This window comes from Phocoena sinus, chromosome X, assembly GCF_008692025.1.
Source record: "Phocoena sinus isolate mPhoSin1 chromosome X, mPhoSin1.pri, whole genome shotgun sequence".
Classification (NCBI taxonomy): domain Eukaryota; kingdom Metazoa; phylum Chordata; class Mammalia; order Artiodactyla; family Phocoenidae; genus Phocoena; species Phocoena sinus.
In genome coordinates, this window is record NC_045784.1 from 43629784 (window position 1) to 43767280 (window position 137497).

General features: G+C 50.5%; 7 protein-coding genes across 15 annotated transcripts; 3 read left to right on the top strand and 4 right to left on the bottom strand.

Moving 5' to 3' along the window:
• Positions 1–2759: 2759 nt before the first annotated feature.
• Positions 2760–5695, top strand: PLP2 (proteolipid protein 2). The gene is made up of 5 exons (XM_032619433.1): positions 2760–3012; positions 4085–4237; positions 4342–4437; positions 4967–5057; positions 5258–5695. The coding sequence occupies exons 1-5, from the start codon at positions 2917–2919 to the stop codon at positions 5278–5280; spliced, it is 459 nt and encodes a 152-aa protein (XP_032475324.1). The 5' UTR covers positions 2760–2916; the 3' UTR covers positions 5281–5695.
• Positions 5696–5704: 9 nt separating this feature from the next.
• PRICKLE3 (prickle planar cell polarity protein 3) lies at positions 5705–15028 on the bottom strand. 4 transcript variants are annotated; one of them, XM_032619429.1, is made up of 9 exons: positions 14909–15028; positions 12794–12879; positions 11726–11909; positions 9707–9820; positions 9268–9405; positions 8513–8716; positions 8240–8426; positions 7168–7467; positions 5705–6547 (listed from the first exon to the last, which is right to left on the bottom strand). In XM_032619429.1, exons 3-9 carry the CDS (start codon positions 11831–11833, stop codon positions 5952–5954), a joined length of 1647 nt encoding a protein of 548 aa, XP_032475320.1. In that variant the 5' UTR covers positions 11834–11909; positions 12794–12879; positions 14909–15028; the 3' UTR covers positions 5705–5951. The 4 variants fall into 4 exon arrangements, with proteins under 4 accessions (XP_032475320.1, XP_032475318.1, XP_032475319.1 ...); XM_032619427.1 differs by lacking the exon at positions 14909–15028 and adding an exon at positions 14102–14550; XM_032619428.1 differs by lacking the exon at positions 14909–15028 and adding an exon at positions 13517–14212.
• A 665-nt stretch (positions 15029–15693) lies between these two features.
• Positions 15694–27206, bottom strand: SYP (synaptophysin). Of its 2 annotated transcripts, none has more exons than XM_032619431.1 (7): positions 27140–27206; positions 25903–25968; positions 24582–24706; positions 21664–21859; positions 20735–20845; positions 19195–19525; positions 15694–17317 (listed from the first exon to the last, which is right to left on the bottom strand). In XM_032619431.1, the coding sequence occupies exons 1-6, from the start codon at positions 27173–27175 to the stop codon at positions 19199–19201; spliced, it is 861 nt and encodes a 286-aa protein (XP_032475322.1). In that variant the 5' UTR covers positions 27176–27206; the 3' UTR covers positions 15694–17317; positions 19195–19198. The 2 variants fall into 2 exon arrangements, with proteins under 2 accessions (XP_032475322.1, XP_032475321.1); XM_032619430.1 differs by having other exon boundaries at positions 20735–20926.
• Positions 27207–31075: 3869 nt separating this feature from the next.
• On the bottom strand, positions 31076–54384 carry CACNA1F (calcium voltage-gated channel subunit alpha1 F). The gene is given in 49 exon segments (XM_032619424.1): positions 31076–31306; positions 31578–31775; positions 32176–32288; positions 32393–32520; positions 32631–32738; positions 33023–33192; positions 33459–33593; positions 33827–33957; positions 34137–34238; positions 34503–34605; positions 34792–34888; positions 35194–35321; positions 35548–35707; positions 36135–36226; positions 36483–36548; positions 36890–37018; positions 37232–37252; positions 38072–38155; positions 38386–38496; positions 39327–39485; positions 39582–39783; positions 40564–40583; positions 40585–40711; positions 41696–41748; positions 41844–41951; positions 42352–42439; positions 42521–42627; positions 42776–42835; positions 43309–43438; positions 43632–43785; positions 44258–44309; positions 44503–44545; positions 45492–45573; positions 45689–45809; positions 45906–46113; positions 47089–47314; positions 48204–48364; positions 48523–48549; positions 48713–48806; positions 48919–49011; positions 49407–49597; positions 50206–50309; positions 50422–50618; positions 51257–51409; positions 51511–51653; positions 51883–52022; positions 52250–52355; positions 52724–52973; positions 54360–54384. Coding segments are annotated over 49 exon segments (5931 nt in total).
• Positions 54385–56028: 1644 nt separating this feature from the next.
• Positions 56029–69445, top strand: CCDC22 (coiled-coil domain containing 22). Of its 2 annotated transcripts, none has more exons than XM_032619769.1 (17): positions 56029–56274; positions 57321–57498; positions 62194–62326; positions 63069–63175; positions 63320–63386; positions 63487–63665; positions 65587–65781; positions 66315–66377; positions 66471–66590; positions 67133–67252; positions 67342–67458; positions 67564–67665; positions 67747–67854; positions 68107–68202; positions 68425–68484; positions 68565–68639; positions 69067–69445. In XM_032619769.1, the coding sequence occupies exons 1-17, from the start codon at positions 56225–56227 to the stop codon at positions 69178–69180; spliced, it is 1884 nt and encodes a 627-aa protein (XP_032475660.1). In that variant the 5' UTR covers positions 56029–56224; the 3' UTR covers positions 69181–69445. The 2 variants fall into 2 exon arrangements, with proteins under 2 accessions (XP_032475660.1, XP_032475661.1); XM_032619770.1 differs by lacking the exon at positions 56029–56274 and adding an exon at positions 56309–56933.
• A 139-nt stretch (positions 69446–69584) lies between these two features.
• On the bottom strand, positions 69585–88690 carry FOXP3 (forkhead box P3). Of its 3 annotated transcripts, none has more exons than XM_032619773.1 (13): positions 88611–88690; positions 83157–84778; positions 76365–76596; positions 75739–75843; positions 75513–75651; positions 75033–75120; positions 74859–74963; positions 73925–74012; positions 73645–73725; positions 72722–72872; positions 71959–72035; positions 70665–70766; positions 69585–70444 (listed from the first exon to the last, which is right to left on the bottom strand). In XM_032619773.1, the coding sequence occupies exons 3-13, from the start codon at positions 76572–76574 to the stop codon at positions 70295–70297; spliced, it is 1296 nt and encodes a 431-aa protein (XP_032475664.1). In that variant the 5' UTR covers positions 76575–76596; positions 83157–84778; positions 88611–88690; the 3' UTR covers positions 69585–70294. The 3 variants fall into 3 exon arrangements, with proteins under 3 accessions (XP_032475664.1, XP_032475663.1, XP_032475662.1); XM_032619772.1 differs by having other exon boundaries at positions 70075–70444; positions 84326–84778; XM_032619771.1 differs by lacking the exons at positions 83157–84778; positions 88611–88690 and adding an exon at positions 83019–83113 and having other exon boundaries at positions 70075–70444; positions 71959–72131.
• Positions 88251–103601, top strand: PPP1R3F (protein phosphatase 1 regulatory subunit 3F). 2 transcript variants are annotated; one of them, XM_032619767.1, is made up of 4 exons: positions 88251–89266; positions 98777–98832; positions 99051–99133; positions 101836–103601. In XM_032619767.1, exons 1-4 carry the CDS (start codon positions 88272–88274, stop codon positions 103129–103131), a joined length of 2430 nt encoding a protein of 809 aa, XP_032475658.1. In that variant the 5' UTR covers positions 88251–88271; the 3' UTR covers positions 103132–103601. The 2 variants fall into 2 exon arrangements, with proteins under 2 accessions (XP_032475658.1, XP_032475659.1); XM_032619768.1 differs by having other exon boundaries at positions 99054–99133.
• The last annotated feature ends 33896 nt before the right edge of the window (positions 103602–137497 follow it).

The following is a 137497-nucleotide window of genomic DNA, read 5'->3' on the forward strand; positions in this document are numbered from 1 at the left end:
TGGCGGGGAGTGCACCAGTGTACCCACAACCCCGGCCAGGAGTCGTCCAGACCCTCAGCTGGGCTGGATAGCAAGGCTAGAACCGGGGCGGCTTCCTTCGCCGAGAACCTGCAGTCTCTCACTTCCAGCCTGGTCTGCCAGCTTTGGCTGGCTGTAGACTGCCACCCTCACGGCACTGGCTGGGGCCCCGAAGCTCCCTTCGGGGCGGAGCCAGGAAGGTGTGAGTCAGCGGGCCGGGCTAAAAAAGGCTTTTAGAACCCTTGGGCCGCGCCCCCCTCTTCCATAGATGGTGAGGAACCGCAGCTGGGCTTGTGTGCACACGCTACACGCTGGGCGTTCCCGGTCCTGGGAGAGGCCCGAGTTTCCTCCGTCCTGGGAACAGAGCCCCAAAGCCAGGGCTTATATGGCCAGCTGGACCCCGGTGTAGCCCCAGTGCGGGCGCTGACAGAGGCCAGAAATGTCCAGTCACCTCCGCTGTCACCACATCCTGAACACTTCGTCCCATCCCCCCAACGAAGGAAGCTGTGGTCTGGAGGGAATGGGCAACTCTACCCCCTATGGGGAGGGGCTGGGGAGGTGAGGGAGGGAAAGGGCCCGAGTGTGAGTGTCCAAGGTGGCGCTGGGGAGGAGAGAGGGACTGTAAAACTAGGCTGGGAGTTGGGGTATAAAGAGGTGAACCCTTGAATGATAGCGCTGTAGGCACTGTGGGGGAGTGCACTGGGGCTTCTAGTTGACCCTAACTCAGAGCCTGGTAGAAGTGTGGCTCTAGGGAAGTCAGGAAAGGGCTCCAGAGCCCCAGTCTTATAAAAACAGTCACACCCAGGAGACTAATAATATCGATAGTACTGCCAGCCACCATTTACTTGGTCTTATCCTGGCTATCGGCTTTACTGGCACTATCTGTTTCCATCTAGTTACACATCGACTCAACAATCCCGATGTGACCATTTCACAGAGGAGAGAAATGAGGCCTAGTGAGTATAAATAGCTTGAGGAAGTTGGGGATTGAGGCAATATTTAATATTGCCTGATTCCCAAGCCTGTCCTCTTAATCTCACCTGCATTTGACAAGTATTAATTGAGCCCCAACTGTCTACCTTGCACTGTGATAGGCACTGGTGAGATGCTGGAGGAATGAAATATAAAGATTTCTAACCTTGTGTAGCTGAGGTAGTGGGGGGGGGTAGACAGATGTCAGAAAAGAAAAGACACAAGAAGATGAATAAATAAAAGATAATTTCAGAGACAAGTGAGAGTTAGGAAGATAGCAAAAGGTTACAGTGGGGGAGGTAATGATGGTGGGCTGCTGGCCTCTTTGAAGACATAATATTTGATCTGGGACCTGAGTGACCAGAAGCTAGATGTTTGTAGAACTGGGGGAAGGGTATTGACAGCAGTGAGAACAGCAAGTTCAAAGGCCCTGATACAGAGCAGAGTTTGTTCTGTTCTAGAAACTCTGGCATGGCCTCACAGAGTTGGAAAGCAAACACTCAGCCTTGGGAAAGGTATGCTTCATGCCTTCCACTATCCAATCCCTCTTTCAGCAACCTGGGCTGAAAGAGGGGAGCCCCTTAGTTTTGTGGGACCCCAGGTTCGGGGGTGGGGGGGAAGCAAGGCAGGCCCTTGGGTTGAACCATCCTGGCCTTCCAGCCATGGCTCTCCTCTCCTCAGATGAGATGAGAATGAAACCAACACTCACTCTGGATAGAGTGTGCCCCTCAGCACATCTTGGGGGAGATCCTGATTCCATGACCAGGTGCATGTCTCAGACGTGGAACTTGAGGCTGAGTCAGGAGAAATTACTCGCTCAGGATAACACACTCTTCAAATGTCATCGGCCTTTTCACCCAGTCTGGCACCCAGCAGCCTTCCCCTCATCTTGCCAAGCTCACGGCAATAAATAAAGCTGTGCTCCTTCCCCATTCTTCATCTAAGACTGGGCTGACAGCCCCTCTACTTAGAACCAGGAAATGGAAGCCCAACATTTGGGGCCAGGACCTCTAGAATTGCAGAACAGAGAAACAGACCCTGAGCCCTGACACTATTAATAACGTCCACCCTTCATTTACCGAGCAGTTTGATGCTCAACAGGCTTTGTTCTCTCTCAGCCTGTGCACTGGCGAGGTCTCATTCCATCACTGCTAAGAGGTTAATTCCACGGTCCACGATCTTTTATCCACAATTCCAAAATCCAAAAAGCTTTGGAAACCAACAGTTTTCCCACAAGTTGGGCACAATTTGGTTACAAAACTTGACCTGACTTAACCAGGAAAAATTTTTGGTCCTGGCCTATCCCACTTACTGTGAATGTCCACACCATTCCTTGAGGAAATATTAACGTGTTTTTGTTTGTTTGGTTTTTTAACGGGGCAGTCTCAGACCCCGCTGAGAGTGTTAAATAATATACCTTATATGTATTGAGAAAACTTTCTAAAGTCCAAGATATTCCGAATTCTGGAAACATACCTGAGTTTAACCCTGGCCTCGGCCGTTTTTACAGCTAAGGAAACTGAGGCATTCCCTTCCAAAGCCAAATCCCCATAGTTCTGAGTTGAGGCAGCCCTAGGCGCATTGGTATTCAAAAAGCGTGAAGGGTCTCTCCAGTGCAACACATGGCTCGCAGAACTGCCAAGCCTCAGAGCCTGGCGCCCCCGTAGATGCGACGCCCTGGGGGCTGTGCGCCGGGCGGGTAGAATCCTTGGCGGGAGGGGCAAGGGGGCTTCCGGGGCGGCGGCCACCTGGCCCGGCCCGCTCCGGCCCCGCCCGCTTCTGCTCCGCGCGGTGATTCACTCCCTCCTTCGCCCCGGGGCCCCCTTCCCGGCCAGACGGCGGGCAAGACGGCTGGGTGTGTACCGTCCTCGAACCCACGAGCAAGCGAGCAGATTCTCCGCGCCTCTCGGGACTCCGGTCCACGCCATGGCGGATTCCGAGCGCCTCTCGGCCCCCGGCTGCTGGGCCGCCTGCACCAACTTCTCACGCACCCGAAAGGGAATTCTCCTGTTTGCTGAGATTGTGAGCGCCCTGGGACTGGCGGGTGGGCAAAGGCGGGGTAGGGTGGCTGGACTACGCGGAGTGGGGCAGCTCCGGGGGAGGCAGGCGCGTGGCCCGGGCCTCTTGGCAGTGGAGCGAGGGGTGCGTGGGTTGGTGGCGCAGGCCCGAAACCAGGGGCGCACGCAGGGCGAGTCAGTGAAGTTTGGAGAAGGTGGTCGGGAGCTGCTGGCCCACGGGGTCAGGCAAGAGGCCCACAGGGGCATATGGGGGGCCCCATGGAGAGAGACCCCATAGACTTATCGGTGGACTCATCGAAGGGGTCCCCAGGGGCTGGGTGTTGGGGTGCATCCCGTGGCAGGGCGTGGCGCGGCCTGGGCACTGGCTGGAGGGTTGGCAGAGCGCCCAGGGGCGGGACCTGTTGGGGTGGGGCCCCCGCGCGCTAGTCCCGCGGGGTAGGGTGACCAGCCCTCCCCCAGTTCTTCCTCGCCTCTCTGTGGTGGGGTGGGAGGTCCTCAGCTATTTGGGAGCCTCGGTTTCCCGTCCCTCTCAAAGTGGGCGCCTCCTTTGAGTCACTTGTAAAAGGGGTGCGGCGCCTTTAATGGAGCCCTGCCCCTCTGGTATCGCTCTCACCGTTTCCCAAAGAGGTTGCTGGGAGAACCGCACATCCCGCCCCGTCAAAGCCCTGAAGCCGGCGCCGCGAGTGCTCACAAAAAAACACCTGAAGGCACCACTCCCGGCAGGCCATCCTAGAAGGGAAAAGAGGGGAAACTGAGGCACCTAAATCTACTCCTTATTAGCTGGGTGATCCTGGATAAGTCACTTCATGTCTCTGTGCCTCACTTTTCTCATCTGTAAAATAAAGATACTAATGATAGTACCCAGCTCATTAGGTTGATGTGACGATTGAGTGAATTAATACTTGTACAGGTCTTAGAACAACATTTGCAACACAGTGCGCACACAATAGGTGTTTAGCTATTATTATTTGTCATTTTCCCAGTCCTGGTATGCATCTGAGTTTGTGGCCCCCAATTTAAACCAGTCCCCTCAGCCCTGGTTGTTGATCGAGGCCCCCTTTCACATATCCTTCCAGATATTGTGCCTGGTGATTCTGATCTGCTTCGGTGCCTCGACATCAGGATACTCCTTCTTGTCGGTGATAGAGATGATCTTTGCTGCTATCTTCTTTGTCGTCTACATGTGTGACCTGCACACCAAGATACAGTTCATCAACTGGCCTTGGAGTGTGAGAAAGGGGCCACGATGGCAAGGCTAGGGAGGGGCTCGGGAAGTTGGGATTGTGGGGGTAATTCTGGACACTGACTTCCCTCTTCTCCCTACACCTCACAGGATTTCTTCCGGACCCTCGTAGCGGTCATCCTCTACCTGATCACCTCCATTGTTGTGCTTGTTGAGAGAGGAAACCACTCCAAAATCGTTGCAGGGGTAAAGGCTGTGGAGTCAGCTCCAAAGCACAGAGAGAGGGGTTTGAGGATCCTGGGGTCATTTCTGCCTCCGCTTCTGCCAGAAAGTGTGTGACCCACAGTAGGTCACACTTGTCCTCAGGGCCTGCAGGAAAGTCTGACCCAGGCCCTGGTTGTCCTCCGCAAATCATTTGCTGTAAAGGGCCATCCCTTGTCCGACACAGGGACTTTTGTGGGAAGCACAGAGAGGCGGCCCCTTTGTCGATACACTAGACTATACCATCTGCTAGAGCTTTGTCTCAATGTACAGTATGAATGGCATCCCCTATATGTGGGGCCACTGTGTGGCTGCAGTGTTGAAAGGTAGTAGGAAGAGGGAGGGTGGGGTAGAGTCCAGTCTCTGGCCTTTCCCCGAGGCTCTCTGGCTTGCCAACCTGGGGCTTTAGCTACCATCCCTGCATGGGGTAGTCACTGGAGGTGGTGGATACAAGGAGGCCGAATAGGCTGACTAGCCTAATCCACTCCCACCTCACGCCCATCCCTATCCCCAGGTGCTGGGCCTAATCGCGGCATGCCTCTTTGGCTATGATGCCTACATTACCTTCCCCTTGCGGCAGCAAAGACATACAGCAGCCCCTACTGGTAAGTGTGTGGGTGTGTTGGGGGGGGGTGTTGCTAAGGGGGTGAAAAGAAAATGGGTCTCCCAAGGGGCATGAATGCCAACTCTGTCTCTTATTGATACTTAAGGCTTTAGTGCCAATAAGTACCATAAGCTTCAGTATTCTTATCTGCAAAATGGACATATGGATCCAGCCAATGCGTTCTCTCTTTTCCTCTTGCAGACCCTGCAGATGGCCCGGTGTAGGTGAACTCCCTTCATTTCTCTCAGCAACCTGCAAATAACACCTCCGTCGAAATAACTCCTCCCCGCCCCTACTACAACACTCCCAGTCAACTCCCAGCCCCCTACTGAGGTAAAAGTGCCTTTATCGCGAGAATTTGTCTTCCAGGCTGCCAATCAACTCCTCTGGGTATGGCCACCTTTATGGGTGTGCCTAGGTTCCCCCTTCCTTCTGCAGTATCCAGACGGAGACACCAGTTCTGCCTGGACAATGCCCCCACCTAAGCCACAAAATGACGGAAGAGGGTGCCTCAGATTTCAGACTCCAGGCCCCAGGTTGTAACCCACTCCTAATAACCTTCTCAGTGTGCATGTGTGTGTGGGAGGAGAGGGGTTCTGTGGAGGAATAAATAAATAATAAGCAGATTATTAGAACATATGATAGTGAATAAATTAATCCTTTGATCAAATGTAGCTAAATCTCAAGCATCAGGAGGGGGAAAAATGGGGGGAGCTGGAGCAGCTGGAGCAAGGAGGTAAAGAAGCCAGGCCTGTTTTAAAACAAATATTAAATTACTTCAGTAATACAAACAGATGAAGGAGGGAGGAAGGCAAGGGATTTATGACTTAAGTTGGGGGGCTGGGTCATCATCTACACTGACTTGAGAATGCAGCCCTCCAGAACTGTCACTCCTTCAAGCCACAATGCAGTTCTTGTCTCTGGCCTGGCGAGGCATCCCTGGGCGAGAATTCCCGGGGAGCTGTGGAGATGGGGAATTGGGGGTCTCAGTTGCAGTGTCCTGAGCAGGCATTGGCCTGCACAGGTGTGGGGGCAGTGGGATGCGTTCCCCTAGGAAGAAGCCGTCGTCCTCTGAGGATTCGGAACTGGGACTGGAGGGCGAGCTGGAGCAAGATCCCGAGTCCGACCCTGATCCCAAGTCACATCGATGGTGGCGACGTCTGCCAGAGTGGCGGCGGTGATGGTGGTGGTGGTGGTGATGGTGGTGGTGGCGGCGATGTATGGGGCCCCTGGGCGGGGGGCTGCGTGGCCTGCGGCGCTGGGCTGGGGGCACACTCAGGGACCGCCGCGGGCCTCCCTCAGACACCAAAGGGTCGCGGAAGCTGACGCGTGGGGTGCTCTGGCGACCAAAGGCACCATCTTCTGGGCGCGGGTCCGGCTGGCCGGGAGGCCCTGAGGGTGGTTCGGGGACACTGCGGAGCCCCAGCTCGGGCATGGAGTGGCGGTGAGGGGCCCCTCTCAGAAAGCGGGCAGGCTCCTTGGGGCCTGCAGCTGGAAAGAGAGATGGAGCGACTCCCTGTATCTCTCGCCCCACCCCTACCCCAGCCCAGGGGAGGCCGTTGGAAAGGGCCTTCACTCTCCCCCATCAGGACTGGGAAAGTGGAGGCAGGCATGGGGCGGGGCAGCGAGGTGGGGAGTCCGGGAAATGTGAGGCCTGGGGCAGGTTCTGGGTGGAGGGAAGGTTGAAAGCAGGAGGAACAGGACCAGATGGATTGGTGTCTGGGGTGTGGCCGGGGTGGGGGCGTGGCTTCTGGTGAAAGGGGAGTGGCATAGGCTGGAGCAGACAGGGTCTGGGATAGAATGGGGGCGGGGCCTGGGGGGCGGAGGGTGAGGGGTAGAGGGTTTGGAGGAAAGGAGCAACTTGGGCTCAAGCTGGGACAAGTTGAGGTAGGGAAAGGGCCCTGTACAGAAGTGGGGTGGAACCTGGGTTCACGTTGGGGTGTAGTTGGGGTTGGAGACTAGGCCTGGAATGGTTTGGGGACAAAGCCAGGGCTGTGATGGGGGCGGGGCCAGGGATGCCACAGGTGAAGGACCTGGGCGAATCAAGGGGTGGGGACAGGGTTGAGGCGGGAGCACCGGAGTGGCTGGGCGTGGCTGGAAGGTTGGCTCACCAGGCGCTAGCTCGGTGCTGGTGCCTTTTGTGGAGGTCTCAGAGGCCCCCTCCACAGCAGAGAAAGAGGCTGTAGAGGCTGTGAGAGGTGTGGAGACCGTGCCTGCGCTCCAGCTGCGGCGGCCGGGCCCCGGAGCCGTGAGCTCGGACCCCAGGCTGCAGGCTCGGGAGCAGAAGATTAGGCCACGGCGTGGCAGGAACGGGCGGCCCAAGAGGGCTCGCCCACAGCGACTACAGCAGAAGCAGCGGTCTGAGGCGTGCCAGTGCTGGCCCTCATAAGCCATCTGGCCCTGGTCCAGGCCTGCGGGGATGGACACGAGGGGGAAAACTGAGGCAGAGCCCCCAGGCATATTCCCAACCCTCCTGAATAGGGGCCCTTCTTGGGAAGAGGCAGGGAATCTAAGGCAGGGTACCCAGAGATGCCCTCTCCTCCCTCCTCTCCAGAATGGGGCCCTTCCTCATCCTTCTCTCCTGGAAACTGGCTGATAAATGTCTCCTCTGCCTCCCTTTCTTTCCCAGGGTGGGGGTAGACATTGGACTCCAAGATGTGGGTCAGGCTTAGACATTAAGAGGTGGCTTCAGGTGGAAGGAGAGTGAAGGTGGACCTGAAGAAGAGGCCTGGGTGGTGGCGGCAGGACATAGAAGGTAGGGCATGGCCTTGGTGGGAAGGGAGTGGGTCTTAGAGAGTAGGGTCTGGCTTAGAAGGTAGGGTTTACCTCGGCTGATGGAGGAGAGTCTTAGAGAATAGGGCATAGCTTGGAGTAGGGGCCAGGCTGAGAGGGTAGGAGGGTAGCTATGGTGGGGGGCAGGGCTAGGAATTAGAGGGCACTCTGGAGGTGGACCTAGATGTGTAGTGGTGCCTAGTGTAGGTGGGGTTTAGAAAGTATGGCATGATGGGGGACATTGGTAATGGAACTGCAGGGAAGGGTATAGGGCTACAGTGCTGGAGCTAGACTTAAAGTATGGGGTATAATGGAAGATGGGGCCTGGAAGATGCCCCCAGGAAGAATCCTGGCGGTGGGGCTGTGACCCAGCTGTCCATCCATCCCCCATCCAGTCCCATGTTCACCCACCAATGTGCTCCCCACAGCCATCACAATACTCCGCGTGGCGGGCCTCGTAGCAGGCGCAGCAGTGGGGGCGGCTCTGACGCATGACATAGCGCTGCCCTCCCAGTGATGCTTCACACTCAAAGCAGCAGAAGTGACCCATGTGCCAGTGCCGGCCCTCGGCCTCTGTGCACTCAGGGGAGAAGATGATCTGGGGGGCAAAGGCCATCCATGGCCATCAGAAGGGCCTGCCCCTGCCCACCCTCTGTTCACACCCCTGGGCAGAGAGACACGAACCTCGTCACAGGCTTGGCAGCGCGGGCGCAGGCGTTCAGCATGGTGGCGACCACAGTAGACCTTGCCAGCATGGTAGAAGTAGATGAGGTCCACCAGCAGCTCCCGGCACGTGGAGCACACAAAGCACTGTGGGTGCCAGCAGGCACCCAGGCCTGCACGGCTGGCAAACACGGCGATGTCCCCACCTCCAATCTGCTTCCCGCACTGCCAAATGACAGGTGGATGCCGTCACCATCACCAAGATGGTAGGATGGATGGGGGTCAGCCAAGGCGTGTCACATGTGGGCCTTCCCCGTGGCCTTTGTGACCGGCCCCATCCAGGGGGTAACTTTGAGATAGGCCCTGGATGCTGCTCCTGGGGGAGACCACAGAGACAGGCCCTATTTCTCGTGGGTGGCCTTAAAGGCAAGTCTCCCCTTTAGGGGGTTGGGGAAACCATAGAGACAGGCCAGGCCCAGTTGGGGGATCTTAGCAACAGACCTCACCTAACAGTAAGATCTAAGGTTAGGCTCCACCCACCAGGGGGGCCTTAGAGATAAATCCCACCCATCACCCAGCTCTAGAGAACAGGCCCTGCCACTGTGGGTTGGTTCTTAAAGACAAGTCTCAATCATAAGAGGACCAAAGAGATAGCCCACGCCCCATGTACACTGCGTGGAGGGGAGAAAACTCTTTCCAGGGCCTGGCAGATGGGCCCTGTACCCCAGGGCTTGGAGCAAAGGCACCATTACTCACTGAGGCCCTCCATGGCTCACCTCCTCACAGATGGCCCCAGTGATGGTCACAGGGAAGATGCGCACGGTGCCTCGCCCCAGATTCTCCCGCTTCCGCTGCTGGCTGAAGGCTCTGAGCTCTTTCTTCTCTTCCTCTTCCAGTGCTGTGCAGTACTGTGCCTGGAGTAGTGGGGATCTTCCAGGCTCCTCCCCTGATGCCTGCCCCCAGCCTTCTTCCAAATTTCATCCATGCTCAAAAAATTTACTTCTAGGCCTTTATATAGATGGTGCTTCCTGCCTTAAATACCCACCCCTTACCTCTTCTCCCAAGGCACAGCTGTGGTTTTGCCTGTCCAGACCTGTCACCTCAGATCAGCTCACCTTTCCTCCTCTGACCCTGCCCACTTCTTTCCAGCTGCCCAGCATTTGTCCAGGCTGTGTCCCCTACCTGGCATGCCCTTCCTGTCTTCTGTCTCCTCACCTCACTGTCATGTGGGGGCAGCTGGTGCAGCAGCTGCTTGATCCTGTATTTCTCCCCGGGACTGTTGACGTAGGGGACCTTGTCCTCTGGAAGGCAGCTGAAAAACTGGTATACCTGGGAGGACATGGGGGATGGGAGAAAACAATTGAGACTAGGGGTGATGCAGTGGGATGGTGGGTCCCTGCTTTTCTGAGAAAATTAAAGTCATCGTGAGGGAACTTCTATTGACCCCCTCCTCCCTACAGGCCAGATCATTTCTGCCACTTCCTAAGCATACTGAGAGTTCCCTCATGTCTTGACCCCACTTTTCCCTCCATCTGCTGCTCCACTTTTCTTTCTCCTTTATAGCAAAATTCCTTGAAGGAGTTGTGTGCATTTTCTGTCTCCACTTCCTCTCCTCCCATTCTCTCTAGACCCCACTACAGTCAGGCTTCCCTGCCCCCTCTGTCCCTGCCTCTCCTCCAAAGCTATTCCTGTCATAGTCATTGATGATATCCACATCGCTGAACTCATTGTTTAGGTCTCAGTCTTCATCCAACTTGACCCATCAGTAGCACTGGACACAGCTGGTCACTCCCTCTTCCTGGAAACACTCTGTCCCCTTAGCTTCCAGAACACCACACAGCCCTGGGTTTGTTTCCTCCTACCTTATTGGCTGCTCCTTCTCTGCCCCTGTTTTGGTTCTTCCTCAACTGGCCAACCCCTAAATGTGGGAGGGTCCTCTTGCCTCTGTCTACCTTCAGTCCCTTGGGAAACGAATCCACCCTCATGGCTATAAATACCATCTCATGGCTAATGCCTCACAAATGCGTACCTCCAGCCCTGTGACCTCTCACTTGAGTTCCAGACAACGTGACCACTCAGATGTCCAACAGGCATCTCAAACTCCAGATAGCCAAAACCAAACTTATGCTCTTAGCCCTCAAACTTGCTCCTGCCTTGGCCTGCCCCATATCAGTCAATCCATCCATCCTTGGGGTCATCTTTGACTCCTCTGTCACACCCACAAGCAAATCCTCTCAGCTCTATTTTCAAAATATAACTAGAATCTGACCACCACTCACTACTTCCACTGCCAGCGCCATCATCAGTCACTTGGACCATTGCAGTAGCCTCCCTTTCACTGATCCCCTGCTTCCACCCTCTTACAGTCCATTCTACACTCAGCAGCCAGAGGGATTCTGTTAAGTCCTAAGACAAATCACATCCCTTCTCTGCTCACAAGCCTCTTGTGTCCTCTCATTCAGAGTGGAAGTCAAAGTTCTGTCCATGGCCTCCGCCATCTCTGACCTCACCTCCAACTACTCGCCCCATTGCTTACTGTGCTCCAGATACACTGGTCTCCTCGCTGTTTCTCATACATGCCAAGCACATTCCTGCCTCAAGGCCTTTGCATTAGCTGTTTCCCTTGCCTGGATCGCTCTAACCTCAGATATCTGCATGGCTCACATCCTCACCTCCTTCAAGAAGCTCAAACATCATACACTCACAGAGGTTGACCTGGGCACCCTATTTACAATTCTAACATCTCTCTCTCTCTCTCCTCCCCTCCCTCTCTTCCACTTCCCTGCTCTATTTGTTCCGTAGCCCTTACACCATCTGACATATATTTACAGGTTTGCTAATTGGCTCTTGCTCCCTTTGGGAATACAACCTCCATGTGGGCAGATGTATTTTTTTGTGTTTTGTTCATTGCTGTGTTCTCAGTGCCTAGAACATTGTCTGACATGTGGTAAGTGCTCAGTGACTGTTTGTTGAATGAATCAATCAATGGAAATGTAGTGAATGAAGTGCTGGGATAAGACCTGAGGTAAGGGGAGGACAGGAGAGGGGTGAACAGGTCCTGAGGAACTGGCCCAGCGATCAATCAGGGTTCCCTGCTAGACCCCAGAGGGGTCAGAAGGACATGCACAGTCTGACCATGCACCCTAGAGTTTCCCTGGAAATAGGTTCCTACTTGAGTGTGCATGTGTGTGTGTGCCCACTGGTGAGCAAGAGTGGGTGGTGATGTTTGGTCACCTGCTCGGGCTTGAGACCAGGGGGCACCCAGGCATACTCCTCCGAGGCACAGCCGGAGTCGTCGTCAGAGATGGAGTGGCGCTGGAAGTCTGAGATTAGCCGACACATGATGCGTTCCAGGTCCACAGGCACTGTGTGCACGGCGTGCTCCTCCCGTGGGCATTTGCAGTGCTGGCAGATCTTTCTGAGGGGACCGGGATGGGGGGGTCAGCTCCTAAGGGATGGCCCACTTGGACCCCTTGGCAGCCCAAGGAAGTCCAACTGAGGGCCAGAGACATTCAGATTATCACCAGCAAAAGACTCCGAGCCAGACAGGGGCCTGGGGGCGGTGCTGAGTGGAGGTGGGGCTGTGAGCCAGACTACTGTGGGGAGTTGGCCGGGGCTGTGAGGGGCAGAGCGGCCAGCTGGGGGCAGGGCTGTGAGCTGGGAGTGGGGCTGCGGGGCCTGGGCAGAGGATGTGAAGGGGTGGTGGGGCTGTGGCAGGTCTCAAGGCCATCCCCTGACTTTCAGCACTGGGACTTGGGTCACACTCTCCCGGCAACGGGCCTGAGTAGGGGTGGGGTTCTGAGTCTGAGATTGGAGTTATAAATCTAGGGGTTTCCCCTCATGACTTTGGACGTGGTGGGGGAACTTTCCCTAGGGGTGGGCTCTAGCTTGTGCTGAGGCTCTGAGCCTGAGTGAGTAGGGCTCTGTCTGTGGTATTTTATGGGACGTTTTGGGTACAGGGCTCCGCTAGGATAGGACCTGGGCCTGGGAGGGGAGTTCTGAGCCCCAGAAGGGGGCTGGAGGTCAGTGGGCGGTTCTTAGAGCCCGGGACGGAGGATCTCCCTAGAGATGGGACTCAGAAACTTGGAGCACATTTCTGGGGGCGGGGCTGTGTAGTAGGCGGAGCTCTCCTGGGAACTGGACAATTGGGAATGAGTCAGGGGAGGGGCTCTGGACCTGAGCTTTCTCTAAGACCTGGCTCAAGCCTGGGGGCGTGGCCTAAGTTGGGGGGGGTTCCCCTAAGGGCAGGTTCCCATAAGGGCAGGACCCTGACGAAGACAAGGTCCTGGGACGGTCACCTACCTCCAGCCATGCAGCAGGAAGCCGGGGCACTGCTCCCTGCAGGAGTTGCAGGGCTGGCCTCGGTCTGGGTCCTCTGCTTCTTGAGGCTGTAGTGGGAGGGGGCAGACGCGGGACCCGGCGAGGTGCGCGCGGGCGGGGAGGGAGAGAGAAGTCAACGCCCGCCTCTCCACTCCGAGGCCGGCAACCACACGCCGGGGCATGTCCCACCAGGGCAACGCCGGGCAGGCTGGGACAGAGTCCAGAGCGCGGGGGAGGGGGACACAACCGAGGTAGAGGCGGGGGAGCTGAGGCCACCTCCCTGTATGCCGCCCCTTTCAGGGAATTCCCCTCCCCGGGCCAGCACTGGACTCCCCTCACCCAACCTCGACACCTCCCCACCAGCCTCTGACTCCTCCAGGCCTCAAAACACCTCCCCCTGAACTCAGAGTACTCTCCCCACCAGAGCAGAGCCCCTAATCTGGGTGTCTCCTCTCAGGCCTCATCTCGGCCCCTTCTCCACTCAGTAGCCAGTAGCACTCCAGTTCCACAGGGTAGGAATCTGAGACCCCATCCTTACTTGGGATCCCCACGTGAGCCCTGCTCCTCTTTTCAGAAGCTCAAGAGCCCATCCCCCAAACCCTGGCTTCACCTTTTCATACCCAAGGAACTGAGACCCTCCTCCAGGATCTCAGGAGGCCCTTGAGCCATTCAGAAACCCACACCCCAAGAAGCCTTGGCCCTTACCCTTCATATCCTAGGGATATTCATTCTTCCGGACCACCAAACGCAGACCCCACCCAGACAGCCCCTCCAAGGGAAGAGAGAGACCCTCCCATCTAGGAAGTCAAAAGCTTCCTGGCTCAAGTGGAAGCCTGGAAGCCCTCTCCTCACAAATCCCAACCACTCGACTCTCAGTATTAGGGCACCCCAGGAATGTAGGGCCTCACTCCTCAGTTCACCTCCCGCCAAGGTACAGGAAAAGGTCCCTTTTCTCATAAGCTCAGGAGGCCCCTGCTCAACCTAGGACTCCAGGACCCAATCTTTTGGCTCTCAGAATCCCCTCCCATAATTCACCGGAGAGGGGAGTGCACCAGGTCCCCGGGGTGCTGATAAAGGTGTGCGGAAAGGTGACTAGGGAGCAAGGGCCACCAGATCTCCACGTTCCTTCATCCGCATACTTCCAGCAGTCCCATGCCCTCCGGTTTGGGAACCCTGAGGATGGGGATTCCCAGATCCTCTGGGAGCGCCTCCTCGCTATCCCTATCCCCTGCTCCCTCTCCCGGGCCTCAGTTTACCCTGACCCCCACCGCTGCCGTGAGTCTCGCTCACCGCGCGCCCTGAGCGGCGCCTCCGGGACCCACGCGCGAACATGGCGCGTCCAGGCAGGGTCAAGCCGGGCCGGGTCAGGCGAATGGAATCCTTGTGGCCGTCTGGCCACCGCGCATCCGGCAGGGGAGCTCTCGGTTCCGTAAACCTGACACCGGCGTAGGAGGAGCGCGCCCAGCGGGGTCCGCCCCTGGGCCTGTTGTCTCTCCCGGGCCAAGGCGCCCCCTGCCTAGAGGTGAGGGGCGCGCAGCCCAGGAACGCCGTGCGCGAAAGCTTCCTTGCACTCCTGCCTGGGCGGGAGCTGGGCCTCAGAAAACACGGGCCCCAGAGCCCCCAGGGTTCCACATGGTCTCTCACAGGACATTCTAGGCCTTGAGGGCTCTGTAGTGGAGGAGTGGGAACTTGGAAGTGGCGACCTGACTGCAAGGAGTGTGCGCTACTGTACTCGTATTGACGCTTTGTGTGATTTATCTTGGATGTTTATTTGGGGGATGGGTTAAAGCCACCTCTTGGCCCCCTCCCCACTGGTGATGTTCTGAGGGTCTCTTTCCCCCGGATGAATGCTGCAAGAATGGTCCCCAGCCCCATCGCAGCCCCAGCTGGTGCTCCCTCACCCCATCAGAGAGCTGGATCTTCTGTCCTCGCCCCACGTCCCCGTTCTCATCCGTTTTCAGAGCCGGAGGGGGTTAAAGTTACCGGCCAGGTTCCGAGGCCCTCTTCCCTGTTCGCTCCCCATCTTTACAGGCCCAGCTGCGATGCCCCCTAAGTCCCGAGAAATAGATTTTCAAGCCTTCCCTCCCCTGCTCTCACTTTTCTCTCTCCAGTGATTCTTTCCCTGAGCTCATTCCCTGAGCTCGGAGTCTCTCCGCGCTCTCAGGCTTCGCTATGCCTCGGGGCTGGGAGGAGGAGGTCCCCGGCACACAGCCAGAACTCCGGTGCCCGGCCAGGGTCTCTAATTAGGCACCGCGGTGGCGGCGGTCAGCCGGGCCCTTCATCGTGGGTGCCGGGGACTTCACCCCCCATCCCAACCGCGCCCCATTACGCACATCCTGGTCACTTCCCGCCCCTCCCTGCCCCAGGGAGGAGCCTGAGACAGGTTATAGGGAGTGAATGAAAGAACTAACGAGTCACCTTGGTGCCCCGCCTCCCGGCCTTGCAGCCTAGTCGGTCTCCCGGTTCTCCAGCTGGACCAGAGACAAGGAAATAGAGAGACATCAGGGTCTGAAGAATGCGAGACGGGTGGCTAGAGGGAAGTCTCCCTTTGAACCGTTTGGGGATTCAAGGACAGGGCTCCACAGGGGCTGGGAAGGGGCATGGCTAAGGGACCAGAATTAGAACCGAACCCTAGAAAGACTGGGCATTCGGTGGCCAGTAGTGGGGCAGTTGTCAGGGCTACTCAGAGAGTGACTTAGAATGATCGGCAGGCGAGAGGCTTCACAGAGGATAGGGCTGGGCAAAACACTGTTGGAGGGGCCGAAAATGGTGGGGTGACTCGAACGGTGTCCAGCAGGTCAGAGGCGGAGCTTCCTCTCGCCTCCTCTTCCCCATCTTTCTCTCCCCCCTCCAAAAAGACACACTGAGAAGTAAGAGCCGTGTGGACTAGGTGGTTGAGGAGTTTATTTAGGGGAGAAGAATTAATCATATTTTTTCCTCCTCGGGGATGGAGTCTTCAAACAATACCGAAGGGCATGGGAAAGGGTGGGGGTCTGGAGGGGAGGGGGAGGGGCCACAGCCAAACAAAATGGCAACACACAAGCACAGGCACTACCGACGTCACAGACACAGCAGAGGGTGCAGGATAGGGGCTCCAGACCGGGCCTCCAACCACTCCGGGACGGATGGGGGTGTGGAGGGAGGGAGGAGGCCGGGGGTGGGTGGAGAAGGGTAGGTCGGCCCCACAGACCCTTTGGCTCTGTCCTCTGAATGCCTAGCTGTCCCATCTCGGGGTAGGCAAGGGTGTGGGGGGTGCCTCTCTCTGGATCCCACCCCTTACCCTCCAAGTCTTATCTCTCAGCTCTTCTCAGGCCACCTCAGTCCCCAGGCTTGGCCAAGGATATTCCCCCCTACCCCTAACGAAACCCATCCCTCAGCTCCTAACCAAGCCTCTCACCTCGCCCTCCCCACTGCCAAGCCCAACCACTTTAAAACATATTTTCTTCACTGCTCCTTTGCGGGGCCGGGGCTGCTCCTTCAGAAACCACCATGCACGCCCCACTCTAAGTCCTGAACTGTCTAGAACACGGACCACGACCTCACTCCAAGTTTGGCCCATTCCTGAACTCCACTTCTTGCCTTGCCCAAGGTCGGCCCCCTTTAGAATCAAACTCTGTCTCTCGGAGTGTTCAAAGCCACACCCCTTCCATAGATTCTGGTCCCAATCCAAGGCCCGCCCACTCTGGGGCCTCACCCACGGCCTGCTTCAAGCCCCACCCCTTCTAGAACCACGCCCTTAGCGTTTTTCCAAACCAAGTGTCCAGGTCCCAAGTCACACTCCTTCCGTAGAACCCTGTCCTACTCCAACCCCTGCCCACTGTGGGCCCACCCGCTGCCTCACCCAAAGCTCCACCCCTTCTAGAACCACACCTTCAGCTTCCTTCTAAGCCCCATTCTAGAATGCTGTAGGGCACCCTTCTTCTTCAGACTCCGGATCCAGTATGTCTGGAACCCAACCCCTCTGCTTACTAGCCCTGTTCATTCTAGAGGTCCTCTCCAAGACCACCTTGGGTCCCAAGCTCCCCCAGCCTCTGCCTTTCTTCTCTCTTCAGAGTTGAATTTTCCCTAATGGCCCCTGTTCAGGCATTGCTAGAGGAATCAAGGCCCGAGTTGGGAGGAGGGGAGGGAGAGAGGGGAGAGCCTGAACTCACACCCACCCTCCCCACACAGCCTTCTGTCTCCTCCCTGTCCCCCTTACAGAGCCCCCCAACCTCAGGGCACAGGGCCAGGGAACAGAGAGGGGCCAAAGGATGAAGGGGAAGGGGTGGGGGTAAGAGAGGGGCCCATGCAAGATCGGGTCCCTAATGCATAAGGGGAGTGGAGTGGGGGCAGGGCTCAGACAGATAAATAGATATTTATATATAATATATATATATATAAACAGCAAAGACAGTTAAGGGTCTCCTGGTTTGAGGGGTGGAGACCTGGGGTGTAGGGATGGGAACGGGGGGCAGTCCTTCTCCTGAGCTCTTGCCTACCAACGGGGTCCTCCCGGGCTGCACTGACCTGTGGAGACAAAAGATACAAAAGGAGAGGGGGTCCAGACACAGGTGGTGCCTTTAGGGAAGGGCTGGGCTGCTATGCCTCTGCCCTGGCTTCACCCACTATCTGCCATGACCTTTCTTCCTTCCTTCTTCCTTCACTTATAGTCTTGGGGTCAGCTTCATCCCAGCTGCCGCTGCTGGGAATATATACCTTGCCTTCACTAGATTAGGTACCAAAGAAATTATGGTTTCCCCTTCTCCCAATCCAAAAAAGTCTGTTAACAGGTACTGTACTCCTCGTTGGTGGTAAACTGTATTGAGCAGAGCAAAGATCCTTATCTTTGTGGAGCTTACATTGTAGCAGGGGAGAAAGACTTAAACAATTACCATGATGCATAAATAAGTTATCTAGTATGACATAAGGTGATAATAAGTGAAATGGAAAAACAAAAAGTAGACTGGGGCGAGGGGGATTAGGAGTGACAGTAGGGGAAGAAAGGTTGCTGTAGTAAGTAGGTAGTCAGAGAAGACCTCATTGAAGAAGTGACATTGGAATAAAGACTTAAGGAGGTGAGGGAATGAGCCACGCAGATAACTGGAGAGAAGAGCATTCCAGGTAGGGAGCACAGCCAGTGCAAAGGCCCTGGGGTGGGACCACGTCTAATGTGTTTGAGGAACAGCCAGGAGATCAGTGGGGCTTCAGTGGAGTGAGCAAGTGAGAATGGTAGGAGGTGATGTCCGAGAGGTAGGTAATGGGGTCACATAGGAGCTTGTAGACAAGGTTGTGAGGACTTCAGCTTTGACTCTGGATAAGGTATAAATCAACTGGAGATTTTAAGCAGAGAAGAAGAGTAAAATGATACAATGATACCGGGGCTAGATTGTGTAGGGTCTCGTGGGTCATAGTTTTGGCTTTGGCTTTTAATCTGAGTGAGATGGGACCCCGGTAGAGCTCTGAGCTCTGAGCATAGGAGCGTCGTGGAGTGATTTAGGATTTAACAGGATCGTTCCCCATGCCATGAGCAGAATATAATGGGAATGGGGGTGGAAACCAGTGAAGAGGTCCAGGGAGACAGTGCGAAGATTATGGATATATTTTGAAGGTAGAGCCAACAGGAATTTTTAGTGAATTAGATATGGGATGCCTGATAAACTCCTCCCTGCCCTTTCCATCCTGGCCAAGTGCCAGAAGCTACCTCCACCCATGTGTTGCCACCTCCTTGCCTTTCCCCTCTAACGCCATCAGCCTGCCTCTACTCCCCGTCTTCCCCCCTCACATTTGAGGGAAATCTCGCTTCTCTTTTGAGGCCCAACAAGAAGGCCGGCAAGTCTTTCCAATGCGCCCCCCACCCCACCCCGCCCCGCTCCGCCCGGGCCCTTTTCTTCTTTGAAATTCCACACTACCTCCCTCGCCTCCAGGGTTGCGGAGAGGTGGCGGATCTGTCACCTCCTTCGGATTAGTGATCTTGTCTGACCTTCATGATCCAAGCCCGTTTACCCTCATCATCTATTGGCCTTATCATAACGTATTGGATAAGACCCACATCTTCTTCCCTCCATGGCTCCTGCGCCCAGCGGATTTCCCACTACGCAAGTCCTCCTGTTATTCCCTCCTTTCATTGGTTGCTCTGCCCACTTCTCTCTCCTCGCCCTTCCCTCAGAGCAGCACTTCTACCTCTCTCCCATTGGCTTTTCATTCTGCCCATTTTCAAACACCACTCTTCTGCTCTCCACCATTGGCTAGTTTTTCGCCCCTAGCACGTAGCTCCGCCTCTCTATTGGCTCCTTCAAATTCCCATCCTTACCTGTCCGGCCAGTGTCCTACTCCTATTGGCTCACTAACCCGCCCATGAAAGGATCATGAACCCTCCTTGGCCGCCCCGCCTGTCTGTCACTCACCAGGCTACATCTGATTGGAGAAGGAGGTGGGCGCACCCTGAGGGCCATAGCCTTGCTGCCCGTAGTCGCCCTGAGGTCCGTAGCCACCGCCACCGCCACCGGCGGGCTGCCCGTAGTCAGGCTGATAGCCGCCCTGGGGCCCGTAGGAGTCCTGGGGCCCGTACCCGCCGGGGCCCTGCCCGTAGCCTGCCTCGCCGTAGGCATCCCCGGGCGCCGGTTGCTTCTCGGGGGCGCCGGGAGGAGCGCGCAGGAATGGGGCGGCCCAGCCTGTCTCCTTGAACACGAACCACAGGTTGCCGACCCAGAGCACCAGGTTCAGGAAGCCAAACACCTGCGGGGAGACAAAGCTCGGCTGTTGTCCTGCGCCCATTGCCCTGGCGGCCCCGGGGAACATCGAGGCCGCTTGCGTTGGGCTTGGATTCGCGGGCGCCCGGATAGTGGTGGTTTCCGAGACCCTGACCCTCCGAGTCCCAGCGCATGAATGTCAATGTGCACAAAAATCACCTTGGTGGGGAGGGGGGCGTGGGGCGTGTTAGAATTCAGATTCCCGGGGATGTTGAGATATATCAGTATTGCATATATGTGTTTATGTATTTGCATATATACATGTTTATACATGTACAAAATATAGTAAACCTAATTTTGTAATATATAGTAAATGCTAAGCATAAATTTTTATTAAATATGTAGATATACCGCTAATGGATGCATATATACACATACATATGTATATACAAATATATGTATGAATACCCATGTATAAAGTATATAAATATACGCTTTTATATTAAAACAAATATATACATTTGTATAAGTATATACAATGTAATTCAATTTGGGGACAGAAAGTAATATTTCCACTTTACAGCTGAGGAAACTGAGGTGCACAGAGGCTTAGTGGCTTAGATCTTAGATCTGTCGTAGCCAGCAATTGACAAAAAAAGAGTTGGAATCTGAGGATCTGTAACACTTGTATACGACTTACCACGTGCCAGGCCCTTTTCTAAGCACTTTGTATGTTATTAGTTCACTACTTAACTTTGGAGCAGGACCTCTTATTTTCAATTTATATGCTCAAACTGAGGCCTGAGAGGCTGAGTAACTAGTTTTCAGGTCCTAGAGCTTGCAAGTGGCAGAGCTCGGATTTGAGCTCAGTCTGACTCTGGCCAGTAGGGGGCGTCCATACGGGAACCATTTCAAGTTATTCTTTCATTTTGCATATAAGGAAACAGGTCCCAAGAGGGTACTTACTGAGTTGCCAGAGATTCTACATGACTAGGCTGAGCCTGTGATCCAGGTCTCCCAAACCTAACTGGACAGAAGGTCTCACGTTCCCCTTTTGGGGACAGTCTGTGGTGTCACAGTGGTTACAATTGCTATCTCATCCTACAAGGCTCTGTTGTTGGCATGCCTCCTCCAGGGAGCCCTCTTGGATTTCCTCTGAACTCTCCTCTCATTCTCTCTCTCCACCACTCCCCATGCCAGACTAAGTTTCCCAGCGACCCTCCCCAGCTGGCCCAGCCAGCTTCCCAGGGCTTACCACCGAGGTGTTGAGGCCAGAGGTCACAGGGTCCCTCAGCTCCTTGCATGTATTCCCCGTCTGGTGGCAGACAGGCATCCCCTTGATAATGTTCTCTGGGTCCGTGGCCATCTTCACATCTGACAGCCCCTTGGCCCAGGCCGACGAGCTAACCAGCCACATGAAGGCGAACACTGCCGTGGCCAGAAAGTCCTAGGCCGGGCAGGGGGGAGGGAGATGGCACCATGAGTGGGCTGCTTCATGCTGGGCTGTGGGGCCTCCTCAGATCACAGGCTTTCTTGGGAGGGGTGTCTCCCAGAAGAGGCTTGTCTCTCCCCTGCCTTTCCAGCTCTTGAAGCCCCCAACACCCACTTGAAGGTGGCCCTCCTAGCTTGGGCTTGTCTGTGCATGTATGTGTATGTGACAGAGGGTGTGGGAGTGTGACTGTGGCATGTGGGGTGTGTGTGTGTGTGTGTGTGTGTGTGTGTGTGTGTGTGTGTGTGATTCTGTGAGATGGTTGCCAAATCTGTGGAAAGTAGTGTGTCTTTCCACTTTTATCTGAATGTGGGAATTTGTGTCATTTTGTGTCTGGGATGAGGGTGTATGAGTACAGCTGGGTAGGAATCAGTGTGTCTGTGTGGTGTGATGACAAGCATGATTGTCACAATGAACCTCTGTGTGCTGCTTTCTTTCATCTAGACTGTAGGGTTTTGTGAGAGGTGGCAAGTTTCCAGGTGTCTGGGATTCTGTGTGGGCTGTGGGTGTGTCCCTGTCACTCTGATTCGGTGTCTCTGATGCTCATAGCAGCAGCAGTAATGTGTGCGGCTGTTATCAGGGCCGCTTGCATGTGGGCCTGTCTGGGATTTGACGTGGCCTCTGAACATGGCTGTGTCCCCAAGGCTCCATGTCCCCTGGCCCCTGTATGCATACGAATGGCTGTGGGAGCTCACCAGCATGGGCCCTTTGTTGTTCTCTCGGTACTTGTTCTGCAGGAAGATGTAGGTAGCCAGAGCCCCCATGGAGTAGAGGAAGGCAAATACGGCCACGGTGACAAAGAATTCAGCCGATGAGGAGTAGTCCCCCACGAGGAAGATATTTTTAGGGTCCCCTTGGCAGGTGGGTGCCTCAAAGTACACTTGGTACAGCCTGTGGAGAGAGGTGGGCAGGTGTGGCCCAGGCCCTAAGAACTCCCTCCCCTCCCCCCTGCCCAGTCATGGGTCTCCCCCAGATTCTGACAAGGTCCCAGGAAGAGGAGGAAATAACCATTCACGAGCACCTACTGTGTACCAGTCACATTTCATTGATTGCTGAGAGCATGCTGGTGAAATAGGTATTACTCAGCCCTCACTCCAACCTAGGTACTTTGGCCCCTTGGTTATTCATAGAACATACCAGGCACCCTCTCACCCTAGGATTTTTGCACTGGAATGCTCTTCTCCTTCAAGCTTTGCTCCACTGGTCACCTTCTCAGTGAGGTCTTCCCTGATCTATTTAATTAAATCTAACCATTCCCTCCCAGCACTCCTTAGCCCCCTTCTTTGCTCCATTTTCTCTGTAGCTGTGATACCCCATCTGACATACCATGTATTTTACTTTTTTCCTTGTTTTTTGTTGTAACTGCAAGAGGGCAGGGCTTTTTCCTTTGTTTTGTTCAGTGGTGTACCCTTAAGGCCTGGAACAGTGCTGCCACATAGTAGGCGCTCAATAAATGTTTATTAAATAAAGTATATGGAGGCAGAAACAGAGGCTCCGAGAAACGCATTAACTTGCCTAAAGTCACACAGCTTGTATAGGAATGACAGAGTTGGAATCTGAACCTTGTGTTTTTCCCCCTACGTCATGTTGACTCTTCTCCCCACCTCACTTCAGGTCCCCAAGAGAAAAACAAATGTGTACATAGCAGAGGAGAGCCCAGGGACTACAAAATAGGAGGAGACAGACAGAAAGACAGGAGGGTAGAAGGGATGCTGGAAGAGGATTCGTGTATGTGAGGTGTGGGCGGGGGTGGGGGGAGCTGTAGACTGGGAAGGCATGTGAGGCTAAGGCCTTTCCTATGGTGTGATGGAAGAGGGGTCATAAGGAGGAACGTGTGTGGAGAGAAAGAGCAGGGTGAAGTCCCAGAGATCTGGCCTCAGGTTGGGGGGCAGGATCCAAATGGTGTCAGTGCCCTTGTATAGCAAAGGCCCTAAGGGAAGGGCTTACACTTATTGATCACCTCTAAGCATTTTACATAATTTCTTCACTTAATGACCCTCCCCCAGAATTCTCTAAAGCAGGCATTATTATACCTGTTTTACAGATGAACAAACCGAAGCTCTGCAAGGCTAAGTTACTTGCAGAGGGCTGCATGGCTGCTAAATGATGGAGCTAGGAGTTGGATCTGGGTTTAAGTTTCTGGGTTTCTAGGGGGAATGAGGGATCTTTGGGGGGGATTATTGGGGCAGTGGCAGGGTTGGTCGGGGGACACAGGGCAAAGATTTTTTTCCCCTGGGAGGCTTGGGGGTGAAGGGCAGATCCTCAGCACCCGAGGCCCTAGACATGGGAGGAGTTGGGGTGTCCACAGATTTTTCTGGTCTTCTAGATCCCCAAAGGGCCTGCTCTCAGTAGTATCCCATGCTGCAGTTCCCACTCCTTCCCCAAACTCTCTTGGCTTCTGTGAACTGGTGGATCCCTGGTTGTCATCCCCCGCTTCCCCAGCCTCTCAGACCACGCCTCCCTGGTGCCCCCTTTTCTTTTGATTATTGCTCAGGCCCTGCGCTGGCCTATCTTCTCTTCAGTCTTGCCTCTCACCCTGGGTGATCCCTTGAGCCTACATTTACCCTTAGTGCTCAAAAATCCCTAATTTCCAACTCAATCCCTGATCTCTTTCCTGAGTCCTTTAAACTTATTTATTTTCCTTATTTTAACAAACACTTATGGAGCGCTTCTTGTGTGCCTGGCATTATGCTAAGCATTTTACAAGTATTAATTCATTTAATATTTATCATATCCCTGTAAGGTGGGTATTATTATCCCCTTTCACAGATGAAGAAATGGAGACCCAGAGCAGTTATGTGATTTGTCCTAGTAGTGGAGGAGCCTCAGGAGCCTCTATTGAAATTGTGTCTGTGGGTCTCTGTCTTCCCATTCCTAGGAGGTAAGCCTCTCCATGAGTGCAGCAACCTTGCCTGCTTGTGCTCACTCTTGTGTACCTAGCACCCGGCACACGGTATGAGCTCAATAACTCTCAGAACTGTTTAATTTGGCTTAATCCTTCCCCATGGCTAAGCAGCACCCCCTCATTATTCTTTATCATAAAACCCTGCATGAAGATGCCCTCCTTGGATTTCTCCCAATCTGCAATTATCCTCTTTAGTCATTTGTTTATTTGTTATAATGTTGGCTCCATGAGGGTAGGGAGCTTGGTCTGTTTTGTTCACTGTTATATCCCCAGCACTTTCAGCAGTACCTGACATACAATAGGTTCTCAAAAACTGTGTATGGGATGAACAAATGGGAATTAAATAATAATATTGGCTAACATTAATTGAGCACCTACTGCCTTAAGGATATACATATGTGTGCATATATATATATATATAAAATTTTGAATCTTGTTTATTGCCAGTCTCCTGCCCCTCCTCTTCACTAGAACACAGCCAGAGGGCAACAGCCTATGCCTGTCTTGGTCACCACGTGTCCTAGATGTCCAGAGGAGTGCCAGGCACAAGGTAGGTGCTCAGTGCATGCGCAGTGATCTGAGTGGGTGTGGTCTCCCGAGGTTGGGGCTGGGCAGGAGCCGCTGGGGAGGAGGTGTTGGCCGGTCCCACCCCCCACCCCCATCCCAGGTCTGTCAGGATCCCAGGGGTGGGCTAGTGTGGGGGCACACCTGAAGGGGTACTCGAATTCGACCTCGATGTTGAGGTCACTCTTGGTCTTGTTGGCACAGTCCACACTCAGCTGGAGCTCCCCACTGTAACTGCCGCATGTGGCAAAGGCGAAGATGGCAAAGACCTTGGGCAGCAGGGATGGGGATGGCCACGGTGAGCCTGTGTGCACGTGGGATGGGGCTGCCCTCCTCTGGACAGATGGGGCCCAGCATAGGCAGCAGCAGATGGATTGGTCCCCACCCCCACCCCCTAATCAGGGCTCTGCGAGGCCCAAGGACAAGCTGATTAGAGGGGTGTGGCTATCTCTTCCAGTCTTTCTCCCAGTGTCTCTCTTGGCTTCTACCTCTCAATAATGCTCTGATTCCCCTTATTCTGTCTCAGTCTATTTCTGTCTCTGTCTTTGTCTCCCTGTATTCTGCCTGTCTCTGTTGTTCTCTGTGTCTGTTTCCCTCGGTATCTCTCTGTCTCTGTTTCTCAATATGTCTTTGTCTTTCTCAGATGTCTCTGTCTCTCTGTATCTCTGTTTCTCTCTCTGCCTCTCTAGTATCTATGTGTGTCTCTTTCTGCTTCTTCTCTCTCTCTCTCTGAATGTTTGTGTGTGTGTGTGTGTGTGTGTGTGTGAGTGTGTGTGTGTGTGTGTGTGTGTGTGTCTTTCTGTTTCTTGGTCTGTCTGTTTCTATCTCCCTGCTCTGTCTCTGACGTTATCTCTACGGTGCTCTCTCTGTCTCCCTCCTGCCTCTCCTTCTGTTTATCGGTTTCTCCTTTTCTCTTTTCCTGGAGGGTCTCTTCTTCTCCCTCTGTCTCTTTCTCTCCCCCACCGCATTTCTCTTCCTCTCTTCCTGTGTCTGTTTCTCTTTGCACCTCTGTTCTCTGTGCATCTTTCTCTGTCTCCCTTTTCTTTGTCTCTTTCTGTTTGTTTCTCTCCCATCTCCATATCACTTTTTTCCTGGTATTTCCATCTCTGTCTCCATCATTCCCAATCTCCCATTCTCTCTGTCTCCTTCACTGTCTCTGGGTCTCTCCCTGCAGCAACCAGCTTCAGTCTCCACCTCCCCTGCCCCTCTCTCACCTCAGGAGAGGAAGTAGGACGTCGCAATCTTCCACTTCAGAATGGGGGTACCCTTGGCCTTATGTGGCGTCACATCACAGCCCATCTGTTCTCTGACCCCAACCCCCTGAGACTTCACCCAGGAGCCCAGTTCCCCCACCCCCTTCTGCCCCCCCCACCCATCCATCCCTCCCTCCTTATCCCTACTCCATCCCTGCTCTTCCAGACCCCACTACCTCCCTCTTTCTCCCCACAGCCCAGACCACACTCACCCATTGCAGCACCTTCACAAAGCCGAGGGGCTCCTTGACCACCCGGAACTGACCCCCGGCCACCAGCTGAGGAGAGAAACGGCGGGGAGGGGTGGGGTTGTTGGGGATGGAGAGGGAGGTGGGGGACAAGGCCACCAGGCAATGACCTCTGGGGATAAGGCATGTGATCTCTGGGAGGGAGTGACGTTTGGAGAGGCGGTGAAAAGGAGAAAGTGACACTTTGGGGAAGGTGTGAGCTCAGGGTCTCTGAGAGAAGGTCCCCGGGGTTCAGGGCTGGTGGGGACGTCTGGGGAGATGGTGAGATAGATGGTAGAGGGCGTCAGGGGTGAGTAAGATGAGGATGGAGTCAGGACTAGTTAGGGAAGGGGAGAAGGTCTGAAAAGGTAAAGGTGAGTCAGATGGTGAAGGGGATCGGGTGGAGAGAGTGAGGAAGGAGTTGGGGTTCATTAGGGTGGGGGAAGGGGTCTTGGATGGTGAAGGTGAGTCATAACAGGGAGGGAGTCGGGTTTGCTAGCATGAGGGAGGGATCTGCAGCGGTAAAGGTGAGTCAGATGACGGTGGTGGGGTGTCTGAGGTGATGAGGATGGGGAGGGGTTAGTCCTGGTTAGAGATGGGCGAGGTTCTGAGGTGGTGAAGAAGAGTTCGATGGCAGAGAGGGTCTGGACTGATTTGATTAAGGTGGAGGAGGGCTAGGACATGGCTTCACTGCATATGTGCTGGGGGAAGGGGGACTAGGGGTTTGGGAGAAGCGAAACTGATCGTCCCCCTTGGTCTGCTCTGGGGGAAGAGATGGTCGTCTACCAGGGTACCATCTCTGTTTGGAAGGGGCAGGTGTCAGCCCTCCCCTTCACCCCCGCCCCCACGCCTTCTGTCGCTCTATTTCCTAGCTCATCTGCAGCACCCCCCATCTTCCTTCTACTCTCCCCTCCCCTCCCTCCTTGCCTATACCCTGGCTCCAAGACCCCTCTTCCTTCCCGGTCGCCCGTAAGGAACTGGTTTCTGGCGGCCCCCGCTGCAGCAGTGAGGACGGCCCTCGCTGCGGCAAAGGGCGCACTCCTTCTTTTCTCCACCTCCCCTTTCCTCCCCTCGCCTGCCGCAGACCCCAGCCCCAGCGCCGGGGACCGGGTGTCCGCTGCTAGGATTCTGGCCACCACCTCTTAGAGTCGGCGGATTCGCAGCGATCCCGGCGAGGAGGCCGGCCAGCGGCGGGCTCTGTCCGCGGTGCTGGAACGCGTACCTGATTCACCACGTCCATGTCGGCCAGCAGCAGCATCAGCAATGCGGGGGGCGGGAGGCGCCTGCTAGCAAGGGCGGGCGCGGGGCGCGGCGGGGGCGGTGCGCGATCGTCGGAACAGCCCAGGGGGCCGCAGCTCCGCCCCTCGCGCCCCCGACTCGCTCGCCGCGCGCGCCTGCGCACAGCGGCCGTGTCTAAACGTCGCAGGCAGCCATTCCAGTCCAGAGGCTGCAGAGGCTGGAACCGTGAAAATGCTTTCAGAAGGTCGTTATCTCTGAAAACACAGCTAGAGATCTGGGGAGGTGGGCCGTTGGGTCCTACAGTAGGACAATTTGCCAGGCCGTTTGCTGAACTGTTGAATGTGTTCACTTATTTAAGCCTTAGAACATCCCTACGTGGTAGGGACTATTCGCCCCATTTTTACTGGTGAGGAAAATTAGTCCCCAGAGAGGTTAAGCGACTTATACAAGGTCGCCCAGCTAGTTATTGGCATTGCCCAAAGTCCCTGCAATTTAAACATGGTTCAGGGTCTTGAGGGTTTCTTCTCATCTGCATTTTAAGCACTTAAAAAAAAACCCCTCCCCCTCCAACCATTTCCCCTATTTCGCTCTTCCTTAGTCAAAGTGTTGCCTACTCCAACTCTCAACTTTTTACATCCTGTTTATTCCTTAGTCCTCTCTTAGTTGGACTATGCCTCCTTCATGCTACTAAAACTAGGCCCACCAAGGTCAATGGCAATTGCCATGTGGCAAAATCCAATGGATAAATACAGCTGGAATTTAAGATGCTCAACCTCACTCATACTAAAAGAAATGCCTATAAAAGCTACTAAGACACTGTTTTTCATCTTTGAGGGTGGTGAATATAAAAGGTTTGATAATGCTCAGTATTAGCAGTTGGCCAGAAACAAGTATTCTCATACATTGCCAGTGGAAGTTAAATTGGTATAACTTCTGTAGAGGGTAATTTGGCAAAATGTAGCAGACTAATAAGTCCATATATGTGGCTCAGCGTTTACACTTCTAGGAATTTGTCTTACAGAGAGATTCAAACGTGTGCTAAAAGAAGTATGTATAAGATAATACACTGCAGCACTGTTTATAAAGTGTGGACACTCCCCAAATGCTCATTACTGCTGGCCTGTTTAAAGAAACTCAGGTAGAGCCGCAAAATGGAGTACTATGTAGCTGTCATTACTAATAATACGGAGCTGTGTAATGATAGCCAAGATACTTAGTTAAGTAAGAAATGCAAGGTACCAAATTATGTGGGAATTGTGTACAAAGAGAAGGGAAGCATTATATCAATTATAGAGAGAACAGCTAACATTTTAAATTGTGGCTGTTCTGTGAGCTTCCCATATATCACTCATTTAAATCCTCACAACAGGGACTTCCCTGGTGGCAGAGTGGTTAAGAATCCACCCGCCAAAGCAGAGGACACGGGTTCGATCCCTGGTCTGGGAAGATCCCACATGCCACAGAGCAAGTAAGCCCATGAGCCACAACTACTGAGCCCATGTGCCACAACTACTGAAGCCCGTGCGCCTACAGACTGTGCTCCTCAACAAGAGAAGACACCACAATGAAAAGCCCGTGCACTACAATGAAGAGTAGCCCCCGCTCTCCGCAACTAGAGAAAGCCCGTGTGCAGCAACGGAGACCCAATACAGCCATCACTCAATCAATCAATCAATCCTCACAACAGCCCTATGAGTCAGGTACTACAACTATCCTCATTTTATAGCTGACTAAACTAAGGTGCAGAGAGCTGAAGGAATTTTCCTAAGGTCACACAGTTGGTAGGTGGTAGAACTAAGATTTGAACAGGTGGTAAGTGGTGGAACTAGGATTTGAACCCAGGAAGTTTGGCTCCAGCACCTGTTACTCTTAGCCACTGTGCTAACTTATCAGTACGGCATCCTATAACTATATAAAAGATATCTGATACAACGGGCTGCCTCCAGAGAGAAGGGACACTTTCACTTTACACCCCTTTGTACTTTTGAACTTTGAACCATCTGAATGTATACCTATGTTTTTTTGTTTTTTAAACAAACACACTCACACTCAAATTCACACAAATATGGAATATGTAATGGGTACTTCAGTTATTGCCTTTTCAGGGGAAGAGCATGGGTTTTGGCATTCAATTGCTTGAATTTGAATCTCACCTCTGATATTTGTTCCTGTATGACTTTGGACAGGTAAAATAATTTAAAATGGTACTTAGAGGATTGTTGCACTGATTAAACAAGATAGTCACTGTAATGCACTTAGCACAGGGCCCAATAAATGGTTCGTTTTACCTTCCACACATCTCTGGAATCTACTCACTTCTCACCATCTCCTCTGCCACCTCCCCTGGCTAAGGTGACCATCGTTCCTGCCAAATTTAGCATCCCCAGTCTCTTCCTCCTCCCATCTGTTTTCAGCACACCCGTCAGAGCATCTATTTAAAATGCAAAGTTAACTATGTCACTCCCCTGCTCAAATCCCTCCCATGGCTCCCCACTGCTTTCAGGAAAAATCCCAGGGGTTGGGGACTGGCATTCAAGGGTCTGCATCATCTGCCCTCAGGTGGCTTATCCCACCTCCTCCCTCAGCAATCGCCCTTCACTCTCTTTACCCTGCCCATGACTTACTTTCCCACAATACACCGGCCCAACCACTCCAAGCCTTTGTTTCCAGACCTAGTGCAATTCTATATTCTGAGTTCTAGCCTCCAATTTTGGCTTCCCTCAAATTTCAGTCCTGGTTCCATTGACACAAATTAGACAAATGAGAAACCCCTGCTCTGAGAGCTGGGAGGAGACCCTCGGTCAGACCCTCCCCAGGGGTGGCCGCATCCGGTGTCACTTCTAACACCACCTCCGATTCCTTTGGAGTGAGGATGACTACCACTTTGGACAACCGCCGTCACATGTCTAAGCCAGCTCAGTTTGTGCTGAGGGAAACCCAGAACAGTGCCTGGCACAAAATAAATGCCCGATAAACCTTCACTGAATGAATGAGACGCCAAAGGTTGGGCAATGACTAAAAGTAGGGCAAGAAACAGAGAGGATTTCTGGGATCTGGGAGTGGGGTACTATTAGCTAGTCTCAGGAGAGCCAGGTAAGCCCTGAGTGGGTTGCCCCAGGCTAGGAGCCTCGCCCTTTTCTGTCACCCATGTCTTTTACGAATGAATTTAAATTTCCTTTTTCTCTTTATTTATTTATTTTTTCTGGCCACACCTGGAGGCATGCGGGATCTTAGTTCCCCCGACCAGGGATGGAACGGTGCCCCCCTGCAGTGGATGCATGGAGTCTTAACCACTGGACCACCAGGGAAGTCCTAGATTCCTTTTTTCACAAGCAGAAGGGGGGAGGTGGGGGTGATCGCAATTTAGCCTCCCTTCCTCGTGCTGTCAGAGGACCCCTCTGCCTAAGATACATCACATGCCAGGCTAGTTCTAACCTCCAGGCCTTTCTACTGGCAGGACTCTCCTGGACGTTTCCTTATCCTTTCCTTTCCATCCATCTGTCCTGCCCCAGTCTGATCTGCCTGACCCCTTGTGGAATCTCTGACTTTCCCCCGCCCCTCATCCGAGCCCTCACACATCCTCACTCTCTCCACTTTCCTCCATCTGTCCAGAAACCTCCCTTCCCCCACCACCTCCACTCTGTCTCCAGCTTTTTTTGGCTGCTGCCTCTTCCGCCTCCCCTCCTCCTCCTTCCTTCCCTGACGCTGAATAATCAGGCCCGGCTGTCCTGGTTTCTGGAAATACCCGCGTGTGGGCAGTGGCTCAGGGCTGAAACAGGGGATGGATAGATGAGGACCGCTGGGCAGCCCCAGGCCTCCAGTGCAAAGACACCGAAATCCAGGGGTGTGGTCCATGCCGGTCTCCTTCTGAGGAAGGGAGGGCAGGAGGTTTATTGAGCAGTGGGGGAGGGATGGGAATTCAGAGGGCATGGACGCAGGCCATCTCGTCTCCCAGGTCCTCCTCATCAAAGCGGGAGAGGATGGACTCCTCGTCACTATAAAGTGAGCTGGTCCCCTGTGCCAGCAGGTCACTGGCGGCACTGTCCATCTCGTCCAGTGTCAGGCGACATGCATCTGCAATCTCCCGCTTGGCCAGGGCCACGAAGCGCGGGTCTCGGGCAAACAGGCCCAGGCCCTCGGAGATGAGCACCTGGGGGCACAGATGGGATCAGTGTTGACAGAGGGCACAGCATGGAGTCGAAGCAGTGTGCACAGAGGGGTTGGTGTGGATGAGTGATGAACCCGTGAGGGCACGCAGGGAAGTCAGTGGGGGACGGTGGGGCACACATCTTGCTGAGCAGAAGTCACAGAGCAAAGGGATAGCTACATACACAACACAGAGACTGGGGACCCTCCTCCTCAAGCTCCCACCTTCTCCCCTTCTCTCCCATCCCTCCGGCCCCCTCCCCTTCTGGACTCACAGCCTCCACCAGGCTGTCAGCACTGCCCCTTTTGCCATAGGTGGGGTCTGAGTGGGTTCCAGGCACGTGCAGACAGGTGAAGGTGCGCAGTGGACTGCTGGATTTGCCGAGGTATCCGTCCCCTGCTGCACCCTCCTCCACCAACAACAGTGGGGCATATAGGAGCCGGCCCCGCTGAGGAGGGGTTGCCCAGGAACCCTGGACCAGAATAAACATCAGGAGCATAGTGGTTGATGGGTAGGGCATGAGGATCTAGGAATCACTCCTGTGCCTACCTCTTACCCCCCAAACACAACTGGAGTCAAATTGAATGGGTATACATCAGCCTTGGGTTTATTTCAGAGCATAGAAGGCCTGGGTTTAAATCTCAGCTTTGCCACTTACTAGATGTGAGATCTTGAGTAAGCCTCTCTGGGCCTCAGTTTCCTCATCTGTACACTGGGGCTAGTAACAGTACCCACCTCACAGGCACAGTGAGGACTGTGTGAATTCACACGTGCCCCCTTCTTCAGAAGGGCCTGATATGTAGTGTGTTTGATAAATTCAGCCTAGGCTGCCCCCGACCCCTCCGGACCTCAGCCCCCCTCCCCCACCTCACCTGTGCCCTGCTGGGCCCTGAGTTGCGCCCACGATGATAGGTGCCTGGGATGGGTAAATCTTCACAACTGCCCTGGCGCCGCAGACACTGGATGGTGAAGGAAGGCTTCCGGCCTGGGGGAGTGGGGGGCACCAGGGGCAAAGAGGAATGTCAGTGCCTCCCCAGCCCTCTGCCCTTATGGCCCATGGGGCCCCCCAGGACCCATGTCCACTCTCACCTGCAGGTGTTGGGGGCAGCAGACGGCGGCGTGGTGCTTGGTGGCCATCCACATATCTCTGGGGTCTGTGAGGTGGCAAAAGGATGGGGCGTGGGGGAGTCCCTGCCTGCTCATCTAGGTAGGAGAGCCTGTTTGGGAGGGAGGGCTGGGGTGAGCTCAGGCCTGGGCATGCGCGATGGGGTGCCGTCCCTCTCGCACATGGCTCATGGGCTCATCCTACGTGTCGTGGCCAGAGTGCTGGCTGGGAACTTCCTCTTGTTCATCCTGCTCCTCTTGCCCTTTGGTTGCCTTGGACTGAGAACTTCCTTCTTCTGGAATGGTGAAAATGAGAACCCCGGAGCTTCTCCTGGGGAAAGTGAGGCAAGTTAGGCAGACCAGATACCCCCAGTGTGGCCCTGGGCCCCCGGGCCCCTCTCATTTCATGTCCTACCTTCTACAGAAACACTAGACTTTTTTAGCTGGGAAAATTCACATAACATAAAATTAACCTGTCATCACTTTAAGGAGACACGGGCTTTCTTTTAATAGACGTTTGTCTCACTGGAAAAACCCTCTGCCCCCTGAAGTGCCCCCATAAAGTGGCTAGTCCCTGCCTTCCCTCACAATCCTCCTGCAGACCTTTGGCCATACCTGTGGGCGTGGGACCCAGCCTGGGGCACACTGGACTGTCTGGAGTTGGGAGCACCCCCATCGTCGTCACTGGGCCCAAGGGAAAGCGAATCTGGTGGTTTGTCCCAGGCAGGCAGAGACACAGAAATCACAGAGCTCCGGCGAGATGGGGGCTGGGAGCCCACTGGGGCCTGTGGAAATCACAGGACTGAGCGTTGCATCCAGGTTATAACTAAGTCACTTAGTCAAATAGTGTGTCTCCAATGAGCTCCCCAGGGGCCAAATCTGGCTCTTGCCCTCCAACAGTGGGTGGTAGGTACCAAATAAACATTTGTCTATTGCAGGGGGTCTTCTCTGGGGGACTTCCTCTCAGACGCAGTATGGAAATCACTCAGGGGGTTGAGGGAGTATTTTACAATCAAGAGTTCCTGGGGGATTGAAAGCTTATTGTCCTTACTTTGTACGATTCCGGGTCCTTCTCGTCTTCCTCCTCCTCTCCCTCCTGCCCCTCTTCCTCCTCCTCCTCATCTGTGTCACAGGTGAGGGCCTGCCGCATCTCAGGACCCAAGTCTTGCAGGCTCCTCAGACCAGCCTGTGGGGGGTGGGAAAATAGGGAAGCAGGTAGCTCAGGGTCTAAACTTCCCTGTCCCTGAGCAGGAGTGTGGGGTGGGGGAAGGAGCCCCACAGTCACCCCTGACCTTCTGTGGGTCCTGGGGTCTCAGTTTCCTCATCTGTGACATGGGTTCCATGAGATCAAGAAGGCAGTCAGCCTCAGCCACAGAGCTCCCACATACCCCCACCCAGCTCAGGCCCTGCTCCCAAGACCTGAAGGGCAGAGGAGGTGCTTGGGGGGGCCTCGGCCCCTAGTAGCCCCTTTTCTTTCCTCCGCCGGAATTTGCGGAAATAGTCCTGGATCAGAAATGTGGCGTAGAATTTGCCCACGGTAACTTCCTCCTCTGGAAGCAAGGGAGAGGAGGCAAGGTCACACAGGAGTCCTCTGCTCCCCACACCCCTACATCAAAGCTTGGACTCTCCCCCTGCACCCCTCCCTCTCCAGCCAGTGATGGCTTGGTGGTGGTGAGCAATCGTTGACATTCAGAGGCAGGCTTAAGGAATTGGGGTGGAGCTAGCTCACCGTCAGCTGGGGGGATGACCTCATCTAGCAGCTTCTGCTTCATCCGCTTCCAGATCTTTTTGATGACAATCCGCAGCTCCTGATTGGCTTGCTCCAGGTTCCCTGCATGGGGAGAGGATGTGGGGCATGAGCCAATAGGAAGAGCCTTTCACAGCCACTCCGTCACTGTTGGAGGGCACGTCACAAACTTCTACCGCAGCCAAACACCGCCCCCGTTGGACAGGTGGGAAAACAAGCCTGGAGAAGGCAAAGTCACCTATTTTGAGGCTCAGAGCTAAGAGTGGGGCCCATCTCTCAATTAGTTTGCTCCTTGCACCTTCCCCAGGGACCCTCCCACTCCTGCCCCTCCCCCTCCTCCCCACACACCTTCTGTCTTGATCTTCAGGGATGTCCGAACGAGGGCAAAGAGTGTGGCATTGAATGTCACTGTCCCATCTGAGTTGAGAGGCATGTTCATCGCCACAAGTCTCTGTGCACACCAGGGGCATGGAACCCATTTTGGGCAAATGCCAGGGATGCAGGCATGTGATGCCCAAGGGCAGAAACCTTTGAGGATGCCACCAAACACCCCCTCCCCACCCAAGGCAGGGTCCCTGCCCACCCCTGCCGTGTGGTGACAGTGCTCTCAGAGGCAGTGGTGGGCAGGTGCACAGACCTTGCAGGCCACTCGGTGTGGGCACAGCTTCCCGAATCCCAGGGGTGGCTGGATGCGTCTCAGCAGGGCAACCACATCCAGGTGCTTGATGCGGCCTCTGGGGAAGATGGGGGTAGAAGAGAGGCACTACTGGGTTGGAGATACCCCCTCTGGTCCTTACTCAAGGCCCTACCAGCTCATCACTCCCTCGCCCCACCAACACCCCATAGTCTGCCAGGGAAGAACTGGAGGGCAGTCAGTCGGGGGGGGGGGGCGGGGAAAGGCAGAGGACAGGGGCAGTGGGAACCTTGGGGCATCTACTGCCTGGGTAATGGGAGGCATAGGTCAGAGGTTCCAGAGTTGGAGGACTGTGAGGCAGTGCACTGTCCTCTGGTATCCCAGGTATGGGGTCAGAGGGCATACTTGGCCCCAGGGTCATATTCAGACCAGATCCTCTTGAATTCATCGAGGTGATGGGGGCCCAGGATGGACCAATCTCTGGTTAGATAATCAAAGTTGTCCATGATCACAGCCACAAAGAGATTTATGATCTGTGGGCCAGTGAGTAGGAGAGGTTAGGTGAAGGGCAGAGAAGAGTATGAGGGGTTTGGTGGGAGGCGGAGGTAAGCTTCTATGGTCACTAGGTCATGAGTCCCCGGGTTAATCTTGTCGTCAGGCCAGCCCTTTCACCCGCTCTGAAGATCTGGGCTCCCCACCTCATCCCCATCAGGACCAGCGCCCGGGGCAGTAGTGGTGGTTGTGGGGATTGGTTCTTACCAGGAATGCACAGAGCATGAAGAAGCTGATAAAATAGGCTATGGCAAAATTGCTACCACAGCTAAACTCCTCACCAGGGCTGAAGTCAGACTCAGGGTCACACCGGCTCCCAGGAAGGCTGGCAAGCATTATCTCCTGCCATGCCTCACCAGTAGCACACCTGGGGGTCACACAGTGGTGCCATCTTGGGGGGAGGCTATGAAGTCATGACAAGGGCCACTGTGGGGGCCAGAGGGGTGAGGATATGACCTATTTCTTACCAGGGGCTACATCTGGTAAAAACAGCATTTCAATATTTTAAAAGCTGGTGTGGCCATGTTGATGACAACCATGTTTGCATTTTACAGAGGGGGTGCTGAGGCCTATGAAAGGTACACGTCTTGCAGCCAGAAGAAGGATGGCTGAGGCTAGAATATTCTAAAAGATTCTTTAGAACACAGCCAGAAAAGGTCTCAGGCAATATGGAGCCCCATGCTGCCCTGTTACTTCCATAGCTCAGGCAGTCTGGGGCCCAGAGAGAATGTGTGGGTACCCAAAAGCATGCTGGAGATCAAAGCAGCAGGGGAGAAGGGGTGTGTGTGTGTCACCTGAACAAAAGCAGCACAGCCTGTGGAAAGGTCTGGAAGTTGTTGTTTCGGTTGATCTGTGTGCCATCCTGAAGAGCCACCTTGCCGAAAATCTGTGGGCATACAGGGGCTGTGTCAGAGGGGTGACTCCGTGCCCCTACAGGTTCCCATCCATTTCACAACACCTAATACCCAAAGGATCCTTATAACCCTGACAAGCAGGCACTGCTGATCCCATTTCACAGATGTATGGACTGACTCAGGGTGGTGCAGCTTGTCTGTCTTTCTACCCCCACTTTGGGCTCATTCCTATCTAACCCCCCTCAGCAGAGGAGTGCCTGAGGGATGCTCCCCAGGGTTCTCACTTGCCTGCATCCCAATAACTGCGTAAATGAAGAATATCATCGCGATGAGAAGAGCCACATAGGGCAAGGCCTATGGGGGTGGAGAGGAGGATAGATACTCAGGTCCAGGCAGAGAACTGTTAAGCCCCAGCATGCCCTCAAGCCGGGGCCTGCTGAGAGATGTGGTCCATCCCCAAAGTGCCCATGACTGCCAGGGTCTCCCAGATATGGACACAGTATTAAATACAATAGAGTAAGGTCAGTGAGGCCAAGACGTGTTGGGAATTGAGAGCCCACAAAAGAGAGAAAACTGGAAATGGTAAGCTGCACATGGGTATGGCAGGCTGGAAGGTGTAGTTCTGGGGGCGGTAAAAGGACAAGCTGAGGGTGTGAAGTGGGGATGAAGGGTGAACAAAGGAGTGGGGGAGTTACCTGGAAGGACTTGATGAATGTCCAGAGTAATGTGCGAATCCCTTCACCCTTACTGAGAAGCTTGACCAGCCGCATGACTCGGAAGAGGCGAAAGAAAGTGATCGAAATGCGGGAACTGTCCTCAGAGCTCTGGGGTTGGGCGTGTGGTGGGTATGCTCAGTCCACATTTGCCCCAGCCACCTCCCTGTCTCATGCTTTGGCCCTCCCAGCCTCCAAATCCCTCAGAACCCAGGCCCCAGGGTGGTCAGGGAGCATTTCTAAGGACTTTTGGGAAGAAAGGAAAGGAGGGCTGGTGAAGAGAGAGGCAGAGAGTCCCTGTTGTGAGGTGGTGGGGGGGGCTACCTCGCCAAGATGGCCACCATTCTGCACGGAGATATTGCCAAAACAGAGGTGATGGAGGAGATGATGAGATCACAGGGCCAATGAACAGGAGAGAAATGATGGAGGAGATACGGGGGATAATGGATGGTAGAGTTATTATCCAAGGGATGATAAGGAAGGTTATTGGTAATGGATCAGGATGGTTGAAGGAAAAGTTGGTAATGAGGGTGAAAGGTAGAGGAGAGGGCACAGGAGATGGTGGAGGAGAGATATTGGAGCCAATGGAGGAAATGACGAAGCCGGTGGTTTCACGGAGATGAGAGAACCGATGGAGGATCCAATGGAGAAGCCAGTGATGGAGATATGGACCCAGCAGCATTGTCAATGGAGGACCATGTAGTACCCAGTGAAAGAGATGATGGAGCCAACCGTGCAGTCAGTGGTGATGACAGAACCGTGAAAGACCCAGTGTCAGAGATGATGGTGTCGGTGGAGGAAATGGAGCCAATGAAGGAACCAGAGGAGATGATGGAGTCAAAGCAGGAGTTGGTGGAGATGATGGGACCAATGGAGGGGGATGTAGAGGCAATGAAGAAAATAATAGAAATAACAGGAGAGTCATTTTAGGAGATGCTGGAGCCAGAGGATAGCTTGCAAATGAACGAGCGGGAGCTGGTAGAAGGGGGCTTCGGCTGAACCCAATAGGAACTCAAGAGATAGAGCTAGAGGGAGGAGCTCTGAGTCTCCAGGAGTGGGGTGGATGTGAGTGGGAACCACCTCCCCATGTGAACGAAAGCCCTGGGGTTGAGGTGAGGGAAGGTTGGTAGGGGGTGAGTGGGTTAGTGGAGAGCCAGTCCTCACGTTGACTTCAGTGACGGCAATGTCCACTACGCTGCCCACCACAATAAGAGCATCAAACGTGTTCCAGGCATCGGTAAAGTAATGCTGTAGACAGGAGGAAAGCAGTGCCCTGTCTTCTCAGAGCTAGCATGCTAGGGTATGGGGCTAGTAGTGGTTGGGGGCATTGGGGAGGCAGGGTGTAGGCTGGATCACATGATAAGGCTGCATCTAGATCCCTCTTCCTCCCTAGTCTCATGACTCCCTGGCTGCTGCCCCCCCTGAGAGCTATGCAGTGAGTTCCACCCTAAGGAATGGGTCTAGGCCTTGGGGGGTACCTTGGGTTTGAAGGCGATGATTTTGAGCACCATCTCAACAGTGAAGAGGCCAGTAAAGACCATGTTGAGGATGTCCATAGCATAGTTGAAGGGAGCAGTCTGCTCATAGTGCTGGGGAGAAAATCAGATGTGGGGACATAGCCTGAGGCAGGGATTCCCCCCCCACACACCCCAACCAAATATTCTCTGTCTTGGACTGAGGTAAGTCTGGGGATGTGGTAGCACTATGGGTTGGCCAAACCTCTCACACTGTCCGCCTCCCATTATGGATATTGCAAAGCCCAGCCCTTGATTTCCTAGCTTTCCTTGCAGCTAGTTCTGACTAATGAGACAGAAACATAAGCTTGCTGCTGCTCGGGCAGCTTCTGTGAAAAATATTTTTGATTTCCAATGAAAGGGTCAAGTGAGGAGAGTCCCTTGGTGCAAGCTTCCTTCCTTTTTCCTTCTTTGAGTGTGGTTTTGATGTCTGGAACTGTGGCAGCCAACTTGTGACCATGAAGCAACGATCAAGAGAATGAAAGCCAGCTTACTAAGAATAGTGGAGCAGAAAGACAGAGCCTGGGTCCTTGATGAGCAATGAGCAAACAGCCTACCTCTGCACTGCTTGCTATGTGAGGTAACTATCATAATTCATTGACTCCAAGGATACACATCTTTTCACAGTTTAGAATCTCTGAAATTGGGTGCATTTTCACAGTCAATGACAACTTACATTTGCCATCTGCCATTTTTTCCACATTCTCACATCTCTGAAATCGGGATACAACTTACGATTATCGGCCTTTGATTTGAATATATGTGGCACATATCTTTAAAGCTTAAGTCTCTGTCAGTTGGGGGTTTTGTTACTTGCAGCCTAAAGCATTCCTGACAGTTCTCAAGGATTTGTGCAGACAGAATAGGGTCAGGTGTCTGGCGGGATCAGGGTGGGGAGCTCAGACCTGCATGGCTAGAGCAACCGTGTTGAGCAGGATGAGCAGGAACATGAGATACTCGAAGGCAGCAGAGTTCACAGTGGCCCACACCCGATACTGATTCGGGTTCTTGGGGATATAGCGGCGGAGTGGCTGGGCCTTGAGGGCATACTCCACACACTGGCGCTGCATATAGGTGCAAGGCATGAGTGAGCAGTGGGGTCCCGAGGCAAGGAGCTGGGGTGGGGGTGGGGGGTTGGTGGATCAGGGGTCGGAGGTCACCTGGTTCTTGTCCAGCTCACAGTCTTGGTACTCCTGCTCGCCCTGGGCACGGAAGGTGATGATGACGAAGCCCACAAAAATGTTCATCATGAAGAATGCAATGATGATGATGTAGACAATGAAGAACACTGAGATCTCCACGTGGTAATTATAGATGGGGCCCTTGTTCTCTGCGTTTGCATCGATGGCCTTATATAGCAGCCTGGGGAGCCAGTGGGGGCAAGTAGAGGGATATCCCGGACACCTCAGACCTGTCCCCAGACACCTTAGGCACCCCAGAATATCCCCAAAGATCCCCAAATTCCCTGACCTAACTATCTGAGACCTACACACCCGGCCCTCAAAGACTCCCAAAGCCCAGCCCTCCAGAGATCTAGAGATCCCCATCCAACCTTCCTGAGATCCCCATGCAGGCCCTCCAAGACCCCCAAATCCCTTAATTTCCCACAGACTCCCAGTTCTCCTCCAGCCATCTGAGGGATCCCCATGCAGATCCCCAGAACTCCCCAACAAGCCCCCAAAGGTCTCTAAGTCCCCTGTCCTATCAACTTGAATTCCTTGCTCCATCGCCCCCACACCTAGTACTCCCAAAGACTTGTGCAGCTATCTGGAAACCCCTGAAATCTCCAGCTCCATCTCCTCCAAGGACCTCCACCCAGTCCCCCCAGACCTCTACCTGGTACCCCCACTAACCTACGATCCCACGCAGTCCTCTCTAGACTTCCACCTAGTGCCTCAGAGACCTCCAACCCAATTCTTGGAGGCCCCCTCACCCAGGTCCCCTAAGCACCCCCGGCCAACTTCTGGGAGATCCCAACCTGGTCATCTGATACACCCACCAGTCCCCAGAAAACCCTATCCACTCTCCAGAGACCTTCTTCACATCCCAAGTTACCCTTCCACCCATCCCAGGATATCCAAGCCAATCCCCTAAAGACTCTTGCCCAGTCACCCTGCCCATCCCTGGGGCCCTGCCCCTCACGCAGGCCAGCCTTCGAAGGTGGGAGACAGTGAACAGGGCCATCATGGCTGAAAGGACATTGTCAAAGTTGAAATCACTGTTGACCCAGAGCCGCTCCCGGACCAGGGGCCTTGACACATCTCCATCGGGGTAGACCAGGAAGGAGCCCCTGTGGATGTTGCAGACATGCTGGGTGGGTGAGGAGGGGTAGGGAGCTGTGGAATGGGGACTGGTGTCTCCAGTACGGAGGCAGCAGGGCATAGTGGTGGAGCTGGATAGCCTGGGTTCCAATCCTGCCCTTCCATTTACTGGCTGGGTGACCTTGGGCGTTTAACCTGTGTGCTTCAGTTTTCCCCATTTATGACATAAGGATAATGACAAAACGTATTTCCTGGCTTGTTACAAGGATTAATTTTGTTAATCAATGAGAACAGTGTCTGGCACATTGTTGGGGCCGTATACGTTAGCTGGCATCAACATTATTATCACCATCATTGCCATCCAGGAAAAAGCAATACAAATAACAGCCAACATTTATCAGCACTAAGTACATGCCAGGCACTGTGCTAGGCTTTACATGTACTAACTTTACATTGTAGTACACTCTCTGTGTAGTAACTCATTTGCTCCTCACAACAACCTTGTGAAATCCACACTCTTTTTATCCCCATTTTTCAGTTGAGGAAAATGGGACTCATCAAGGTTAAGGAATGTAACCAAGTCTCATGAGACGAATTTGAACCAAGAATGGTTCAGCGAACCATTTCAGCAAACTATTACCCTCTGTAGGAGTCTCAAGACGGAAGCTGGGGACTTGGTGGTGGGGGTCGGGTGTTTGGGGATGGTTGGGATTCTGGAGTGGAATGTAGGTAACTCTGGGGAATGTGGAGAAGGGTTTGGGGCGGTTATTGGGGGGGCCTCTTAAGGACTGGTGATGTCTGAGGGCTTCTGCCATTCTTGGGAAAATTCTCGGGATGTATCTTGGGGTCTTGAGGAATTCTGGGGTCTTGAGGGCCTTGACAAAATCTGGGGGGTCTCTGCAGTTCTTTGGAGGAAGATCTAGGGGTCTTAGAGGCCTGGGTGAGATCTAGGGGCCTCTTTGGACTTTGGGAGGGTCCTGGGCTCCACGGAGGGCAGGGTTTCAGGCACTCACTTGCATTCTTGGGGTGTGTGTTTGGCCTCATCAGTGCAACTGTAGAATTTCCCCTGCAGAGAGGATACTTGTCAAGCAGATTCACCCTTCATCCCCCGGCCCCGTGCCTTGATTCATGCCTGGGCCTCCCTCCAGTGTTTCCTCCCACCTTGAAGAGCTGCACGCCGATGCAGGCGAACATGAATTGCAGGAGCGTGGTCACAATCATGATATTCCCGATGGTCCGGATGGCCACGAACACACACTGCACCACGTGCTGCAGACACCCACGAATATGGCTCACGGACACCGCAGGCCACGGTGGCCACAGGGCAAGGACTCTGGGCATGGATGGAGCTCAGGGACTTGGGTCAGGAACATGTGGTCTTGGGTGAAGGATGTGTGGGTACCAACGGGAAATGCGTTTGCCAGACAGGGATATGTGGCCACATGTCAGGAACTTGGATCACAGAAACGTGGCCTTTGGTAAGGAATGGATGGTCACTTGTAAGGAACATGGATGAGGCCACATGGCCAGTGGCCAGGGCCATGTGGTTACACATTGTGGCCAGGCTATGTGGTGATGCATCACTGCAAATGGTCAGTCGGATCAGTGATCCTGGCCCCAGGGGCGGGGCAGGGTCTGGGTCCCATGGATTTGGGTGGGATGGGATTACCTTGAGTCCTTTGGCCCTGTTGATGGCTCGGAGGGGCCGTAGTACTCGGAGTACTCGAAGAATCTTCACCACCGAGATGGCACTGGAGCTGAGGAGGGGGCAGTCCTCAGGCCATGGCCCAGGCCTGGCCTTGGCTCTTGGAGGAATGGGGTAGGCAGCTGTCACTCACTGGATGCCAAAGGAGATGAGGGACACGCTGACCACCAGCAGATCCAACAGATTGAACCAGCTACGGCAGAAGGAGCCACGGTGCAGGAAAGCCCCGAACACTGTCATCTGGGGAGTAGGGGGACATCAGGATAGTTAGACCCCAGATCCGGGGAAGAGAGGGGAGTTGGGGATGGAAACAGGAGAGGTGGGCTGCAGGGGTGGGTGGGGAGTAGGTTGGGGTAACTGGGGGTATGATGGGGGGTCCATTAGTCACCTTTAGTAAAATCTCCACAGTGAAAATGGAGGTGAAGGCATAATCGAAGTACCCCAGAATCTGGGGGGCAAGAAAGAGGGGGAGCCACCGAGTCATGGCTGAGGGGGATCCTAGCTGTGTGTACCTCTCAGTAAGCTTTGCTGTCCCTCCCTCCCTCTCTCCTCCCCTCCCTCTCTCTCTCTCTCCCATCATCATCATCATCATCAAGGACTTTTCTACAAGGCAAAAGCCTTGGCCACCAGAAAGATAAGGGTTCAGATTTGGGTTCCTCTGCCTCTACTCAGCTACATGGGCGCCCTTGGTCTGCTCAACCTCTGAGCACAGCTTCCTCCTCTGCCAAACACTGATCACCTCCCTGGTGCTTCCCCAAGTGTGCTGCACTCATAATAAAGGCTGGCACTGCTGCAGCTGCCATTATTGCTCCTCTCTCTCTGCCCAACTAGGGGTCTTCTCCTTGCCTCCACCCTGGCCCCAGCTTGTGCCCAGTAGGACACCCTTGGGAGTGTCCCCTGAGTCCCCAGCCCAAGGCTCACATGGTTGCGGAAGGAGTGGGCTCGGATGGGGTCCTCAGCTGCCAGGGACACACTGCTGAGGATGATGAACACCAGGATAAGATTGGTGAAGACGTGATGGTGGATGAGGGTGTGGCAGGCCTTCCTCAGCCTGGGGAGTGGGGAATGGTCCATGGTCAGAACACAGGACCGCAGAGTTGATTGGGGGAGCCCGAGAGATACAGCATGGGCCCTGTTGCATAAGGCCGTGCACGACCCCCGCCCCCCGAGCCTTGGCTGCTCCCCGGTCCTCCCCCTGCCCCAGCCCCTCCTGCCCCAACTCCCTGTACACTCGCAGCACTCACGGGTTGGTTTGGCTGAGGCAGAAGAAGGCACTGCCCTCAGGGATGGGTACCACCTTCTCCTTGGGTACAACTTCCTGCAGGAGTTCCACATGCCCTGCACCCCCTTCCTCCTCCTCCTCTTCCTCCTCCTCCTCCTCCTCCTCTTCCTCCATGCCTGGCAGCACAAGAAGATCAAAGGAGAGAGAATTAGTTGAGAAAATGTATGTAAAGCACCTAGAACAGTGCTTGTCATGTGGTCAATTCTCATCTCCCTGCTAGAATGTCAGCTCCTCAGAGAAGGGATTTCAGACTGTTTTGTTCACTGTTGTGTCCTCAGCACTTAGAACAGTGCATGGGACACAGGAGGGGCTCAGTAAATGTGTGTTGAACGCACATTACCATCTTCAGTCATATACATACTATTTTATAATAAAGGCTCTGAGAAGTTCTGCAGTAAAACAAAATGTCTGTTTCTCTTCTCTAATCTCAGCGTCTCAAATGTTCCTGGCTACACACCAAGCCCATTATTTTTAAGATGATGTTGGAGAAGGCTGCTCTCCAGAGAGGAGGGTCTCAGGGGTCACAAGCTCCGCCTGGGTGCCGTCCCCAAGGTCCCATACCTCTTCCACCTGGTCTTGCCCACTTGCCTGCTCCTTCATTTTTTGCACCTTCCTCTTCCTCATTCTCCCTGCCAGGCACCTGGGGACAGGAAGATGGGGGTCATCGATGATGGGGTAGACATCGATGATGGGGGGATGGATACAGGGGAGGCATGGGAGGGACACAATAAAGAAGGAATGAATAGGCAGAGGATGCGGGATAAAGACACACACGCATAGACAGATAATGGTGGTAGTGGGAGGTGTAGACAGTGCCCGGGCCTCTAACTCACCAGTGCTCCATTCTCCTGTGGAGTTTCCTCAGTGTTCTTCTCCCTGTGCGAGGAAATTGGGGAGGAGGCCAAGGGAGGGGGTCATTGCAATCAGAACAGACCTTTCTCAGGTCCCATACAACCTCCCTGCTTCCTCCCTCATCCCCTTAGTCTATTCTCACAGCAGCAGGAGGGATGCTGTTAAATTCTACATCTGATACATTCCTCCTCCTCTGCTCACACCCCTCCCATGGCTCCCCACCACTCAGAGCAAAACCCAAAGTTCTCACCATGGCCCAGAATGCCCTTCATCTGGCTTTTCTATTCCCCCCATTTGAGCTCACCTCCTACCACTCTCCTTGTTCCCAGACCAGGTATCGAACCCGGGGCCCCGGGTGAAAGCAGTGAAAGAGCAGAGTCCTAACCAGTAGACTGCCAGGGAATTCCCCCCATGGTGTTTTTTGAATGTGCTAAGAATATTATCATCTCGAGACCTTTGCACTTGCTGTCCCCTTGCCTTGAACACTCTTTCCCCAGATATTTGCATGGCTCACTCCCCCACTTCATTCAGGCCTCTCTTTAGCTGTCACCTTCTCATAGAGGCCTTCCTTGATTACCCTAACCAAAATAGCAATCTTCATTTCTCTCTATTCTCTTACCCTGCTTTCTTTTTCTACATTACATACTATTAACATATATTTAAGTAAATTATATTATTATATATCAATTTGCTTGTTTTGCTTGCCTTCCCCAACTAGAATGTCAGCTCCATGAAAGGAAGGACTCTGTCTTCTTTGACCCCTGCTGTCTCTTTAGCATCTAGAACAGGGCCTGGCAAAAAGTAGGTGCTCAATAAATGCATGTTCAGTGAATGAGGACTGGAAGGTTGGATCTGCAGATGGGGATTGCCAGAGTGACCAAGGCATCTCTGGTGGTGTGGGATGTGTGTGGGAGGGCCCCAGTCAGGGATCCTAGGGAGAGACCATCTTGGAGGCAGAGCCAGACCTCACCTGCCCTTGTCCTTGTCAGTGCCTGCATCTCCACTGGCCAGGTTGTCCACAGCAATGGCAAGAAACACGTTCAACAGGATGTCTGGGGTGAGCTCAGGCTACAAGGATGGAGAAGCAGCCTGCCTATGGAGCGCCCATGTCCCCATTATCCTTCCCCAGCCCTGCCGCGATCCAGCCTCTCAAGGCTCTGAGGATACAGTTGCCGCAGATGAAGAGGATGATGAAGTACACGCATACCAGCATCCCTGGGAAGAAGGGGCCGCCATAGGCCATGATACCATCATACATGACCACATTCCAGTCCTCACCTGTCAGGATCTGGGGGTGGGAGGTCACTGTGAAACTCTTGGGACCCTTTCCCCAACCTTGGGTCCCCCCGCCTTGCCCACCCATCCCATAATCTCCAGGCCTCACCTGAAAGACAGTGAGGAGGGCCTGGGGGAAGGTGTCAAAGGTGCTTCGCTTGGTGTGTGTCTGGTCAAAGTTGAACTTGCCCCCAAACAGCTGCATGCCAAGCAGGGAGAAGATGATGATAAAGAGGAAGAGGAGAAGCAGCAAGGATGCAATGGATTTCATTGAATTGAGCAGGGACGCCACTAAATTGCTCAGAGATGCCCAGTGCCTGCAGTAGAGATGGAGGGGGAAGGGTTGACATGTCCAGTGGTGAGTCAGGAGCCGGGGCAGGGCTCCAGCTTGGGATGCACTGGGGCGGACTGGGTTAAGATGAGCTTCTGCGTCATTGTTGGAAGTGATTTTGGAGTTGGGGTGAGGTGAGAATAAGAAGTAAGGGGAGGGTTGTATTCGGGGTTGGTGTTGGCATTAGGGGAGATGAGGTTAGTGTGGAGGGTATATGGACGTTGGTGAAGCTAAAATTGGGTTTCAGGTTGGGCCTGGGGTTAGGGATTGTAGCTGGGGATGGGGTTGGGGAATATTTGGAGCTGTAGAGCTGTAGAGTCGGGGATAAGTCTGTGGCTGAGGGTTGGGATAGAGGAGAGGATGGATGGGGATGAGATTGGGGCTGGGACTGGGGATGGGTTTGTGTTTGGAGATAGGCTGATGGTTATGAGTTTGGGATGTGGGGGTTGTGGCTAGTGATGGGGATGAGGCTGGGAGCTAGGAATGAGGCTGGAGGTGGGCTTGGGCTTGGGCTTGGGTTATGGGGCTGTAAATGAGCTTGTGGATGATGAGTGGTTGGTGGTTGGGGTTAGAGATGGTGTTATGGTTGGGGGTGGGGGATGGGGTTTGGGTCGGGGATGAGTATGGAGTCGAGTTTGGAGATGGGGTTGGGAATAATGTTCTAGCTGAAGTTGAGGCTGAGGAAGGGGATGGAAATGGAGTAGACACCCTCCCCAGCGGACTTTAATCTCCAGGAAGGCAGGAACTTTTGCCTGCTTTGATTCCTGGTGTTTCCCTAGGGCCTGGAAGGGCACCTTGTATGCAGTAGGCACTCAATGGATATTTGATAAATGAATGGTGATGAGGATATAGTCATCATTGGAGCTGGGGTGGTGGCTGTTGGGGCTGTGTTTGGGGCCCCCGTCCTCTCCCCCGACACACACACACACACACACACACACACACACACACACACACACACCTGGTGACCTTAAAAATCCTGAGGAGACGCACACAGCGGAGCACCGAGATGCCCAGGGGCTGCATGGCGCCCACCTCCACCAGGGTGGTCTCCAGGATGCCCCCACAGACCACGAAGCAGTCAAAGCGGTTGAAGAAGGAGGAGACGTAGACAGAGGGCCCCAGACCATACAACTTGAGAAGCATCTCCACCGTGAACAGACAGAGCAACACTTTGTTGGCATACTCTGTGGGGAGAGGGGCAGGGGTGACTGGGTTAGTCAGTTTTTTGTGGTGAAATGTGGGGAGGTAGGGGCCATGGGGCGATCTGGGGTAGCTGGTATCCGTCCAGGCACAGGCCGGTGGTGTGGTTAGGACTAGGGATCAGATGAGTTTGTAGGTCACAGTGGGCAAGGTTTTGAGGGGCTTGGAGCTGGGGCGAGGGGCAGAGCTGGGGTGTGGGCTTTGGTCAGTCTCTATGAATACAGAAAAACTCCAACTCAAGGGTAGAGTTAGAATCTGGTGTTTAGTTGGGACTGGGGCTGGTTTGAGGGTTGGGATTAGAAGTGTACTCAGTATTCAGGTTGGGGGCTGAGATTAAGATGAATAATAGTAAGAGCTAACACTTGTAAAGTGTTAGCTTTATGTGGGCCAGGCAATGTTCTAAGCATTTTCCACTTTAACTCATTTAATCCTCCCCGCCACCCCCTGAAGTGGATACTAATACTATTCCCATTTTGTAGATGGGGAAATTGAGGCACAGAGGGCTTAACTTGTCCAGACAGTGTGGTGTTAAGAGCCTGGACTTTGGAGCCAGGCTGCCTGGGTTTGTCACTCACTAGCTGAGTCCTGGGATTAGTCACTTACTGCACCGTAGTACTTAATTCACCTAAAGTTGCAGTGAAGAGAAATTGAGTGAGTACAGGTAAAGTGCTGAGAACAGACCTTGACACACACAGCAAGTGCTATACAAGCATAAGCTACAAGGTAGGATGGAACAGGCTAAAGTTTCTGCATTTACTTAGGTAGGAGGGCAGTATCTGGGGGTGTGGGGCACCCGAGAGATCCTGGATTGGAGCTTCTGGGGTGGAAGGAATTGGGGGCTGGGGGAGAGGGCTGGCAGGCTGGGGGGTGCACCCTGGATCTGGGTGAGCCAGATGGGTTGCCCGTGGTGCTCCGAGGCGATGGTCAGCGTGTTGAGGAAGACGAGCAGCAGCACGGCCCAGTAGCAGGCATTGGACTTCACAGCCCGCCGGCAGCGCGCCCGAAGGCCCCGGTTGGCTCGGCGGAGGCAGCGGCTGTGGGGATCGGGAACCCACCGGCTGAGATCACCTACCTAAGCCTGCCCTGGGGGGCTCAGGTGGGGGAGCCCGGCGGTCATGAGGGGCTTGGAGGGCTTGGAGGTGGGGCTCACAAAGTCATGGGGTCCAGCAGTCACACAAATTTTCCGACTCACCAGACACTGGTTCTCATTATCTTGTTTCTGGAAAAGAGGGGGATGGGAGGCAGGCATCGTCAGGGGCTGAGCGGCAGTCAGCAGCGAGGGTCAGGGGCTGAGGTCAAGGTTGGAGGCTAAAGTAAGGATTGGGGTCAGGGTCTGTTCTGGGTTCTGGCTGGGTCAGGGGTCAAGGGCTGGGGGCCCTCACAGGCAGCGTGTACAGCTGGCCAGAGCCCCCTCTTCCTCTTCCTCATCGCCTGGGGTCTCTGCCATCGAACCGGTGTCACTGGCTGGGAGGCTGGCTGTGGGCAGGGTGAAAGAAGAGGTCGGCACATGAAGATCCCAGGGTTCTGCCTTTGGCTTTCTCCTCTGCCTACCCATCCCTCCCCCTTGTCAACCTTGCTGGACCCCCACCGTGGCTGCTGGTGGAGTGTGTGGAGTGGGTGGAGTGACTGAACCAGTGCAGACGTCCTCGTCTCCTATTGGTCAGCTCTGCCAGTTGCGGCCCTGTGGGGAGATGGAGGACAGTGATGGAGCATGGCCTGGGGTGGGGTTAGGGCCGCGCGCGCACGCGCGCGCGTGTGTGTGTGGGGGTGTTATTTGGAGTCTTTGTTCTGGGTGCAGTCTGGGAAGGGTATCTGAGTCTGGCTTCTGTGTCCTAACCGGAGGCTGGGCCTAGAGGTTTTTTTTTTTGGCCGCGCAGCATGGCATGTGGGATCTTAGTTCCCCGACAAGGGATCGAACCCGTGCTCCCTGCAGTGGAAGCGCAGAGTCTTAACCACTGGACCTCCAGGGAAGACCCAGGGGCCTAGAGTTGCTGCGGGCTGGGGCTGGATCTCAGGAGGGCAGCCCACATCTGAGGATGCGTGGAGCAGGGAATGGGCCAGGTTGGGATTGCCTACGGTGGCTGGCCTGGCCCTCTTGAGCCACAGAACCAAAGTTGCCATCAGCTGAGGGGTCCTCCATGTCCAGCTCTTCCGCCTGTGTGATCCAGTCCAGGTAGCCCCGCAGGTCCTCCTCCAGCTGCTGCCTCTCTCGAAGCTTCTGGAAGTCCCCTCGCGCTTTTGCCTTCTCCCTCTCCTTGGAGAACTCTCTGAGGGAGGAGAATAGAGGGTTAGGTGGGGGAACAACCCTGGCCTCCTTACCGTCACCTCCCAGTCACACTGACCTCCTTGCTGTTCTTTGAATATGCTAAGCACATTTTAGCTTTGGAGCCTTTGCACTGGCTGTTCCCTTTGCTTGGAACACTCTTTCCTCAGATACCCACATGGCTCAATCTCTTTCACACTTTTACTCAGATAACACCATCTCAAGGAGGCCTGTCCTGATTGTCCTTATTTGTAATTACAAGATCTCGGCATTCCTATCTTAACTCTTCCTTTCTTTCCATAGCACATATTCCATATAAGACACTACACATATGTGTGTGTATGTATGTACACACACACATTTATTGTGTATGTTGCTATTGTCTGTCTCTCCCCACCAGAATGTAATATCCAGGAAGGCAGAGATTTTTGTCTCGTGTTCCATTCCTGAAACAGTGCCTCACACACAGTAGATGCTCAATGTTGATTGAATGAATGAAGGGGTATTTTAAATGGGTTTTGAAGGATGCCTAGCAGTTTGCCAGGAACAAAGTAAAGGGACAGGGGCTGAGGGGCAGGAAGGAAGGCCTGGGTAGGTGTCTAGGTTCCTCACCCACTCAGGACACCAAGTACAAGGTTGAGGACGAAGAAGGATCCAAAGATGACAAGACTCACGAAATACACCCAGGGCAGCTCATACCCCATGGCATCCTGCATCTACGGAGAGAGAAGGGGCATGCATCCCTCAGGGTAGGTGGACACACCCGCCCGAGCTCGGTGAGGAAAGGCAGGTGCAGCTTCTGCACTGTGTGCCCGCCGTCCACCTCACCCAGTAGAGCACGTCAGTCCAGCCTTCCATGGTGATGCACTGGAAGACTGTCAGCATGGCGAAGAAGAAATTGTCGAAGTTGGTGATGCCTCCGTTGGGACCTGCCCAGCGTCCGCGGCACTCGGTCTGGTTCAGCGTACAAGCACGCCCCGATCCCGATGACGCACAGGGCGATGGGTCTTCCTCCGCCTCTACGTCTGTGGGAAGACTGGAGCTCTGGAACCCGAAGCACGCCCACCCACAGTCGTTGCCACCTTGGACGCCCGCCTACCTGGGAAGCTCGCCTCAGGGTTCTAGATTTTTCTAAATCAAAGACAACCCTTAGCCTCTGACTGTGTTGGGTCAGAAGTCTGAACCCCTGGGAAGCTGTGAAGCCCAACCACAGGGATCTGAGGAGTGGGACTGTAAACCTTGGGGCAGAATCTTGTGAATAACAGTGAGGCGTGAGCCTAGGAGCAGTCTTGTGAATATGGGAGGCTCTCTTGAAAGAAGGGTGGGGCCAAGACGGGTTTGGGTGTGGATGAAAAAGGCCTGACTATTTGGGACCGGTTCTGGAGAGTCGACTCTTCGGTGTGGGATAGGGCCTTAACCTGTGGGTGGAAACTTGTGATAGGGCGGAGCAATTAGCTAGGGGGGCGGTTGTAGTCTGGAATTGAGGGCGGAGTCTTGAATATGGGGGGGGCGGGGTAAGACTTGTTTATCTGAGGGCGGAGCCTGAACTTGGGGGCGAAGTGTTGTGAGTTTGAGTGTGTCCCCATGAGAACAGGGTGGGGCTTAGGAGCCAATGGAGGGGGCGTATCCTGTCCCGGGGGTGGGGTGGGGTGGGCTTGCTGACCAGATCCCAGGAAGTAGCACGTTTTGTGCATGCGTCCGAGGAACAGCTCGAGTCCGATGATGGCGTAAATGATGATGACAAAGAGCACAAGAAGTGCGATATGCAGCAGCGGCACCAGCGCCTTCATGATGGAATTGAGCACTATGTGCAGGCCTGTGGGGAGCGAGGGGTGGGCAACGTAGGGGCGGGGTCAGCTCAGCCCCCCTCCCGCTCTCCCCTCCTCTACCTCCAAGCCCGGGGGACGAGCCACTCACTCGGGACCCCGGACACCAGCCTCAGTGGCCTCAGCACCCGAAACGCCCGCAACGCCTTCACATCGAAGCCCCCCGGCTTCCCTCCGGTATGCGGGGCGTCCCCCGGGCGTCCGGGCCCCTGCTCGAGCAGCACGCTGAACAGCCTGATGGGGGAGCACAGGATAAGGAGGCGGGGGTCAGGAGTTCGGACCCCCCCTTCCCCCCTCCCTTCTCCTCGGAAAAGTACAAGTCCCAGTAACTGGAAATGCATATTCCTGATTCTGGCTGCCGAATGGAGGCAGTCTGAAGCAGTCGCTTCCCCGAGCCCCGAATTTAGCGGGCCTGCGGTGGGAAGTTGAGCTAGGGTTGGGGGTATCCCTTGCAGAGGCGCACCCGACCACGACGATGATGAAGTCGAGCAGGTTCCAGCCATTGCGGATGTAGGCGCTGGGGTGGAGCACCAGCCCGTAGGCCACGATCTTGAGCACGGTCTCCACAGTGAAAATCACCAAGAATACATACTCCACCTGCTCCTGGGGGCGGAGCCGGGGGTAGGGGGCGGGAGATCGGGAAGTTATTTGGGAGTGGGGTTTGTTTGACGGGGGTAGGGGAAGAGGAGCGTAGCGGGGACCGAGAGTGGGGCTGGGCAGGAGAGGGTCATCTGGGTCAGAGAGGGGCGGGGCCTGGTTGGAAGGCTTGAGGTGTGGCTCTACTGGGGCTGTATCTAGCTGGAGGCGGGGTGGGGCGGGGCTAGCCTCACCAGGTTGTGGTTGGCAGTGTTGGAGTCATCCTCTGGGAAGGGGATGTAGACCCCAAGGGCCACGCAGTTGGCAAAGATGGTCAGCAGGATGAGGATGTCGAAGGGCCTCAGGTGGACACAGTTAAGGACCCAGGCAGAGTGGTCTCAGAGCCCCACATTCCCTTGGGGCCCTCCCCACCCAATGCTGACCCTAAGGTGACCAGCTCTGACATTCCCAGCCCCTGCCCTGACCAAGGCCTTGACTCTGACCCCCCTGGAAACCTTAGCCATCCTCAACTCTCGCTGAGATTTAGTCTTTGACTCTTGATCCCCCTGGTGACCTTCACCTTTCTCAACTCCCCCCTTGAATCCAGTTCTTAATCCTTGATCCCTGGTGACCTCAGCCCTCTTCCATTCCAGCCCTGGCTTAATCCTTGACTCTTGGTACCTGGGTGACCTTCACCCCTGAGCCCTGCCCCTGGCCTTCCAGGATGCTTCCATTCCACGATGCTGATGCAGGACCGCCGCAGGGGGTTTGCCAGGGTGAGGCAGAAGAGTGCCCGGGGTGAGCGCTGGGCACTGGCCACTGCCACTGTCTTGTGCTTACTGTGCTGAGTCCTTCGCTTAGGGGTCCCCAGGCTGGATGCCCCGCCGATTTCACCACCTGATGCTGGGGGCCCAGGGCACAGCCCCCATTCGGGCCCAGGGCCTGTCCCGTTGGCTGGACTGGGCTCTGGGGTGGTGTCTGTGTGGAGAGACCAAGTGGGGGGGGGGACAGGGTATTGGGGCAATCATGGCTGCCTCCTACATGATCCTATCCCTCTGTCTGAGGGAAGGAGAGAAGAGCATGTAAAATTAGGGACAGTTGAGGGTACCTGAGTTAAAGATTGGGGGATAAGAGTTGGGATTGGAGTTGATTGATTGACGATAGAGTGAGGGCTTATAGGGGAGTGAGGGTGAGATTATGTTTCTAATTGAAGTAGGGTTTGGTGTTAGATTTGGGGGTTAGAGCTTGAATTGGCATGGGGTAGGATTAAGTTTATAGCTGGAAGCAAGTTTAGGATTAAATTTGAGTGGTAGAGTTTGGGTTGGGTTTAAATACCGGTGGGAGTAAAGTGTTCTTGAGATATGATTTAGGGTTAGGACTGGATATTTGAATGAGTTGGAATTTGAATTAGGATCAAGGTTAGGGTTTAACTTGAGTTTGGGTGGGATCTGAGTTTTGCACTGGGGTTTTCAGCTAAAGCCATTCCCAAGTCCCATGGCCTTGTTTCAGTCTCCAAGGGGCAGTGGGTTGGCCTGGTTAAGATACCCAGCTTTGGAGGAAACAAGCTATCTGAGTTTAAATCCTGACTCTACCACTTGGTAGCTGTGTGTGGCCTTGAGCAAATTATGTAACCTCTCTGAGCCTCAATTTCCTTATCTGTATAATGAGATGACAGTAAGAGTACCTACAATATAGGGTTGCTGTGAGGATTAAATGAGTTCAGCATTCAGAAGAGCATCTGGCACATAGTATTAACCCCATTTTGCAGGTGGAGAAATTGATGCAAAAAGAGAGGTTAAGTGATTTGATGAAGTAGCTGAATTGGGAGCCAAATCCAGGCAGTCTCTGACTCTAAGCCTTCACAACTTACTACCACCATCAAGTGTGTATTCTCTCTCTCTCTCTCTCTCTCTCTCTCTGGTACTTAAAAATGGGTCTGCACTCTTTCTGGAAAGTCAGAGACCCACTCACTAACAGTGCTTATATCCAGGGGTTGGGGTTGAGTTTCGGTAACTTTAGAGCTCATGGTAAGGTCTGTATCCATGTTGGGGTTTGGATTATAACGGGGATTTGCCCTCTGGTTGGTAAAGTTTGTGTTAGGATTAAGCTTGGGGCTGGCACTGGAGTTGAAGTTGGGGTGGGCGCTAGGATAGAGATCAGGGCCAGGATTCGGTTGGGTTTCAGTTGGGATCTAAGGCTGTGTTTGGGGCTGGCTGGGATGGGAACAGGATGATGTGATTCTGGTCCCCTAAAGGCTCTCCACGGGTGGGGTCCTGGTGGGCAGTGGGTGGGTCAGAGGGGCTGAGGATGGAGCAGAGCCCAGGCTTGCTCCAAGGGTCTGCAGGGGTGGAAGCCTGCTCTCACCTTTCCCGCCTTCAGATGCCGCCATCCTCCTTTCCAGGTTGAAGAGCCATCTGCACACAGCTCCCGTCTCTTCCCCCAGCTTTGGAGGGATTAAGGTCACAGGGCGGGGCCATAACAGGGTCGGATGGGAAGGCGAGGAGGGATGAAGATGGGACACTTGTGGGCCAGAGTCTGGCAACAGAAAAGGCACTGATTTTTAAAAAAATATTTTTACAAAATATATACTAGCACCAGAGTCAGAAACTAAAATAAGAAAAATGATAATTGTTTCCCAACAGTATCTGAAATTCGAAGTATGTAGGAATAGACCTAACATAACATATGTGCAAGATCTCCATGGAAAAAAATTATCAAATATTTTCAAGTGATTAAAGGGGACCCAAATAAATGGAGAGATACATTAAATTTACTAACTGAAATAGTCAAATTGTGAAGATGTCAGTTCTTCCCAGAGTGATCCAGAGATTCAATGCCGTCCCAAACACAAATCTCAGAAGGGACTTCCCTGGTGGTGCAGTGGTTAAGAATCCGCCCGCCAATGCGGGGGACACAAGCCCTGGTCCGGGAAGAGTCCACATGCCGCGGAGCAACTAAGCTCGTGTGCCACAACTACTGAGCCTGCGCTCTAGAGCCCGCGAGCCACAGCTACTGAAGCCCGCGCGCCTAGAGCCCGTGTTCCGCAACAAGAGAAGTCACTGCAGTGAGAAGCCCGCGCACCGCAACAAAGAGTAGCCCCCGCTTGCTGCAACAAAGACCACGCGCAACAACAAAGACCCAACACAGCCAAAAATAAATAAATTAATTTTTAAAAATCTCAAGAGATTTTTCCTTGAAATTTGACAAACTGATTCTAAAATGTATATTGATATACAAAAGACCTAGAAAAGCCAAAATCCTTTGAAAAATAACAAGATGGGAGGACTTGCTATATCAGGTATCAAAGCTTGTTATAAAGCAAGAGAAATTACGAACAGCATAGAGTTCAGAAACTGAGTCCCACATATAGGTACACGTGATTTATGACAAACGTGGCACTACTGAGCAGTGGAGACAGGGTGGTCTTTTTCATGAATGGTGGTTATATGGATGTTTACTATGTAATTATTCTCTGGAGTGTGTGTGTGTGTATATATATATATATATATAAAACATTAAAATAAAGCATTTATTGAATGCATGAATACTAGTGACTGTAACTTACATAGTGGTTTTTGTTTGTTTTTGTTTTTTACTGTATTATGTATCAGGCACACATTTCAACGCTGCTTTACGTGAGTTAATTCTGTTTAATCCTAGGAAGCAGGTACATTAACAGTTCTATTTTACAGATGAGGAAACTAAGACACAGGGAAGCTATGTAACCTGCCCACGGTTGCACATTTAGCAAGTTGCAGAGCTGAGACTCAAACCTAGTCGCTTTGTGCGAAAGCCCCTGCCTTAACTTGTACACTTTTACAATCTAGAAGATGAATGCTGCCTTAAATGAATGAGTATAGAAGTCTCTCTCCGTCCCGCTCCTTCCCCCTTCCTTCCAGACATACACACACACACACACTTGCGCGTGCAGTATAATCCTTTGCTGACTCGGAAGAGCGCACTGGGCTGCAGGAAAGAGAAAACAAACAAAACCAAACCTACAACTCCCAGCAGCCATTGCACGCTCAAGCTTGCGCGCGCCCATTCACACCAGAACGACAGGCATCCGGCTTGCGCCGAACTGGGTCTCGGAACTACACTTCCCGGCTCTCCTCGCGCAGCCCGTGACACCCCTTGGACCGCGAGCAGGGAGCGGGCTTTCCACAGCTGCGCCTCTCTTGCTCGGACCCGGCCCTGGACCCAACCTGGGACTCCAACACGGCTCTACCATGGAGGAGGCGGACCGAATCCTCATCCATTCCCTGCGACAGGCCGGCACGTAAGGACACAGCCCCCGCCCACCCCGGAATGCCCACATCCGGGACTCCAAAACTCTGGACCTTGACATCTAGGGCTGCAACTTCAGGACCCTAAGACCCTCCCTCCTCCTTACACAGACACACGCACGCACACACACGCACGCACACACACACGGGGCCTCCCAAACCCTTTGACCTCTACACTTGGTAAACCCCAAACTCCAGGACCTAGACACCTCGAGACCTTAAAACCTTGGAACCTCAAGACCCGGGATCCTGAAATCTGTGGATCTTGACATCAATACCCTGGGACTCTGACATCTGGAGATTCTAAGCCACCTTTATCCTGTGAACCAGGGAACTTAAAACTCTGGGATCCTGGCACTCAGGGACTCCAAAATCCCCTGGGATTGGATACTTGGGAACCTTCAAACCTGGTTTCCCAATACCTGAGCCTTTTAAAACCCCAGGACTCTAAAATCTGGTGGCCTTAATGCTTGGTGACCCCGACGCACAAGGACTCCTGCATTCGAGGGTCCTAAAAACCCAAGATGACAACATCTAGGGAGCTTGATTTCTGGATTGCTTGAGACTGGGTGGTCCTGATACCCAGGGACTCTGACATTTGGAACTCCTGAAAACTCCAGCCTCCCAACATCTAGTCTCAAAATCCTAGCAGGTCAGTATCTAGGGGCCTCTGACATGCAGCAAACATGATATCTGGGGATGCAGAAACCCAGAGACTATTCCATCTGGGCTCCTAGGCCTTCCCAGACCCCAGAAATTTGGGGCTTTTAGGCATAGGGAAATTTGAGATTTTTTTGAACTCGGATCCTTTCCATCCACCATTCTACACCAAGATCTTAGGACCTGAGGACTCCCCCCATTCTCAGTTTTCCAAATGGAAGTCAGCCAGCAACACCCAAGACCTGTCTGAACTGTGGCCACCCTCCCCACCCCATCCTAGTACTAGGGCTTCCAGAAGGCAGCACGGCCCAGCCTCATCCTCCCTGTTTCCTGACTGCTTCCCCCCACCCCCTATCGAGACTGCCTCCTTCTTCTTCAGGGCAGTTCCTCCAGATGTGCAGACCCTGCGAGCCTTCACCACTGAGCTGGTTGTAGAAGCTGTGGTCCGTTGCCTGCGTGTGATCAACCCTGCTGTGGGCTCCGGCCTTAGCCCCCTGCTGCCTCTTGCTATGTCTGCCCGGTTCCGTCTGGCCATGAGCCTGGCTCAGGCCTGTATGGTGAGTGTCTTCCTCCCAATTACACACAGCCTCTTCCTTCCTCCTTCACAAAGTCACCAAGCTCCTTTGAGACTCTTGACTTTCCTCTCTGCCACCTCCCGTTGTGGCTTAGCGTTCATTAGTGGTTAAGGCTGCCGGCTCTGTGGTCAAACTGCCTGAGTAGTTCAGACCCTGGCTGCAGCACTTGTTAACTGTGTGACCTTGCTAACTGATGCCCCTGTGGGCATCAGTTTCCTTATCTGTGAAATCGAGATGATAAAAGTAGGGTTGTCCTGAGGATTAAATGAGTTGATCCAGTTTGTGCCTGAGTTGCCCCTGGCTCTCATATTTTGAGCTTAGCACCAAGAACTTTTCCCCCTATAGTATCCATTTACCAGTTCCTGAAAAGGCCCTGTTTTGAGTCACGTGCTCAGGCTGAAATTAACCACCACGTTCTCTGGTTGGGCCAGCTTGGGTCACCTGGTCATCCCTACAGGGCACTGTGATTGGCTGCTCCTTCAGGATCACTTGGAGTTGGGGGAGGGAGGGTTACCCGAAGGAAGATATGCTGCTTAACTAAAACAGTGTCTGCACTAAAACTTTACTCTGCCCTGTTGCAGCTTACCTCTCGTGAGAATAATTTACATACTGTCTCTATTGTAAATAAAGTGCCTTCTGGTGAAGCACTCATGCCTCCCCAGTACAGACCTGTGTCCAGTTACTATAATCAAGGGCTCCAAGTAAATGTCATTTCTCCTGGCTCATTAGTTCTGGGATTTTAGGCTAGTCTCTTAACCTCTTTGGGCTTAAGTTTTCTCATGTGTAAAAAGGGTAAGAATTGTACCTACCACATAGGGTTGCTGTGAGGATTAAAAATGAGTTCAGGGCTTCCCTGGTGGCGCAGTGGTTGAGAGTCCGCCTGCCGATGCAGGGGACACAGGCTCGTGCCCCGGTCCGGGAAGATCCCACATGCCGCGGAGCAGCTGGGCCCGTGAGCCATGGCCGCTGAGCCTGCGCGTCCGGAGCCTGTGCTCCGCAATGGGAGAGGCCACAACAGGGAGAGGCCCGTGTACCAAAAAAAAAAAAAAAATGAGTTCATACGTGAAAAGCTGGATATAGTAAGCTTTGTGCAAGTGGTATCACTATTATTGGATAGGCTTGATCTGGCTGCTTGTGTTCCAGCAACTTGTGGCTACGTAATGAATGTCAACATGCCCAGCGTACTCAGTATATGGTGGTAGAGGGACAATAGAGTAACTACAGTGAAACCTTCCACTTAGCCCCAAGGGACTGGGTGGTCAGGTTTCTTGAATTTGTTCCTTGCTTGTGCAGTTTCTGTCTCTTAGAAATAGGCCTCAGAGCTCTACCCTTCCCTTGGCTCTCTGGTTCACCTAGTTCTCAGGAGTTCTCAGGTTCTTCTGTCTGGGGCTCTCGGTGGCCCTCGAGGCAGGCGGTCTGTCCCCTGGCCTGGGGCTGTCTTCTCGAGGATGGCACTTTATAAGGGGAAACTTGTGTCCTGTTTGGCTAGGAGGGTGCACAGTGGGGCGTGTTGAGGAGGGGCCGGGGATCAGGCTTCCCCCAGTTTTCTCTTCCTCCCTTCTCTCGGTGCTGTTTCCCACTGGATTTGGTGGTGACCTACTTTTCCTCACACTAACTTTAGCGTGAGTATGGCTTTTTCCGTGATTGAGAGGTTCACGTGATTGTCTGGCCCCAGAGCCTCGGTTTGCCCTGAGCAGGTAGAAAAGGTCTCTCTTAACCCAGCTGGTGCTGCTCATGTCGCCCACCTTGGCTCAGCACTGCCGCCTTCTGGCGTCTGCCTCTTCATGTGCCCTACTCCTGGCACCACTTTTTGCGACTCAGCCACTTCCATACTTTGGTGTCTGTCATTTCACACACCCCACTCCTGGAGTGAGCTTCTGTATCAGTCACAGCCCTTTGATTGCAGGTGTCGGAAAAAACCCAAAGTAAAGTAGCTTAAAAGACAGTGGTTTTCACACTGTTTTGACTGTGATCCTCTGAAATAAATGTATCTTACGTTGTGACCAAGTTCACATATATGTGTATAATAATGATGTTTTTTGAGTGTGTGCTCTGTGCTGGGCATTGTGGTAACCTGGTGTTAACTCACTGAATTCTGGTGACAACTTTCTGAAGTAGGCACTGTTGGTATCCCTTTTCTCAGGTGAGAAAAGTGAAGCTCAGAGAGGTTAAGTGATTTGCCTGCGGTTACCCAGTTGGTAAGAAGCAAAGCTTGGATTTGCATCCACGAAGTATGCTTTCAGAATCCATGCAACTCTGGCCCAGAACCTTGATGGGCCCTTTTATCCCTTAAAGCATCCACATTGGGAAAGTACTGTCAGCCCCATTTTACAGCTAGAAACTGAGCTTCTTGGTGGTTGAATAACCGGTCCAAGGCCTTATAGCCAGTTGAGTAGCACAGGCTGGATTTCAACCCCAATCTTTTTGACTCCAAAGCCCATAGCCTCTTTTAAAAACATTATTTACTATTTTGTGTGGGTCATTTTTATCAGTCAGTGTCCAGTCCAGAGACACAAACCCCAGCAGTAATTTGAATAGGGAAATTTCAATATAAAGAATTGTTAACTGGCTTAAAGATGGTTAACTACTGAAAGAGTCAAAGAAATCTCCAAGGTGTGACAGAAGTAACACAATACCTTGAAAAGTCCCACTGGCACTCCAGACCGTTCACCTCGTTACCCTTACCCGTCTGCTGTAAGGGGATTACCTTGATTAGTTTCTTGTGTGTCTTTCCGGTTTTTAAAAAATGAAGATATAAGCAAATATAAATATATATTCTTATTTCCCCCCTTTCTTACACAAAAGAGAGCATATACCTAGTTTCTTACCTTATTTTTTCCCCTTGCCACATATCCTGGAAATCATTTCATATCAGGCAATCATTTTTTTTTTCCTTTTTGCGGCCGCAGAGTAGTTCATTGTATTTATGCACTGTAGTTTATTCAACCCCTCTCCTATGCTTGGACATTTAGGGAATTCCCAATATTTTGCAAATAATGCTGTAATGAATAATCTTGTGCATATATATTCTTGAATTGTTGGAGGCCTGTCTTCAGGGTAAACTCCTAGAAGTAGGATTGCTAGGTGGAAGGGTAAACGCATACGCCATTTTGTTAGATTTTCCCCAATCGCCTTCACTGGGATTGTTTAATTTCTGCCTTCCCAACAGCAGTGTACGGGAGGGTGCCTGTTTCCCCACAGCCTCACCCACTGAGTGTATTGTCAGAGTTTTGCCCATTCAATAGGTGAGGAATAGTCTCTCTGTATAGTTTTCCTCCTAGCTTTGTACTTTGAAAAACTTTCAAATTTAAGGAAAAATAAAAACAGAAAAATAACACCATTCTCCTAGCTTTCTGTGTTGTTAACATTTTCCTCCACTCTTTCTATCTGGGTACACACACACACACACGCGCGCGCGCGTGCGCACATTTTTTTCTGAACCTTTTGAAAACAGCAGACATCATGACACTTCATACCTAAAACTTTCAGTGCGTCTCTCCCAAGTAAAAGGGCATTTGCCAGTATAACCACAGTATCATGATCCCACCCACGAACTGAATATTGATAGAGTAATAGTATCTAATATTTAGTGCGTGGTCAAATTTCCTCAGTCGTTACAAAAATATCCTTTTTAGCTCTTTTTGTTTCCAACTACAGAGTCCAATCTAGGATCATACATTTCATATCACTGTTACATTTCTAATCTTCTGTATCCAGCAGTCCTACTTAGTTTTTGTTTCTTTGTTTCTTTTTGCAATGATACATGTTTTTGAAGAATGCAGGCTGGTTGTTTCCTGGAATGCCCCATAATCTGAATTGGTCTGATCGTTTGCTCATGACTAGATTCAGGTCTGGGGCAGGAACTCTGTGCAAGTGATAGTATCTCCCTGCCCGAGTGGACCTCAGGAGAACGTAACGTCAGGTTGTCCCGGATCGGTGATGCTCTTGTGGCGTCTCTCCGCGTGCTTTCAATTCAAGTCGCTCTTGTAAGCAAAGTTGGACATATTTGCATATGTTTAAGGGCCGTGTTTCATTCTCTTTCTGGGAATTGTCTGCTCCTATCTTTTGCCTCTGTTACTGTTGCACCGTTGGTCTTTCTGCTTGTGTAGTTTTAGGTACTCTTTATATACTAGTGAAAAAGATTCACTCTTTGCCTACGATATGAACTCCAAACATTTTTTCCCAGCTTGTCATTATGCTTTTGACTTTGCTCACTGTAATTTTTCTTTAAAAATTTTTTCATGTGTTCAGAAATACCCATCTTCTCTTTCATGGCTCTGGATTTTGAGTCATTTTTAGAGAGGCCAGAGCTTTAATTTTATTTTTTTTTTAAATATTTATTTATTTTGGTTGCGCCGGTCTTAGTTGCGGCACGTAAGACCTTCGCTGAGGCATGCGGACTCTCAGTTGTGGCACGCATGCCACAACTAGTTCCCCAACCAGGGATCGAACCTGGGCCCCCTGCAATTGGGAGCATGGAGTCACACCCACTGGACCACCAGGGAAGTCCCCGGAGCTTTAATTTTTAAAGCTCTGAAGGCCTTGGTGAGCCAAGGGGAAGTTCAGAGGGTGATGGTTGGTGAGAGAGTGGGAGCGTTTGTGGTCTCAGCCCTGGGCTCCCAGAACAGGAGGATCCTGCCTGCCTGACTGATAGCGGCCACTCTTCCCCACCCCCAGGACCTGGGATATCCCTTGGAGCTTGGCTATCAGAACTTCCTCTACCCCAGTGAGCCTGACCTCCGGGACCTGCTTCTCTTCTTGGCTGAACGTCTGCCCACTGATGCCTCTGAGGACGCAGACCAGCCTGCTGGTATGGGGTGCCTGGGGCGTGGTGGGGGTGAGGGAGAGGGGTGTTGTGGGGGCTGAGAGAGGTGGAAGTGGTGAAAAGGTTGACTGGTGGGTGTGGGGTATATGTCTTCAGGAGAACTAGGTGGGAGGACTGGGGCTGGGAGAGGGGATGCAGGGCAGAGGGAAGGGAACTGGGGCTTGGGCTGACCCAGGTGGGGAGTTGGTGCTGGAAGGGGCCTCTCTGCCTCACCTCCTGCCTTGCCCCCGCCTCTCCCACTCTACTCTAACCACACCAGGCCACTCTGGCCTCAGGGCCTTTGCATCTGCTGGCTTACTCACCCAGATAGCCTCCTGGTTCACTCCCTTACCTCTTGGAGGTTCCTGTTCACAGGTCACCTCAGGGAGGCCTTCCTTGGATTGCCTTGTTTAAAATTATATCTTCCTCTCAATGGTCCTTATCTTCCTTTCCTGATGACCACCTGACAGTCTTCTGTATTGTACTTACGACCTTGATCACGCTCTCCTCTACCTGCCTCTGCGGGAGGGCAGGAGGATATTTATGTTTGTTCACTGAAGTAGCCCAAGGGTCTAGAATGGCGACTGGTACCAAGTAGGTGCTTAATAAGTGTTGAACGTCTGAGTGTGAGAATGATAGCTACATAGATATGTGTCTCTGGGGCGGCAGTCAGGCTGCTCTCCCAGGGTATGCATTTTTGGAGTTGTGGCACTGTCACCTGATTGACACTCCCTCCCCACTTCCCTAGGTGACTCAGCTATCCTCCTCCGGGCCATCGGGAGCCAAATCCGGGACCAGCTAGCCCTGCCCTGGGTCCCACCCCTCCTTCGCACTCCTAAGCTGCAGCACCTCCAGGTGGGACCCCTCAACTCATGTCAGTGTTGTTTGTTGCTGCCTTGCCTGCCTTGTCCCCATTTGGGTGTTCAGGTTTTTGGCCCCCTCCCCCTGGTGCCCCCCGTCACGATTCATCCTAGAGGTCTGATTCTGCTCTCTCACCAGGGCTCGGCCCACCAGAAGCCTTTCCATGCCAGCAGGCTGTTCATGCCTGATTTGCTCTCCAGAGGAGGTGACGATGAGGCTTTGGAGAGGGGCTGGGGGGAGGGGTAGAGGTGGGCCTAACTGCATGGTGAGGCAGGAGGGCCGGCTGACTCTGTTGCTGCCTCCAGAGCCCCGGGAGTTCCAGGCGAGTCCCCTGCTGCTACCAGCCCCCGCCCAGGTGCCGCAGCCTGCTGCGAGGGTGGCCTCGCTCCTTGAACGCCACGCCATCCAACTCTGCCAGCACACGGGCCGGGACCGCCCCAGGGATGAGGACTGGGTCCACCGGGCATCCCGCCTCCCCGTCCAGGTACTGCCCAGTGCTTGGTTCCTGCTGACGAGGTCCCTGCTCACTGTGGCTCCCATTTCGTTTCCCGTTAGTCCTCTGCCCCTCTCCTTTGCCCACTTTGTCCCTCTCTTCCATCGTCTCCTCCCTGTGTGCAACTACCTGGCTCCCTGCCTGAAAGAACATTGGAGTCAGAAAGATTGTGGCCCTCGCACAAGTCAGTATGGCCCCTCGGAGTGTCCGCTTCCTGCTGTGAGACACGGGTGGTGATACTGCTGTCTTCTGAGGGCGATGTTCCACCGAAGGACGTGCACAGGCAGCCAGAGCTGTCAGGATCTGCTCCCTTCCTCCCTGTTTCTACTACCTTCTTCCTGCCCCTGATTCGCTCCCTCTTTCTCTGTCTCTGCCGTCATCACCGATGTGTGGCTTCCAGATCTCTGCACCGTCTCTTCTCATCACTGGCTTTCTCCTTCTGTGGTTTTGCTGCCCCTCTTTCTCTCTCCCCACTGCTGTCTCCTCGTTTCTGTGTCTCTGCCTCATCTACCTCTATATCCGCCTCCATCTCCCCTCTGTCCACCTCAGTATCTGTCCCCATCCTCTCCCCACTTTGTCCGCCTCTGGAACTGTCTCCTTCCGCCTCCTCCGCTGCCATTTGTTCTGTCATCTTTTTCTCTCTTTTTTAAACTTACAGGCATTTCAGACACAGAAGTAGAGAGAATAGTCTCATAAACTCTATGTCCCTGCCATCCACCTTCAATTATAAGCCTTTTGTGGGAATTCCCTGGCGGTCCAGTGGTTAGGACTCAGCGCTTTCGCTGCTGAGGGTCCAGGTTCAATCCCTGGTCGGGGAACTAAGATCCCACGAGTCGTGAGGCACAACCAAAAGGAGAAAAAAAAAAAAGATATAAGCATATTGCCAATCTTTCCTCATCCCTTCTCTAACATTTTTTTCTGTAATATTTTAAAGCAAGTCCCAGACATCATATCATTTTAACTCTAAATACTTAAGCAGACGTCTCTTAACTCATAAGGGCATTCACTTTTTAACACAACCCCTGGGCCATTTTCACACCTAACAGAATTAACAGTGACCTCTTTTTCTTTTGTTTTTTTTTTAAAGCTTTGTGTATGCATTTTATCTTTTGAACCAGAACCTATTACATCTTTTTTTCCCCTAAATTTATTTATTTATTTACTTTTGGCTACATTGGGTCTTCGTTGCTGCGTGCAGGCTTTCTCTAGTTGCGGCGAGCAGGGGCTCCTCTTCGTTGCAGTGCGCAGGCTTCTCATCGCGGTGGCTTCTCTTGTTGTGGAGCACGGGCTCTAGGCACGTGGGCTTCAGTAGTTGTGGCACGCAGGCTCAGTAGTTGTGGCTCGCGGGCTCTAGAGCACAGGCTCAGTAGTTGTGGTGCATGGGCTTAGTTGCTCCGCGGCATGTGGGATCTTCCTGGACCAGGGCTCAAACCCGTGTCCCCTGTATTGGTAACAGTGACCTCTTAATACCATCCAACACTGAGTTCGTAATCAGATTTCTCCAGTTGTCTCAAAACTGCCTCTGTTCTCATGTCTCTCTCTCTCTCTCTCAATTCCACTCTGCCTCTGCCCCCTTCTTTGCCCAGCACCTCTGACTCGGTTTCCGCTCTGTCCCCACATATCTTTTGAGTGTCGGTCTCTAATTTGGGGGCTGCAGGCTTACTTCTCTCCCTTCCCACAGCCTCCTCCAGTGCAGGGAGCCAGTGGGTAGAGAGAAGCAGGGCTGAAGAAGAGGAGGCCCCGTCCTCAGGGAGCTCCCAGGCCTGTGGACCAGGAGAGTGGGTCCAGGCCCCCTTGTGGGAGAGGCTGGATGGCTGGTGTGACTTGGGGGTAGCACCTTGTCAAGCAGCTCCCTGGTGGAGGCAGGGCCTTGGGTACCCAGCAGGCCTCCACACTTTTCCACTGTTTCTAGGAGGATACTCGGACTCAGCGGCAGCGGCTGCAGAAGCACTTGGCCGAGCATCTGCGCCAGACCTGGGGCCGGCCGGGGCCCCCCCAACAAGCCCGAGACCTGGGAGAGCTGCTGCAGGCCTGGGGTGCTGGCGCCAGGACTGGTGCTCCCAAGGGCTCCCGCTTCACACATTCAGAGAAGTTCACCTTCCATCTGGTGGGTGGGCCTGAGTGGCCCTGGGACATGCTGATGGGGCCAAGGCAGTATTGCTTTATGTACACACACCACATTTTATCCATACAGGGGCCCGTGTTCCCACCTGCCCTCTCCCCATGGTGGATGGGCACCCAGAACGGTCCCCTGGCTTCCTGGGAACTTCCGTGGAGAAAGGGTAGAGGGGTGGGAACTATGTAAGCGTGTAGGGCTGCTCTTTGTGCAGACCCCAGCTTTTCCTGGGCAGTTTCCTCTGGACATATCTTCTCTCCTTGGATGGTCATCCAGAGGGGCCCTCATCCTTCTCATGGGCAGATGGGCAAGAGCTGTGTCAGCGTCAGGGAGGTTTCTTTATGAGCAAACACTCCAGTCTAAGGTCACAGAGAGCGCATTGATCCTCACACACGTTCTGACAGCCGTCAGTGGTACTGTACCTGGGTATGGTGCTGGGAAGGTGCTTTTGGTGGGTGTTGAGGCTGGGCTGTGAGGGGCAGGGCTTTCCCCGACAGCCAGGATGCTCCTTTCTCGCTCCCCAGGAGCCCGAGGCCCAGGCAGCCCAGGTGTCAGATGTGCCGGCCACCTCCCGGCGGCCTGAACAGGTGAGCAGAGCAATGGTGAGGCGGGGGAGGTGTCTTGGGCCCTTGGCTGTCTACTGGCCTGACACCCCCACCCCGACTGCCTGTGCCTCCCAGGACACATGGGCAGCTCAGGAGCAGGAGCTGGAGTCTCTTCGGGAGCAGCTGGAGGGAGTGAATCGCAACATTGAAGAGGTTGAAGCCAACATGAAGACCCTGGGAATCAGCCTTGTGCAGGTGGGTGTGGGAGAGGGGCTGTCCACCGGGGTCAGGTCACAAGTCCAGCCTAGACGGCTTAGAGGGACTTGAGGGGGTACTCTGTAGAGGTCTGCACTTGTCAGAAGGGTTCATGGGAGACACTGGGGACCTGTGGGCCTCTTGAGGGTTCAGGAGAATCAGTGGGAGTGAGAGGGCGATGTAGGGTTGGGGGTGGGGGTGGTGTTGGACCTGCAGGGGTTAGAGGTGCCTTGGTGTCTGTGAGAATCGGGAGGGGTGTAAGTGTCTGTGGGCCTCTGTAGGGGCTTGTGGGGCTCGTCAGGGGTCCTGGGCAGTCAGTGTGGAGGTGGAGGGGTCAGAGGGGCCTGTGGGTGCCTGTCACTGCTTGTAGGTCTCTGTTACTATCAGGAGGGGTCCGAGGGGCCCATAGGGCCCCTGGAGGGATGTGTTGTCATCTGAGGGCCTTGGGCTAGGCCAGGGCTCTCCAGGCTTAGCGGGGGCTGGGAGGTTGTGGTGCGCATGGGGCTTCCCCACTGACTGGGAGCGGGGATCCTGGGTGCCAGGTGGAGACCGAGTGTCGGCAGAGCAAGCTCAGCACAGCGGAGCACGAACAGGCCCTGCGCCTGAAGAGCCGGGCGGTGGAGCTGCTGCCCGACGGGGCTGCCAACCTTGCCAAGCTGCAGGTGGGGCTGGCGCTGCGGCTGGGCCGGGAGGGTCGGAGTTGGATGGGCCCAGCCAGTGTGACATGTAGCCCCCCTGCCACCACCCCTAGCTCGTGGTAGAGAGCAGTGCCCAGCGGGTCATCCACTTGGCAGGTCAGTGGGAAAAGCATCGTGTTCCGCTCCTCGCTGAGTACCGCCACCTCCGAAAGCTCCAGGACTGCAGAGAGGTAGGTGGTGGGGTCCGGGGCCATGGGTGGGGCGGGTTCGGTCCCTCCCTAGGGGGCTAGCCCTGCGCTCTGCCTCACTGCCCTCTACCCGTGGGGTCCTGGCAGCTGGAATCTTCTCGACGGCTGGCAGAGATCCAGGAGCTGCACCAGAGTGTTCGGGCAGCTGCTGAAGAGGCCCGCCGGAAGGAGGACGTCTATAAGCAGCTGGTAAGGCCCGTGTGGGGGCCCTGGGCCACTCAGAGCTGGGGAGGTGTGGGTGCTAAGGGAGCACCTGCTGTATCTGCCTAGATGTCAGAGCTCGAGACCCTGCCCAGAGATGTGTCTCGGCTGGCCTATACCCAGCGCATCCTGGAGATTGTGGGCAACATCCGGAAGCAGAAGGAAGAGATCACTAAGGTACGCCATCGTGGCCAGGGAGGGTGGGTCATATGGGTAGATATGCCGAAGGGGCGGATGTGTGTTGCAGGGCTACACGGGGACCTCACACCCTCTGAAAGTCAGAGCTATCTGGCCAGACACAGAAGAGCCCCACACAGTCCACTCCAGCCACCCCTGACCCTGTCTGGATGGGACAGCATAAACGTGAATGCCCTCAGCTGGCCGGCTGCCCGCCCCAGACGGGCTCACGGCTACCCTGGTCTCTGCCAGATCTTGTCTGACACGAAGGAGCTTCAGAAGGAAATCAACTCCCTGTCTGGGAAGCTGGACCGGACGTTTGCGGTGACTGATGAGCTTGTATTCAAGGTGTGGGGCAGGCCGGGCTGGGTGCGGGGGTGGGGTGGGCCTTGGGCCCTGTGTGAGCCTCGTAGGTACACTGATGCTCGGGCCTGGCTTTGCCCTGGGGAAGATGAAGTCAGGGAGTGGGAGAGGGTGGCCTTGTGGGGGCCTGGAGGTGGGGGTGGGGTAGGGGCAGGGTGAGGCGGGGACAGCCCACCGACACCTTCAGGGTCTCCTCTGTCTGGTCAGGATGCCAAAAAGGACGATGCTGTTCGGAAGGCCTACAAGTATCTAGCTGCCTTGCATGAGGTGAGGGGAGAAGCGTGCCTGGGGGCTGGCTGGGGTGGGGCCAAGTTGGGGTGCAAGCCTTCTGCTCCTGCTGTCCCCAGAACTGCAGCCAGCTCATCCAGACCATCGAGGACACGGGCACAATCATGCGGGAGGTTCGAGACCTTGAGGAGCAGGTGAGGCCTGGGGCTGGGAGGGCTAACCAAGGCAGGCCCGGGGACAGCTCCTCGGTTTATGCCAAGAGAGGCTGTGGAACCAGACGCAGCCCTGCCCCTTAGGTGCTGTGTGTGTGACCTGGAGCAGCCCAGTGGCCTGCTCTGGCCCCCTCCTTCCCCCTGAGGGTCCTCACGCCTGCCTCCCAGGGCCGTTGGCAGAGGCTTCAGCTCGAGTATGTGGTAGGCGATCCTGCCACATAGCAAAGGATGCTTTAGGTGGACGGATGACACGTGCAGAGGCCTGGCAGTGGGACAGAGCAGGCTGCTGTTGGAGGGGGTGGAAGGAGCACGGGAGGGGCCCTGGGTGGCTGTGATGGGGTGGGGCTGGTGAGCAGGAGCTGGGAAAGCGGCCCTGCACGCTGAAGGGCTGCGGTTCGCATTGCCTTAGATTGAGACGGAGATGGGCAAGAAGACCCTCAGCAACCTGGAGAAGATCCGTGAGGACTACCGAGCCCTTCGCCAGGAGAACGCTGGCCTCCTGGGCCGGGTCCGTGAGGCCTGAGCAGCCCCCAGCAGAGGTCTCCCCCATGCCTCAGGCAGGGATTTGGGGTGCTGGGGGCACTGGCCAAGCACTGGCCCGGGCCATGCCCTCTGCTTGTGGTCCAGTTCCTCCTGCTGTAGTCTTGGCCCCAGACCCTTGCCCACCTGACCCCAACCCTTATCTGGGGCGACCATCCAGAGTGTGGAAGCTCAGCTGCAGTTTATTGCGGAGGGTGCTGGGGGCTGGGGCCTTGGATCTCAAATAAATGAGAGGGGCTCTGTCTGCAGTCTAAGCTGAGGCATGGATGGGGGCACAGGGCACAGGGCTCAGGATGGGGGAGGGGGCGGGTGGCAGGTGAGACACTGGGTACATTTGGTGAGTCGGTGTGCATGGCCTTGGGTGTCTGCGCGGGACTCAGGACGCCCACTGGGGTGCTTTGTGGGTGCGCATGTGTGAGACACGCGGGTGAGTTCAGAGAGTCTGTGCGACCGAGCGTCTGTGTCGGGAGCTGTGTGATACCGTGTGTGACCAGCATGTGTCTGTGTGGCTTTCTGGGACCTGAGATCCTGAAGGTACCGAGGCTGCTTCTGTGCGGGTGTCTGGGCATGCCCCGTGTGACGCTGCACCTGTGGGCCTGGAAGCTGGCTACGGGTGTGTGCTTTGGGGCATGTGGGTTGACAGGACTGTGCTCGGGTGTGACTGTTTGTGTGACTGCGGATTTGAGGTGGTGTGAGTGTACTGAGGCAGGCTCTTCGTGTTTTAGGGTTTGTATTGAGTCCAAGGGACAGGATTGCGACTCTCTGTGTCCTTTCCAGCCCTAAGGTCATCTGTGAGAGCGACTGAGGCAGGCTGTGTGTGTGGTCGGTTGTGAAGGCTCAGTTTGGCTGGAGAGCCGGTCGCAGGGGGCTGGGGCGGGGGTGTGGGGTTGCGGCCAAGGTCCCTCTGAGCAGCCTTGGTGCAGAGCATGTGATCCAGGAGGGCGGTCAGCTGGGGAGCAGGGTCCCTGGCCAGCAAGATGGTGCACACCTTACTTCTTGGTCCCTGCAGGGACGTTCAGGGCCGGTCACCCCTGCCTCCAGCCACTTCTACTCCCCCGTTTTGGCCCCTGTCCTTCCTTCTTTCCTTGGCTTTGAGGTCAGGAGCCGGGTGTGGGGTTGGAACACCTGCTGGGCCTCTGGCTCCTCTTCTTGCGGAACTCAAACTCATCCACGGTCCACACGGCCCCCTTCTCACTCTCCACACGCACGAAGCACTTATGCAGGCTCAGGTTGTGGCGGATGGCGTTCTGTGGAAGGAGGACCAGCCAGCCGGGCCGGGGACGTTGGGGAGGGGAGCAGGCAGGCAGTCATCCTCTGAGGCCAGCAGTCCCCACCAAAAATTGACCTCCTGCCCTTTCTCAACATGCCTACAAACCCAGTCCCAGGCCCACCCATTCCTGAACTTGACCCAGCACCGCAGTGGCATTTGAGGCCCTCCCAGCCACTGCCACCTCCGGAGGTGCTCACCTTCCAGGTGGCAGGGTGGTTTCTGAAGAAGGCGAACATGCGTGTGAACCAGTGATAGATCTCGTTGAGTGTCCGCTGCTTCTCGGGAGCCTCCAGGATGGCCTGGAGGTTAGGGGGTGTGGGGGTAAGGGGAGCCGCTCCCGCAAATTCGGACTGAGAGGGGCACTGGCCCACCTTGGGCCTTCTGACCTGGGTGGAACTGTGGGGACGGGGGAAGGAAGGGAGATGGTGTGGGGTGACGGGTCGGAGACAGGGTTAGAAGCGGGGTGAGGGTAGGGCTGGGATGGGGTTAGGTAGAGGATCAGGGCTGAGGTTGGAGTGGGGTCTGCTTCAGGGTTAGGGCTAGAGTTAAGTTAAATTTCTGGGGTAGAGTTGGAGTTGGAGAACTCTCTGTGAGAGTGAGGTTTCAGGGTTTGGGAAGGGTAAGGGCCAGAGAGTGGGGTCCAGTTAAGGATTTGGAAGGGGTAAAGGGCCAGGCAGAGTTAAAGGTCAGGGAAGTGGCTGGTTAAAGGTCAGGCTGGGGATGAACTGGGGTGAGTCGAGGGGCGAGGGGTGGGATGACGCATGACATTAGGTCAGGAGTCAGAGGTGGGCCTCGTTACGTAGTTATTTTATGTGTCAGGGATGTGGTTAGTTTCAGGGTCAAGAATGAGGTTGACTGTGTGTGGTCGTTAAGGGTCAGGGCTGGGATTAGGTGTGGAGTGAGGCTAAGGGTCCGGGAATTTGATCTGCTTGGATTTAGGAATGGAATTGCGTCAAGGGTCAGTGACCATGGCTGCGATGAGGCTCCGGGTTGGGATGGGGCTAGGTAGGTGAACGGGGGGCATTGTGTAGGGTTAGGTATGGGCCTAGGATAAAGGTCCGGGCGGGCTCTGGTGAAGCCTCTGGGAAGGCATTAGGGGGATGAGGATGAAGGGGTTGGGACGGGTCAGGTGTTACAAGGAAGGGGTTAGGGATAGGGTCTAGGGGGGAATGTGTCGGCAGACTGGGGTACGTCTGGGCTGGTGAAGGAGTTTGGGGGCTAGTTTGGGGGCTATTTATAGGCCCAGGAGGCAGTTAGGTTTGGAGTTGATGTGGCCATCAGGAAGGGGGTGTGCTGAAGGCCAGCTTTTAGCTTGCACTGGCTTGGATGGCAGTTCAGTTGTGGGTTTGGGGGCAGGTCTGGGGTGAAGATGGGGGATCACATCTGAGGCGTGGGTTTGTTCAGGCAGGAGCCCGCCTGGGGGTGCTCAGAGAGAGGCAGATCCTCCACCCCGCCCTCTCTTCCTTTTCCTCAGCCCGGCACTCTGCTTACCCAGCGGATGAGGGTGGCATAGGTGAAAGGGGGCCGCATGTTGTGAAACTTGAAGTAGTCCATGTTGTGGAAGAACTCTGGCAGAGGTACGGTGGGATCAGGCCCCGTCAGGGAACTCCTCGCTCCCTCTCCCACCCTCTGCTCTCGACCGACCGGCTGTCGAGTCTGCATGCCTGAAATCCCACCGTGAACACCGCTTTCCAGGATCACAGTCACTGTCGGCTAAGCACTTGACATAAATGATATCATTTCCCCTTTGCACCGCCCCCACCAAAATGGGGCTTATTCTCCCCAAGGTTTAAAAGAAATGAAGTAACTTCCACGCGAAATGCATGTAACTGGTTAAATGGCGGAGTCAGGATGGCACTCGAAGGCCCTAATCGCTATTAAGCCCACAGCCCAGACTTTGCGGGTAGTAGGGGATTGGTGAGCTTGGGCGAGTCACCCTGCTTTTCCTTGGTGGGGAGAGGGAGAGTCCCTGGGAATTACTAAGCTAGCTCCCTCCCTTCTGATGACCAAATGGAGTAGCTGAAGCGCAGAGTGAGTGAGCCCTAATCCTCAGGGGAGACAGGGCTAGGACTAGACATCTGAGACCACAATGGGGGCTTGGAGGCCATGGAAATCCAGAGAGGAAGCTTTTACGAGCAGTTGCCAGTTTCCAAAGGCTGGGTGGCAGTGGTGGGGAAGAGCAGTCCCCCGCCCAGTACCAGGCAGGGAGATGAGGGGCTCAGAGGGCACCACGTAGGGCACGTACCATCCTTACCTGGGATCGTGCTGTTTGCATGGCTGCCCCAGAGGTGCCTCCGCACAGCAAACAGGCCTTCAGGGGCCTCTTGGGGACCCGGCCAGGCTGGGACAGTGGTGCCCGGGGTGCCAGTGGCTACGATACAGCAGGAGCTCTTGTCGGATGATGCCTGGGGGAAGACGGAGAGGCTGGTGACCCAGAGGCTTAAACTTGCCACTTTAGTTTTAAATAAGTGTTTTTAAAAGTAAGGGCACCCTCTTCTCAATTCCACTCTGATGTAGAATCCCACAAAGCAGCACGAGCCATATTTATTAAAGTGCGGGTATGGACACTAGTGTGTGTAGCACACCAGTGCCAGGGCCACGAGCTAGGGTTGAATTGGGCTCCTCTGCTACCCAATTGCGACCTTGGGAAAGTCACCTAAGCCTCCCTGGCCTCAATTTTCCTTATCTGTGAATTGGGGATGATAGTAATACCTACCTCACCATGCATCATGGGGATTAAATAAGTTAACATCACCAAAGTGCTCACAAACAGTGCCTGACGCCCAGGGCCAGCTTCTGTGTGATCTCTGAAGGTCCTGGGGCCCTGCACTTTGTTTAATGCTCTGCGGTCATCATTTTGAAATCTGAGCCCCGTGATTTCATTTTGCACTGGGCCCTGTGAGTTATATAGCTGGTCTTGCCAGCGGCACACAGTCTGCATTCAGTGTTTGGCGATCTGCTGTCGCTTTGCAAACTCAAGATCATGATTTGGGATCTTAAGGTCAGAGGGTTTGTAGGTAGAAAGGGACAGATTCCTAGGTCTGGGCATGTTTGGAGCTGGGGACAGGGGCCCAGAGATCCCAGGGCCTGGGTGCAAGGATAGGTCCCCCGCGCCCTGCAGGGCCTCTCCCCTGCTCCCCAGCAGTCTGTGCAACCTGTAGGCCTGGGGTGGCTCACCGTGGATGGAGCCTTGGTTGGGGCCATCTTCCCAGCCAGGTGGGCTTGCATAGCACCCAGCTTCTCCTTCTCCAGCACCAGCTGTGAGGACAGGCACAGAGTGAGGCCTCAACCTGATCTTTCTCCACCACGTCTTTGTGTAGGCTGTGGTCTTCCCTGGGAGTGCCTTGCCCCCTTCCTTCCTTCATGCCAGCCCCATCCTGGGTGAGCTTGTATCCTGGCACAGGGTGGACGTACGGTTCACCCACCGCCACCCTGCCCCCGCCCCCCCCCATGTCACCTGTTGCTCCAGAGACTGCACCACCTCCCTCTGGAGGAGACACTGCGCCCTGCCCTTCTCATCCAGGAGATGGTCTGCCTGGCAGTGCCTGGGTAGCGGAAAGAGTCCACGCGGGTGAACATGGCGAGCCCGGCTTCTCGGCTCAACATTCCTAGCGGGGAGGGCTCAGACCCTCTGGGAGGAAGGCCTCTCCTCAGAGCCTCAGCCTCCCTCCCCTCTTTCTACCTCAGTCTTCCTTTCACACCTGTCATTCCTTCAACATACGCTACTTGGCATCTACTGTATGGCCAGGGTGCTGGAGATGATGATGGAAGGGTAGTGAGCTGAGAGTGGGAAAGGCATTCCAGGTGGAGAGTACAGCTTGTGCGAAGAGGACGGGATGCACTGAATTGCCACTGATAGTTGGGTATGGTTGGAAAAGGTGTGTGTGTGTGTGTGTGTGAGAGAGAGAGAGAGAGAGAGAGAGAGAGATGGGGCTGAGAGGAGGCAGCAATAGCCATTGTGAAGATCTGGGACTTTGGGGGTCAATAAAAGGCTGGTGTGTTGGCATGAGGGGGCGTAGCAGGGCAAAGCAGTTAGGAGTGTGGATTCCGGAGGCTGGCTGTTACTCAGGAACTGGGTGATCTTGATCAAGACACTTAACCTCTTTGGCCTCAGTTTCTTTGTCTGTAAAATGGAGGTAAATCATAGCACACACCTCTGTTATGATGCCCCCATTATACAGATGAGGAAACCGAGGCTCCAAGAAACTAAGTAACTTGCCCAAGGTCACAGAGCCAGTGAGTGATGGAGCCAGGATCTGAACCTGCAGTCTCAGCTTTTGCCTCTTTCATGTTACCCCTTATCGGGATGAGGCCTGAGCTGAGACCTGCACCCCAGACCTCCTCCCACAAACTGGGGCCCCCCTGGACCGGAACAGGCCTGACCCACTCACTTGAGGAAGTCCTCTGGCTCCTCGAAGACCTTCTCACATCCGGGCCACTTGCAGACACCATTTGCTAGCAGTGAGTAGGAGCTCTGGGGCATGGTTGAAAGGGTGCTGGGGGGACAAAGTGTGTCAGAGGAGGGGATGGCAGGGCAAGGGTCCTTCCCAGCCCTGCACACTGACCTGTCCTTCCTGGGCACACCGGGGCTTGGGAAGGTGCAGAGCAGTGCTGGCTCCCTGGACACCCATTCCAGGCTGGCCACGTTGATCCCTGCAGGTGGGGACAGGGCACCTCTGGGGGCTGGGGGCCAGGCTCTGGAGCTCGGCCCACAAAGCCTCTCATTTTGAGCTTCCCACCCTCCTGAGCTTTGCAGGCCCAGACTCCCAGGGGGCTCTGTGGTCCCTAATCTCCAAGGCTACTGGTGGAGCAGCTCAAAGACTGCGCTGACATTTCGACTAACTTTGCAAAGATCTGTGGTTCCGTGATTTTGACATTCTGTGTCTTTAAGGTTCTGAGCCTGACATTTTTAGAGGTTGGAGTTTCCAAGATGATAAGACCTGACACCTCTGGCCTCCTGAGGGCCGCAAGTCAGCAGCCCACACCACTTATGTTCAAGGATTGGGGGCTCTGGGCTTCTGTGGAGCTGTGGGGTACAGTGTTACCAGGTGGCAGGCCGGGCCGGGCCTTGAGGGAGAAGACCCCCGTAGCAGCAGTGGGTGGCGGGAGGCTGATCATAGCTGGGCTGTCCAGTGGGCGCACCTGCAGCACAGGGGTCCGGGCATGGGCATCCACCGTTGAGAGCTAGGGGCACATGGGGTCCATTTCAGCCAGGTCCTCTCCCCAGTTCTCCCGCCTGCTCCCTCCCCCCTGCCTGTTCTGGGTTGGTACCTGGTGCACAAAGTGTGGCCTGTCCTGGAGGAGTGCCTGCAAGTGGGGCGAGGGACCCAGCCGTGCTCCAGAGGGTGCCACCATGACGAGGGGCACTGTGGGCAGCTGGGGGAAGGCAGGCGGGTGAGATGCCATCCTCATGTTCACTGTTCTACACGTCTAACCCGTATACTCCTCACCAACGACCCCACGTACTAGGCAGAATGACCAACCCCATTTTACATATGTGGAAACTGAGGCTCACGGAGATTGGGTGACTTTTTCAAGATCAAACAGCTAATAAGTGGCAGAGCTGGCCTCCATCCTGTCACCTCACCTCCCTGGGCCCCAAGCCCTCTGTCACAGGGGGATGGAGACACACATGGCTATGCCTGTGGGACCATGATAGGGTCTCCTGTCCTGAGACAGGGATTGGGAGGTTGCGGAGAGCCTCAAATCTCTGAGACCTGCTAAGTGGGGACTTTCTTGGCCCCGTGACATCTGCATAAGTCACAGACGTGCCTGGGACCCAGAAAACCACTTCCTGTGCCCCAGCTGGGCCCCCCGCCCAGTGCCACAGTAAAGGTCGGCACCTATAGGCCCAGGTACCCCACCCTGCCTGCCCCATCCTGGGCCCTAGGCCTCACCTGCAGCTGCGATGGTGGCATGGGGTTCAAGGAGGAAGAGGAGGCGTGAGCCCCACCTCGGAGGTCCCGGCCCTGGAAGGTTGTCCCCGGGCCCTTGGCTCCCAGCTGGTCTGAGGCCTTGGGTGCAGCCCTCCAGCTGGGCAAGGCTCCTGGGGATGGGCTGAGTACCAAGGAAGGGGCCAAGGGCTTGGCTGGCCTGGGGTTGGGCATTGGGTCCTTGTCCGAGGGCAGGCTGCGGGGACACAAGGGGAAGGAGTTACAATCGTGCTGGGGTGTGTGTGAAATGCTCAACCATCTGAACCATGTGGACACCCCCTCTGGTCAGAGCAGGCATTGGCTGGGGTGTGTCCCAAAGGGGCCCCAGCTCTGGTCACGTGTGCGCGCATGTGCACACACATACTCGGTGTCAGGAGCACGGGCGTGCCTGTGTCTCCAAGCACACGCCATGTGCAGACATACACGGACCCAGCGCACAGCGTGCCTGTACATGCTGGCACAGGCCTGGTGGGGAGGTGTCCTCCCTGAGGGTGGTGGGGAATTTGGGGTGGTTTGTGGGGCCTCAGCCAGGATAGGTCTCAGCACCTGAGTGGTGCTCTTCAAGCCTCAGCCCTCCTGTCCTCCCTGAACCCAGTATAGGCCACACGACCTTTGCTGATCCCACGGGGGCTGCTTTCTGATTTTCTCCTGGGAGTATTATGTTACCCCAGTGACGGGCATATCTGGGAGTGCAAGGTGGGCATGGACTCCAAAGATCCCTCTGGCTGCTGTGAGGGGGGCAGACTCTAGGAAGGTGAGGGCAGAAGTAGGGGGACTAGTGAGGAGGCTACTATAATAGTCCAGGCAAGCAACAGTCCAGACCAGGATGATGGCAGTGGAGATGGTGAGAAGTGGGTGGGTGCGGAGTTAATGTTTCGAAGGTGGAGTCAGGAGAATTTGCTGGCAGCTTGGATGCGGAGGGTGAGAGAGGGAGGGTCAAGGTGACTTCTGGGTATTAGCTGAGCAGCTGGAAGGACGGAGCTGACATGACCTGAGATGGGGGAGATGGGGGAGCAGGGTTGGGGGTGGTGATCCAGGTGTGGAGGGACATGATGACTCTGGTGTTAGACATGCAAGTGGCAAGGCCGTGTGGAAGCTGAGTACAGGAGTCTGGAGCTCTCCATCTGAGATCATCTCTGGGCTCCCGCCCTGCATGGAGCTGGCAGGGCAGGTGCCAGAGAGGAGAGATAGACTCTCTTGAGCCGGGGCCTGTGCGAGCTCCTCGACTCGGCTCCCACCGGAGTTCATCCCAATCTCTGCTCTTCAGGCCTGCCTCCAAGCCTTTGTTCATGCTATTCGACCTGCCTGGAATGCCCACTCTTCCTCTCTTCCCCTATCCAAGCCCTATCCAGAAAATCCTCCAGAATGGCTCCAGAACCTTACACTCCCCGATGGGCAGGGCCTTGGTTTCTCGGAATGCTAGAGTACCAATCTGAGAGGAAGCCAGAGCTGGAAGGGACTGCCAAGCCCAACTTCCATTTTACTGAAGGGGACAACCAGGTACAGTGTCCCACAGCCCCATGGTGACTTGAGATCTCTACTTCTTTCTCCGGAAAGTGTGTGTGTGTATGTGTGTGTCTCCCCACCCCGCCCCGTAGCACTGGGTTGGGCACACAGCTGCCGAGAGCAGCCCTGGGGAGCAGAAGAAGGGCTCCGAGGGGGCAGTTGCTCCTTTCTTTCTTTGCTTTCAGCTCATGGGGCTTGCCAGAGTTATGGTGCTGACGGAGGTGGGGGTGTGAATCCAGGTATTTAAACCCTTACTCTCTCGGGGCCTTAGAACATTACTGCGTGAGAATCAGGAGCCTGGGTCTACGGAGGCTCAGAACAAGGGCCTGAATGAGTGCATGAAGGTGGAGATCAGGGTGTTGCTTGTATAAGCCAAGGAATGTCAGAGCGCCAGCAAACCATCCGAAGCTAGGAGAGAGAACAGATTTCTCCCTCGTAGCCCTACAAGGAACCGACACTGCTGACACCTTGATCTTGGACTTCTGGCCTCCAGAACTGTGAGACAAAACATTTCTGTTATTTAAGCCACCTAGTTTGTGGTACTTTGTCACAGAAGACCTGAGCGAACCAACACTGATTTTGGTGAATGAGTGGATGTTTTCCACCGCTCTGGCCTGGCCTACACGGCTAGCCTGTGGTCACTTCTCAAGCTGCCTGGACCCTTGGCCAGAGCCTATAAGAAATCGCCTCCTCAGACACATCTGGAACAACCTGACTCAGGGCAGCATAGATACATTCTCAGAAAGGGGCCGTGGATATGGTGTGTCTCGTGGTGGGGTACCTGGAGGGCCAGGTTGGGCAGCCGGCTTCCTGCACTGTCTGTTGGGGCATCCTTTTCTGACTATTTCTTAGAAGCCACATGGAGGATGTTTCTGGGACATAGTTTGTGTTTTCGTATCGGGGTCTGCATCTGGGCCCTGTTGTCACAGCCCCCGACTTCCCCAGATATTTCCGCCATTGACGTCATGGCGGCCGGATGCGCTGGGCTTCATCAGCACCAAGGAGGAAGAGAAGGGGGCAGGTACCCTACCCCACGGGTTTCGTTCCGAGAATTGGCCGTCCCGTCCTGCAGCCGGCCAGGCCCAGGTGGGGTGATGTGGGTGCTGGCGGATGTGGTGAGTGACGTCCGTCTGGCCACCATGACAAGCCCTGGGCCCTGTAGACCCGGTCCTTTTTGGGCCATGGAGAGGCCCAAGGTTTGATGCTTGGGGAGTGCCATGCAGACCCCACAGAGACTGGGACCCTCAGGGTCTTCAAATGGTACTATGCTAGAACCTCAGAATCGTAGAACATCATTTCTTAGATTCAAATGATCCCAGAATCTCAAACCCACAGACTCTGTGGGGTCCATGGGTCCAACTTCTCAGTAGGTGAAGGCCTATGTCCCTGGTGTCCAAAATCACTGGAACTTCCCGAAGTTCATAGTGCCTCCCGCCTGCCAGGCCTGGAATTGCAGCAAGCCTCCTCTCAGCCTCCCTCCTAAGTTCTGTGAAGGTAGGAGGGTCAGAATCGTCCCCTCTGCTTCCCCCAGCCTGGGGCCAGGCTCTCACACTAACTAGCTGTAACTCTCCTTGGGCTCATATGTAAAACGGGACAATAATTGTACCCATCTTCCAAAGTTAACGCACATGAAATGCTTAACAAAATGTTGGTGATCAGTAGATGGACCCCTGCAGGGCCTCCATCTCCCTGTCCATTCTGGGACAGTGCTCCCAGACTCACAGCCATTCTGCCAGAGATGGGGAGGGAAGGAAGGGGACATTGAGGCTGGCAGACCTTCAGCTAGGACCTCACGGTGGGAGCAGTCAGAGCCCTGGCCTTTGCCGGTAGAGTCTACCACCAGGCTCTCTGGAGGAGCCGTGGGATAGAGGATCCCAGGGACCTGTGCCAACTCTGGGGACACGGCTGAGCTCTGTCCACAGCCAGACCCACAGATATACCGACTGACTTATGTCCCTCTAGTATCACCACCCTCTGGCCATGAGGCCTCCTGACCCATGGGGCCCTGGGACCCCACCCAGCCTAGCTCTTGTGAGGCTAGCCCCACACTGTGACCATGAGGGTCCAACTTGTGAGAGGGTAGAAGGGGGAACGGCAGCAGCTGGGAGACAGCCCAGGGTCCCCTTGCCCCTGTCATGGGTGCTGAGGGGTAAACTGAGGCCCATTGTGGGGGAGAGACACAGAGCCAGGGCCCCACTGAGAGTCCTGAGATCTGAGCTTGGGTCTCAACTCTACCACTGCATCTCTGTGAGGCCTTCAGAGAGGCCCTCCCGCCCATCTCCCAGCCTCAATTTGCCCCTCTGTACTCTGGGAAGGGGAGAGGTGTGGAGCGGATGAGGGCCAGGGGCCTTGTGCTCTGTGTCTGAGTGAGCTGTTAGGTGTCTGTAGGGCTTTGATTCGATAACTGCCGTTCTACCCAGGGGACTGGCTGAGAGACAGAAACAGAGATAGACAAACAGACATAGGCAAACAGAGGGACACAGAGAAGAAGAGCTACAGAGAGAGATGGGAGAGACATGAGGTGGGACAGAGATAGACACACAGAGAGAGAAACAAAGAGAACAAGAGAGATAGTGAGAGACACCGAGAGAAGGAGAGACAGTGAGGAGGGGGAAGGAACCCATAGGAGCAGAAAGTCAAAGAGAGAACAAGAGAGACAGAAACAACACAGGGAGATGGGGAGAGACAAAGAGACAGAGAGAGAGAGAGAGAGAGAGAGAGAGAGAGCGGGAGAGAGAGAGAGACATGCTCCAAATATGAACAGTTGTTGGTCTCTGGCTGGAGGAGCTGATCCTTCGTTATTCCAAAATAATGAGGAATAACAAAGGGCAAGATGCCAGGGCCTTCGGCCGGGTGCTATATTGTATTGCAGAGCAACAATCAGCAAGGCGCTGTGGCCCTGGCACCAGAACAGACACCGAGGAACAGAACAGAATGGAAAAGCTCAAATACAGACCAATGTCTAGAGGGAATGGAGTTTGTGATGAACACGGCATTTCAAACCAGGGGACGCTGGAGAATAGATTGTTTAACAAATGGTTCTGGGATAATTAAGGGGAAAATAAAGCTAATGACTAACCAGTCCATTTTTCCACCAACCCCTTCCTGCCCAGTTTGAAATGTCACCCTCATCATGTACCCTAAAATAAATTCCAGATCCATTAAAGAGATAAATAATAATCTTATATGGATCTTGGGTTTATTGTATGCCAGGCCCTAGGCTAAGCATCTAACGAGGTTGAGAGATTTAATCCTTACAACCACCCTTTGAGGTCAGTACTATTATAACCATCACAGTACCTATGAGGAAATGGAGGTAGCGAGAAGTTAAATGCCTGGCTAAAAATCACACGAACTGCTTGAGCTGAGGCTGGGTTTGTCCCAGACAGTCTGGCTCTAGTACCCACACTCTTAACCTCTACAGTAAGTGGAAAAAATGAAGCCATAAAAGAGAATAAAAGCCAATACAGGTGAACATTTATCTCATTTTCAAGTGGGAAAGGACTTTCTAAGCACAAAACCAGAGACAGTAACCACAGAAGAAAAGACTAACCTTGTTGACAATATAAAAACATCATAAGCATCACAAAACAGCATGAACAAATAGCAAAACAACTTCAGTAAATGATGAATTGAGAGAAAATATTTGCTATATATGTACGGCTGATGGAAGGCTAATATCCTTTTATATAAAGAGCTGTGACAAATCAATAAATAAAAATGATGAACACCCTATTAGGACTAAGGACTTGACCAGACAACTGAAAAAAAAAAAAAAAAAAGCACATATGGTCAACAAACAGTATAAGTTATCGAAAGATGCAAATTTCAACAACATGGTAATATTTTTCTTACCTGGTATGTTGAGAAAGGATTAAAAAATGATAATACCCACCCACGGTTAGCTTGAGTAGAGGGAACATAAAACAGGACAACCTTTTGGAAGAACAATTTGCAGAGAGGGTCAGAAACCTTAAAAATGCACAAACGCTTTGCCCTAGCCACTCGATTTGTAGGAATCCGAGGAACTAATCCGGGATGATTATGTGAAAAAACTAGAAACAACCCGAATGTCCAAAAATCAGCACTTGGTCGAACCAGTCGTGGTTCATACCAGTGTGAGGACAGTCTGAACAGTTATGAAAGATCATACGTTGAAACATTTTTCAGTGACCTACAAAAATGCTCCTATTCATTGAATAAAGCAGAAACAAAATCAATAGATAGCTAGATAGCATGATTCTAATTTGGTTAAAAAATACTAACAGTTAACACGCAGTGAGCACTTGCTAAGCCTGCAGAGACGAGGTCACCCCAGACCTGAATGACCTGCTCTGTTCCTGGACATGGATCCTGGCCCTCCCCCGACAACACCAGGTCCTGAGGGTAGAACCCCACAGCTAAACCATGGTTGACAATTGCGTGAAGTGCCCCCCTGGAGGGTCTCCTCATGCGGTGCAAGCGCAAGTTCAAGTTAAGTGCTCAGCCCAACCCGACAGCCCACAATCCTCTTTCAATGGGGGCAAACAGAATTGATGCTCATTCTTGTAAAATGTAAATGTCCTCCTCGACATTACTCAACACACTGTTATTAAGCGCCAACTGCACAAAGCTCTGTGCTGGAGGCTGGGGGTAGAGGGGGAGAGGCAGGCAGGGGGAAGGCAAGACGAGTGAGCAGGAAAGGCAGTGGGAGAGACGGAGGAAAGGAGATAAATGGAGTGTGGTCAAGTTGGAGGAGACAGCGACAGGGGAGATGGTCAGAGCCAGAGAAAGACAGAGGGGTGGAGAGTCTGCGTGCCAGGGAAACAGAAAGAGAGGGGCAGAGAATCACAAAAAGAGTGAGACAGAGAGGGACGGGAGATATCGAGAGAGAAGAGCCAAAGGTATGTCAGAGACGTCGCTGAAATTTCCAGTTACACCTGGACAGTGTTTCAAGTTGTTCAAAGCTCTGAGATTCATAAAGACTGGCAGCTGATATATTTAAAAAATCCTACCCGTCCACACATCGATCCATTTATTTATCTTTGCCTCTGCCTCAGCACTGATTAAGTACTTGTTCTATCAGTCTTCTGGCGTTTGTTATTAGTATTATTACTGTAAAAAATACCTTACCTGACCAGGACCACAGGAGCTGCTGCGTGTGTCTCGCTGGTTCCCGAGGGCCCCTGACTACCCTCCAACCCAGTGCCTACCTCACTGTCGTCTCTTCCGCTGGACCCGCATCTGGTGGGGGAGAGCGGGGACACTCACCTTGGTGAAGTGGACTGACAGAAAAGGATCAGCCTGGCTTGTGGGAAACTGTCACATATCAAAAACAACTTTGCTTTTATACCGAGAAGAAAAACCACGGTGTGGAAGCCACAGACCTCTCTCTTCTAATAATCCAATTTTTTTTTCGATGAGTGTGTACGCTGATAATCACGGGGTGGGGGGGGGTTCTCATAGTTTTTTCTCTCTCGCTCTCTCTCTCACTCGCTCGCTCTGTTTCTCCTCTTCTTGATTATGAGACTTAAACGGAAATTTTGAAATTTTGGGTTTTTTCTTTGCCCTTTACGAGTCATCTGAAAATATGATTTCTTCCCCTCACTACAGAGGTGAGAGGTATCAATGAGATAACAGGGCTCATGAGAAACTACAGTTTTTAAAACAAAAGTGTGTAGAGTTAGAAAAAAAGGGAAAAGAACTCAAATCACAGGGACATCCCAGGCAGGGAGAGATGCCACTCTGTGAGTGAGGGGATATTTGACGGTCTCTGGGGAAAGGAAGAAAGGAACTGAGATGCTACATGTGGACGGGAAACACCAGGGAAAGAAATGGAATAGGGCTGCGTTTCCAGAGGCCTTGCTCTGGTCCAGGCCTCAGTTTCCCCTTAAGTGGAATTGATACGGTCATCACGGTCTTACTGCCCAGGGGTGGGGAGCTCCGGATACTCTTGCAACCCATCTTTTCACAGAGGGTGAGAGGCATGGAAGTTACTTCATGGAGAAAAAAGCAGGGAGTCCCTCCCTACCCCCGACAATTCACAGAATCCAAGAGTCTGAGAATCATTGGCTCCCAGAATCCACTGAACATCACTGAATGAGGAAAGGGAGAAAAGTCTTGCCTCATTACATCTTAGGGCCTGAGAGCTCTGACCCAGAGGGGAAGGTCCCAACCAGGCCCCAGTATTAATGAATCCATCCTCACAAAGCCTAGAGAGGCTCGTTGGGACCCCAACCTTCTCATGGTCAGGGACACCATGGCCTGATGCTTCTGAGGCCCTCAGCCTTTGCGATTTTCTACTTCGAAAAGTCCCAGTTTCCAAGGATTTAGGATTCTAAATATCCACCATCATCCCCGTAGCCGACAATTATCTCAGCTTTTCCATATGCCAGATGCAGCGTCAAACACTTTTCACAATTATCGTGTTCAATCCTCACCACAGCCCTTGGATTTCCATCTTGTCATCGTGGCCGTTATACAGATGGGGAAAACGGAGGCACGAAGTAGTCGGGCAACTTGCCCAATATCACAGAGCTGGAGGATAGGGGCCTTGCGTTCCATTGGTGCTGGCCTTTGAAACTGCCAGGTTTCCTTGAGCACAACCGTCTCAGGTTTTAAATTCTAGGCTGCAATGATAGGGAGGTTCTGAGATTTGGAGATTCTTCTGGGGGCTTGAAGGTTTCAGGTTGTCCAAGACTTGGCGGCTGCATTTCCTCACCTCCACAGGCACCCCCTCCAACCAATGGTCAACAGGGGAGACCAGCCCCCAGGGGCTTCTCCTGACAGGCCGTGGCTGAGACTCCCTGCCCTTGGCTCTCCAGTGCCCTGCATAACCCAGAGTTCTGTCATCCAATGTCCACTCCAACCCGTCTGCAAGACTGGCTTCAGGCCTGGGAAAGAGAAATTGCAAACAGATTTTTATTCACATGGTATAAACCTACTGGCCAAGACCCACCCCTTTACCCCTTTGCTTCTTTTCCTCCCACCATCTCCCAAATCCTCAAAAGAAGGAGAGCCTCTTTCCTCAACTCAGACTCACCTTTCTGGAAAAGCCCAGAGGGGGGCTGGTGGCCTGGCTTTGTGAAGACAAGAGAAAAAAAAAAATAGGTGAATAGAAAAAAAAAAAAAAACCTAAAAAAAATCAGCCAACAGCAATAAAAAAAAAAAAAGAACCCAACCCTCCCTACCATTAGTTCAAAACAAAACTTTCACTGGTTGAGGCTTCTGAGTTGGTGGGACATGTCTGAGACCCAAAGATGGCCTGTGTGTGCCAGGCAGGCAGGGGAGGCACCAAGTGGGGTGAGGTCTCAGGTTGAAGGCCTGCAGGGACCCTGCATACAGCAGGGGCTTAAAAGATATGGCATGTGGTTGGAAGCAAGAGAGGGGGTGAGGCGTGTGCTCATCAGGAGGGAGTCCAACTTTAGGGATGTCCCTAAGGTTAATTAATGACCCCTTGCTCCCTGTCGACTTGGTTCTGAACATTCCCTACATGTCCCATGTAACTATAAACCAGGTCAGTTCTAGAAGCCGAGGCCCCATTCCCTGCCTCAGGACCTGTTCCCTCCTGAGAGAGGGGGCTGGTTTTCTCTTTCAGGGTCCGAGGTGTGGGCTACGTCCTCCCCAAACCATCTCTCCCTTACTGTCACTTGCTCCATGAGAGGAGTGCCAGAAAAGAAGGAGGAAAGCTGAGTGACGGGTGATGCTGCTGCTGCTGAGAGCCAGGACCCTTGCAGAATGAGGGCTGAGGGGTCAGGTGGGCAGAGAGGGGCAGAGGTCCCCATCTCCTCTCTGCACTAGACTATATCCTCTCACATGGGAGGCTTCTGGGGGAGAGTGGACAGGATTAAATAGAGAGGTTGGTGAAAGTCCCCAGAGAAGTGGGCCTTTGACAAAGACTTGAAGGAGGTGAGGGAGGGAGCCATGTAGATATCTGAGTAATTCCAGAGGAAACAGCCAGCGCAAAGGTCCTGAGGTGGGAGTGTGTCCGATTTGCTCAAGGTCTACTAAGGAGGTAAGAGTGTGGTTAGAATGGTGTGAGTGAGAGGAAGAGGAGTAGGAGGTGAGGTAAGAGAGGGGACTAGGGGGGCCGTTAAACCATGCAGGACCTTGTAGCCCATGGTAAGGACTTTGGCTTTTACTCTGAGTGAGTAGGAGGCCATGGGAGGGTTGTGAGTAGAGGAGAGATGTGAACTGTCTTAGGACTTAACAGGATCCCTCTGATTGCTGAGTGTAGAATGGACTTTAGGAGTGAGGATGGAAGCAGAGGGATCAGTGAGAGGGAGGCTACTGCAATGATGAGGGAGGCTACTGCAGTCGCTACATCATCAGCGACTGATGATGGTGCTGGCAGTGGAGGGGGTGGGGAGAGGGTATATTCGGGAAATATATCGAATGGAGAGCTGACAGGATTTGTTGAAGGATGAGAGTCTTGGGGCCACACCAGGACACAGACAACACCCTAACTCTGTGGGCAGGAAGGAGTCCCTGGACTACTTAACAGCTTGAACTTTTAGGTGAGGAAAAAAAAGTTCTATCTTGTTTAAGCCCATATTATTTTGTGGGGTTTTCCCTGTTATTTGCAACTAAACATACTGATTGGTTCCTGGCCCATAACCCCATCCTGGACACTGAGACCTGAGGAGGGGAGCCCGCCGGTGGAACTGCCTCCCTCCTAGGGATGCTGTGAGTCAGAACCTTGCATACAGTAGGTGTTCAGAAAATCCTCCCAGGATGAAGGGGGAATGTATGAATGGCCATGTTCAGTGGACACAAACTACAATTCTGTTCCCACGGAAGTCGGGATCTCAAAGGAAGAGTGAAAGGGGAATGAAAGGAGTCCACTAGATGAGGAAGAAGGAGCAGCACTCCTGGGAGAGGGAACAGTAGGAGCAGAGACCAGGGACAGAAAGAAGGGAGGTGAGGCCACTGTGGGGTGTGAAGCTTCAGTCCCGCAAGAAAGACAGGGCTTTGATTTGTGATTACGTTAGTCAATATCTGCCAACATGCCCGACCAACTCCTGGCTGCATAGTCACGCTCAGTGTTTTCTGAGCTGGAGTTAGAAAAAGCTAATCTTCCCCGAAAACTCAATCTTTCATTTGGCCATTCATTCAACAATGGTGCCAAGTCCTGGAGAACACTGAGGGTGATAATCAGGGGCATTCTCGGCTGGTGGCACCGCTCAAGCAAAGGCTCGGAGCTGGGTTGGGCAGACCCACTAACTGCGACAGGAGAGTCCGTTTTGCTTTCTCAGATCTCACACTAGGATGCAGTCTAGGTCTTCAGGGGCTCTGGGCATTCATAGCCCTGGGGCAATAGGGAGTCACGGAGGGTTAAGAAGAAGGTAAATCCATCCATGAGAGGCATACTCTTTCTAAGGGCTGCCCGCACTCTACGGTTCAGAGGCCCGACCACTCTACAGCTCAGACGGCCTACGAACCTTCCTCTCCTCTAGCCTCCTTATTGGCTGTTCATCCCCTCCTTCACACCAGCTACAACATCCCCGTTGGCTCTGCTCTTTCCCGTCCCACCTCCGGGTCTTTCTGTCCCGATACACTTTCTAGCTTCAGCATTGGTTCATCCCGTTCTTGCACTGCCCCTTGAGTTCTCAACTGCCTTCACTCTGACTCCCCCATTGGCTATCTGCTACCTCTCTTCCTCGCTCTCGCCTTCATCACCCACCCCATTGGCTATTCCCCTCCAGTCCCGCCTCCGAGGCCGCTCACATACCGCCTCTTGGTCACCTTTTAGTCTCCGTATTGGCTAGTCCCGCCCTGGCACCGCCCCTTAAAGGCGTGGTGCACACTCACAAGACTCCCCATTGGCTCGCTGCAGCCATTATCGTCATCCCTCCTCTACGTCACCGCTGCACGGCTCCCCATTGGCTGTTCGCTGCCTCAACCTTCCGTCCCACTACCTACGCAACCCATGGATCTCCTACTGTTCCGGCCTCTCCGTTCGCTCCCTGCTGCCCCCATCGCCTGTAGCCATTCCATTTTCCCTGCCGCTCCCACGCCGCTCCCGCTCCCACTTCCCCATTAGCTGTCCTACTTCTGCTCTCTTCATCCCGGACCCCGCACCCCCCCATTCACGCGTCCCCATTGATCCCCGATCATCCCGCCTCCTACACCGCCCACTCTCGGGTATCCCCATTGGCTGCGTGCTTCCCCTGCACTCGCTTCACCGTCTACGTCACGCGTGCGCGGCTCCCCATTGGCTCTCCGCTATACCTGTCGTCTCGCCGCCTACGACCGCCCCCCCCGTGAGTCGTATCCCCCTCCCCCCAGCGCTGGCCTTCCCATTGGCTGCCCGCCCCTTCAGGCCCTGCCCCCGCCGGTCCCGCTGCCGGTGCCGTCGGTGCCGCCGCCGCCGCCGCCGCCGCCGATATGGCGCGCACGGCCCCTGTGGAGGCCCCGCTGCGGCATCCCGCGCCCCCCTCGCCGGCCGCGGGCGAGCCCCGTACCTCAGTCGAGGCAGCGGTGGCCCCGCGGAGGGTGCTGTTCGCCGACGAGGCCCTGGGGCTGCCGCTGGCGCAGCTGCGCCGCTACCGGCCGTGGGGCGGGCCCGGGGCGGGCAAGATGGCGGTGGCGGCCGGGCAAGATGGCGTCGGCGGCGGGGCTGACGAGGACGACGATGGCGAGGATGGGGATGAAGGGGAGGAGGAAGAGGAGGCTTGCCCCGAGCCCTCGCCGCTGTGCCCCGTTCCCGCTGGCGGGGGGTTTTACCTGGTGCCCACATTTTCGCTGCCGCCCGCGCCGGGCCGTCTGGAGCGCTTGGGGCGCGTCATGGTGGAGCTGGAGGCACTGCTGCCGCCTCCCGGAGCGGTCCCCGGGGGTGCCGGGGTGTGGGTGCCTGGGGGGCGCCCGCCGGTGCTGCGCGGGTTGGTCCGCGTGCTGAACCGCTCCTTTGAGAAGGCGGTGCACGTGCGGGCCTCACACGACGGCTGGGCTTCCTTCTGCGACCACCCAGCGCGCTACGTCCCGCGCAGCCCGCCGGGGGCAGGAGCGGGAGGACCTGGAGATCCCATCCTGGATCTGGGCCTTGGCTTGGGCCCCGGCCAGGCGCCCGCCTCCTCGCCCGACGACGGCGGCCGCACCGACCGCTTTGCCTTCCAGCTGCCCTTTGCTGAGGGTGCGGGCGATGGGGCGCGCCTGGACTTCGTGGTGCGCTATGAGACCCCCGAGGGCACTTTCTGGGCCAACAACCACGGCCGCAACTACACAGTCCTGCTCCGGATTGCACCCGCTCCCACACCCACTGATGCCGAAGGGCTGCCCCAGCAGCAGCAGCTGCAGCAGCTGGAGCCACAGCCCGAGTGCCAGGGTCCCGTGGAGGCTGAGGCCAGGCAGCTGAAGAGCTGCATGAAGCCGGTGAGGCGCAGGTAATGTCTGCCAGCGCCACCTCCGCCAACGCAGTGCTGTGTTTAGGATGGAGGACAAGCATTCCGACCCAGGAGCCCCTGAGGCCTGCTCTCCGGGACAGGGAGGAGGGCGCTTTCAGTCAGTCGGTCAAAGAGTAATGGAGACCAAACATGTGCTAGGCTGTGTTTTAATTACTGGGGTTTCATTCATTTATTGAATTGCACTGTAAAGCCCTGAACAAGACAGACATCTTTACCTGCCCCTCAGGGAGCATACAGGCTTTTATGAGACACAGTTTGAAAAAACCAGCAGGTGGATAAGATACAGACGAATAAGTTTAGCTGCTGAGAGGAAAGTAAAATAGAGTAAGGGGACAGTTTGGCAGGGAATAGCTGCTTTAGGTAGGGTGTTTGGGGAAGGCCTTTGAGAAAGTGAGTCCTGGATGCTGATAAGAGTTATGCACAGATATGGGGAGGGAGAGAGTTTGTAGAAAAGGGAACAAGGAGGACTTTCTGAGGAGGTACTGTTTAAACTGAACCTTGAATGATAAAGAGGAATAGTTTTGCACATATAATGGGAGCAGAGGTGTTCTAGGGAGAGAGAACAGCAAGTGCAAAGGTCCTGAGGTGGGACTGAATCTGGTGTGAATGAAGGGTAGTGCGCTGGAGTGGAGAGAACTGCAGTGATACGGTAGTGTGGACCAAGGTCCTTACCGGTGGGAGGCAGGGAATCTGATCCCCATTTGATGGAGCAGGAAGCCAGAGTTCTAGAGGGAGAAACTGGTTGAGGAAGTGATGGCTCCTGGCTTTTCCAGTTTGGCCATGTCTGACCTTGAAGCCTGTGCACTCTCTTTACTGTTTTGCTCTAATTTAGTCTGATATCTCCTGTGGAGTTGAGGGGCTGAGCCCCTGCTCTCACAAGAAGCAGTGGCTCTGGCAGAGGCAGAACCAGATGGGCCTGGACTGGAAGCTCTTTACCTTTGTTTTTGCTGCACCATCTGTGACCGTTCAGGGCTTGGGAGAAGGAACCACTTAACCCCAGAAGCCCCTGATACAAGATCCTCCTGGGTTTTCCCTGTCAAGCCATGAGTTCTTCAAGAGTAGCAGCTAGGCCTGATTTTGGGGGGAATCACCTAAGTCTAACCTGGCATAAGTAGATTCTCCAAGCACATGTAGGAAATGCATACATTTCCCTGCTCCTGGGAGGACTGGAAATGGGAATGGGAAAATGCTGTTTGGACCTTGCATATGCTTAATCAGAAGCCTCTGGCTGCAGCAAGATGTTTGTGATCCTGGAAGGGCCTTAGGCTGTGAGTGGTTCAGAAGGGTCTAGCCTGGGGCTTGTGGGCAGATGTGCCTGGGTAAGTGAGCAAGCAGACAAGTACCTACTTACCAACCTGTGTTGGTAACAGTAACCTGAGACTATCTGAGCAGGGTAGGCAGCATGGCTTTCCTTACAGGCGTAAGAGTGTGGATTCTGACATCAGTGCCTGGGTTCAAATCCCAGTCCTGTCATCTGTTAGCCTTATGATCTTGGCCAACTCATTTAACCACACTGTGCCTCAGTACCCTCATCTGTAAAGCAGAGAGAATTATTGCAGCTACTTCACAGGAGATGAGTAAGAGCACTCAGAACCAAGCCTGGCTCTTAGTAGTGCCGTATAGGTGTCAGTATTAATGCTTAGGGAATCACAGATAGTTCCTTGGATTCCCCTCCCAAACTCTGCTCTGTCCATCACCAGCTGTGTAGCTTTGCCTCAGTTTCTTCATCTGTGAGCCTCCGTTTTCTCATCTGCTAAAGGGGAATGACAGTCAATTTGTGTGCTTGGATTGGACACAGCAAGCATGGGCAAGGTAACTGAAGCATGGTGTTAGCTTTGAAAGATTAACAGTGGCCAACATTTACTGATCTCTGTGTTGAGAGCTTCAAGTTTGTTCTCTCCTGAGTCCCACTGTGCATGCTGTGTGGTGTAGGTGCTATGGTTATGCCCATTTAATAGAGGGGGAAACTGAGGTAGCTCAGAGAAGTGAGCCAGATTGTTCAAGTACACTCAGCGAGTGAGTGATAGGACCAGGGACAAGACGGTAGGGACATTTTTAAAAAACTACTGTTCCTCTTGAAGGCCTGATAGGATTCAGGGCAAATTCTGCATTTCGCTCCAGGTGTTCCCATGTTCCTAGCATGTCTTGCTTTCCTTCTAGCTTTTTTTTTTTCCTTTATTGATCTTAAGTGTGAAGCTCAATAGATTTTTACATATGTATGCCCTTGTGAAACCATCACCCAGATCAAGATATCCAGCCATTCCAGTGCCCCTCGCCTTAATTTCTGTCACTTTTCCCGAGTCGTCATTCCAGCTGGCTGTCGTGGGAGCCTTGTCTGTAAGACGTGTCAGTTTGGGTAACAGAGTTTGGTCATTTTAGAGTGTGAAAGGAAGGGAACAGAGAAATCAAAAGCTTGCAGGGCCAAGGTGGGTGGGAGGGTGTTTTTCTTTTAACATACATGGGTGGTTTTAAGGAGAAATTGAAGCAGCCCGTTCAGACAATTGTTTTGGTATCTGGCCCCAGGTCTGTGGTTCCTAACATGACTTATGATATTATTTTAAGTGGGCAGATGGCTTTTCGATAGCTTCTTTATCTTGATCTCAGCTCTTGCAAAGGGGAGGTCGGTGCTCATTGCAAGATCAGCGATAAGATTTTCTTTGTAGGTCGGTGGCTTTCTTGGCGAGTACATTTCAACTTATTATTGTTTTAAAACCTGCGTGCTGCCGGTGACTTGGAGTGCTGTTGGAGAACAGCCGCTGCCTGCGACCCAGCCCTTCTGGGAGGTGGTAGAGGATCTTAGGGGATAACCTCAGCCTGCGGGAGCCCTGCTGTAGAGGGCTTCCCATTCAGGAAGTGTTGCCTGCAGGTCCACTGTGCACCAGCACAGCCACGTCACGTGGGGACACGGGAGAAGCCTGTGCTAGCCCTCAGGATACAGCTCAGAAACTGAAATGGCTGCATTCCTCGAGTTGCTGGCCCAGGCTTTTGATAACCCTTAGGCTTAGAGCTGATCCATCAACAAGCATTTATTGAGGGCCTACCATGTGCTGGGCACAGTGCTAGGTTCAAACAGGGCCAAAGATGCAGACTGGCGCTAAGATGTCAAAGGGCCGGTGGTGGAACGGGGTGGGAGGGGCAGGGATGGAGGGTTTGTTGTACAAGACCTGGCAGAGACCCTGCAGAGTATTTGCGTTTACAGTCTCATCTAATCCTTTCAACATTCCCTGTGAGATAGATGGTTTCGATCCCTCTTTTCTGGATGAGCAAACTGAGGCTCCCAGAGTCCAAAATCCCAGGGCTGGTGTGGGGAGGAGAGCCCTCCAGGTCTGCCTTGGCTTAACACCCTTGGGAGGTGTCCTATTCCTTTTAAAAATAAAGACCAAGAAAGTTGCAGCATGGCTTTTGAGCACCCCATGACCTCTCCCCCAGTCTGGCCTCCAGGGCATCTAGTCTCACTTCATGCCATCCTCTGCCTTCTGAGCTTCTGTCACTGTGGTCTTTCCAAGGTGCTTTCCCCCTTCCTGCCTCAGGGCCTTTGTCCATGCTGTTTCCCTCATCAGGAATGTTGGTCCGGTTCCCACTGCAGTCTCATTTTGATCCTTCAGTTTTAAGAGTGCTTCCTCCTGGAAGCCTGTCCATCCCAACCACCTCAGGCCTGGGTCTTTTTATAGCAACTGACCAACCAAGCAGGCAAGCCCTGTTAGAGAATGTCATAGAGCAGAGGAGATGAGCATTGCCACAAATCCAGGGTCATTTTCCACCCTGCCTGGCAGTCCTACTGTTTTATTCTGATCCACTCTTGTCTCGTCCCTGAGGTGACTCTTTCAAATGTTCTTTACCTTCAGACTTCCTGCTTCAAAAGAACAAGTAGAAGCTATAAGAATGGAACTCCCCACAACTTGTAGCCCCCAAGCCTGCAAACTGATTTCCCTCCTTTGTGTTACAGGGGAGGAGGGGGGTCCTTTTCTTCCCTCAGGCCAGTCTCCCCATTTGTGCTCTGGGTTCCAGTTTTCTGCCACTTGCTCCAGAACCTGACATAATCAGTTACCCTTTTCTCTCCTGGCAGCTTTTCACTGCCCCTCCTCGCTTGAGCCTGTCTATTGGCCTTTATACATGCCAGTGTCTCTGCTGTCTTAGAAATCTGTGCTTTGACCCCACCTCTGTCCCGACTGCTCCTGGCCAGCACCCAATCACCCTTCTCCCCTTCACTGTCGACCCCCCTCTAAAGAGTTGCCTACACTTGTCTTCTCCACTCACTTCTGCCCCTGCATCTGCCAGATTCCATAGGTGGCTTTTTGGTGTTCTTGAAGTGGTTGAGCACTCCTATTTAAAACACTTTCTTCCCTTGCCTTGGGACCATCCTCTGCTGCTTTTCCTCTGAACTCTCTGGTTCTTCTCTTTCTCCCTACTCTTTCCTTCAGCCTCATACATACAAACTCAGTATCTCTACTTGGCCGATGTCCCAAAGATGCCTCAAACTCCCCTTGTTCGAGATTGACTCCATCACCTCCATAGAGTCCTCAGCAGCCCCTCGCTCCCTGACCCCTCCATTGCTCATTTTCCTTCTAAGCATCTTAAGCCCTCCCTGACCCTGTAGTCTGGGCCAAGGCCCCTTGTTCTAGGGCATTCTTTCCTTTTCTGAAGGCCCTGACCTCAGTTTGTAGTTAGACCTTCATTAGGGGATTATCGGATGACCCTCTCTGCCCTGCTAGACTGTAAGCTCCGTGAGGGGTAGGGACATGGTCTGCTTTTGTTCACCACTGTATTCCCACAGGGCCTGCCACGGTGCCTGGCACTTAACGGGTGCTCAATAAATGTTTGTTGAAAGAATGAGTGTGAGTATCTTTTTTTGATGTCTTCCTGCACGCTAAATTGTAAGCTTCCTAGTCGGGTTTGCTCACCATTGTGTCTCCAGAGTCTGGCCCTGGGCTGATGCACAGTAAGCCCTCAATAATTTTTAGGTGTACCTGTAGCTGAGTGGATGGGGACCCAACTTGCTATCTGAGTTGGCAGTTGGGAAATCAGAACAATCAAAGTCGAAACAGGATGGGCCAGGGGTCATCTCAGTTGTCTGGAGTGAGGATTTTAGTGTGAAAGTGATCCTCTTTTCCACGGAAAATTGATAGGGCATCATGGTCGAGGGATGTGGGCCTGAGGCCACGTGTTATGAAAGCAGCACAGCCAGAATCTGAGCTGGGTGCTCCTGCTCTGGTGCCCCAGTTCTCAACTGCTGTGCCGGGCTGGGTGATGTGTCTTACCAGCTGGGCAATGCTGGGCAAGTTGCTTTCCTCTTCAGAGCCTCAGTTTCTCTCAGTGGGAATTTGGAGTGGAGTACTGTTTGTTAAGCACTTTAAAGGCGACTTTCAAATATTTCCTCAATCTGCCTAACAGCTCTCTGAGGTAAGTATTACTATTATACCCTCTTCACAGATGAGGAAACGGAGGCACAGAGAGGTTAAGTAACTTGCTCCAGGTCACACAGCTGGTAGGTGGCAGAGCTGGGGTTATTCAAAACTACATGTCATGACCCTTTATTAAGATGTGAAATAAATTTACTGGATTCCAACAAACATTAAAAAAAATAGCATAGAAAATAATGAGTGCATCACAACACGTAGTAAAGGTAAGCGTTATCTCATTCAAAGAACAACTGGTTTTCAGAGAGATGTATATATGGGTGTGTGCTGGGTTATGATGTAAAACGTATTTCTTACCGTGGGTCACGGCCAAATGAATGAAGTCATTGCTGTAGCAGAAGCTCATAGCACAACAAACTGCTCAGCTTCCTCCCTCTGCCCTGCTGGATTGTCCATAAGTCCCAGAACTGACACTGACACAGACTAGCTGGGGAAGACAGAGAAGTACCCCACATAACTTGGTGGCTTTCACAGCCTCCTTCAAACCCTGTTGTTTTTAGAAAGCAGATGGCTCAGGGTAACTGGGATTCCAAGTATCTCGGGCAGATTTCCGAAGCCACCTGTCCCCTCGGAGAGTCAGCGTTATCTTCAGGCTGACTGCATGGGAGCTGGGGTCTGCTGAGTTTCCCTTTGGGTTTCAGTGCATGACCCACTTTGGGCTGGCCAGGTTCTTTGAAAACACGAGTGTTGGGGGTGCTCTCAGAGGACTTGGGTGGTGGTGGCAGTGATGTGACTGCTCTGAAAGTCTGCTTTGCTCTTCTCCACAGAGGTTGTCAGCCTTCACTTGCTCACTCACTCTCTGTGGCGATTGACTTCTTTGTTCTGTCTTGGCTGGCCTAGGCTGGGGCCCACAGCACCTCTTTCTGAAATCTCACACCCTGGTCTCCCTGGGTGCCTTCTGAGGTCAGGCCATTGAGTCTCCTGATGGCAGGAAGACTTTTCACACCCAGGAGACAGGCATGCAGGCCTGACACAGCCCATCCTGGACTACACTGTCTTGACTAGTTCTCACGAGAGCACCCAGAGGATGAGTGTCCAAGATGCCCCCTGGTCTGTGCTCCGGTTCGTGACTGCCCACTGCCCTTGAGGCAATACCACGTGGCGTGTGTGGGGTTGGTGCCAAAAGAGCAAGTTTCCTTCTCGAAAATTAGCAAGCATACGGGAGGTACAGTTTTGTTCTTAATCTCCCTCCCCATTTTTCTAAGAACCCCTCTTCTCTGTTACTGATTAGTGAGTCAGTATACATTTGTACTCCATTTCTTTCACTATCCTCCTTTTGATTAAAGTCATAGCTGCCTCCAAATATTTACTGTGAAAGACAGTTCAAGGATATTTAGTGTTTTTTTTTTTTTTAAGCCCACAGTTTCACACACTGTCTTCAAAATGGAACCCTCTTTGGATGTTATCAGTGTGGTGTGTAGTTAGTAGTTAGTAGGTGTAGATACTGTTCCTTGAGCCTCAGTTTCTGCATTTGGGAACAGTTTCTGCAAAGGGAAGGGTGTTGCTTTGAAGGAGAGATGTGAGGGTTTTCAAATGACTTGGTGTATCAATGAAAAGGGCCCACGGTGGAGGAGGTGAACAATAGATGCTGTGCCTCCTGCTTTCATCTCTCTGACTTTGGAAGTAGGGAGAGTGACCTGTGTACTTCTGCTGACTTCGTGGATTTGGGGATTGGCTGAATTACTTGACGTGATTTTTGGATGTTCCCCCTCTTCTCGCCCTCCCCGGCTTTGGAAGAGATGTTCTGGGGGCTGAAGGATTTGTTTTGTATTTGTTTTTCTTCTCTCTCTTTTTCCTTCAAATGGACCATGAAGTTCTTTTCCTGCTGGTTGGCTGCATCCTGAGTTCCCCTCTCTTCTCTCTCATGTACATCTAGGACTCTGGAGTGGCTTTTAGAAGCCTGGTTATCATGCACCTGCACTGGGCCAGATGGCAGGGGAAGGCTTGCCTAGCCCTGCCCTGGGAGGAGGGCTGCCTCTCTGTTTGTTTGCGGGTCTTGAGGATGCTTGCTTTAGAAGACCCTAGGAAGATGACATTTTCTCTAATGAAGGACTACACTAGCAAAAGAAGTCAGCAGAAATTGTGTTGGGCCACAAATCCAAAGACCTGGATTTTTGACCTACTAAGGGGAGTGGTGCAGAGCCAAGCCAATTTGCTCCGAATCCCCCTTTCTCATCCGTGAAGTGCAGGAATTGATGGCTGGGCTCCTGGAGTCACCTACTTCATGCCCTGTAGTCTTCTGACTCAAATACCTCTGGTGTGATGTGTGAGCCCTAGTCTGTGGAGAAAACCAGATGGTCCCTTCCAGATCTTCCAGACTCTAGATCCATGTACATGGTTCAAGCTTCCTCCCCAAGGGTGCTAATAAAAACCAGTTCTTGCAGCTATTTCTGTGTCTGGTGGTCTCCTAGCCACATGTCCCCTGAAGGCAGGGAAACTGGGAATGAGAGTGTGGGCAAAAGGCAGATCAAAAGCAAAGCTTGAATGAAGGTGGAGGGAGGGATCTTGTCCATTATTGCTGCCTCTTTCTATCTGCCCTGGAAAGGATTGGAGATGAGGCTGTGGTAAGACCCCAGCTTCCCTCATCCAAGAAGGAGCAGTTTGTTGGTTGAGAGCACAGACTTAGGAGCTGAATGACCTGGGTTTCGATCTTTGCTGCATGACCTTGAGCCATTTACTTGGCTTCTGTTTCACCATCTGTAAGATGAGGATAATAAAACTGCCTACTTCAAAAGAGTAAAAGTACCTATCTCATAGGGTTCTCATGAGAATTAAATGAATATATGTGAAGCTATGCTACGAAGTACCATAGTAAGCACTATATTCAGGTCAGCTAGTGATATTCTGTTTCTGTAGGTAATTGTGAAGGTAACTGATTATGTGTTTTCAAAAAAGTTGCAACCACTTACCGAAATGTCAACATCATCCTGTTACTTCTGAGGAAGAAAGAAGGTTTGAGTTATTACCTCAGCTCTTTTCAGGTCTCCGCATGTGTTTTAGTTAATGGTTCCCTCATTTGCCTTAATTTGTAAGCAGTTGATACTCATTGGTGAGAATGAGAACAGCGATTTCTCCATGATCCTCATGCCCTCACCCCTGGCAGGGATTGACTGAAATACCCTTGGTTTCCACCACTCAGACCTTGGGGTCTGACTTGCCTGGCAAATGAGGAAAAAGACCAACAAATATCTATGCTTGATTCAGCCCCTGCTCTGTGCCAGGCCCTGGTGTCTGGCTTGATGTCATTTCCCTCGACTGCCCTGTGTTTGCTGTACACATGCTGGCTCCCCTGTGCTCCGTTTTAAGGTGAGGAGGGTGAGGTTCAGGGAGGTTAAGTGCCCTGCCAGGCTGATATGTCGATGGGTGGAGGGTTGGCGGAGGGACCTAGGCCTCTGTGATCTCGGGTTACTGCCTTTTCCGCTGACCTCCTTCCCATTCTCCAGTTGCTTCCTTCCTTCCCTTTGCTGTTTCCTGTGCCCCACAGTCCTTGCTTGCCCTTTCTTGGAAAAGATGGTTTCCTCCACAGCCAGAAGTATACTCTAAAGAAATGATCCAAAATGTTCACTAAGCTATGCCCAATGATGTCTGCCAAAGTCTGCTTTGTGGGAGCAAGATGAAGGAAACAACCTAGCTGCCTAGTAGGAAGGGAATGGCTACGTACATTAAGGTCAGCCCATGTGATAGGGGTAGTAAGCAGCCATTTCAAAGGTTTACAAAAGTATGTAATGCTGCTTCTTACTGTTAAATGGACAAAGCCAGCTGCAAAATTATGCCCGCAGAATCTAAACGATTCACAGAATGTGTGGAATGAAATTTTCCAAAATGGTAACGATGGTTGCCTCTGGCTGATGTGTGACTTTTCTCCTGCTTCCTTACGCTTTCCTGTATTTCGTCAATTTTCTACAGTGAGTGTGTAGGACTTTATGACCAGAGGATAGAAAGAGGCAGCAGAAGAGAAAACAGCAGCTGTCAGGTGAGGGTGGGCCAGCAGAGAGGCTCAGAAGGTGCCGGTAGGTGGCAGAACCGGCCTTTCAGGGCATCAGATCCATGCATTCTCTCCTCCGCCCCACAGGCCTAACGAGGAGGAGCTGAGGATGAAGAGTGCAGACGATAATACCCCTGCTGTGGGTAAGCAATTGGCAGGCTGGGGACTTTTAGCTTATATTTAACATTTCTTTCTTCCTCCCCTTTTCTTTCTCCACAAATTAAGACGCACCTTCTGCCTTAGACTGTCACAGAAAGCTTCAGAGGCAAATCTGCCAGTTGGCTAGAAGAGTATATTTTCTTAACCAAACCAGGCTTGTTTATACCCTTGCCTGGCCCCAACGCTGTCCTCTTCTTTCCAGCAGAGCGTCCTGATGTCCAGGAGTCAGTGGGTCCCTTGGTGGCCCCCACGCCTCTCCGTCCGTGGCCCCAGATGACACTTCAGGTAAGCAGGCCTGGCAGCCTCTGGATGGACAGCCCGATGGGAGGCTGGGTGGTGGGGCTGACTTGCTCTGGGTCTCCCCTAGGTTGGGGGGTGGCCCCCCAAATCAGAACTTGGTGGCAGAAGGGTAGAATGCAGTTATTTGCCTGGGCTTATAGAAATGTCATTTGTTAGTTTAGCAAATATTTATTGAGTGCTTGCTCTGTGCCAAAGACTGTTAGGGACACTGGTAATACAGTAATGACCCAAACACTGTCTCTTCATGGGGCTCACTTACATTTTAGTGGAGTGAGACATAATAAAACAAAATAGCAGTTAAAATATATGGTATTTTAGATGATGATGAGTGCTAAGGAAAAAAGAAATAAAGGGATAAGGAGAGAGAGAGAGAGAGAGTGTATGTGTGTGTGGGGCGGGTGTTGGGGGAGGGAAGACGTTTGCAACTTCAGATTGGGTGGCCAGGGAAGGCCTTGGTGGTCAGTGAGATTTGAGAGAAGATCTGAAGAAAGTGGAATAGTGAGGCATGTGGATAACTAAGGTAAGGGAAGAACATCTCAGGCAAGTGCAAAGTCCTCAAGGCGGGGCCATGGCTAGTATGTGTGAGGAAGAGCAAGGAGGAGGCCTTGCAGCGGAGCAGTGAGTGAGGGGGAGCGGCAGGAGGTGAGGTGGGAGAAGTGGAGGCACAGATCACGTGGGGCCTCACGGGCCATGGAGAGGACTCTGGCTTTTACTCTGGACGATAGGGGAGCCGCAGGAGGGTCTTGAGCAGAGGAGGGCCATGATCTGACTTAGGATTTAACAGGCTTCCTCTGGCTGCTGTGAGGAAAATAGACTGCAGGGTTGAGGGTGGAAGCTGGGGGACCCTGAGGAGGAGGCCACTGCAGTGGTCCAGGTGAGCGATGCTGGTGCTGGCAGGGAGATAGAGAGATTCTAGAGATGTAAGTGTGTGTGTGTGTGTGTGTGTGTGTGTGTGTGTGTGTGTGTGTGTTAACTTTTTATTACAAAGATTTTCAAACATATAACAGTAAAGAAACTGGGAATTCCCTGGCAGTCCAGTGGTTAAGACTCCGTGCTTCCACTGTACAGGGCATGGGTTTGATCCCTGGTCGGGGAACTAAGATCCCACGTGCCATGCGAGTGGCCAAAAAAAATAATAATAAATAATAAAAGTAAAGAAACCAGTATAATGAATCCACATATACTCATCACCCAGCTTCAACAAATTTCAACACGTCCATTCCTACATTTTTCTATACCCCAGCCCCTCCTCTCACCTTCCCTATGGAATTATTTTGGAAAAAATCCAGACTTTATGTCATCCTTGAATACTTTGGTTTGTATTTCAGAAAATTAAGCACTCTTTAAAAAAACCCCACAATGCCACATTACCCCTCAGAAAATTAACAATAATTCCTTAGGATCATCAAATATTTGGTCAGTGTTCAAATTTCCTTGTCTCATAAGTATTTTAGGGTCCGAACAAGGTCAATACATTGTATTTGGTTGATGGGTGTTTTTAGATTTTTAAATCTGTCTCACTTTTCTTGCAATTTGTTTGTTGAAGAAGCCTTGTTTGTCCTATAGAGTTTCCCACAGTCTGGATTTGGCTGATTGCATCCACGTGGAAACACATTTCTACTCCATTTTTATTAATTTATTCTATTTAATTAATTTCATCTAGTATTAAATTTAATTACTATTACTTTTATTAAATATAACCTGTTATTATTAAATTAATTTAAATAGAATTGATTCTACTTAATTCTATTTCCATTTTATTTATTAGCTGGAATTCTTCTCTAAAGAAAAACTTTCTCACATCAACTATTTGGCTACCTTGAGCATATATGCCCTGAGGGTATATAGTTTGTATAGAAAAAGCTGGATAAATACTTAAAAACTTCCCTTTTATTTACCACTTTTCAGAAGAAATGAACTTCTCCAAAGGTGACCAATTAAGGGTTTTAAGTTTTGGGGTGGCATTAATAACTCATAAATTTTAAACATATTTGATGAGTTTCAACCCATTGCACCTATTTATTTATTTTGACACTTAAATTGAATTGTCTCTGGCCAGTGGGAGCTTATTTTCATTGGCTCTAGAGTTCTTTTGATACATCCCCAACATTCTTTGAGCACTTTCTCACATTCTTGTATGTCAATATGTCCCAGCCTCATCTTGTACTTTCCCTGCCCCGAACCTGGGAACAGTCATTTATTTCAGAAGCCCTGATTCCTTTCAGTGGAGAATGGTATTTAGAAACCAAGATCTGGGTGCTAGATGTGCTTGTTGCTACTAGATTGGTCATTGTTTCTAGGCCTTGTCAAAAGACAGGGCTAGGAAATAAATTTTGTTTAAAAGAGAAAATACATGAATTCATATGGATATTCTGGATATGTTTTGGAGGTCAACCAACAGTAGTTACTGGTAGTCATTCACCAGATATTGGTGCCCACTGAATTCCTCAGCTTTATGATCTACAGGAAGCCCCCTTTTATTCTACCTAATTTTGTTATTTTAATGTAGACATAGTCTTTGGAGTTAAGAAAATTATAGTTCTTTATGGAGTTTTCACTTGGAAACACCTGTGGGGCTGGATGTGCGCTGTCACCAATTCTCACTGTCTCTGCTTGTTCCATCCCTTCCTCTTCTTCATTCCCTTCCCTTTCTCTCCCCTCCCTCCCCCCTCCCCCTATGGCTCCAGGTTTCTGAAGTTACAGTGACTGGCAAACCCCCAGAGGAAGGTGATGTTCCCAGAAGAAGTCCACCTGTGGCTTTCACAGAGGTCCCACAGGCACCGGCCATCAGGATTCCCCTCTCTTCCTCCCTTTGTGGCCTGGGTGGCTCTCCCAGGGACCAGGCCTCGGGGCCCGATGCAAGTGAGGGGGCAGCTGGGCCGTTCCTGGAACCCAGCCAGCGACAGGTGGAGGCTACGTGGGAAGTATCCAGAGAGAATGGAAGGGGCCGAAAGGACCCCATAGTGGGAGCTATCATGGATGAGACCCCCGGGGGTCTGGAGGTCGTGAGTGGGTTGGAGGAGCTGCTTGGCGAGGACACCATTGACCAGGAGCTGGAGCAGCTCTACCTGTCTCACCTGAGCCGCCTGCGGGCTGCCGTGGCTGCTGGTGGGACAGGAGGTAGTGGGGAGGGCCCCACAGATGGGGGGGTATCTCCCAGCCATCCCCTGGGCATACTCACGGACCGCGACCTGATCTTGAAGTGGCCTGGCCCCGAGCGGGCCCTGAACAGTGCCCTGGCTGAGGAGATCACGCTGCACTATGCCAGGCTGGGGCGTGGTGTGGAGCTCATCAAGGACACCGAGGACCCTGATGAGGAGGGGGAGGGGGAAGAGGGGCTCCCCATCATACCCTCCAGCCCAGAAGGGGACACCCCCAAGGAATCGCCTCCGGAAATCCTCTCTGGGGCCCATCCTGTGGTAGCCACTATGGGAGATGTGTGGCTCCCGTGGGCAGAAGGCTCAGGATGTAACAGCCCTGTGGTTCTGAGTATGGAGGGTCAGTTCACTGGGGCTCCAGAGAAGGGGATGGGCAAGGACTCTGACTCTTTGCATGTGAATAGGGTGATAGCTGGGGTGACTGGGTCACCAGGGGGGACAGAAGTCCAGATGGAGTTTACCACTGAGTTGGCAGACAGATCGGTTTCTGTATTCGGCAAGGAGCCAGCTGCTCCAGTCCTGCAGGGGCAAGATCTCCCCCTCCTTGGTTCCTTGGGGGCTGAAGTCTGTCCTTCCAGCCTGGCCAGGCCCCATGTGAGCTCCCAGGATGAAGAGGGTTCAGGCCCAAGCCTTGAGCCCCCAAAGAGGTCTCCAACCCTAGCAGCCCCTGCAGAGAGTGTGTGTGTATTGCCTCCCCAGCTCTGGGGGCCCTTGACCCAGACTCTGGGGGTCCTGGCTGGGCTGGTGGTGGTCCCCGTGGCTCTGAACAGTGGTATGTCCCTCCTGGTGCTTGCGCTGTGCCTCTCTCTGGCCTGGTTCTCGTAGGAGCTGCTTGTGAGATCAGCAATAACAGGTTCCCCCTCTCTGGGGAGGGGTAGCCCCTCCCCCCAGAGGGTTCAGATGGGATGTGTGGCCTGTACAGCGAAGGGTCCTTTGCTTCTGAGAATGCTTGACTGGAGAGAGGCCTTCCTGTCCCTTAGCTCTCCAGTCAGCATGGGGCTCCCTGCGGTGATACCAGTGGAGAGAAACAGCATGGGTGGATGGTGTGAGTGAGAACTTTCAGAATGGAACTGGGCATGTCCTCCCTTCCCATCCCGCCCCCCCCCAAGCCTGTATTTATTTTTGTATAATTCTCTGGATGAGGGAGAGTGGTCATGAGCTGGTCTTGGGGCACAATTACCCAGAGATATATTTATTAACAGCCAACCTGTGCAACCTGCTGGAGCTTTATTTTTAATTTAATTTATATAGAGTACCTATTATTATATGCCACAATACAGCTCTATGAGAAACGATGTGTCGTCTTGTGCAGTGTTCTCCTGTTTGGGTCTGAATGTGCAGGGTGGTCACGTTCTGTGGGAGGACCACGGTGGGGAGTGGGTAGGGGTGGGTGGGATGTGGTCATTGCCTGCTGCTGCTGCTTCAATATGTCCTTGAGGATCTGTGTCACCTCATCTTATGGTACTAATCCATGTGGTCTGGTGGTCTTTGGGGGGCAGGTCCTTTGGTCTTTTTCACATTCTGCCAGGGAGGGAGGAAGAATGGTGGCCACATGAGTGTTTGGTGTCACATACATGACCGCATGACATGTGGTCAGCTGTGGTTGAGGGGATGTTTGTTGTGGATCAGCCACAAGGTTTTGAGGTTAGTGGAAAAAAAAAACCCAAAACACAGCCTTTGACACTAGCAGGGAGAGTCCTCTGCCCTCAAGAGTGAGGAGGCCTCAGAAAGGACAGAGGACTTAATGTGCTGTGAAAAATTCATTTCAGAGTTGCTGTCCACAGACATTGCATTCTAACTCAAAACTGGAAACCCAGAAGCTTTGAAAGAAAGGATAGATGTATATACTGCATGCAAATAAAAAACTCTGCATAGCAAAATAAAACACCATATATTTGTTTGCTTCCCTTCACAGCAAAACTTTATACCAGCTTTCTTCAGTCCTTCTCCCCCAGGGCTCCAGTGCTTTTCCTTAACCACAATTGGATTTTTTTGCCCAACCACTTCAGCAAAAGTGCTGAAGTCACTGATGATATTCACATTGTTCTATCAACAGTCAAGTCTCAGACCTCGTCTTACTTGACCTATTGGCAGCCTTTGACACAGTTAACCATCTCCTCAGCCTTGAAATCCTTTCTTCACTTGGTTTCCAGGATACCACGCTCTCGTAGTTTTCCTCTTTCCTCTTTCCTCACTGGCCACTCTTCTAGAACACTACCTGGCACATAGTAAGTTCTCAATAAATACCTATTGAATGAAATAAAAGAACAAACAAACGTATGTGGGAAAATATAGAGACACGGCTAGAGAACTTAGTTGGTCATTCAGTGGTTACAGCTCACTTTAGTTCCACAAGTGTTGACGTCTGCTCTGCTCTGAGGACACAGAGGAAGGAGCCCACAGTCTAGTGGGGGAGACAGACGCAGAGAAAGAATTTCAGTGCAGTGTGGTTAGTACATTAGCAGTGATGGATCCAGTGAGCTGCGGGGACCCTGGGACAGATGCTTAGTCCACTGTGGGAACTCTGGAAGCCTTCTTGGAGGATGTGGTACCTGAACTGCATTTTAAAAAACAAGAAGCGGGAATTCCCTGGTGGTCCAGTGGTTAGGACCTGGTGTTTTCACTGCCAGGGACCGGGTTAGATCCCTGGTCAGGGAACTAAGATCCTGCAAGCCGCGTGGTGCACAAACAAGCAAAGCAACTCCCCCCACCCTCACCCACAACAACAAAAACACCACACAAAGCAAGAAGGAATCCACTAGGTGATGAAGGGGAAGAGAGGGCAGTCCAGTAAGAAGGAATAGCATTGCAGAGGTCTGGAAGTGGAAAACAGCTAGTGAAAACAAATTCAACACACCCATATTTCACCTTTCAATGAGCATATCCTGACTTTGTCAAATATCAAAGTCCAGACATGTGTCTGTGGCCCTCCACTGATGTGACAATTTGCTCAATGTCCAAAAAAGCAACTTTATGCCAATTGGGTTGAAAATTAGATAAAATGGACAAATCACTACAGACATATAGCTTGCCAAAACTGTCTCCAGATGGCTTCACTGGTGAAATACTCCAGGAATAATAATTATTATTTATAATAATTATTTATAATAATAATAATTCCAATTTTATAGAACCAATTCCAGAGTGTAGAAAAAGAGGGAGCATTCCTAATTCAATTTATGGGGCTGCTATAACCTTGATACTAAAACCTGATGAGTAAGAAAAGAATATTACAGAACAATCTCCAGAAGATAGATGTAACTATTTTAAGCTAAATGATAACTGCCTGTCTTAGTCTGTTCAGGCTACTATAACAAAATAGTGTAGACTAGGTGGCTAATAAACAACAAACATCTATTTCTCACAGTTATGGAGGCTGGGAAGTCTAAGATCAAGGTGCCGGCAGATTTGCTGTCTGGTGAGGACCAACTTCCTGGTTCCTAGACGGCTGTCTTCTCGCTGTGTCCTCACATAGTGAAGGGGCAAGGTTGCTCTCTAGGGTCTCTTTTATAAGGGCACTAATGCCATTCATGAGGGCTCCACTCTCATGACCTAGTCACCTCCCAAAGACCCTACCTTCTAATACCGTCACACTGGGGATTAGGTTTCAACATACGAATTTTGAGGGGACACAAACATTAACTCTATAGCACTGCCTAAATCCAATATATTAAAAAAGAATAATATGATCAAGTTAGATTTATTGTAAACCTGTGATGTGGCTTAGCACTTGAACTCAATCAGCATAATTTGCCTCATTAGCAGATTAAAGGAGACAAACCACAATCATCTTAATAAATGTAGAGAAAGGGTTAGATAAAATTCGACATCTATTCATGATTTTAAAAATCTTAGCAAATTAGTTGAATAAATTTTCTTAAAGGGTATCTACAAAGATTTACAGTAAATGACAGAAGTGAAATGTTAAGAGCTTTGATATTTGGAACGTGGCAAATATGCCTGCTATCACCATTTCTGCTCAGTATTGTACTGGAGGGTCTAGCAGGCACAGTAAGGCAAGGAAGAGAAAGAAAATGTTTAAAAATTGGAAATGAAGAACAGAATTGTCATTATTTGTAGATGATACCACCGTATATTTAGAAAATCCAAAATAGTGCATGGATAAATTATTAGAATTTTTAAGAATTTAAGAAGATTTCTGATACAAAATCCATATTTAAAAATCTATTGCTTTTAGGGACTTCACTGGTGGTGCAGTGGTTAAGAATCCGCCTGCCAATGCAGGGGATACGGGTTCAAGCCCTGGTCCGGGAAGATACTACATGCCGCAGAGCAAATAAGCCCGCGGGCCACAACTACTGAGCCTGCACTCTAGAGCCCGCGAACCACAACTACTGAGCCCATGCACCACAACTACTGAAGCCTGCGTGCCTAGAGCCTGTGCTCCACAACAAGAGAAGCCACTGCAATGAGAAGCCCGCGCACCGCAATGAAGAGGTGCCCCTGCTCACCGCAACTAGAGAAAGCCCATGCACAGCAACGAAGACCCAATGCAGCCAAAAATAAATAAATAAAAAAAAATTTTAAAATGCCTTTAAAAGAACTATTGCTTTTATATGCTAACAACAAACTAAGAAAATTTTAATAAAGATACCATGTATGAACTACTTAGAAATTAACAAAAGAGGCCAAGATTTTTTTGGGAAAAATATAAAACCTTATCGAAAGACATTTTAAAAGACTAAATAGGGACTTCCCTGGTGGTGCAGTGGTTAAGAATCTGCCCACCAGTGCAGGGGACACGGGTTCGAGCCCTGGTCTGGGAAGATCCCACATACTGTGCAGCAACTAAGCCCGTGTGCCACAACTACTGAGCCTGCTCTCTAGAGCCCACGAGCCACAACTACTAAAGCCTGCGTACCTAGAGCCTGTGCTCCGCAACAAGAGAAGCCACCACAGTGAGAAGCTTGCGCACTGCCATGAAGAGTAGCCCCCGCTCGCCACAACTAGAGAAAAGCCCGCACACAGCAATGGAAGACCCAACGCAGCCATAAATAAATAAACACATAAATAAATAAATAGATCAATCTATATTAAAAAAAGACTAAATAGATATACATGTTCATCGAATGGAAGAGTCAATGTCATAAAGCTGTCAGTTCCCTCTATACTGTTTTATAGGTTCACTACAAATACAATCATGATTTCAATAGATTTGTGTGTGTGTATCCTAACAAGTTAATTCTTAAATTTATGTGGAAGTGCCAACTAGCCAGGGCACCCATACTTATTTTAAAGGTATAGCAATTAAGATGGTGTGATATTGGGCTCCCCTGGTGGCACAGTGGTTCAGAGTCCGCCTGCTGATGCAGGGGACACGGGTTCGTGCCCCAGTCCGGGAAGACCCCACATGCCGCAGAGTGGCTGGGCCCATGAGCCATGGCCGCGGAGCCTGCACGTCCGGAGCCTGTGCTCCACAACGGGAGACGCCACAACAGTGAGAGGCCAGTGTACCGCAAAAAAAAAAAAAAAAAAAAAGAAAAGATGGTGTGATATTGCTGCAAGGGTAGACAAATAGACGAGTGGTCTCAGAAACAGACCCATTCATAATGTAGACAGAGAATAGGTGGCCAAGGAGGTACTGTGAAACCAGTGGGGAATGGTTGGACTTCTGATAAATGGAACAATCAGTTATCCATATAGAAAAAAAAAATGAAATTGGATCCTTACCTCACAACACAAATAAAAATAATACTAGGTGGATTGAAAACCTAAATGTGAAAGGCAAAACCAAAGAGCTTTTTAAAAAAATATTTATTTATTTATTTTTGGGCTGCATCGGGTCTTAGTTGTGGTGCGTGGGCTCAGTTGCTCTGCAGCATGTGGGATCTTAGCTCCCCGACCAGGGATCCCCTGCGTCCCCTGCATTGCAAGATGGATTCTTAACCACTGGACCACCAGGGAAGTCCCCCAAAGAGCTTTAAGACTTTAAAATAGTAGAATATAGAAGATAGGAAAGTTTTACTTAAATAAGACAGAAAAACACTAAATGACAATTATAAAACATTCAATTACATTAAAATTAAGAATGTCTATTGATCAAAAAACACCGTAAAGAATGAAAACCACAAATTGGGACACAAATTGGGAGAAGATAATTGAAACACATTTAACTGATGAAAGGCTCAAATCTAGAATATATTAAAAACTAAAAATAGAAAAACCAGAAGTGCCACGAAGTATATAAATAAGTTGTATGTTCACAGAATGGAATATTGTACAATGAGAATGAAAGATCCACGAATACATGGAGCAAAAGAGGCCAAACATAAATGATTGCACACTGTATGACCCATTTACACGAAGTTCAAAAACAGCCAAAACGAATCCATTGCTAGTGGTAAAATTATAAAGAAAATCAAGGGAATGATAATGACCAAGTCATAATAGTGTTCACTTCTGGTGGACGGAGGAATATGATTGAGAAGGGACCCAGGGGACTTCTGGAATGTGGATAATGGTATACTGCTTGATCTGGGTGATTGTTCATGGATGTGAAATTCATTAATATTCTTTAAGATGTACATTTCTCAGGTTAAAAAAAAACCAAAGAAACAACTAAAAATGCAGTGAGAATGGGGAGTAATGTGACACTCTGGGACTCTTCCACACAGGGTCTGAGCCACCCCAATTTCCTTGTCTAGACCACAAAGTGTAGACTACTTCCTTCAGAACCTCCTCTGGTGTAAAGAATGCACTTGAGGACACGGGGAGGGGGCAGGGTAAGCTGGGATGAAGTAAGAGAGTGGCATGGACTTATATACACTACCAAATGTAAAATAGATAGCTAGTGGGAAGCAGCTGCATAGCACAGGGAGATCAGCTCCGTGCTTTGTGACCACCTAGAGGGGTGGGATAGGGAGGGTGGGAGGGAGGCTCAAGAGGGAGAGGATATGGGGATCTATGCATACATACAGCTGATTCACTTTGTTATACAGCAGAAATTAACACAACATTGTAAAGTAATTATACTCCAATAAAGATGTTAAAAAATAATAAATGTGTAAAATTAAAACATAAATAAAACCAAAAAGAACCTCCTCTGGGATCAGGGTCCTCTTGCCTTCCGCCCTGGAAGTTACTGAGGTTCCCTCAGCCCTGTCTGTGGAAGTCATATTTGGGGGAATTGTTTATTCTTTATCTCCTGACACCAGCCGTGGTGTGGAGACAGCTGTCTCTGAGGGGATGGAGAAGGTCTGCCCATTTTGTCCTCAGATGTTGGAGTCCATCTCCCCCTGGACCTCATTCACACTCATAATAACTGAGGAAATGTGGTTTTAGAGCCTGGTAAATCTCATTTAAAGGCCAGAACCCCAAGTCCTGGTTGTGTGACCTTAGGCAAGTCATCTATTCTCTCCTAGCTTCAGTTCCTCATTCATAAAAGGGGGCTAATACCCACTGGGCTTTGGAGAAAACATGTGTAATGGCCCTCACTCATGACCACATTTTTTTTTTCAGGCTGCACCACGCTCGTGAGATCTTAGTTCCCTGACCAGGGATTGAACCTGGGCCACAGCAGTGAAAGAGCCGACTCCTAACCACTGGATGGCCAGGGAATTCCCCATGACAACATTTGATTAATCTAGTAATCCAGTCAGTGGAGTAGGGTGAGCAAGAGGAGGGGCTCTGGAATGACACAGTCCAGGACTAAGTTTCCATGATGTCACGTGATGGGCAAGTTACTCAAGCTCTCTGTGCCTCCCTTTGCTTCTCTGTCATCAGGGGTAATAACTTTCCCTCCTCACAGGGTCATGGTGAAGGTTAAATGAGATAATACATCATTCACCTAGGGAAGTGCTTGGTACAGCAAGTAAACATCAGTTGTTATCAGCCCCCCTCTAGATCTCACAATTACTGTCACTCACGACACCTTGTCCCCACCCTCAAGTGTGTGTATTATTGTAGTGGGTGGATACAATAATGGGCAATGTGGGGGCCTCCTTTGTACCCCAGGCCCCTTCCCTGCCTGACCCCTTGAGAAGCACTGGGTCCTAATATACCCTCCCCAGGGGACCTGTACCCTCCTCAGTCTCCCCGTTTCTGAGGTTGACCGAGGGGACAGGGCCACCACCTCGTAGGGGCCACAGGACTGGGCATTTCCGACGGAAATGGGGGCCTGAGAAGGAAGGAAGGGAGTGGGGAGGACATGTGTTTCCCTATCTAGTAGTTTCCTATTAATTATGTAACAAAATTACACCAAACGCAGTGGCTTAAAACAACACAAATGTATTATCTTTCAGTTCTGGAGTTCAGAAGTCTCACAAGGTGTCCTCAGGGCTGTGTTCCTTCTGGGCCTTCTGGAGGCTCTCGGGGAGAAATCATTCCCTTGTCTTTTCCAGTGTCTAGAGGTGGCCTGCAGTCCTTGGCCCCTTTTTTCCATCTTTAAAGCCCAGCAATAGCCAGTGGAGTCTTTTCTCACATCGAATCACTCTTTCTTTCCTGCCTTCGTCTTTCACATACAAGGACCCTCGTGATTACACTGGGCCCAACCAGATAATCCAGGACAATCTCCCCATCTCAAAATGCTTAAATTTAATCATATTTGCAAAGTCCCTGTTACCATGTAAGGTGGCATATTCCAGGTCCTGTGGTTTAGGACATGGACATCATTCAGGGGCCATTATTCTCCCTATCAAACACTCCCTCCTTCACCAGGCCTCTATGGTGACTGCCAGTGTCCCCACACTGGAGCCACAGAGGTGGACAGATGGGGCTTACCTTTGAAGGGAGCAAGGTGCCCACCCCACGGGGGAGAAGAGCATGTCAACAATTAAGACTGAGTGATTCTTGTAATAATAAAAATAACAATACCATCAGCATTAACCTCACAGTTACTCTGTGCCAGACACTGGCTGATCATTTTACATGAACTGTGCTTTTCTCACACCAACTGCACCATGTAAATTCAACTTTTATCACCAGTGTACAGGTGGGCAAACTGAGGCCCTGAGTGTCCATGTTTTCATCAGCCCTGAGCCCAGTCCTTCGTAGAGGCCTTCCTGATCTTCCTCTCCCTCCTCTTCATTACTAGGCCCAGTATCTTGATCTCACAGTGGCCTCTGCTCTCTGTCCTGAGCTCTCAGCCCTCAGCCTGGCTGTTACTGGACCACATCCTACAACCTCCCCACTTCCCGTTCTGGATGTCTGTGGTGCAGGGTGAGCCCAGGTCCAAACCTGAGCAGCCTGCTAAGTTAAAGCAGCCTTTTCCTTTCATTCATGGAAGCCTGACTGAAGCCTTGGCCCCATGGGAGGTCTTGGTGTCACCAGGCACAGCTCAGCCACGCACTGTCCACATCACAGCTATACCTGCCTTCGCCAGCAGGGATGTCTCATCTCCAAGTCTGGGAAGGCTTCAAAAAAGACAGAGGAACGACAGAGGCTTTAACATTCACACCTGAGAGGGTCACAGGCCTCTGGGTGCGTGAGCCCCAGGCCTGGGTGTCCCTCGGAGGCTCCCTCTCTGTGTGTGGACAGCTGGGGGTACCTAGGGTCAGCTCTGCCTGTTCCTCCTGGAGGACCCTGGTCTAAGTTCAGGGTCTTCTGTAGATGCCTTCCTCTCCCTCCTGCTCTACTGCCTCCTACCAGAAGCTCACTTCCAGGGTTAAAGGGAAGTTGTCATAGTTTTAATCTTCTTTTTCTCACTGAAAGGTTGCATCATATGCTTCTTTCCACCAAGCCTGGAGTTCAGAAGTCTGCAGCCTGGATCCTGGGGCAGGTTTGGCTACAGCTGGAAGGCACAGCCACGGATGCTGAAGGCACTGGGGGAAGCCCCAACAGAGCCTGGGGTTTAGGAAAAGACCCCCCCCCACTGCAAGTCCCCATTCAGATCCTGGCCAGCTGCCAGCTCTGCCTCCACCCAGTCCCCTCCCTGGGCCTGAATGCTGGTCTAGAACCCCTGGCTGGGGCGAGTGGAGCACCAGGGCTGCTTGTCTGGGGAGACACAGGCCTGGAGGGAGAAGCAGCAGAAAAGCTCCATTTGGCTTGAGGGGATGCGCTGCTGCAGGACGAGGACCACAACCCACAACCTGCCTGCTGACCTGCTGTGGGGCTGCAGGCCCAGCCCCTGCCCTCTCTGGGCCTGTCTCCTCATCTACACAGCAGGCACTATTACATTCCCAGTTTAATGCAGGGGGTGCTCATGAATGGAGGGTGACCTGTAGAGATGAGAGAGCAGATTTGCCCAAGAGGAGGAGGAGGAGGGGGTCAGAGCTGGTGGGGCAGGACTGAAGTGGCCGCCTCAGGCCTGGCCCAGGGATGCCTTCCTGAAAGTGCTCGCGGCAGGCAGGCAGGTGCAGAAGCTCTGAGATCAGAACCCTGGGCCAGGACCTGTTGAGGCCCTCTCCGGAGTGCTCTGGGGTGGCCAGCAGCCTGTGTCACAGGCTCCTTCCTGTTTGTCCTCATCTCTGCCCTCGGGAGCCCCAAGATGAGCTCAGTGAGCTCCCCTGCCCCAAACGTTACTGGGACCCATCTGCAGTCAACAGGGACATGAGTCATCACCACAACAGCCCCTGGTGAGCACTTGTGTAACTCATCCAAACAGTGGCTCACAGGTTTTGAAGTGATTTTGATGATGTGCCATCATCTATTATAGCCAGGGTGTATTCAGTCATTCTCTGTTGGGTGGTTAGGTAGTGTTTGATTTACTTTTTTGCCATCTTATACTAGCTGTGGTGAGCGTTCTCACACATACATGTAAACCTGGGAGAGATACAGGAATGTTCATGTAGTAAAACTATTTTTAATAGTAAAAAACCCGGAAACAAGCCAATTATACATCAATAGGAAGTGCATAAATAAATTGTGTTATATGGATACCATGGAATACTACACAATTATGAGATGGAATGAACTAAATCACACAGACAAAATGTTAAGTGAAAGAAGTCAGATACGAGAGGATGTAACTTAGGATTCCCTTTATATGTAGAGCAAAAGAAAACAGAACTACTGTTTCGGCATACGTACACCTGTGTTAAAACAGTCTTACAGAAAGCAAGGATTCTCACCTGTTTGACTGACAAAGATTTAAAAATTTATTTAAAAAATAATCATACAGGGGCTTCCCTGGTGGCACAGTGGTTAAGAATCCGCCTGCCAATGCAGGGGACATGGGTTCGAGCCCTGGTCCAGGAAGATCCCACATGCCACGGAGCAACTAAGCCCGTGCGCCACAACTGCTGAGCCTGCGCTCTAGAGCCCATGCTCCACAACAAGAGAAGCCACTGCAGTGAGAAACCCGTACACCGCAACAAAGAGTAGCCCCCGCTTGCGGCAACTAGAGAAAGCCCGCGCACAGCAATGAAGACCCAACGCAGCCATCAATCAATCAATCATACAGTAAAATTGACCTTGGGGGTTCTGTGAGTTTTAACCCATGTGTGTATTCATGTAACCACCACCACACTAAGGATACATGACTGTCCCATCACCCTACAGAACTCCCTTGTGCCATTCCTTCATAGTCACGCCTTCGCACACAGATATGACCAATTGATATTTTACAAAGGTGTATCTATCCCTTTGCCAATACTACACTGTCTTGATTATCGTAGCTTTATAGTAATTCTTAAAATCCGTGTTAGTCCTCCAATTTTGTTCCTCCTTTCAAAATTATTTTGACAGTTGTAGTTCCTTTGTTTTTTCACATACATTTTATTCTTTATTTTTTTCAATTAAAAAAAATTTTTGTGGCTGCCCTGCTCGGCTTGCAGTATCTTAGTTCCCCAATCAAGGATTGAACCTGGGCCCTCAGCAGTGAAAGAGCAGAGTCCTAACCACTGGACCGCCAGGGAATGTCCTCCACATACATTTTAGAATCAATTATTCTGTATTTACAAAAAAAATTCTACTGGGATTTTGATTGGAATTGCATTAAATCTAAAGATCAATTAGGGGACAATTGATGTCTTAACTACATTGAATCTGTCAACCCATGAACACTATATTCATTTATTTAGGTCTTCTTTTGTTTCTTTCATCAGCTTCTTGTAGTTTTCAACATCCACAGATCCTGTACATGTTTTGTTAGATTTTTTGAGGAGCTGTTGTAAAATAGTATTGCATGTGTGTTTTTAAATTTTGGTTTCGATTGTCCATTGCTAGTGTAAAGAAATAAGCTTGACTTTTGTGTGTTGAACTTATATTCTACAATGCTGCTAAATTTACTTATTGGCTCTAATATGTTTTAAATTTATTTATTTATTTATTTATGGCTGCGTTGGGCCTTTGTTGCTGCATGCGAGCTTTCTCTAGTTGTGGCGAGCGGGGGCTACTCTTCATTGCGGTGTGCAGGTTTCTCACTGCGGTAGCTTCTCTTGTTGTGAAGCACGGGCTCTAGGTGTGCGGGCTTCAGTAGTTGTGGCCCATGGGCTCAGTAGTTGTAGCATGTGGGCTCTAGAGCGCAGGCTCGGTAGTTGTGGTGCATGGGCTTAGTTGCTTCTCAGCATGTAGGATCTTCCTGGACCAGGGCTCGAACCCGTGTCCCCTGAATTGGCAGGTGGATTCTTAACCATTGTGTCACCAGGGAAGTCCTAGCTCTAATATTTAAAAATTAAATTCCATGGGATTTTCTATGCAGATAATCATGTCACCTGAGAATTGGGATGGTTTTAGTTCTTCCTTCCCAATCTGTAAGCCATTTATATCCTTTTCCTGCTTTACTGAACTGGCTAGGACTTACAATACAATGTTAAATAACAAGCGGGAGAATGGACATTCTTGCCCCATTCCCTATCTTAGGGAGAAAGCATTGAGTATCTAACGAGATGCCCTGGTAGACAACACTGCACACATGTTGTCACAGTTCGTTGCTGGAGGAATGAATTGTGTGACTCCACTGGGAAAGGACTCTTAGAAGCTTCTGCTGCTTTCCTCTGGACGTCACCCTATGCATTTTCCCTTTGCTGATTTTGCTTAGTACCCTTAAGTTGTAACAAATCTTAGCGATGAGAACAGCTATATGCTGAATTCTATGAATTCTCTTTGCGAATAATAAACCTGGGGTGGTCTTGGGGGCTCCCAACACAATTGCATATACGTTATAGATCATTATGTATTTTTGGTTAATTTTTATCAGTTTGTAACATCTCATTATCCCTGGTAATTTTCTTTGTTCTGTGGTTTACTTTGCCAGATATTAATAGAGTCACTTGAGCCTTCTTCTTATTTTTAATTAATTAATTAATTTATTGTTGGCTGCGTTGGGTCTTTGTTGCTGCGCGCGGGCTTTCTCTAGTTGCGCCGAGTGGGGGCTACTCTTCGTTGCGGTGTGCAGGCCTCTGATTGCGGTGGCTTCTCTTGTTGCAGAGCATGGGCTCTGGGGTCACCGGCTTCAGTAGTTGTGGCTCACGGGCTCTAGGCGTGCAGGCTCAATAGTTGTGGCGCACAGGCTTAGTTGCTCTGCGGCATGTGGGATCTTCCTGGGCCAGGGCTCGAACCCGTGTCCCCTGCATTGGCAGGAGGATTCTTAACCACTGTGCCACCAGGGAAGCCCTCTTCTTCTTATTTTTAATCTCTATAACTCTTTCACTTCTGGTTTTCTGAAGGAAAAATTATATATGTTTTGTATAAAAATTATAGATGTTTTAGTATTTTCCCACAGGTCTGTTTGTTTTTTTCGATCTCTTTTTTTCTGAGTTGTTCAGATTGACTAACTTCTATTGATCTATCTTCAAGTTCACTATTTTCTCATCCCCATTCTGCTACTGAATCCATGAAGTGAGATTTTTATTTGGTTATCATATTTTTCACTTCTAAAATTTCCATTTGTTTCTTGAAATATTCCCTCTCTCTCTCTCTCTCTTTGCCAAGACTTCCTGTCTTTACGTTTATTTCAGAAGTGTTCATGACTCATTTGCTTAAGTATTTTTTTTTAACAATAGCTGCTTGAAAGACATTGTCAGATAATCCTGGCATCTTAGTCTTTTCTGCATTGGTGGCTATTGATTGTCTTTCCCATGTGAGCTCAGATTTTCCTGTTTTTTCATATTTTGAGCAATTTTTTCACTTAAAAATTTTAATACAATTTTAAAGGTTATTTTCCATTTACAGTTATTACAAAATATTGGTCATATTCCCTGTGCTATACAATACTTTCCTTTTTTGTGTGTGTGTGGTACGCGGGCCTCTCACTGTTGTGGCCTCTCCCGTTGCGGAGCACAGGCTCCCGACACGCAGGCTCAGCGGCCATGGCTCACGGGCCCAGCTGCTCCGCGGCATGTGGGATCTTCTTGGACCGGGGCACGAACCTGTGTTCCCTGCATTGGCAGGAGGACGCTCAACCACTGCGCCACCAGAGAAGCCCCTACAATACATTCTTGAGACTATCTTGCACCCTATAGTTTGTACCTCCCACTCCTCCACCCTTATATTGCCCCCTCCCCACACTGGTAACCACTAGTTTGTTCTCTGTATCTGTGAGTCTGCTCTTCTGTCGTATTCACTAGTTCGTTGCATTTTTTAGATTCCACATATGAGCAATATCATACAGTATTTTTCTGTCTGACTTATTTCACTTAGCCCTCCAAGTCCATCCATGTTGCTGCATTCTTTTTTATGGCCAAGCAGTATTCCACTGTATATATAGATCACATCTTCTTTATCCATTCATCAATTGGGGGACACTTTGGTTGCTTCCATGTCTTGTCAATTGCACACAATGCTGCTATGAACACTGGTGTGCATGTATATTTTCCAAATAGTGTTTTTGTTTCTTTTGGATATATACCCGGGAGTGGAATTGCTGGGTCATACAGTAGTTCTATTTTTAGTGTTTTGAGTATTCTGCGTATCTTTTTAAAAATCTTTACTTGGGTATAATTACTTTACAATGGTGTTAGTTTCTGCTTTATAACAAAATGAATCAGTTATACATATACATATGTTCCCATATCTCTTCCCTCTTGCATCTCCCTCCCTCCCACCCTCCGTATCCCACCCCTCCAGGCAGTCACAAAGCACTGAGCTGATCTCCCTGTGCTATGCGGCTGCTTCCCACTAGCTATCTACCTTACATTTGGTGGTGTATATATGTCCATGACTCTCTCTCGCTTTGTCACAGCTCACCCTTCCCCCTCCCCATATCCTCAAGTCCATTCTCTAGTAGGTCTGTGTCTTTATTCCTGTCTTACCCCTAGGTTCTTCATGACATTTTTTTCCTTAAATTCCATATATATGTGTTAGCATATGGTATTTGTCTTTCTCTTTCTGACTTACTTCACTCTGTATGACAGACTCTAGGTCTATCCACCTCATTACAAATAGCTCAATTTTGTTTCTTTTTATGGCTGAGTAATATTCCATTGTATATATGTGCTACATCTTCTTTATCCATTCATCCAATGATGGGCACTTAGGTTGTTTCCATCTCCGGGCTATTGTAAATAGAGCTGCAATGAACATTTTGGTACATGACTCTTTTTGAATTATGGTTTTCTCAGGGTATATGCCCAGTAGTGGGATTGCTGGGTCATATGGTAGTTCTATTTGTAGTTTTTTAAGGAACCTCCATACTGTTCTCCATAGTGGCTGTACCAATTCACATTCCCACAAGCAGTGCAAGAGTGTTCCCTTTTCTCCACACTCTCTCCAGCATTTATTGTTTCTAGATTTTTTGATGATGGCCATTCTAAATGCTGTGAGATGATATCTCATTGTAGTTTTGATTTGCATTTCTCTAATGATTAATGATGTTGAGCATTCTTTCATGTGTTTGTTGGCAGTCTGTATATCTTCTTTGGAGAAATGTCTATTTAGGTCTTCTGCCCATTTTGGATTGGGTTGTTTGTTTTTTTCTTATTGAGCTGCATGAGCTGCTTGTAAAATTTGGAAATTAATCCTTTGTCAGTTGCTTCATTTGCAAATATTTTCTCCCATTCTGAGGGTTGTATTTTGGTCTTGTTTATGGTTTCCTTTGCTGTGTAAAAGCTTTGAAGTTTCATTAGGTCCCATTTGTTTATTTTTGTATTTATTTCCATTTCTCTTGGAGGTGGGTCAAAAAGGATCTTGCTGTGATTTATGTCATAGAGTGTTCTGCCTATGTTTTCCTCTAAGAGTTTGATAGTTTCTGGCCTTACATTTAGGTCTTTAATCCATTTTGAGCTTATTTTTGTGTATGGTGTTAGGGAGTGATCTAATCTCATACTTTTACATGTATCTGTCCAGTTTTCCCAGCACCACTTATTGAATAGGCTGTCCTTTCTCCACTGTACATTCCTGCCTCGTTTATCAAAGATAAGGTGACCATATGTGCATGGGTTTATCTCTGGGTTTCTATCCTGTTCCATGGATCTATCTTTCTGTTTTTGTGCCAGTACCATACTGTCTTGATTACTGTAGCTTTGTAGTATAGTCTGAAGTCAGAAAGCCTGATTCCTCCAGCTCCATTTTTCGTTCTCAAGATTGCTTTGGCTATTCGGGGTCTTTTGTGTTTCCATACAAATTGTGAAATTTTTTGTTCTAGTTCTGTGAAAAATGCCAGTGGTAGCTTGATAGGGATTGCATTGAATCTGTAGATTGCTTTGGGTAGTAGAGTCATTTTCACAATGTCGATTCTTCCAATCCAAGAACATGGTATATCTCTCCATCTATTTGTATCGTCTTTAATTTCTTTCATCAGTGTCTAATAATTTTCTGCATACAGGTCTTTTGTCTACTTAGGTAGGTTTATTCCTAGATATTTTATTCTTTTTGTTGCAATGGTAAATGGGAGTGTTTTCTTGATTTCACTTTCAGATTTTTCATCATTAGTGTATAGGAATGCCTGAGATTTCTGTGCATTAATTTTGTATCCTGCAACTTTACCAAATTCATTGATTAGCTCTAGTAGTTTTCTGGTAGCATCTTTAGGATTTTCTATGTTTAGTATCATGTCATCTGCAAACAGTGACAGCTTTACTTCTTCTTTTCCGATTTGGATTCCTTTTATTTCCTTTTCTTCTCTGATTGCTGTGGCTAAAACTTCCAAAACTATGTTGAATAAGAGTGGTGAGAGTGGGCAACCTTGTTTTGTTCCTGATCTTAGTGGAAATGCTTTCCGTTTTTCACCATTGAGGATGATGTTGGCTGTGGGTTTGTCGTATATGGCTTTTATTATGTTGAGGAAAGCTCCCTCTATGCCTACTTTCTGCAGGGTTTTTATCATAAATGGGTGTTGAATTTTGTCAAAAGCTTTCTCTGCATCTATTGAGATGATCATATGGTTTTTCTCCTTCAATTTGTTAATATGGTGAATCACGTTGTTTGATTTGCGTATATTGAACAATCCTTGCATTCCTGGAATAAACCCCACTTGATCATGGTGTATGATCCTTTTAATGTGCTGTTGGATTCTGTTTGCTGGTATTTTGTTGAGGATATTTGCATCTCTGTTCATCAGTGATATTGGCCTGTAGTTTTCTTTCTTTGTGACATCCTTGTCTGGTTTTGGTATCAAGGTGATGGTGGCCTTGTAGAATGAGTTTGGGAGTCTTCCTCCCTCTGCTATATTTTGGAAGAGTTTGAGAAAGATAGGTGTTAGCTCTTCTCTAAATGTTTGATAGAATTCGCCTGTGACGCCATCTGGTCCTGGGCTTTTGTTTGTTGGAAGAATTTTAATCACAGTTTCAATTTCAGTGCTTGTGATTGGTCTGTTCATATTTTCTATTTCTTCCTGATTCAGTCTTGGCAGGTTGTGCCTTTCTAAGAATTTGTCCATTTCTTCCAGGTTGTCCATTTTATTGGCATAGAGTTGCTTGTAGTAATCTCTCATGATCTTTTGTATTTCTGCAGTGTCAGTTGTCACTTCTCCATTTTCTTTTCTAATTCTATTGATTTGAGTCGTCTCCCTTCTTTTCCTGATGAGTCTGGCTAATGGTTTATCTATTTTGTTTATCTTCTCAAAGAACCAGCTTTTAGTTTTATTGATCTTTGCTATTGTTTCCTTCATTTCTTTTTCATTTATTTCTGATCTGATTTTTATGATTTCTTTCCTTCTGCTAACTTTGGGGTTTTTTTGTTCTTCTTTCTCTAATTGCTTTAGGTGCAAGGTTAGGTTAATTATTCGAGATGTTTCCTGTTTCTTAAGGTGGGCTTGTATTGCTATAAACTTCCCTCTTAGAATTGCTTGTGCTGCATCCCATAGGTTTCGGGTCGTCGTGTCTCCATTGTCATTTGTTTCTAGGTATTTTTTTATTTCCTCTTTGATTTCTTCAGTGATCACTTCGTTATTAAGTAGTGTATTGTTTAGCCTCCATGTGTTTGTATTCTTTACAGATCTTTTTCTGTAATTGCTATCTAGTCTCTTAGCATTGTGGTCGGAAAAGATACTTGATACAATTTCGGTTTTCTTAAATTTACCAAGACTTGATTTGTGACCCAAGATATGATCTATCCTGGAGAATGTTCCATAAGCACATGAGAAAAATGTGTATTCTGTTGTTTATGGATGGAGTGTCCTATAAATATCAATTAAGTCCATCTTCTTTAATGTATCATTTAAAGCTTGTGTTTCCTTATTTATTTTCTTTCTGGATGATCTGTCCATTGGTGAAAGTGGAGTGTTAAAGTCCCCTAGTGTGAATGTGTTACTGTCGATTTCCCCTTTTACAGCTGTTAGTATTTGCCTTATGTATTGAGGTGCTCCTATGTTGGGAGCATAAATATTTACAATTGTTATTTCTTCTTCATGGATCGATCCCTTGATCATTATGTAGTGTCCTTCTTTGTCTCTTGTAATAGTCTTTATTTTAAAGTCTATTTTGTCTGATATGAGAATTGCTACTCCAGCTTTCTTTTGGTTTCCATTTGCATGGAATATCATTTTCCATCCCCTTACTTTCAGTCTGTATGTGTCTCTAGGTCTGAAGTGGGTGTCTTGTTGACAGCATATATATGGGTCTTGTTTTTATATCCATTTAGCCAATCTGTGCCTTTTGGTGGGAGCATTTAGTCCATTTACATTTAAGGTAATTATCGATATGTATGTTCCTATTCCCATTTTCTTAATTGTTTTGGGTTCGTTATTGTAGGTTTTTTCCTTCTCTTGTGTTTCTTGCCTAGAGAAGTTCCTTTAGCATTTGTTGGAAAGCTGGTTTCGTGGTGCTGAATTCTCTCAACTTTTGCTTGTCTGCAAAGGTTTTAATTTCTCCATCAAATCTGAATGAGATCCTTGCTGGTTAGAGTAATCTTGGTTGCAGGTTTTTCTCCGTCATCACTTTAAATATGTCCTGCCAGTCCCTTCTGGCTTGCAGAGTTTCTGCTGAAAGATCAGCTGTTAAACCTTATGGGGATTCCCTTGTGTGTTATTTGTTGTTTTTCCCTTGCTGCTTTTAATATGCTTTCTTTTTATTTAATTTTTGACAGTTTGATTAATGTGTGTCTTGGCATATTTCTCCTTGGATTTATCCTGTATGGGACTCTCTGTGCTTCCTGGACTTGATTAACTATTTCCTTTCCCATATTAGGGAAGTTTTCAACTATAATCTCTTCAAATATTTTCTGAGTCCCTTTCTTTTTCTCTTCTTCTTCTGGAACCCCTATAATTCGAATGTTGGTGTGTTTAATGTTGTCCCAGAGGTCTCTGAGACTGTCCTCAGTTCTTTTCATTCTTTTTTCTTTATTCTGCTCTGCAGTAGTTATTTTCACTATTTTATCTTCCACGTCACTTATCCGTTCTTCTGCCTCAGTTATTCTATTGATCCCATCTAGAGTATTTTTCATTTCATTTATTGTGTTGTTCATCTTTGTTTGGTTCATCTTTAGTTCTTCTAGGTCCTTGTTAAATGTTTCTTGCATTTTCTCTATTCTATTTCCAAGAGTTTGGATCATCTTTACTATCATTACTCTGAATTCTTTTTCAGGTAGACTGCCTATTTCCTCTTCATTTGTTAGGTCTGGTGGGTTTTTATCTTGCTCCTTCATCTGCAGTGTGTTTTTCTGTCTTCTCATTTTGCTTATCTGACCGTGTTTGGGGTCTCCTTTTTGCAGGCTGCAGGTTCGTAGTTCCCGTTGTTTTTGGTGTCTGTCCCCACTGGCTAAGGTTGGTTCAGTGGATTGTGTAGGCTTCCTGGTGGAGGGGATTAGTTCCTGTGTTCTGGATCTTGTCTTTCTGGTGGGCAGGTTCACGTCTCGTGGTGTGTTTTGGGGTGTCTGTGGACTTATTATGCTTTTAGGCAGCCTCTCTGCTAGTGGGTGGGGTTGTGTTCCTGTTTTGCTAGTTGTTTGGCATAGGGTGTCCAGCACTGTAGCTTGCTGGTCGTTGAGTGGAGTTGGGTGCTGGCGTTGAGTTGGAGATCTCTGAGAGATTTTCGCCATTTGATATTATGTGGAGCTGGGAGGTCTCTTGTTGGCCAGTGTCCTGAAGTTGGCTCTCCCACCTCAGAGGCACAGCACTGACTCCTGGCTGTAGAACCAAGAGGCATTCATCCACACGGCTCAGAATAAAAGGGAGAAAAAGTAGAGAGAAAGAGTTAGGAGAAGTAGGAAGAAAGGAAGAAAGAAAGAAGAAAAGAAGGAAAGAAGGAAAGAAAGAGAGAAAGGAAGGAGGGAAGGAGGGAGGGAAGGATGGTGGGAGGGAAGGATGGTGGGAGGGAGGAAGGAAGGAAGGAAGGAAGGAAGGGAGGGAGGGAGGGAAGGACGGTGGGAGGGAGGAAGGAAGGAAGGAGGGAAGGAAGGAAGGTAGGAGGGAGGGAAGGAAGGAAAAAAGAAAGAAAGAAAGAAGATAAAGTAAAATAAAATAAAGTAAAAAATAATAAAGTTATGAATTTAGAAAATATTAAGAAAAAAATGAAAAAAAAACGGACGGATAGAACCTTAGGACAAATGGTGGAAGCAAAGCTATACAGACAAAATCTCACACAGAAGCATACACATACACACTCACAAAAAGAGGAAAAGGGGAAAAAATCATAAATCTTGCTCTCATAGTCCACCTCCTCCATTTGCGATGATTCGTTGTCTATTCATGTATTCCACAGATTCAGGGTCCATCGAGTTGATTGTGGAGCTTTAATCCGCTGCTCCTGAGGCTGCTGGGAGAGATTTCCCTTTCTCTTCTTTGTTCTCACAGCTCCCAGGGGCTCAGCTTTGGATTTGGCCCTGCCTCTGTGTGTAGGTCGCCGGAGGGCATCTGTTTTTTGCTCAGACATGACGGGGTTAAAGGAGCCGCTGATTCGGGGGCTCTGGCTCACTCAGGCCGGGAGGAGGGAGGGGCGCGTAGTGCGGGGCGAGCCTGCGGCGGCAGAGGCCAGTGTGACGTTGCACCAGCCTGAGGCCTGCCGTGCGTTCTCCCGGGGAAGTTGTCCCTGGATCCCGGGAACCCGGCAGTGACCAGCTGCACCGGCTCCCCGGAAGGGAGGTGTGGAGAGTGACCTGTGCTCGCACACAGGCTTCTTGGCAGCGGCAGCAGCAGCCGAAGTGTCTCCCGCCCGTCTCTGGGGTCTGCGCTGTTAGCCGCGGCTCGCGCCCGTCTCTGGAGCTCCTTTAAGCAGCGCTCTTAATCCCCTCTCCTCGCGCACCAGGAAACAGGCGAGAAAAAGTCTCTTGCCTCTTCGGCAGCTCCAGACCTTTTCCCGGACTCCCTCCAGGCTAGCCGTGGTGCACTAACCCCTTCAGGCTGTGTTCATGCCGCCAACCCCAGTCCTCTCACTGCGCTCAGACCAAAGCCCAAGCCTCAGCTTGCAGCCCCACCTGCCCCGGTGGGTGAGCAGACAAGCCTCTCGGGCTGGTGAGTGCCGGTCGGCACCGATCCTCTGTGCGGGAATCTCCCCGCTTTGCCCTCCGCACCATCTGTGGCTGCGCTCTCCTCCCCGGCTCGGAAGCTTTCCCCCTCCGCCACCTGCAGTCTCTGCCCGCGAAGGGGCTTCCTAGTGTGTGGAAACCTTTCCGCCTTCACAGATCCCTCCCACTGGTGCAGGTCCCGTCCCTATTCTTTTGTCTCTGTTTTTTCATTTGCCCTACCCAGGTACGTGGGGAGTTTCTTACCTTTTGGAAGGTCTGAGGTCTTCTGCCAGCGTTCAGTAGGTGTTCTCTACGAGTTGTTCCACGTGTAGATGTATTTCTGGTGTATCTGTGGGGAGCAAGGTGATCTCCGCGTCTTAGTCTTCTGCCATCTTCCCTGAGTAATTTTGAATCATATGCTGGACGTTTTAAATATTAGGTTCTGGGGCCTGGGCTTATGCAAATCCTATGGAGTATATTGTCATCTCGGTTTTAGCAGGCATTCTACTCATTTCACAGGCAACTACCACAGCCCTTGTCATAGTGGGGGTTGGGATAATGGAAAACGAGCCACAAAGGGGAGAGGGGAAGTTGAAAGTTGGGAGGGGCTTGGGGGCGTTACTTGAGGTATCTGTACCCTGGAGGGACCGGAAATGCAGATGAGTACAGATCCGGGAGTTCTCTGTGGGGTCCCGTGGAGGGGCGGGGAAACCAGCCCACGCAGCACGTGTGAGACGCAGTGCGCATGCTCAGGGCTGCACGCCTTCCCGTCGGCCGTTGTGCGGCGTGTGGAACGTCGTCTGGGTGTGGAGCTGCGCACATCGCGTCTTAGCGTCTCCGTTCTTTCTGCCTGGCTGAGACTCACCAGGTAGGTCCACAGATCTGTCCTGCCTGGAGTTTAAGTGTGCGTGAGTGTGAGGGGGAGCCAGCGGGCTTCGGGCGGGTCAGGCAGTGCAATCTATGGCCTCTGAGGAGGAAAGCCGTCGAGGTCGTTGTCCTTCTCACCACAGGTGTCATGGCCACCATAGCTCTCGTCCTGGTGGCTGGAAAGGGAGGGCGGTGGGCGGTGGAGGTTAGGGAGGTCAGATGAAGGTAGAGCGAGTTATGGCGGCGTTATTTGCAGTATCTGGGTCCTGGAGGCCCTGGAACTGCAGACAGAGCACAGAATCCGGAGTCAGCAGTGGGGCCCGGGGCATGGGGGCGGGGCGGGAGGTAAAGGAAAGGCCTAGACATTAGACCAATGTGGGGTTGTAACGGCATCCCGAGATTTGTAGTGCCCCGAACAGGGTGCTAAGGAGGGAGAGTGCCTCATAGGAGTCTTTACTGCAGCCGCTCAACTCTGCAAATGTAAAAATAGCCATAGGCAATATGCAAACGAGTGAGTGTGGCTTTGTGTTCCAAAGGAATTTAATTAGGGTGGGGGCAAGGGCTTGGTAAATGAGAGTGTGACGAAAACAATAGTCCCTAAAGTTTTAAATTTCCAGTAGTATTTTACTAAATGTCTCCATAATGGTGAATGAAGTTGTGAATCCAAAACTCATCAGAAATGTGTTCTTGTCTTTTACTATGTTTTTTTTTTTTTTTTTGGCTGTACGTGGGCCTCTCACTGCCGTGGTCTCTCCTTCTGCGGAGCACAGGCTCCGGACGTGCAGGCCCAGCGGCCATGGCTCACGGGCCCAGCCGCTCCACGGCACGTGGGATCCTCCCGGACCGGGGCACGAACCCGCGTCCCTTGCATCAGCAGGCGGACCCTCAACCACTGCGCCACCAGGGAAGCCCTACCATGTGTTTTAAGGTGATTTTTCTGTCAGCTTGGCCATGACATAAACAATTGCTTTTGCAAGTTGCCAGATTTGGTGTGATTGGAAAGCACACACATTTAAATTACCTTGAGACTTATTTTGAAAATGTGTTCAATATTACAAAAATAGTATACATCATCATTTGGCCACGGAAGTGTTCAAATATAGTTATCCTCTTAACTGCATTTTCCAAATGACAATGTTCTGTTTTCAGTGGGAAATATGAGTCGGAGAATAAAGTCAACATACAGACCTAAAGAAAGAGGTGATGATCAAGGCTATCCCAGGGCAGTTGGGCCTGTATATGTAAGTGTTTTAACATTTGATGATTTTTATTAGTAGAAATTAATTTTTGTGCAAATGTTGTTGAACTAATATAGATACAGTGATAAAGGTCTTCCATGTGATAAGGAACATTGATCCAGGAGGATTACACTCTGGTGTTGCCTGGATGAATGCTGTTACGTTCCTGGGGAATTTGATGACTTCCTTCTCATGCTTATTAACAGATTGCACACAGCCATCCTGACATAGATTAAAATAGCTTCCAAAGTCCTTGTGGGTAGCAGTTTTCTTGGAGTAGCCTCTCTGTGGGAAGAGTAACTTCGTGAAAAATAAGTATGCTGGGAGCTCGAGGCCTTTTAGGGCATAAGCCACCTCGTCACCTAGCATGGACTTGTAATACAACTTTCTCTGCTCCAAAAAAAAAAGTGTATTGAATAGTATTGGAAAAATGTCTTTAGATTTATTTATGATCAAATGTATCTTTGTATTTTGTATATTTATATTGTTGACGTGTATTAGTAACAAAACTTTTCATTTGCACACACACACCCATAGTTCCAGCAGCCCGATGATAAGCAACCTCAACAAGAGAAGCCACTAACTAAAAGTCAGGACATTATACCTGGTCAAGAGAAAAAGAATGAACGAGCATTTTCACCTCAAGGTGAAGGGAAAGGGAAGAAGAATGCCTGTTGGGTGTATTTATGTGTGTGTGTGTGTGTATGTGGTGTCTCATGCATTATGATATACCGGTCAGAGAAGGAAAGAAAACAATAGAAAGGGATCTGAAACATGGCCTGAAAATTGGCTGGAGAAGTGAAGAGAGTATAATTTGCAGCTTAGGGCAATCCCTCACTATAATAAATTTTCCCCAATTTATGAATGAGAAAATTGAGGCTAAAGGATTGGGTTTATCAAAGAGCACTTGGCTTTTGAATACAAAATCTGTATTTCACTCCAGAGTTTGTGTCTTCCTACCATGAATGTTGCTGTAAAAAAGGTGAATGATTTTGCTCCAAACTCAAATGTCTGTACTGTAATGTAGCTCAGTATTGCCCCAGTTCAATGTAGTAGGATAGAGGCTCCAGAAATGAATCATGCATGATGGCCATTGTTTCTGTAATTGATATTTTTACATGGTAAATTTGATAAAAGCTGGATAGTTCAGGATACTGGCATACAGGTAGCTGGTTTAGTATGATATTTTATAAGTGTTGTTTTTTTTTTTTTTTGCGGTACACGGGCCTCTCACTGTTGTGGCCTCTCCTGTTGCGGAGCACAGGCTCCGGACGCGCAGGCCCAGCGGCCATGGCTCACGAGCCCAGCCGCTCCACGGCATGTGGGATCTTCCTGGACCTGGGCATGAACCCGCGCACCCTGCATCGGCAGGTGGACCCTCAAACACTGCGCCACCAGGGAAGCCCTACTGTGTGGTTTAAAGTGATTTTTCTGTCAGCGTGGCCATGACATAAACAATTGCTTTTGCAAGTTGCCAGATTTGGTGTGATTGGAAAGCACACACATTTAAATTACCTTGAGACTTATTTTGAAAATGTGTTCAATATTACAACAATAGTATACATCATCATTTGGCCACGGAAGTGTTCAAATATATTTATCCTCTTAAGTGCATTTTCCAAATGACAGTGTTCTGTTTTCAGTGGGATATATGTGTCGGAGAGTAAGGTCAACATACAGACCTAAAGAAAGAGGTGATGATCAAGGCTATCCCAGGGCAGTTGGGCCTGTGTTTGTAAGTGTTTTAACATTTGATGATTTTTATTAGTAGAAATTAATTTTTGTGCAAATGTTGTTGAACTAATATAGATACAGTGATAAAGGTCTTCCATGTGATAAGGAACATTGATTCAGGAGGATTACACTCTGGTGTTGCCTGGATGAATGCTGTTACATTCCTGGGGAATTTGACTGATGACTTCCTTCTCATGCTTATTAACAGATTGCACACAGCCACCCTGACATAGATTAAAATAGCTTCCAAAGTCCTTGTGGGTAACTGTTTTCTTGGAGTAGCCTCTCTGTGGGAAGAGTAACTTTGTTAAGAATAAGTATGCTGGGAGCTCGAGGCCTTTTAGGGCATGAGCCACCTCGTCTCCTTGCATGGACTTGTAATACAACTTTCTCTGCTCCAAAAAAAAAAAAAGTGTATTGAATAGTATTGGAAAAATGTCTTTAGATTTATTTATGATCAAATGTATCTTTGTATTTTGTATATTTATATTGTTGACGTGTATTAGTAACAAAACTTTTCATTTGCACACACACACCCATAGTTCCAGCAACCTGGTGATAAGCAACCTCAACAAGAGAAGCCACTAACTAAAAGTCAGGACATTATACCTGATCAAGAGAAAAAGAATGAACGAGCATCTTCACCTCAAGGTGAAGGGAAGGGGAAGAAGAATGCCTGTTGGGTGTATGTATGTGTGTGTGTGTATGTGGTGTCTCATGCATTATGATATACCGGTCAGAGAAGGAAAGAAAACAATAGAAAGGGATCTCAAACATGGCCTGAAAATTGGCTGGAGAAGTGAAGAGAGTATAATTTGCAGCTTAGGGCAATCCCTCGCTATAATAAATTTTCCCCAATTCATGAATGAGAAAATTGAGGCTAAAGGATTGGGTTTATCAAAGAGCACTTGGCTTTTGAATACAAAATCTGTATTTCACTCCAGAGTTTGTGTCTTCCTACCATGAATGTTGCTGTAAAAATGGTGAATGATTTTGCTCAAAACTCAAATGTCTGTACTGTAATGTAGCTCAGTATTGCCCCAGTTCAATGTAGTAGGATAGAGGCTCCAGAAATGAGTCATGCATGATGGCCATTGTTTCTGTAATTGATGTTTTACATGGTAAGTTTGATAAAAGCTGGATAGTTCAGGATACTGGCATACAGGTAACTGGTTTAGTATGATTTTTTTTAAGTGTTTTTTTTTTTTTTTTTTTGCGGTACGTGGGCCTCTCACTGTTGTGGCCTCTCCTGTTGCGGAGCACAGGCTCCGGATGCGCAGGCTCAGCGGCCATGGCTCACGGGTCCAGCCGCTCCGCGGCATGTGGGATCTTCCCGGACCGGGGCACAAATCCGTGTCCCCTGCATCGGCAGGTGGACTCTCAGCCACTGCGCCACCTGGGAAGCCCTAAAGTGGTTTTTAAAAGATGGTTAAATCCTTCTATGGTTAGGAAAATCAAAAGATTAATTATTCTAAGACTAACATGAGTCAGACATTATTTCTCCTGGATATATATATAGTATTTTGAAGCACAACCTTTACATAACTTAGGCCACTATTAAAGGTTTGTAGAATATGACTGGCAACAATGCCCTTTCATTTCTTTCTACCCCATTTCCTTTATTCTCATTGTATATTTGACTGTTATTCATAAATAATTTTACTGTTATTTTGGTTATTTTATTTTTTTTTGCGGTACGCGGGCCTCTCACTGCCATTGCCTCACCCGCTGCGGAGCACAGGCTCCAGACGCGCAGGCCCAGCGGCCATGGCTCATGGGCCCAGCCGCTCCACGGCACGTGGGATCCTCCCGGACCGGGGCACGAACCCGCGTCCCTTGCATCAGCAGGCGGACCCTCAACCACTGCGCTACCAGGGAAGCCCTACCATGTGTTTTAAGGTGATTTTTCTGTCAGCTTGGCCATGACATAAACAATTGCTTTTGCAAGTTGCCAGATTTGGTGTGATTGGAAAGCACACACATTTAAATTACCTTGAGACTTATTTTGAAAATGTGTTCAATATTACAAAAATAGTATACATCATCATTTGGCCACGGAAGTGTTCAAATATATTTATCCTCTTAAGTGCATTTTCCAAATGACAATGTTCTGTTTTCAGTGGGAAATATGTTTCGGAGAATAAAGTCAACATACAGACCTAAAGAAAGAGGTAGTGATCAAGGCTATCCCAGGGCAGTTTGGCCTGTGTCTGTAAGTGTTTTAACATTTGATGATTTTTATTAGTAGAAATTAATTTTTGTGCAAATGTTGTTGAACTAATATAGATACAGTGATAAAGGTCTTCCATGTGATAAGGAACATTGATCCAGGAGGATTACACTCTGGTGTTGCCTGGATGAATGCTGTTACATTCCTGGGGAATTTGACTGATGACTTCCTTCTCATGCTTATTAACAGATTGCACACAGCCACCCTGACATAGATTAAAATAGCTTCCAAAGTCCTTGTGGGTAACTGTTTTCTTGGAGTAGCCTCTCTGTGGGAAGAGTAACTTTGTTAAGAATAAGTATGCTGGGAGCTCAAGGCTTTTTAGGGCATGAGCCACCTCGTCTCCTTGCATGGACTTGTAATACAACTTTCTCTGCTCCAAAAAAAAAAAAAGTGTATTGAATAGTATTGGAAAAATGTCTTTAGATTTATTTATGATCAAATGTATCTTTGTACTTTGTATATTTATATTGTTGACGTGTATTAGTAACAAAACTTTTCATTTGCACACACACACCCATAGTTCCAGCAGCCCGATGATAAGCAACCTCAACAAGGGAAGCCACTAACTAAAAGTCAGGACATTATACCTGATCAAGAGGAAAAGGATGAAGGAGCATCTTCAGTTCAAGGTGAAGGGAAGGGGAAGAAGAATGCCTGTTGGATGTGTGTGTGTGTGTGTGTGTGTATGTGGTGTCTCATGCATTATGATATACTGGTCAGAGAAGGAAAGAAAACAATAGAAAGGGATCTGAAACATGGCCTGAAAATTGGCTGGAGAAGTGAAGAGAGTATAATTTGCAGCTTAGGGCAATCCCTCACTATAATAAATTTTCCCCAATTTATGAATGAGAAAATTGAGGCTAAAGGATTGGGTTTATCAAAGAGCACTTGGCTTTTGAATACAAAATCTGTATTTCACTCCAGAGTTTGTGTCTTCTTACCATGAATGTTGCTGTAAAAAAGGTGAGTGATTTTGCTCAAAACTCAAATGTCTGTACTGTAATGTAGCTCAGTATTGCCCCAGTTCAGTGTAGTAGGATAGAGGCTCCAGAAATGAATCATGCATGATGGCCATTGTTTCTGTAATTGATATTTTTACATGGTAAGTTTGATAAAAGCTGGATAGTTCAGGATACTGGCATACAGGTAGCTGGTTTAGTATGATTGTTTTAAAGTGGTTTTTAAAAGGTGGTTAAATCCTTCTATGGTTAGGAAAATCAAAAGATTAATTATTCTAAGATTAACATGAGACAGACATTATTTCCCCTGGATATACATAGTATTTTGAAGCAAAACATTTACATAACTCAGGCCACGGTTAAAGGTTTGTAGAATATGACTGGCAACAATGCCCTTTCATTTCTTTCTACCCCATTTCCTTTATTCTCATTGCATATTTGACTGTTATTCTTAAATAATTTTACTGGTTTTTTTTTTTTTTTCATTACACAGGCCTCTCACTGTTGTGGCCTCTCTTGTTGCGGAGCACAGGCTCCGGACGCGCAGGCCCAGTGACCATGGCTCCTGGGCCCAGCCGCTCCGCAGCATGTGGGATCTTCCCAGACCGAGGCACATACCCGTGTCCCCTGCATTGGCAGGCGGACTCCCAACCACTGTGCCACCAGGAAACCCCTATTTTGGTTATTTTTTAAATTTAAAAGTTAAATAATTTTACTTTGTTCTACATGGGATTTATTTATGGAAAGTTACATATAGGACCTTTAGACCTAAATATAACTTTTGTTTATTTTAACGAAGTAAGTTTCTGGCTACCCCAGTAGAGCGTGGCTGTCACAACTATAAGGTTTGTCATGGGCCTGCAAATGCACTGAGCTAACTCTTCAGAAGATTACATTTTAATTGTAATTGAAATCCTATACATGGTGTAGACTTCAGGCTTTGTAAATAGCTGATGCTCACTGCTTTTAGTACACTATAGCAAAATACAGAAATTATACGTTTATTATGGTTTATTCTTAGACCATTTATAAATGGTCTAAGAAATAAAGGTTTCATAATACAGGAAAACAAATACGTAAAGTCCATTTCTAGTTTCTGCTAATGATGCAAAAATAACCCCTTACTGAACTGTACATTTAAAAATGGTTAAGATGGTAAGTTTTATGTTACGTGTTTTTTAAAAAAATTTTTTTGTTCTTTTGGCCATGTGGCTTGTGGGATCTTAGTTCTCTGACCAGGGATTGAACCTGGGCTCTCGGCAGTGAAAGCACAGAGTCCTAACTACTGGACCACCAGGGAATTCGCTGTTATGTGTTTTTAAACCACAATTAAAAATAAGATCACTCTTGTCTTCCTGAAGTACAATGTAGTTGTCATGTATTCTCTTTAATTTTTACTTTATATTTCTAAAAACATAAAATTTCCAGAAAATTTGCAAGAATAGTACAATTAACTCATAAACTTTTCACCTAGATTCACCGATTGTTAATAGTTTTTACCACATTGGTTTCATATCCTCTTCCTTTCCCCCCTATATATATACACACACACATACACACTTACTGATATGTTTGCTCTTATTACTACTGAGTCATTTAGATAAAGGTTCAACTATCATGACCCTTTACCCTAAGTACATTAGTGTATGTATAGCCTGAGAACAAAGAAAAAGTAATTCTCTTGGCTAATCACTGTACAATTATCAAAATCAGGAAATTTGACAATGAGAATATGCAATCATTAAATACACAGTGTATATTCAAATTTCCCCAGTTGTCCCGATAACTTCCTTTATAGAATTTTTTTTGATCCAGAGTTCAGTCCAGGATCATGCATTGCATTTAGTTGTCATGTCTGTTTAGTTTTCTGGCATTCATGACACTTGACATTTTTGAAGAGGACATACCAGTTGGTTTGCAAAATGTTAATCAGTTTGAGGTATTTTTTTAAGACTTTTTTCCCCACTCAACATTTATTGTTGTCTGCTCATGCCATGTAATATGCTAAGTACTAATAGGAGACATGGTTTCAACCTTGAGCTCACAATTTAGTCGGAGAGACCCAAATGAATCACTGATAAGTACAGTCACAGGTACAATATGGATAAGTACAAAGGGAGCACCTAATTTGTCTGAGGGCAGTCTTGGGAAAGGAAGAGGGTAATAAAACCCTGTTTCCCTAGTTTCGTGTAACAGACTCCTGAAATAATGCTCTTGGGATTCTCATACATCACATTTATTACCACACTAGCCTAAGGCTTTTACTTCATAACACTGAAGGAGTGAATATTATCATTCCCTTATTTATATCTCAAGTTTTACTTCTTAAATTGATAAACTTTTTATTTGCAAGGTCCTGCCCTGGAAGCTAATCAACAGGAACTGGCTCAGCCAAAGACTGGGTGTGGGTGTGGGTGTGGAGATGGTTCTGATGTCAAGAGGAAGAGACTGCCAAATCCAGAGCCCATTAAAGAGCCAGAAGCAGGTATGTTATCTATTATGCATGCAAATTATAGGGTGTCCGTTTTCCACAATATTATATTTGTAATAATATAAAGATAACATTACTGTTGGTTTAATAGCAGAGTTCACATATAAAGCTGATTTGAAATGTAGTTCAGACCTTAACTATCAGGTATAGAAACAAATTGGGTCAAAGCCATATTGAATTATAAAATGAAAGCATTTTCTTACTTTTAAGTATAAGCCCTTTAACCAACAGTTAATAATTTTCAGATGCTTTTATAGAGATCTGCATTTAACAAACGTGTAATGCATTTGTAACACACATCAGTTTGTATGAAATATGCTGAAGCGCTGAAGTAGGTTCCAGTACCAGCTCCAACATAATTTGTGTGACTCCGGGCAAATCCCTTAATTTCTAAACCCATCTTTGCTCTTATAAAAATAGTGACTTCAAATCAGATATTTAAAAATTATTTTCAATTCTCATTTTTACTTAACTCTGGTTCTGTTGCATAGAATACAAAGATAAGCTGCTTTATGTGATTTTGTTTATCATAAATCATCAAATCCTGACCTGAGTCAAATTACATTTGAATTGAGGTTTCATCACTACTAAGAAAATGGACTAACACTTTGCTTGATATTTGTTATTCTGTTGGAGTTCTGAATGCCTGTCCTCAGATTCTGTTGAATTCTGAATTATCTGGCTCTTAAAGAACAATTGCATTTTATTTTTTCTTCCAGTTTTATTGATGTATAATTGACAAAAATGTGAAAAATTGTGTTTTATTTTATTTTATTTTTTTGCGATACGCGGGCCTCTCACTGTTGTGGCCTCTCCCGTTGCGGAGCACAGGCTCCGGACGCGCAGGCTCAGCAGCCATGGCTCACAGGCCCAACCGCTCCGCGGCATATGGGATCTTCCCGGACCGGGACACAAACCCGTGTCCCCTGCATCGGCAGGCAGACTCTCAACCACTGTGCCACCAGGGAAGCCCAACAATTGCATTTTAAATCCTTCCCCGAATGAAGCCTCGGATGACTTAATAATAAAATATCAAGAGACAGTCTAGTTTCTGGTCTCTGTGGCTGATCAAGTAGAGAGTGCATGTAGTCAGTGATGATCAAGGTGACTGTTAGTGAGCTACCTGTGCTGAGCACGCTCCCTGTCCCCACTGTCAGTCTTAATGAGCTACTGTTCCTAATAAAATGTGGATAGTATGATATAATCACCTCTAACCATGTCAAATGTGTGAAAATTTTGCGCCTTGAGGCATCAAATTGTTAAGATTGAATTTCAAAGACCATAACTGAAGTACTTACTGAGTAATCAATTTAAGTGTGTTTTATGTGTGTGTTTTCCAAATTACTGACCATTTAACCACACAGCTTCTGAATTTAAAGGAAGCACTTGATATTTAGAGAAGAAATTACCCTGCATTAGTCTTCTAAACATTTTCACTTTACATTCCTGGTCCATTCCAGACTCTTTACGTTAAAAGATAGTTTTCAGGCTACTTTCGGGAACCTATTGAACATGGCTAAAATGTACTCATAGGAAGATCATAGCCTTAAATACATATGCTATTAAAAAAGATAATAAAATTACATGAGCATCCAATATAAGAAAATAATAACAAGGCAACAAAATAAATCTAAGGGGGAAAAGGAAGGGGATTCTTAATAAAAGACAGGTATGAATCATTAGGAAAAGGAAAAATAATACAACTAATAAATCAATGAGATTGCTCTTCTAGAAAATATTTGTGAATAGAAGATCCACTAGTTTAAATAATCTTGCAGAAAACAGACAAAAGGCTAAGTGTACACAATAAGGATTATGAAAAAGACACAGATATTGACTATATTATCAATCTGTCTGTCTAGATATTTGGCTCTCCAGGTTGTTTTCCTTTCTCTCCACCCCACTTCTGTCCTTTTTTTTCTTCCAGACTGTGAGACATGGTACTATTTTCCTTCACAATGTGATGTTACTTTTGATGGTAATGACTTAAAACTAGTGTAACCATATAATTTATTATACAAACTGGAATGCTTTTAGGTGTGTAGAGAGTCACTACTCATAGGAGTATGGATGAAAACAGGGACAAATGGTTAACCTACTACTATGTAAGGGCTAAACTGGCTCATAGAAAGTTTTGTACTTTTCCACAGTAGAGCCAAAACAAATGCAATACTAGCCTTTCTGTTTTCCATTTAAGCAATTCTAAGTGTGACATTACTGTTTTAGATATCCTATATTAAGAATTTTTTTTTCAAGTCAAAACATTTAAATGAACTTTTTAAAAGTTTCTTAGGTTTTTTATTTGTTGTTTGGTTGGATTTTTACTAAAAGTATAAAAAAATGTTGCTTTCTACTTAAAACTACTTCTGAATGGAAGCATTGGGTTTAATCAGTTCTGAACTTGAACAGTCTCTTTGTTTCTCTGTACCACTAGAAAGAGTGATGTGTTTAGCAAATATTGTTGAAGTGCCTGAAAGTCTACCTTCAAAGTCTCTACAGAAGTTTAACTGTATATAAGCCAAGGGTCACCCTTAGGGTTCTGGTTTTAGTCCATTTTATAAAACTAAGACTGTAGTGTCCTCTGTATCCCTTTAGCGTCATCTGAATAAAGTTCTAACTAATATTCCCAAATGTTATGTTATCTTACAGGTGAAGGGCAACCACAGGTTTAAATGAAGACAAACTGTAACCATGCAGACTGTTCTTGTGTTGGAAATGTGACTGCAAAATTCTCTCAGTAAAGTTTTGCAGTTTTGTCCAAAGAAGTCTTGCATGTCTTCTGTTAAATTTATTCCTAGGTATTTGATGCTATTGAAAATTGTACCTTTTTTGGGAAACTTTATATTTTGTTTGATCTGGTATATAGAGACCTAATTTTTATGTAATGTTTTTTCTACCCAGCAACCTTGCTAAAATATGCTTATTAATAAGTCCTAAAGTTTATCTTTAGATCCTTTTCAGTGTTCAACATACATAATCATATCATCTTTGAATAATAATGTTTTGTTCCTGCCATTTTAAACATTACAGCTTTTATTTCCTTTTCTCATTTTAAAGTAGATAGAACCACCCAGGAAAATAATGTTGAACAGAAGTGGTGATAGTGGATATCCTTGTTTTTCCCTGATGAGAAATGGAAAATTTTCAATATTTCACCATGGTGTTTACTGTGCTTTTCTTTTGGTAGATACGCTTTATCAAAGTCATTCTATTTTATTATTAATTTGCTTAGAGTATTCGTGTTTATTACATGTTGAATTTCACCAAACTCTTAAAGTGCATTTATTGAGATGATCATAAGATTTTCCCCTCTATTAATATGTTAATGGGTTGAATTAAATGGATAAGTTTCTATGTTTAAGCCAACTTTATATTCCTAAAATAAACACAGTTTGGTCATGAGTAATCTATGTCCTAATAATTTGTTTAGGACATTATGTGTCCTCATGAGTGACACTAGCTTATACTTTTATTCCATGTACTCTCTTCGACTTTGGTATCAAGGTTATGCTAGCTTCATACAATGAGCTGGGATGTAAAACCTCTTCTAATATTCTCTAGAGCTTCAAGGCTGTGAGTAATGTGGGGCCAGGCTTTCCTGTGATCAGCTGTTTCTGAATTGCCTTTCTCTTTGAAGATTGGACTTTACTTAAAAGGTAGAGACAGAAGGGGCAGCTCTAGGTTGCCATCCCTTCAAACTTTGTGAGGTGCCCATCTTCCCTGCAAGATACCTCTAATGATGCTGTCACTCTGAAAGCTACCTGCTCCTGTTTCTATGCTGATACCAATCTCCTGTACACAGAAAGTTAAAAGTCACGGCTCTGTTAACTTGCCTAGATGTTTTTGATCTGTCCTGTATGGTCACGAATGGCTGACCAGCCCTGGAGCTGTGTACAATTATGACCATAGCTTCATCTATTGAGTTCTTTTATCTAATAAAAATAGGATTTACTAT

What these genes read in the sequence shown, in the direction of transcription:
- CCDC22 (XM_032619769.1), top strand. Translation starts at nt 56,225, where the DNA reads ATGGAGGAGGCGGACCGAATCCTCATCCATTCCCTGCGACAGGCCGGC. An exon ending in CATCCCGCCTCCCCGTCCAG is followed by an intron (nt 63,666 to 65,586) that starts GTACTGCCCAGT and finishes CACTGTTTCTAG; the next exon opens with GAGGATACTCGGACTCAGCG. An exon ending in CCAACCTTGCCAAGCTGCAG is followed by an intron (nt 67,253 to 67,341) that starts GTGGGGCTGGCG and finishes CACCACCCCTAG; the next exon opens with CTCGTGGTAGAGAGCAGTGC.
- FOXP3 (XM_032619771.1), bottom strand. Translation starts at nt 76,574, where the DNA reads ATGCCCAACCCCAGGCCAGCCAAGCCCTTGGCCCCTTCCTTGGTACTC. An exon ending in GAGCCAGAGGACTTCCTCAA is followed by an intron (nt 74,013 to 74,858) that starts GTGAGTGGGTCA and finishes TCCGCTACCCAG; the next exon opens with GCACTGCCAGGCAGACCATC. An exon ending in ACCACCCTGCCACCTGGAAG is followed by an intron (nt 70,445 to 70,664) that starts GTGAGCACCTCC and finishes CTCCTTCCACAG; the next exon opens with AACGCCATCCGCCACAACCT.
- PLP2 (XM_032619433.1), top strand. Translation starts at nt 2,917, where the DNA reads ATGGCGGATTCCGAGCGCCTCTCGGCCCCCGGCTGCTGGGCCGCCTGC. An exon ending in TTCTCCTGTTTGCTGAGATT is followed by an intron (nt 3,013 to 4,084) that starts GTGAGCGCCCTG and finishes ATATCCTTCCAG; the next exon opens with ATATTGTGCCTGGTGATTCT. An exon ending in TCATCAACTGGCCTTGGAGT is followed by an intron (nt 4,238 to 4,341) that starts GTGAGAAAGGGG and finishes TACACCTCACAG; the next exon opens with GATTTCTTCCGGACCCTCGT.
- PPP1R3F (XM_032619767.1), top strand. Translation starts at nt 88,272, where the DNA reads ATGGCGCGCACGGCCCCTGTGGAGGCCCCGCTGCGGCATCCCGCGCCC. An exon ending in ATGAAGCCGGTGAGGCGCAG is followed by an intron (nt 89,267 to 98,776) that starts GTAATGTCTGCC and finishes TCCGCCCCACAG; the next exon opens with GCCTAACGAGGAGGAGCTGA. An exon ending in GGCCCCAGATGACACTTCAG is followed by an intron (nt 99,134 to 101,835) that starts GTAAGCAGGCCT and finishes CTATGGCTCCAG; the next exon opens with GTTTCTGAAGTTACAGTGAC.
- PRICKLE3 (XM_032619425.1), bottom strand. Translation starts at nt 12,993, where the DNA reads ATGCCCCGGCGTGTGGTTGCCGGCCTCGGAGTGGAGAGGCGGGCGTTG. An exon ending in GCTGCCAAGCCTGTGACGAG is followed by an intron (nt 8,427 to 8,512) that starts GTTCGTGTCTCT and finishes TTTGCCCCCCAG; the next exon opens with ATCATCTTCTCCCCTGAGTG. An exon ending in TGGCTGTGGGGAGCACATTG is followed by an intron (nt 7,468 to 8,239) that starts GTGGGTGAACAT and finishes CCATCCCCGCAG; the next exon opens with GCCTGGACCAGGGCCAGATG.
- SYP (XM_032619430.1), bottom strand. Translation starts at nt 27,175, where the DNA reads ATGCTGCTGCTGGCCGACATGGACGTGGTGAATCAG. An exon ending in TTGTGAAGGTGCTGCAATGG is followed by an intron (nt 24,707 to 25,902) that starts GTGAGTGTGGTC and finishes CTGCTGCCCAAG; the next exon opens with GTCTTTGCCATCTTCGCCTT. An exon ending in CTGGCCTCAACACCTCGGTG is followed by an intron (nt 19,526 to 20,734) that starts GTAAGCCCTGGG and finishes GTCTCCCCGCAG; the next exon opens with GTGTTTGGCTTCCTGAACCT.